At 35.7% G+C, this 144,179-nt stretch overlaps 1 protein-coding gene across 1 annotated transcript; it reads left to right on the top strand.

The window, feature by feature from the left end:
• Positions 1 to 56,446: 56,446 nt before the first annotated feature.
• OPRM1 (opioid receptor mu 1) lies at positions 56,447 to 128,647 on the top strand. The gene is made up of 4 exons (XM_082731411.1): positions 56,447 to 56,974; positions 107,953 to 108,305; positions 109,027 to 109,547; positions 128,057 to 128,647. The coding sequence occupies exons 1-4, from the start codon at positions 56,682 to 56,684 to the stop codon at positions 128,093 to 128,095; spliced, it is 1,206 nt and encodes a 401-aa protein (XP_082587537.1). The 5' UTR covers positions 56,447 to 56,681; the 3' UTR covers positions 128,096 to 128,647.
• The last annotated feature ends 15,532 nt before the right edge of the window (positions 128,648 to 144,179 follow it).

The following is a 144,179-nucleotide window of genomic DNA, read 5'->3' as shown; positions in this document are numbered from 1 at the left end:
TTTTCTGAATTGCTCTCTCTAAAAGTCATGTTTTCAATAGCTATTTTCTGGTCTGTCCTCTGGCTTAGTATGAGAATATATTTTAAATATTAAAATTATGATTCTGGAAGTTAAAAGTCATAGGTGAAAGAGTAGAGCAACACAGATTCCTAAAAGCGTCTACAAAATATGATTAATTCCACCGCTGGGTCACAAACGTGGATGGTTCCAGAAATAGGAGAAGGGGACATCTGCAAGATACATATTGAATCTACATTCAGATATTTCTAAAAAGTTACAGAAACATATTCTCTGCTCCCTGGACACTATTTGCTATGGACACACACACACAAACACACACACACAGACTCAGAGAGTGATGTGAAATTATGACAAGTATTTGGTTATTTTCATTTTATCTAAATAAATGTTTACTTCAACATGTAAAATGTATTGCTAAAGCACTTACCCCCAAAATTTTAAGCATCAGAAAACTATTCACTAAAAAAATATACAATTGCAATATTTTTTAAGCTTTAAATAAAAACCTTAAGTGATTGAATTTTCTCCCTTTACAGACAAAGGTTTGAAATAGTTTATATGGATAAGATTCTAAGCACTGCTAAGAACAAAGAATGTATATTAAAATATGGTTGAATACTATCTTCTAGACTCAGCAAAGGATGTTCAAGTAGCACTGGCTCTCTGATAAGTGACATTTTTGTCCTGCAATCAGGATAATAGTAGCTATTACAATATAACAAGTAATATTCTGGGTTCTGTGATGTTGAGAAGATAAACCTCAATTTCTGTAACTTTCTATTCCTTGACATAATCACGTATGAATTCCCACTTTCCATTTCAAACCTTTACAAATATATAAATGCTATAGATACTAAAGATTTCTTCCTGGCTCATTTTCCTCTTGTTTAAGTCCTTAAGCTCTGCATGTCAGCTACGTACCAAGCAGCTGTTGCTAGGGTGTATCTGTTTCCATAGCAATAGATGAACTCTTCAAATGCATCCAGAATTCCTCCTCTTCTTTGCTACCCCTGTATCCCTTGTCCATATGTAAATCAGTGTCTGTGACAGAATTATTTGGAGTGACAATATCCTGCTTTTAACATCCATGTGCAGAGTATGGTAGTCTTGATTTTATTTTTCCTTTAAGCTCTGTATTCTTTTCCCTAGCTGTGCAGACTGCAGCCATTCCTATGACCTGGGATTAACATTGTGCCAAATTAAAAAAGATCAGAAGTATTTTCTGTCAATGCACTATATAGAAATAGCAATTAATAGGAAAAAGTGACTAAGTGCTAATTCACTCTTTCCTTTCATCTTTTTTTGGAAAAAAAAAAAAAGTTCAACATGGAACCAAGAACATGTTACAAAAATAACAGGTGTGGTTCTCCTGTTAGTCCATTTTGGATTCCGCTCAAATTTTACAGATCAGTTGGGGTTGACCCTTCAGAAGCATGTCTGGGTTTTCTAAAGTTCTCTAGTTCTTGGTGTGAAGTGTCATCATAGTTTCTCTGGCTGTTCTCTAGCTGTTCATGTGATAACTCCTGCTAGATCTAGAATATTCACTACAGCTCTTCCTGATGCTGTAGTTCAGGAGCTTAAAAATCAGCAGGTTCAATAACTTCATTCAACCAACTGACAGAAGTTCCTGAAGAAATAGAGAAGCAATAAAGCTATAACTAGGCACAGTTTATTAGGCTCCATAATCCCTGCCAAGTGCTAAACAGACTGAGAACTTGTAATGTCTGAGAGAAATTAAAAAAAAAAAAAAACCTAAAAATAAGTAGCGCTAAAACATCTCTACAAATAATATTTGGATAGACTCTTGAGAAAAAACCCTTGATTAGGGGAACCCAGACATGACACTGGTCTCTTTATATAGCTGTACACTTCTTGGGGGTAAACATCATCACTTTCTGTTTCATGCTGCTGTTTAGATTCAGGCTCTCTCTTCCATGCAGAAAGCATTCCCACTTCATGTCGTACCTGGGGGCAGGGTGGGGGGGGCACAGTCGGTTAAGCAACCGACTCTTGTTTTCTGCTCTGGTCATGATCTCTGGGTCCTAGATCTGGGGGTTTGAGGATTTCAAGATCAGAGCAGAGTCTGCTTAAGCCTCTCTATCCCTCCCCTTTTGCCCCTCCCCAAGGTGCTCTCTAAATCAATCAATTAACCAACCTTTAAAAAAAAAAAAAAAAAAAAAAAAGAACAATTCCAGCTTCTCTACCCATCCATCTTCCCTAGAGGTAAGAGAAAAGAAACACAATGTTTGAACAATGTATTCTTGTGTTCCAATTATCTATGATAAAAGAACATGTATTGTTTACATAAGTATTAAATTCATTAACAATTATTCATTCATTATATTTTCCAATAAAAATACACTGATTTTTGTATTATGTCTCTGGCATCCCTATTACTTAGAGAGAAAAAGAAATTGTAACTTTGAAAATTATCTTAATATAATTCTTCTATAAAATCCAGTTAGAGATACAAAATGATATTTCTTAAAAGATTTATTTATTTATTTTAGAGAGAGAAGAGAGTGAAAGCGAAAGTGCACATGAGTAGGGGAGTGACAGAGGGAAAGAGAATCTTTAAGCAGACTCCCTGCTGAGCACGGAGCCCCAAAGCTCTATCTCACAGTCCATTATGGCTCTGTCTCATGAGCCATGAGATCACCACCTGAGCGGAATCCAAGTCAGATGCTTAACGGACTGAGCCTCCCAGAGACCCCACAAAATGATATTTTTATCCCATTTATATAAACATATTAGCAAAAAAGTTTGAAAGATGAAGCAATGTATTAGGAAAGATTCTGTCATCTTTGTTTATCTATAATTTCTTCAATGTTACTTTGGTAAAGGGAAATATAAAACAAGTTGTATTCTTAAAAAATACCTACTGCTAATTTGTATTTGTCACTTAATAATTTCCCCAAATTTGCATCAGATATTAATTAGAAACAGGATCCTCTCCCAATTTTGGATTTGGCTAAAATTATTAACAGAGAAGAGCTTAGGAAGTGACTTCTGTGTCTTCTCAGTATGATAGTGAACTGCAACTGATTCAAAACAGCTGGTAATTGTTTTTGCCAACATATGACATCCTGATGTCTTATGTCATGTCCATTTCTTCTTTGTCTTCATTAGGAGAAAACAGCAGAAGATAATTTTCAATACTGATTATATTCCTCCCTATGAATTCAATTAAGAAAAAAATTAAACTATCTCAGATAATTTGATAAATGTTCTTGATAATTTTATTCTGTATTAATTTTTATATCAAATATAGAAAGAGACAACAATTATTTAGAAATCCTGAACTCAAATTATTTTCCCAAATGTAAGTATTCATTCATGTTCAATCATTCATTAAACAGAAGTGTAAACCCATCATACCCCAGACTTTGGCTAAGCACTTAGGTCCCAGAGATGAGTCATATATGGTCTCTAACTTCAAGGAGTTGTGTTTAATGTTTTTGCAATAGTATTTAGTACTGTACTATGTATATGAAATAATAATTACTATAATAAATATAAGCTTTTACCATATTTTTACTGTAAGATAAACATTATATATATAATTAAAAGGAAAGACACAAGAATTAGTATTATAGATGATTTAGAATTAGTTTCACAAAGTCTTAAAATTTTCCTACTTATCTCTTGAAACTTGCTCTAATAAAATCATAAGTATTTTATGCAAAAACCTATGTACAATAAATATTGATGAAAATAATGATGAAATATCTGTATAGTGGATGTAGTTCTTTAATACCATAATACAGAAGTAACTTTAGCAACTTATAAATATGTTTACAAAATATGTTAAGTGAATAAAAGATGATTATATCACAATGCACTTTTAAAAATACATCAAAATGATAACAATAGTTACCTCTGGTCGTGGTATTATAGGGTTTTTTCCCTTCGTTTTACTTATTTTCTAACTTTTTATAATAAATACATAAAAACCTTTCCTAATGTGTCTATAGTAATAATATAATTTAAAGCAACTTGGTTAGCTGGCTCTGCATATTGGCTTGACTGGGTTCCAGAGTTAGTCTATTATATTAATTATACTATACTATTATATATAATATATATTGTATAAATATTATTATATTTGGCATCCTATAATTTATCCAGCAGCTCTAGTTATATGCCATATTTTGTTATATGGCATTTTTTTCTGAATATTACTGAGTCACTTCTAAAGGACATTCAGATAAATGTGCTAATTATGTTATAATGTTAATAATAATATAATATTACCTCCCTCAGATAAACTAGAAAATATAGCAGTGCCATATATTCATGGTATATTCTACATTTATTCAAAGTCACTTTGTGTACACAGTAAAGCTTAAAGCATTCTTTTTAAAAAAATATTTTTATTTATTTAATAGAGATCACAAGTAGGCAGAGAGAGGGGGAAGCAGGTTCCCTGCTGAGCAGAGAGGTTGATGCAGGGCTCGATCTCAGGACCCTGGGATCATGACCTGAGCAGAAGGCAGAGGTTTAACCCATCATTAGTTTCAGATGTAGAGTTCAATAATTCATCAGCTGTGAATAACCAGGCTTATCACATCACAAGCCCTCCTTAATGCCCATCACCCAATTACCCCATCCCCCACCTCCCTTCCAGCAATCCTCAGTTTGTTTCCTATAAATCTATTAACTTTATTTCTAAGAGGTCATTAACTAGCAGAAACAAATTAAGTACAAATTCTGATACTATATATAAGTAATTAGATAAATTAAGCTTCTTTTTATAATTATGTCATTCAGAGCTCTATAATTCCCCAATTTTATTTTCCTTTTAAAAGTTTTACTTTATAAATATTACCCTAAATATAGAGATTATTTATATTTATACCAGATAATTTCACAACTGTCTTATCTGAAGTTTTGCTGAGGTAAAGGGTTTATGGGTTGCGTTTCCTTAGCAAGTGATACTTTCTCCTCCTCAAAAATAGATGATAGACAGATAATAGATAGATGATAGGTAGATAATAGATAGATAGGTAGATAGAGCAAGCTATTTTAAGGCTCTAATTCAATACATAAAATGGGTAAGAGCAATAATTGAAAGTTGGTAGAGATGTTTCTGCAGTCAGGGATTTTTATTCATTCTGAAGCGGGTAACACTGAAAAGAAACTGCGAATTAGAATTCCATGTATTCTTAGGAACTGTGCCTCTTTTACCCATGAGACTTGGCTTTCCTTAAATGCTTTGTCAACTTAATTTCACTGTAAATCCTGACATGTAAGTTTTCCTACAGCAGAAATTGGTTAATAAAATAAATCACTGACATTTCTCTGAAATTTAATTCTCTGTGTTTCAACTTTTGTCATAACTATACTGAAACATCTGATATTGTTCAGCATTGGGTAAAACAATTATATATCATTATTCCTGGCAACTAGAATCTTGCTGTCCAAACTTTGGAACTAAATAATTTTGGACAAATGTTGGTAAGTGTTTTACTATTCAAAACTTCCCTCCTCGTTGTCTGAAATCCAGGATCTGATATAACTGAATATCAACATATCCCTTTTATATCTGATGCTACTATTTAGAGTCTCATTAATTACACTCAGGAAATAAAGAGACTTGATTGTTAAGATATATAAAGATAAAGATATCCACAAATATCCAATCTGTCCAAAAACAGATATCCACAAATAAACAATGTAAATATCTCTCACAGACATCACGAGGTCTCTAGTGATGCATTCAGGAAAACTACAGAGAAAAGAAATTGCTAAACCACAGAAAGATCAAGCTCAACATATCCAGAATGACAATTATGATATCGCCAATACAGTTCCAATAATTACCTGGTTCCTATAGCACCTAAAAGCTCAATAAAATGATCAGCAGTTTCAATAACTTAATAATCATTGGACTAATCCATTCTAATATTTTAAAATTAACAGATGTCTTTTATTTTTAATTATTTTTGTAAAAATATACAAACTACTTGCACTATAGAAAATATGCATTCACGTATGTCTCCTATCACAAACATTCACTGGGCTCGGTTTTCCTCCCCACTTCAACTGAAAAAATTACTGTTTGTATCTCACTGCTAATGTCATGTTTGAAAACTGGTCAAGGCAAATGAATATTATTAAAATTTTTCTTATAGACTTGAAGATGATACATCTTATCTAATGAAAAAGGTGTTGTTTTACCATTGTAAAGGGTAAATTTAATTTAAAAGGTAACCTTTAAATAGTAACCAAAGAGGTGCAATGTCATATATAAAGCAACAATCACAGAAAGAAATGGAGGTTATTCAGAAGTAACTTATTAGGTTTTGGACAACTGGGATTTCTTATGCTAATCTAATGCTATTGATTCCTAAATTTATTGCATTGTAACAGAAAACATTATGAATACTATGAGTGTTCTGTAATACACTAAGGCTTCCTTTGAGACCTAGTTATTTGATTGATTTTCTTAGGGAGTGTTCTGCATGTAGTAAAAATGAATTTATATTATTTTTCTGGGATGCAGATTCTCTCTATATTTTTAATATCCATTCTTTAAATCATTTTTAAATTTTCCATTTCTTGTACTTCTTGAAATTAACTTATTTCTCCTGTGATTGGTGCTTACAATCAACCTATCAACATAGAGACAAATTCAAAAATGTGAAATTATTTTTATAAGATTAAAATACAAGAGATTTCCATGACAGAAGTGGAGGACAAAATTTCAAGTGTAAAACCTACTTCGAGTTCTGGCCATAGAGAGTAACTTACCCAACACCCTCCAAAACCAAACTACCTAAAGCAACCATTTTCAACCATTTTCTGAACAGCAGACATTGAAGGCCTGTGATGCTTGAGAGAAAGGAAGCACATGAAATGATCTCAACTTTCATCTTGGCTGCCTGGGTGACGGCAAGTGTCCAGCTGTAGCCCAGGGAAGTAGAGTCCAAGTAGGAAGGATCAGCCTCACAGAGGGGAAGAAACAGAAATCAGCTTCCAAGGAGGCTGGGGTGACTGGAAGTAGGGTAGGAACTTCTCAGAAGAGCTGATTAAGAAATATTCATATTTACAGTTTTGGCCACAGACAAAGCTGTTCATACCAAAGGCAAGACAGCAAGGCAGGTAAAGAACCAATCCTAGAGGTTGTCGGCTGAATGGGATTCAGGAGATTGCTTAGTGCGGGCAAAGATTATAGCCCTGACCATCCACACTGAACACCTAGCTTTTCTGTGAGACTTCAAAAAAAGAGCCTCTCCTTAAAACTAGGGCTAATTTGGAGAGCAGAAAAACAACATTGGGTAAAAATTGATGCAGATCATTTAATACTGAAATCTCAAGACTGAAAAAATGAATTCTTTGGGTATCTGAGCAAAAATATCAAGTGGTTGTTATAATGAGATTATAAGAATCAGGCTGGCTCTTCATTTCTGCCCAGATGCATTCAGTTCTGGAAACCATAAGGCACAGGTTGCTCAACCTCAGCATTACTGATATTCCAGGTTAGGTATTTGTTATGGGAGAGCCACACCATGCCTGCACCTACCAGATTCCACAGTACACTGGACTCTACCCAAAAATGATGGCTGATGCCTTATGTCTTTGCCATGATCTGAATGTTTGTGTCCTTCCAAAATGCATGGGATCAGTCCTAACCTCCAAGGTGTTGGTATTAGGAGGTGATCAGGCCATTAGGTTGGAGCCCTCGTGATGAGGATTAATGCCTTTATAAAAGAAGCCAAAAAAAATTCTCTTGCCCCTTCCACAAGTGAAGACACAGTGAGAAAGTGCCTTCTGTGTACCAGAAAACAGGTCCTCCTCAGGCACTAAATCTGTCTCTGTCGTGACCTTATACTCCCCAGCCTTCAGAACTGAGCTTGAGAACTGTTGCCATGAAGCTATCCAATTTAAGATATGCTGTTACAGCAGGCTGAACAGACCAAGACAACCCCTGCGGTGGAGGCTGGGGCCAAATTTGTCCTCTAGTTCAGAACTACTAAGATGGAGTAACAAAGTGTTAGGGAAAGTGTGACTAAGACTGCTCTGCTAGGATGATATACAATCCAAAAAAAAAAAAAAAGATGAAAGAACCATAGGAAGTCATTTTTGAATAAATTGAGTCATTCTTAGAAACAGAGCTGGAGGGGAGTGGGGTGGAAGGGATGGGGTGGCCGGGTGATGGACACTGGGGAGAGTCTGTGCTATGGTGAGTGCTGTGAATTGTGTAAGCCTGATGATTCACAGACCTGTACCCCTGAAAAATATAATACATTATATGTTACTAAACAACAACAACAACAACAGAACTCCACAATAGAATGCGGGAGAACATGTCATAGTCAAGTCTGATGGTTTATAATTATTAACTATATTCTAATAATAAGGACTAAAGCTAAGCAACCATGGGATATATGATCACAGAAGATAAAAGCTATATTGGGAGAAACTAAAATAAAACTTTAATAAGTAAAAACTGTGAAAGAGTAACAGAAAATAAATTGACAAATGTATGTAATTTCCTCATATTTCTTAAAGGAAGTTCAACAGTCAGTTCCTGTAATGGATAATTAAAAAATGAACTGTGTGAACAAATGAGATAAATTTATTAAAATGGAAGAAATAAAATCTGTTGAAGAGGGCAGAAGTACAATTGTGTTGATTTTCTCATCTTTCAAAATAGAACAATAATAGATGCACCTACAGTGGTTATACAAAAAGATCAAGGGTTAGGTGCTATAGATACAAAGATATCCAATAGAGGAGTAAAAACAGACAATGAACCTTAAAAACATAGTCACATATGAACTCACGCAGTCACTCTGCTTGCTACACAGAAAACAAAATAGAAAAAAAGGAAATTCAACAACAGCAAAAAAAAACGTATAGGAAACATTCTGAACAGCAAATAAGATGATATTTAAAACCTAATACTAATTATCCCAGTTTTATCAGGAATTTGAAATGGAGGATAAACTCACCTTTTGAAACAAATATCCATACTTGATTGCATAAACTAAAACAAGCTATGCATTTTGTACAAATGACATAATTAAAACCCAGTGTCTCAGATTATAGGTAAAAGCATAAAATGTTAACTCAAGCAAGTAACAACAAAAAGAACATTGAAATTTCAACAATAATAATAGGGTTGAATGTTTGGTAGTTAGGTAATAATTAAACATATATAAGAAATAAAAATGGGTTTGTTCTCTGAAATAAAAAGTTTCAAACATTAAAATAAATAATAAAAATAGCAGGAAAAATAATGTTGAATTCACAGCAAATAATGTTACATAAATCAAAGAGGGACACTGCGTTTATAAATCAATAAAGATAGGGAGATTTGACCTCTCTACAATACTGAGTCTTTCTTAAAAAGCAAGATGTCATAAAATATATTTAAACTTCTTTTAGCGTTCTTAAAAGAGTGTTTATCTTTTTTATATTAGTAGGAGGGAAACTGGATTTTTTAATTACATAAATCTTTTGGCACAGCAATCCAGCATTGGATCCTGTCTTACAGAAGTCAGTCTCCATTATGTGAGGATTCGTATATAACTTCGTCTGCTATAGATGGGTTTTAATACTGCAAGCCAAATGCACATGTGTCCACAAGTGGATGGCTACATAAACTATAATATATCCAATGAGAAGCTACAAGGAACTACTAAAAACAATGAGTTGTATAAAATCTATCAGGGGCTGCTCATTCAGGGGCAGATTTATATGTTGTGGATAGTTCTTTAAACAGATGCAATACAATACCCTTATTCTATCTTATTCTATACATGCTTGTTTCTGCTTGTTTAGAGCAACTTGTGGAATATGTACATCAATTATTAACAGAGCTTATTTCTGATAGAGATTTTACAGGTTTGGTAAAATGATTTTAATTTTTTCTGAAAGAATCTCTTAATTCTTTGATTTTTTTTGTATAAAGTATTACTTCGGCAATTTAAAATATTAAGTCTTAAGACTTCAAAAAGCAAATTAAGGGGGAGCTTGGGTGGCTCAGTGGGTTAAGCTTCTGCCTTCAGCTCAGGTCACGATCTCAGGGTCCTGGGATCAAGCCCCGCACTGGGCTCTCTGCTCAGCAGGGAAGCCTGCTTCCCCCTCTCTCTACATGCTGCTCTGCCTACTTGTGATCTCTCTGTCAAATAGATAAATAAAATCTTAAAAAAAAATAAAAAGCAAATTAAGAAAAAAACTGTTTCCTGAAGGATCTACATATTTGTTATTGTGAACATAGAGACACATAGTGTTATTCGAGATCAGCAAGTGGTAACTTGCTGTTGCAGTTCTGTGTGGGCGTTTTTCTGTCTTCCAGGTTAGGCTAGGCAAATTCTGTGTATGAAGAACCAGACTGTAAACACCTTATATTTGACAAGCCATGTGGAGTCAAGTCACAACTGCTCAACTCTGTGGTCTGAAGCAACCCAAGACGCCGAGTAAACAAAAGACAGTGGCATGTTCTCATCCATTTTATGGTGGACACTGAAAGCTAAATTTCATATAATTTCTAATGTACCACTACATATTCTTTTGATATTTTTTCTACTATTTAAACGTTTAAAGATCATCCTTATCTCATGGGCTGCCCCAAGATGAGCTCTGGGTCATAGTTTCCAACCCTTGTAGGGAGTATAAGTACAAATAGAAATCTGCCTGGTGGAATTGGGTCCTGTTGTCCAAGCCAATGCCTCCAGGACCCAGGGGAGCTGGCCCAGAAATTACACAAGATTGGAGGTTACCCCTCCTACATGATAAGTCCCCATGTTCTTTCTGTATGAAATGCACTTGATTACTTTATCAGCTCTAATTCTATACTTAGTCTCATTGTTTGCCAGGAAAAAAAAAAAAAATCTCCAATCCAAAGAGAGAGAAATGCATTAGGCTGTGCTATCTCTCACTGTGTGGAATTGTGAAAATGACTTTCTCCATACAACTACACTCAGAAAATGGAAATTGTAATGGGTTAGAAGAGAGGAGGGAAGCCCCCTTTTAGATAATAGATCACCCCTGAGAAAGGCTGTGTGGGCTGTAGGGTGAGTGCTGCCGGCAAGGAGAGACAGTGGGTGAAGTACATGACCAGAGAGGTGATGTGATCCCTTCGCTGTTGAAGCAAATGAGATAAAACAACGTATGCAATTGTTGGCCTCACACTGCATCCTAATTTTACCAGTAAGATTAAAACTGAAGAAAACAAAGGTATTTGAGGGAAGGAAAGGTAAAAGGCACAAATAATTTTCCATTTTTATTCAAATTTATGTCAAGGAATTATGCAGATAGATGTCTCTCAGTCAGAGAATGAAAAAGTGCAGCATGCATTGAGAATGTGGGGCAGTCAGTTACGACTTAGAGGTAAACCAGGATTTCATGGGGTGGGAATGTTGGACAACTTCAAATAAACTTAAGGAGGAATGTGTTCCTGTTAATGAAGAAGCCTCATTTTTTGCAAGCCTGCTTGAAATCTGAAATATTTCCATATGCCTCGTTCACTTCATAAGGAAGGTAGAGTGTACCCTACTTCGAGATATATTTGAAAACAAGATGTGTGTGTGTGTGTGTGAGTCTCTTTCAGGTTTAATCTCCACAAAACACATTTTAGAAAATACTACTTTAGTTATAACCTTCTACGACAAAATTTATCCTAAGACAATTAAAAAAAAAACTACCAGGTATACACAAACTATGTAATATACAAAGAGAAACAAAATTTAAAATATGCATAAATGGGGCGCCTTGCTGGCTCAGTAGGTAGAGCGTGCGACTCCTGATGTCAGTGTCGTGAGTTCAAGCTCCATGTGGGTCAGAGAGATTACTTTGAGAAATGACAATAAAATATGTATTTATGTGCCCTTGTATGCACCCAAACTGCCTTCCTGTGGCACAAACTGTGGGATATATTCACGCAAACACTTTCTTAAAAACAAAGGATTCAAGTTATCAAAGAGATTTCATATTTTAGAAGTTTGTTTACTCTTAATAGCTCAGAAGGTAATTTCCTTATTTTATTTTATTTTTATTTATTTTTATCTTTTATAAACATATAATGTATTTTTATCCCCAGGGGTCGAGGTCTGTGAATTGCCAGGTTTACACAGTTCACAGCACTCACCATAGCACATACCCTCCCCAATGTCCATAACCCCATCCCCCTCTCCCAAACTCCCTCCCCTTCTCCCAAACCCCCTCCCCCCAGCAAACCCTCAGTTTGTTTTGTGAGATTAAGAGTCACTTATGGTTTGTCTCCCTCCCAATCCCATCTTGTTTCATTCATTCTTCTCCTACCCCCTTAAACCCCCATGTTGCATCTCCACTTCCTCATATCAGGGAGATCATATGATAGTTGTCTTTCTCTGACCGAGTTATTTCGCTAAGCATGATACCCTCTAGCTCCATCCATGTCATCACAAATGGCAAGATTTCATTTCTTTTGAAGGCTGCATAGTATTCCATTGTGTATATATATACCACATCTTTTTTATCCATTCATTTGTTGATAGACATCTAGGTTCTAGAAACTAACAAAAACGGTGGTTTAGTTTTCCAGACAAATATATTTTTTTTATTAAATAAAGTTGAGGGGCGCTCGGGTGGCTCAGTGGGTTCAAGCCTCTGCCTTCGGCTCAGGTCATGATCTCAGGGTCCTGGGATCATGCCCTGCATCAGGCTCTCTGCTCAGCAGGGAGCCTGCTTCCTCCTCTCTCTCTGCCTGCCTCTCTGCCGACTTGTGATCGCTGTCTGTGAAATAAATAAATAAAATATTTAAATAAATAAATAGATAAAGTTGAAATAAAATTAGTAATGGTACAGTAAAAGTTTTAAAAAAATCAGTAACCAGTCATTAAACAGAAATGTAGAGATTTTTAAAACAGTATTATGAACATAGTCCATTAAATTTAATGCTTCTGAAAACAATAAAAAGGGATATAATAGTTTAAGAAAATTAAAAATGAGATTTTTGAAATACATACTCCCAGACTATGTTGTTTGTCTACACATATATTTATCAGAAAGAGATTTTTGCCTTAATAATATTCCCTTTAACTCTTTTTATTTAAGTATAACAAACACACAGGAAACATAGGCAGAACAAACATTCATCTCAGTGAATTATCACAAGGTGAACACCCTGGCAACCACCACTCCAGGGAAGATGTAATATCTTACCCCAAACCCCCCAAAATTATCTCACAGTCACTACGCCCCTCTTCTCCCCACATATAACATGATCCTAACTTTTAATATGATGGCTGCTTTTGCGGGCTTTTAAAACATATGCAAAGGGAAAATACGGTACCTCTTCTTTGAGATATGGCTTCTTCGAGTCAATATTATGTTTATGATACTTACCTGCAGAATTATGTCTTCTCTCATTTGTTTTTCTTTATGGATGAATGGTTACCACTATATGAATATACCGCACCATTTAACTATCTATTCTACTTTGGTGTTCAGGTTTTGGCCCTTTTACATGGATTTCTGGTTGTTGAAATCCTAGCAGAGGAATAGCTGAGTCAATGGACAATGTACATTCAAATTTAGTAGACAATGCCACAGTTTTGCAAAGTGGTTATTCCCATTCACATTTCTGTCAGCATTTCCATTGTTCTGTGTATTTACGAACATACTGAATTTAGTACTGTCAGTGTGTTGAATTCCGCCATTCTGATATATATGTCATTATGTTTTAATTTACATTTCTGTAATCACCTTATTCTATATTTATTGAGCACTGTGTATCCTTTTTTCTGTCCAAGACGCTTGCCTGTAGTTTTACTAGACCATCTATCTTTTTATTTTCTTTGAATAATTCTTAATAAAGAACTATTGAATTGAATATTGAATTGAATTATTGAATTGAATCGAATAATTCTAAATAAATAAATAAGCCCCATTCATTTTTCAGTCTATTCTTTAATATTTTTTAATATTTTGGTGAGTTGGGCAGGACAAGCTAGGCTTATGCTAAAGGAACACATAATCTTCAATGATCAGCGGACTCACACATAAATGTTAAGATTTGCTTCAGCTCATTGGATTCAAGGACGGCTACTTTACTCCACATAGCTCTACCATTTCAAATGCTGCTAGTTGCCACAGCAGGAAAAAAGAAAGAAAAAAGTTCACATCAGAAATGATACACCTTATTTTTGTTCACATGACAACATGTCAGCTCTAGTCAATTGTTCATACCTAGCCTTGAAAAAGATTGGAAGTGCACTCTATCAAATGCCCAGGAATATTGGTGAGAACTAATGTCTACCATGTCTGGACATTTCCCCTTATCAATAATACAAGTCTAATTTTTCTTTTCCTTCCAGTTTGAGTTTATATTACACTTTAGTGAAGTACTTCCCCAAATTATTCACACTTTGGTACACAAGAAAAATAATATTTCTGTGGTAAAATGGGTGACTACCAAAGACTTGGTCAAACTAGTGACATCTATATGGTTTTGGGTGAAAAAAATAATTGTTTCTTTTTTATATTAGTTTATAATTAGTTTTATATAGTTTATATTAGTTTATAATTAGAAAAAATATCTTTAATTATGTATTGTGTGATGAATTTCTACAAAACATTCAAATTACAGCTTTTCAAAAATGTAACTGAAAAACTTGAACTGTTTCTGTAAACATGTCTTTTTTTAATATCAGGTCTTGTACTTGAAATGGCAAGATGAAGCTCCTGGTCAAGGCTTTTTTACATGATGATATAGTCAAGTTTTTTATGTGATTATCAATAAAACTTTATTCCCATTAGTTTGCTGAAAAAAAATAAAATTACCTTTTTTGGAAATTACATTTGAAGATTCCAACAGCTCTTCTTTTTCTTTAACTGTCAAATTAATTTTTAAAATTGTTTATGGAAATGACAATGAATTCTGAAGCCCAATTCAACATTGTCAACTCAGCTATTTCAAATTACTGATGTAGGTTTAATTTGTAAAATGTCCATGCATTATTAGAACAATATTCTATAGCTAGCATAAACATCACAAAAGAGATATATCAAGCACAAAAGGGTAAAAGTATCTGATATATGTAAAAACAGAAATTCAGAGATTGGGGCAAGTGCACCCACCAAGAGCCCCTGCCTACCTCCGTACATCAACCTGGGACAGGACGCAAGAACTCCTACGTGCCAGAGACACCACTCCTCCTCACAACATACAAACCCTTGTCTTGATGGGCAGCAGCATACTCTGAAGCTGACAGCTGAAGTTGTCAAGGCGGTTGACACACCAGTGTGTGGCAGTGAAGTCCTTAGTGCCCATCTCCTGCAGAAAACTTGGGTGTATCACAGTCTTGCTCTGAGGAGCTCTAGGGGAGTTCCTTGCTACAGTGAAGGCACCTAGCAGGGAGATGTGTTTGGCTAAGCTCCATATTGCTGAGCTCTCTGCCTCTTTTCACAATATTCTGGGCACTAATTAACTAGACCCAAATAGGAGGTCATAATGACATTTGCTCAATTTAACACAAGAGAAAACTGGGGCACAGAAAGATCAAATGTCTTATGCACAGCGACAGAGTGCTAAGAGGGGGGTTAGGATTTGAAACCAGGGAATTTGCTCCATAGTTGCCGCTCCAAGCATTAGAGATGGACGTTGATTTTTCTCAAGGTGAAACAAAAATGGCACAGTGGCAAAGAATGGATACGTTGTGTTGATATTAACTATCTACAGTGTGTGACCTGTTATCTACAGATAAGAAACACCTGCAGATTTGCACTAAGATAATGGCCTTTTGCAATTCATCATGACTCTGGCTTTTTCTCACTTCACAAAATGAGCTTAGAACTAGTTTGCCTGTAAATTTAACATGTTAGAATATAGGATAAAAACTGTGATGATTATAGCTGAAATTTGTACAGTTCTTTTAAATTTCTCAGTGCTTTGATGTGATATTAATTCTATCAACAAAATTGTGGGTTTTTTTCAGGTGAAACACGTAGAATTTCCAGAATTGATCTTACTTTAAATTAGAGCTTAAGTGGGTACATTACTTAGCAACACAATTTCCCTATTCTCTTGTAATGATATAGAAAAGTTCTACAGTGAGGAAATCATAAATTACTTAAATTAACACCATTCTGAAGATTATTATTCAAGCATACTCTCGGTTTATTGTCTTATACAAAATTTGACTAGCTAATAGGACTATTACTGTAGATTTCTAATAAAGAATATTAATTGCCAAAAAAAAGAATATAATTACATTATCGTAGCTAAACTGACATACTGAAATTAGTAAAAATAAATCTGCTTAACCTTTCTGACACCTAGATCTTTAGAAATCAGAAAATGGCATTATCATTTTTTTTAAGAATTTATTTATCTGAGAGAGAGAGAAATAGAGAGAGAGTGCATGAGGGGCGGCAGAGAGGGAAATGCAGGCTCCCTGCTGAGCAAGGAGCTCCACATCCAGGTGGGGCTTGATCCATGCACCCTGAGATCATGACCTGAGTTGAACTGACTGAGCCACCCAGGCACCTTTGCATTATCTTTCAAACTGTAACAGATTTAATGATATTTTAATTTTAATTGAAAACCTGGTGTCTCAGAGAGGAGCGTCTGACTCTTGGTTTTGGCTCAGGTCTTGATCTCAGGATCTTGATATCAAGCCCTAAGTTGTGGTCCCATGCTCACCAGGGCATCTGCTTGAGATTCACTCTCCTCTTCCTTGACCCCTCCCCCAACTCGTTTCTTCTCTCTTCTCTCTCTCTAAAATAAAATAAATCTTAAAAAAAAAAAAAAGTAGGAGAATATTACATAAGGTAAGCATAGATTGACTTCAAGTTCTAGCAACAAAGTATATTACAAATCTATTCTTGCCTTCTCCAATTTGGTCATTTTGACATGATTTACTTGCATGAATTGCAATTTGAAGGAAATAGAAAATGGTTTAAGTTATTTTGTTGTGTTTTCTGGAAGGTTATTTTATTCTTTTGGACTTGAGGTGCATGGAATTGGAGCCATCAGCTTGTGGCATGCTGTAATGCTTGCTTCTTGTATTTTTCTTTTTAAAATATATTTCCATGTGCTTTAATTTTCCTTCCTTCTATCCCCTTGAATACCATCCCTAATATTATCTCAACTTCCCCCAACCCATCATGTCACCATACTTTATGTGACTGCAGTTTTTTAGAATGATTTGGGGTTATTCAACCCTTTGTGTTACTTTAAATTTTTCACTAAAATTATTTCTGACTTCTCCATCCTGCTTCTTATAGGTAGAGAAGTTTTTCACTGTGGCAAAGTATTCCATCCTTTATGGCACCACATCTTACTTTCCCTGTCCCTGCTGCTGGTCACTGACATTGCTCCCCACTCTGATTTTACCAGCAACGCCGGGAAAGTGCTTCATGGGTATATACACTGTTTTTTTCTCAGAAGTACATCTCGAGAAAGAGTTAATGAGTGGTAACACACTTACATACACAAATCCACAACAGATTGCTGCGCAGAATGCTTAACCCTACTTATATTTCAGAAGCAGGAGGAGATTTCATTTTCCACACTGATACCTGACCTTAATTTTGATGGCAAAATATTTGCATGTCATTACTGCTTTTTAATTTAATAATAATTTTCCTCACTATTGAGATTGAATAATCTTTACTTTTTAGGTATTTGTGTTTCTTTCTGTGAGTGTAATTATCTAGTACATCTTTTCTTGGCTAATTAGAGATTTTCCTCTCTTATTATGTCTAAACTAAAAGAATGTCTTATGATCTATCTGTTAATTTCATCCATGCTATTTGTATAACAGAAATATTTCCTTATATTATATTCAAAACGCACAAATTTTGCCTCTATATTTTATTTTTTATTTTATTTTTCAATATCTTGTTGTGATGAAGGATCTATAAAGGGCCCAAAATTTTGAGTGTACAGCTTGACAAATGATTAATGAGCCTCTACGCATATACCCTTGTAAATGTCACTGAGATCAAGATAAAGATTTCTAGCATCCCAGAAGCTTCCCTTGGGTCTTTTCCCAGCCAAAACCTACTCTTCACCCACACCCAGACAGCAACCACCGTACAAGCAGACATCAGTTTTGTTTGTTCTTCAACTTCATATAACCGGAATCATAGATTATGTACTCTTGTTGTCTAGTTTTCTTTGCCCAATATTATAATAGTGAGATTCATGCTGTTTGTGGCAGGTAGCAGTGGTTTGTAGCTACTTTGTAGCTGTGTGGTTCTTCATTGTATAAATAGAGCATATCATATCTATCCATTGTATTACTGATAGGGATTTGGGTTTTTTCCAATTTGGGACTGTTATAAATAAGCTGTTACATATTGTACAGAGAATTTCAAAACATATTTTATACACAAATCTTTGAGTGGATTTGGGTATTTGTCTCTCTTGAATGCATTTATATAACACACATGTAGGTATACATAAAATTTCTGGGTCCAGGGTTATACAAATACTTATTAGGAATATTATTGCAAATTTAGTTTCCCCAGGGATTGTCCCAATTTACACTCCAAATTGCTCTACAGTTCTAATTGCACCACATCTTTGCCAAGATTTTGTATTGTTGGTCTGCTTAATTACAGGCATCCTCATGAGTGTGTAGCAGAATCGCATTTGTGCTTATTCTCCTTTTTCTCAATATTGAACTTCATTTCTCTGTCCTTTTTATCAATTGTTTAGAGGGGAATATGGCCGGGAATACCACAATTACTAAAGTTATTGCCTATGGACTGTCAGTGTATATGAATCAATTTCCTGCTTCAGAACATCATTTAAGAAAATTTTCTAATTACATATAGTAATCTTTGTCTACTTCATTTTCAGCATTTCTGTGTATGTAAAATTGCTTCATTTTAATGTATTACTTGATGAATTACATTACCAAGTAATTAATGTATTACTTGATGAATTACATTACCAGATTTCCCAGTGCTGAAACTTTGACATCTAACTGGAATAAAATGAAGTTTATTATGCTGTTAATGTGTTGCTCCATTCTGTTTCCTTGGAGTCCTGTTTACTTAGAATGTTTATACCGTTATCCATATGTGATCTTGGCTTCCTGATCTACGTTAATGCGCTGTATTTGAGGGGCATTAATACGAGGCTATGTTTGCTTCATAGAATAAATTGGATTTTTTTTTTTCTGTTTCTCTCTTCGGGGACTGGTCAAATAATACTGATGAGATCTCATTCCAAGCAAGGTAGAATTCTCTTGCCTCTCTGCAGCCTGGTATTTGTTTGTTTGTTTGTTTTTGTGTTGTTGTTGTTGTTGTTTGTGTGGTTTTATTTTTTCCAGGAAGTAACAATGAGACAAGCAATTCCCATTTCCTTTGTGGCATTTGGCTTATGTTTTCTTAAAGGCAATGAAGTAAATGGCTCAAAGTGTGCACTCTGGTGCAGAAGCCCATGGTTTAGAATCTTGGTTCTATCCCTGACAGGCTGTGACCTTAGGCAAATCTCTTGCCCTTCTGTGCCTCCATGACTTCAGCGGCGAGTAGGAATGATAGAAAGTTCAGATAGTGCCTCCATCAGGTTGTTGTGAAGATTAAAATAACCAGGTATGTAAAACTCTTAGAACAGTGTGTGGCACAAAATACAGATTTTAGTTCTATTATTTCAATACTTGTAGGGACAATTTGGGCAATTTACATGCTTGTGGAAAATATATTTCATCAAATTAAAATCAGAAATATGGACAGAACCATTTCTTTACATGCTTAACATTTTTAACTTTCATTATTTCCTCATTATTATTTTTTTTTCTATTGATGTATTTCTCTCTTTTCCTTGATTGATTTTGCTAACAAGTTTGTGATGTTATTATTTTTTTCCCCAAAGAACCAGCACAAGATTTATTCATTATTTCTTCTTTTTTTATTTATTCATTTATTTATTTATTTAACGGATAGAGATCACAAGTAGACGGAGAGGCAGGCAGAGAAAGAGGGAGATGCAGGCTCCCTGCTCAGCAGAGAACCCGATGCGGGGCTCGATCCCAGGACCCTGGGACCATGACCTGAGCCGAAGGCAGAGACTTAACCCACTGAGCCACCCAGGCGCCCCTTATTCATTATTTCTAATGATTTTTGTTTTATTTATTATTTCCTGCTTTTATTTTTATTTGCTTCTTCCTTTGATTTCCTTAGGTTAATTTTATTTTTTACTAAATTCTTATGTTGAGTGCTTAATTTTTTTCCTTTCATTTTTCTCGATTATTTAATTATAGTTATTTTATTCCATGTCTGTGTCAAAGATTCAGATATGTAATCTTTTTGTTATTTTTCTTTTTTAGATATTTTGCAGTTTTGGTGTAAATCTCCTCTTTTACCAAATAATTCTTTATGGGAAGTTTCTATCTGTTGATTTTTGTTTTTCTGCTCTTTTAATTTTCTTTTAATATGTGTTCCCTTATTCTCCAGGTCTCTTGTGAATAGAATAATTTTTATTGAATTTTGATCAGAAAGTGTTCAAATATCATCTCCCACTCTATAACTTGCTTTTTACTTTTTCTAGTGATGTCTTTTCATAAGCAGAGTTCATAAATTTAATATAGGGAAAATTTGTCAAGTGATTTACTTATTATCGCTTTCTAATTATTATTTTTCTTAATTTTTACTAGTCAAAGTTCATATAGATTCAACCTACATTTTTTCCAAAGTTTTCATTTTGCTTTTTACATTTACTTCCTTAATCTACTGAAATCCATTTTTTAATATGACATGAGATCTAATTTCAGTTTTCCTCATTTCCAATCTATTTTCACAACACTGTCTATTCAATTTTCCCTCTTCTACAATTCTACTTTTCATATATATTGTGTCCATATGATTTGTCAGCTTATCTCTATTAAGCCCAATACCACATATAACTAACTACCATATCTTTATAAAGGTTTTGTGATCAGTAGGGCAATTTCCTACAACCATCTTTAGAAATGCTTTGTCAAATTTCATTTGCATATTCTATTGAAATTTTAACCCCACTGAAATTTTTATTTGAATTGTATTCAACTGATCAACTTGGGAAAAATCAACATTCTTTGAACCTAAGCCACAACACATTTCTCCATTTATTTTCTTGACAATCTTACAGAAACAGTTACATTTTTTTTTCCATCAGGATTCACATATCTTTTGCTGGACTTAAATCTAAGTGATTTCTATGTTAGTTTCAAAGGGCATTTCATTTTAGCAACTTAATTTCTGGTATATAGAAATGCAATAAATTTTTATACATTGACATAATATTCAGATATGTTAATAAAATCTCTTATTTCTTCTAACAATTTGAAAGTGTAACTTTTCAGTTTTATATGTAAATAATAGAACATCTGTGAATAATTACATATTTGCTCCTTTTAAATCTTCATATTTTTTTATTTTCTTGTATTACAGTAGTAATAGTAATCTTGTATTATTCCTATATTATTCCTAAAACAATTTTTTAAAATATTTTACCATTCAAGATGTTTGCTTTTGGTTTATGTCAGATGTCTTTTGTCAGATAAAGGAAGTCTTACTATTTTGATAAGAATTTTTAACATAAGTGGATGTTGAATTTCATCAAAGTTTTTTCATACATGTATTAATATGGTCACAAGTCTTTTTTCTTTTGATATGTTAATGTGGTAGAAGATATTTCTGGACACTTATGCCTTCCTAGGATAAATTCAATTCCTCATGATATGTTCTTTTTCTGTTATAAATTTTTTAAAGATTTTATTTATTCATTTGATAGAGAGAGAGAGAGCACAAGAAGGGGGAGGGGCAGAGGGAGAGGGAAAAGCAGACTCCCTGCTAAGCAGAGAGCCAGACAGGGAGCTGGATCCCAAAATCCTGGGATCATGACCTAAGCCAAAGGCAGATGCTTAAGTGAACCACCCAGGTACCCTTCTGTTATAGATTTCACTAACTTTGCTTAGGAATTTTGCATCTCTATTGAGTTAGGCTTAAAATTTTGTCTGATGTGGACATCAAGTTTCTATTGAATCCAGTGTATGAATTAGGAGTTCTCTCTTTTCCTGTTCTTTTAGAATCATTTGTATAAGATTATAATACTCTATTCCTTAAGAATTTATGAAAATCAGTCTGCAAATCCATCTAGCTCAAGTATAAACCTTGGGGAAAAAAATTTTAACTAGAGTTCATTTCACATATCAGAATTTTTATTTATTTTTTAAAAATTATAGTAAACTAAATTTCTGCCCATTTTATCCACCTAATCTTACTTCATTTGCCCAATATTTTTTTTCTAAAATTTTACAATTTTTTTTTTAAATTTTTTTTCCCAAAGAACTAAATTTAGGTTGAGATTTCTTATGTCATCTTTGGTTTCTATTTTATTTTCTTTCTTTTTTTTTTAAATTTTTCTAGATTTTTTTTAAAGATTTTATTTATTTATTTGACAGAGAGAGAGCAGCAGGCAGAACAGTCAGAGCACGCAGAGGGAGAAGCAAGCTCCCCACTGAGTGGGGAGCCCCATATGGGACTCCATCCCAGGATCCTGGGATCATGACCTGAGCCAAAGGCAGATGCTTAACCAACTAAGCCACCCAGGCATCCCTCTATTTTATTTTCTACCATAACCTTTTTATATCCTTCTTCCACCTTTTAAAAATTTTATTCTGTTACATGTTATATGTTATACATACATATATGTTATATGTATATATGTTATATGTTCTATATATGTAACATATATAATTTTCATATCTATATCAGAAGAAAATTTTATATTTTGTTATATATATATATGTATATATATACACACATTTAAGTTCTACTCTCAGCAAATTTTAATTTTACAATATAGTATTATCAACTGTTCTCACTATGTGATACATTCAATCCTCAGAACTTATTCATCTTATAGTGGAAAGTTCTTCTGTTCTTTTTCTAACTTCTTAGGTTGGATGCTTACCTTACTCATCTTTAACCTTTGCGTGACCTGTATTTTTCCACCAATGGTTTTTAAAAGTTTTCTCTTTACCTTTTGTTTTCTGCAGTTTCATCACAAATTAAGTAAGCAGAAATTTCTTAGTGTTTATCCAGATTGGTAGATGTTTTGCTTTCTTAAAAGTCTATGGATTTGTTACTTTATTTTATAAAATTTTCAGACATTATCTCTTCAAGTAGTTCCTTCGCTCCACTTTTTTCTGTCCTCTTTTTCTGGAAGTCCACTAAAAATAGGTTATACCTTCTCATTCTTTCCTTCCTATATCCTAAGATTTCTCATATTTTTTTTTTCATCTCTTTGTCTCTCTGGGATGAATTCTAATTTATTATTTCAAGAAATACCTTCCAGTTCATTCATTCTGTGCTATATTTACACTGCATACTTTGAGTTATATCAACATTTCTATTTTTAAAAGTTTTATTTGTTTCTCTTTCAGATCGTTCAGGTTTTTTTCTGGTGGTTTTTTGTTTGTTTGTTTTCATGCCACACTTCATTTCTTGAAACATTTCATCCATGACTATGCTGTCTTTTCTGTTTCAAGGCTGTTTACTCCAGGAGAGCCTATATGAATTCTCCTGTTATGACAGTTTATAATTTCTGGAGTCATAGGTTTTTCTGTCAGTGGTCAGGAGATGATTTATAGATGACTCAGACCATCCAGTGTTGCAAATGAATAGTCAATTGCCAGATGCTAACTTTTTCTCTTCCTGTTGACTTTAGTAAGATTTTTGTATCTTTAGGGTCAATAAATGTTATCAGAATATGTTTAGACACTTTCATATTCATCATTCCTACCAGGAATTTGATTATTCCTTTGAGTCTATAGGTTCAATTTATCCTTAACACAGAGGTGGTGTTTTTTCCCTCTCTCTTTTTAGGCAGTACATATCCTTTATCTGTTCTTTTCTTTCCTTTTTAAATTATTTACATGTTAGATTCCTGGACTTATCAACTTAATCTTTCATCTTTTCCTCATAATTGTTATCTCCTTGTCTTTACTCTGAATTCTGAGATGATTTATGGTCTTTAACTTCAAAGGCTTTTAATTTAGTTTTCAACAGTGATCATAGGTTCAACTCACCCACAAAATGGATTTATTTGGGTATACATAAATAGTTTCTAATTCTAAAAACATTCTTCTGTGTAATATATTTGTATTTCCTTAAAATCTGGGCCAGAGAAGTCCCCAGATTTTTTCATCTGCCCATGAAATCAATTCTATTATACTAAAATGTCCTATTTGTCTTCGCTGATAATCATTTTTATAGCTATTGGGTCACCTTAGACAAGATGAATTTTTCTTTCCCCAGTCAACACAGCTGATGAAAAGCAAAGGTTCTATAATATAGAACTAGGAGTGCTTCCTGCCAGTGTACCTGGGAGAAGCTCTCTTTTCCTCAGAACCTTGAGCTCTCCTGGCCTCAAGGACAGAAATGACTGACACTTCCCTTAGCAACTTCTGACTCTGAGTTATTGGGAAACCAAGTTCCCTGATGGTAAGTGCTGCTCAGTCTGCTACTTTCCAAGGCTTTTGCCAGGCAAAGGGTCAAAAGCTGTGCACAGTCTGCCGGCATGAGACCACAGGGATAATTGCCTCCAGGACTACCACTGCTGTATTTTTGCCTTCTTTTCAACTACTCTGTTCCTCACTTGGCTTTTATGGGAAAGAGAGGAATATTTTGAGAGCTGAAGTTATTCAACCACCTAACTGGTATTTTTTCCCCCAGAAGCAGGTTAGTTGTTATTGTTATTGTTATTGTTGTTCTTTCTCTATCAAAGATTTCCCATGGCCGTCAGAATTAGAATTACTTTAATGTCTCTATCCTCTGCATACTGCTTCTCTGAGCACCTCAAGCGAAGGTTATTATAATTGCCACCATTTAGTAGGTGTGGCCCTTCTGGTTTTTCTTTATATGATTTCAGTCCTTCAAATCTCTTAGATTTCTATTTGTTTCCTGTGGCAGATAGAATTGAATTAGAACCATACTCCCCATGCCTTCTGAAAAAAATACACATATGAGAATGAGAAAAATATTTTTCTCTTGCCATAAACATCAACTTGGATCTAAACTTGTAGTTGTTTGTTCTGAAAGGCTTTGCCCTATGTCTCTGAACTCTAAGCACCCTGAAATACCTCTCCCTGACAATGAAAGCTTTCCTATTACTGTCACATTATGCCCGAGTTCCTCATCCACACCCAACATCAATAGATCAGAAAAATTCCCAAAAGTATGTCTGTTCTGTATGTGTTAGGTGAAAAGTGAAACATTCTCTGACAATTAAACGCAGGTCCATATCATGCAGCTTTTTTCATAGATGAGGAAATGCAAACTAGGGGTCTTTAACATTTCTCACAGCAATAGTTATAACTCTGACAGTTACAGTTCTAATTCCCAGTATTTATTGAGAGCCCAGAATATCCTCTTCCGTTCCATCTTTGCAAAGACAGGAATCCTCAGGGACCCCCTAGGCTTTTCTCTCTAGTGCATGGGAAGTATACACTCTCCCAGTCCTCTCACCCTGAAGGCTTTACAATAACTGGTGTATGGCCATGCCTCGCTACCCCACCTTATTTTATGTCCCAATAACTTCTTGTCATGCTTTGGTCTGAGTTTAACCTCAGTCTGTGAATGCTCACCAGTCTCATTTCCAAAAGTTCAATTACTTCAACTAGGTAGTTTCTCTAGAGACTTAGAGCTGGGAAAATTCTGGGCGCTATCACTCTTCAAAAGCTAATTCTCATTCCGCAGAATGAAATATTTATCCCCTAGGGGAACTAAGGAAGCTAAAGAGCATGTTTCAATCATCTGCCTATTATCACTTCTGAACGCTTCCACTGCTTATTCCATTAGATAATTCAGTGACTCAAAGCCAGATGTTTTTATCCCCAAGTGCAAAGTCCTACATTTGGTCTAAAATTACAAATATACTGCAGTGCAGAAAATGACATTCTGAAATTGGCCGAAGAGTTTTATTTAACATCAGAACACTTAGAGCATTTCTGAGCTGGCACCAAAAATTTATCCTTTATAAATGTATTCTCTGTATCAGTATGTGTTTCATGACATATCAATACTTACTGTCTGGACAGTAAGACTTGTTTTCATACAGGTCTGGTTTTACCTAAGTTATGGCTTAAAAATAGATTGTCATGATTTTTCTTTTTTGGTGCTGAGGAAGACAAGTCACATTTTCCTCTTACTTCTCCATGGGTTCCATCACTGGTACCCCCTACTTGTTCCCTCTACAGTGTTGGATAATTCTTTTTTTTTTCTTTTTTTAAATACAGTAACTGATCTCTTTTTAAAATCTAAACAGGCCCTGCTACCTTTTTTTATTTACCACTTGAATAATAGAATGATTATTTTCTAAAAATCGGTGAGATATATATATTAACATATAAACATAAATATATAATTATATAAACATATATTACATATATATTACATATTTATATAAACATAAATGTGTGTGTGTGTGTGTATGTAGTTCACCCGCCCCTCGGTCTCTCTTTATATATATATATGTATTACATATATATTATATATAATATATATATAATCTCTAGACTTTTCTGGACGCCACTAATCTGTAATTCAGGAGTTTAAAATCTTTCTGTAGTTATGTGGTTCCTTGTTGATAAACAAGTATTATGTATAAAGTATAGAAATAAGTATATACCAGAAAATAAAAAGAACACCTTTGTTGATGGATGATGAAAATGTGTTATCAGAGAATGCCGGAGCTGCGAGACAGAATGATATCACACTGACAATAATTCATAGTTAGCCAAAAAAACAAAGAACCACGCTGAGGCCAGCTGAATGGCTTCAAACCTCAGCCACTGCCGAGCAAATACATTTTCTACCTCCAGAATGGAATTACATCCTTGGCAATAATTCCGCCCTGTGGTGTTGCTAAAACTTTCACAATGACAAGCAAACGCACTCCTGCAGTCTGCCTGTACAGAGTCCAATCAGGTGTCCTGACCAACAGCACACCTATCCTGAATTTGTCCCCAACAGATGTGGAATTTGTGGTGATTCGCTCAGTCTCCATGCATAAGCTCTATGGCAACCTTAATTCGGAACAATTTCAACAATAACTTTTGGGCAAAACAGTAGAATGCAGAACAACAGGACAGAAGGTCAGGATCAGATCATTCTTCTGTAGAGAAACAGAAACTCAGCACTTCCAATATGCTTCCAGATGTAAGCAGCATTTACTCTACTGAGACGATTTTGTTTTTGTTTTTCCCCAAAACACCAACATCTCCCCAAAACATCATTCTAGCAGGAAAATCAGAAGGGCTCAACGGATAACTTCCTCATCCTGTTTCACCAATCCACCACAACAAAATATCTATTTTTTTACACACGCCCCGGTATGTACCCAACTACTTACATGACAGTTCTTCATCTGTCTGGTAGTTATAATAAACAGTGATATCTAAAAGCTAAACTTCTATTTGCCTTTTTTAAAAATAGACTTTTCTCTAAATTTTTTCACCTCGGGTGCTCTAGTCAGTTAACATAAAATATCTTGATTCTTCTCTTTATCTTACCCCCCACCAGCCGCCCATCAACAAATCTTGTTATCTCTAACTTCTTTCTTCTTATCTCCTGAAATGTTAGTTCAAGGCCACACCATCTCTCACCTGGACCACTGAACCACTGACTAACCCTTTAACTGTTCTGGCTGCTGCTTTTTTTTTTTTTTTTTTTTTTTTTTTGCCTTTCCACGTCCACATTCTGATTATCTGTTGTTGTGTAAAAAACCTTCTCAAAGCCTAGTGACTTGAAAATAACAGTAGGGTCCTTGTTTTTCATGATTCTGTTTGTTGACTAGGATCAACGGAGCAATTATTTGGTTGATGTCCCTTGATGTCATTAACACAGTAGCAGTTGTGTAGTGGTTAATATACTGAAAAACCTGGGTGTCTCAGTCTCTCTATTTCTCTCACTTCTACTCTCAGAACTTGTCCTCGCCCAGTGATCTCTCCAGAACAGTAACCAGGCTTCTTACATAGTAGTCAGAGGCTCCCAAAATGAGTGAAAGGCCTCTTAAAACTTAGACCTGGAATTGGAATAACCTCACTTCTATAACATTTTATTGATTAACATAGTCAAAGGCCAACCCAAATTTATTGTGCTGGAAAGAACACACACACACACACACATACACACACACACCCATATTTTATATACAAACTATTTGTTCTGCTTCTCTAGAAAACCCTGACTAATACAGTGATGCATATTTTGCATATCAGGCATCCTTTTAGTTTTAATATCTTTCTTATTATTAATGTCTCTTTTATTGATTTCTCTTAGCTATTTTCATTTCAATATATCTAGGGAAAGAGAAAAGCAATTCTTGACAGCCACAAGCCAGTCTGGCACTCATAGCTAGGCCATGGTGTTCTCCCATGGAACATAATTTCAAAGAACGTCAATATCAGAGAAGGCCAATCTGTGATTCTATGGACCAAAAAAGAAAAAAAGAAAGAAAGAGACAAGACTGTAATCATGTCTGAACACAGACAAGAATATTAACATTGTCCAAATCACAAAAATGTCTGCACATCCCTTATCCTGGCTAATATGAAAGACTACTATTTTAACCTTAGTCTACTCTTCTCTCCCTATTGATAAGATATATAAGACAAAATTACCTCCACTTTCTGACAACATCTAATCCAGAGCAAAGTCTGCTTCCTCAATTCTCTTCAAAACTGATAAACCAAGCCCAAATCTTATTTTACAAAGTTGTTTCTAAAACTCTCCTACTGAAATGACTCATAGTTCTTGAGGGCAAAGATTTACCTTAGCTGAAATAAGCAATAAACCAAAGCTGCTCAACTACAACTATATTTCTGATAGTCTTTAACGAAAAAGCCTTGGCAATCTTAACTTATTATATGTGCCATCAGTAGCCTTAAATGATTTCTGGGTCAAATCAAGGTGGTATGCAATACTTAAACAACAGGAGCATAAAATGAGTTTTGTATTCTAAGTAATTCTCAGTGCTACAATGAGTGATTTCAATGTTTATTTTGGTATCTTATGGTTACAAACCAATATTGAATATCAAAAGCACTCAGCAAATTGCTGTCTGGAAGTTATTAAATTAATCCCAAGTAGCTATATTGTTTCCTTTTCCTGAGGAAAACTGTAGGCTTGTAATCATTATAATTCAAGTCCTGTGAGAATTCTGTAGCAATCAAACACTTATTAACTGCCACTGTTAATGCAGCCATCAAAAAAAATGTAGAATGTATAAATTTCATTTCAATTTAGGAGATAATGGAATGACACAGTTAAAAATCCAAATGATGAACCAAAAAGAGAGAGAGAGAGAGAGAGAGAGAGAGAAAGAAGAAAAAGTCCAAACATACGGAGGCACAGAAAAGAAGCATAAAAAGAAAACAGAACAAACACAAATTCAAATGTATTTTTACTTTTTTATTCTATTTTTTAATTTAATTTAATTTTTTTTCAGTGTTCCAAAATTCATTGTTTATGCACCACCCCCAGTGCTCTATGCAATACATGCCAAATATAGTTTTAAAAAGAGTAAGTTTTGGGGCGCCTGGGTGGCTCAGTGGGTTAAACCTCTGCCTTCGGCTCAGGTCATGATCTCAGGGTCCTGGGATCGAGCTCCGCATTGGGCTCTCTGTTCAGCAGGGAGCCTGCTTCCTCCTCTCTCTCTGCCTGCCTCTCTGCCTACTTGTGATCTCTCTCTCTCTGTCAAATAAATAAATAAAATCTTTAAAAAAAAAAAAAAGAGTAAGTTTTTCCTATTGGCCAAAAGGAGTCATAGAGACTTAACTAACACTCCCATTGAAACAATCAAAAACAGGATGAGATATATAAAACAAAAACCTTCAAGACATTGGTCTATGGCAACAAAGGACAGTGAGCCCTGAGAAACATAAATGAGGTAAGCCCCACAATTCTCCAACTACCTGTCTTGAAAGAGCTCCCAGTCCACTATCACAGGAACAGGAAACATGGACAGAGAATGTGAGTTGTGAGAGAGAGGAGAGAGAGCTAATAGTCCAAACAGCTAGATGTCATCAAGAAGGATCCTGGAGAGGAAAGGGCTGCCCAGGAAAAGGATCATGACATCTGCAGAAGCTCTTTCTTGAGTACTCAACATAGCACTGAACAGTGCACATGTGTGAAGAAGGTATGTAAGGCTGAGAAAGGATGAGAGGGCCCATTTCTACTGACCAAGTGCAAAAACATCCTATTTTAAAAGGCATTGAGTAGAATATTCTGAAGGTCCTCTAATCTACTGGCTAAAAACCCCACAAAGGTACATGGGTTGGGACAAGAAATGATCTTACTGCAATTTTAATTATCATCTCAAAAATAAGCCTTTATTTTTACTAATTTTCTCTACTGTTTTTCTGTTTTCTCTTTCATTGCTTTCTCCTCTGACCTGTATTATTTCCTTTCTTTTGCTTGCTTTGGGATTAATTTATTCTTCTTTTTCTTATAGTCTGAAGTGCAAGATGAGGTCATTGACTTGAGATGCTTTTTTTTTCCTCATAAAAAGCTTTAGTGCTATTAATTTCCCTTTAAGTGTTGCTTTATATGCACCACACAAATTTTAAGAAGTTTTGTTTTCATTTTTATTCACTTCAGTATTTTTTTTTAATTTTAATTCTTTATTTTTTTTATAAACATATAATATATTTTTATCCCCAGGGGTACAGGTCTGTGAATCACCAGGTTTACACACTTCACAGCACTCACCATAGCATGTACCCTCCCCAATGTTCAATATATTTTTTAATTTCCCTTTTGAATTCTTTTTCCTATGCCTTACTTAGACGATCTCTAAGAATCCAGAAATGTTTCTCTTTATTATTGCTTTCTAATTTAATTCCACTGTGCTCAGAGAACATATTTTCCATGACTTGAATCTTTGAAAATTTATTGAGACTCATTTTATGCTCTAGAACATGGTCTACCTTGTTAAATGTTCCATGTGTAATTAAAAGATTAAGCATTCCCCTGCCTTTTCAGGGGGGATGTTCTATAAATGTCAATTAATTCAAATTGGTTGCAAGTATTACTCAAGTTCCCTATATCCTTAATGGTATTCTGTCTATTTGTTCTATTAAGAATAGATGATAACGATGATGATGGGATGCCTGTGTGGCTCAGTCAGTAAAGTGTCTCAGCTCAGGTCATGATCCCAGGGTCCTGGGAAAGAGCCTCCCTGCTCCAGGGGAAGCCTGCTTCTCCCTCTGCTCCTACCCCTGCTTGTACTTTCTCTCTCAAATAAATGAATAAAGCCTTTTTTTTTTTTAAGAGTAGATGATGAACTATTTAACTATAATTTGGGGCTTGTCTATTTTTCTTTGAAGTTTGTTCATGTTTGTCAGTTTTGCCTTGAGGCTCTATTATTAAATGTATAAACAATTAGGATTGTTAAGTCTTCTTCATTAATTGACCTTTATCATTATGAAATGGCTCCCCTTATTGTTGGTAATATTTATTCTGAAATCTAGTTTTTCTGATATTAATGTAACCACCCCAGATTTCTTTTCATTACTGTTATCATGGTACATTTTCCCATCATTTCCCTTTAAATTTATTTGCCATTTTTTAATATTTCTTTATAATTTTCCTTATTCTCCTTATTTGGAGAGTCCATTGCTCAAAGTTTTTCTTTGGCTCTCTGACAGTATCTTCATTTTTGTTCATTCTTTACCTCTCTCTATTTCATTATGAGTATTCTTTTTTGCTATATCTGCCAGTTCATTGATGTCTTTCTTCTGCAATGTCTAACCTACTGTTAATTTCATCCAGTGTATTTATCATCTTAAACATTATATTTTTCATCTTGAGAAGTTTAATAAGGGGATATATACACTTTCCCCAGCTTCATGAAGAGGTAGCTTATGATTACAATAACTGCTTTAATATCCTTGTCTACTAATTCCATCATGTGCATCATTTGGTTGTCTCAGTTAATTTTTAGTTTTAGTGCTCATTAAGGTTTATATTTTCCTGCTTCTTTGGCATACATGGTAATAATTTCTATTATTTGCCAACATTATGACTTTTATCTTGTATGTTGGATGCTTTTGTATGTCTATAAATATTTTTTGCCTTTATTCTGGAACAGAGAGAAGTTTTTTGGTAAGATTCTTTCAGGTCTTGCTTTTGAACTTTGCTAGGCAAGATCAAGCAGTATTTAGTGTATGATGAATTATCCCACCACTGCAATAAAGCCTTTTGAGGACTTTTTTTGATATCCCTTTAATTAAGAGGTTTTTTTACTTTGATTGGTGGAACTATTCTCAGCCCTAATTCAAGTACTGTTTTCTCTAATCCTTTCAGGTGGTTCTTTCTTTGGACTCAGTCCCTCACATACATGTATGTATCAGTATAAACCCATATAAGAAGACCTGAGAAAGAACTCTACAGGTCTCTCTAAATGCAGCCTCCATGGACTTGAGCCCTCTTTTCTCAGTTGAAGGAGACCAGCAGGTTCTAAATGGGTTTTTGTTTCCCTGTATTACAGCCATAAAACTTCATTCAAGCAAGAATTTGGGACAAAGCTCAAGTTCGCCTTGTTTGTTTCCTACTTCCCAGGCATTGTTGTCCAATGTCCAAGACCACTTTTGTATGTATTTCATGGCCTTTTACTTATTTAATAGGTTAAGTATAGTTCCTCTTACTGCATTCCTCTGGAGGCAGAAGTCCTAGAGTTGAAGATTTAAATTTACAAAGTACTCATCCCTAATAGAAGTAGACTCCAAATTTATATAGTATACCCTGATTCTTCCCAAGATTTAATTATTGGTAAAATAAAATGGATTATTACAGAATGGTAAGAACTGACATTACCTCAATATTTTTCATTTCATACACAACAAAGGGAAGAAAGATTTCTCCCATTAAGGACATCTGAGTCTGCCCCAACTCTTATTTTCTCAACTGCTATCATCTGTTCATTTTCCTATCAGCTACTTCAAAGGAAGAACATTTCACCAAATTCAGTGACTGGCTAGCTGTCATTCAGCTAATTTTTGTTTTGTTTTGTTTTGTGGGGTTTTTTGTTTTGTTTTTTGTATTGAGAACAATGTAGAGAATCACTCTGGAAATAATTTGGGGAAGACTATGAATAGTGCTCAGTAGTGTTTCTCTTTTACTGCTGCTTTTATGGACTTTATATTGTAGTTGGGTTGAAGTTCACAGAAGTTTAAATAAATGTAAACCCAGGGAACTCATAAACCTTGTCCCAAAGTCTACAACTGTAATTGTTCTTTATTTTGCTCTGCTCTAAGGAATGTTGACACACACCCATTTCTCAAAGAAATTTTCTGCTTTATTTAACTTACGTATTTATTTAGGAAATATTTATTGAACATAGCCATTCAAAACACAGTGGTGATGCAACATGGGGGCTTAAGTGGGTAGGAGAAGAATAAATGAAACAAGATGGGATTGGGAGGGAGACAAACCATAAGTGACTCTTAATCTCACAAAACAAACTGAGGGTTGCTGGGGGGAGGGGGTTTGGGAGAAGGGGGTGGGATTATAGACATCGGGGAGGGTATGTGCTTTGGTGAGTGCTGTGAAGTGTGTAAACCTGGTGATTCACAGACCTGTACCCCTGGGGATAAAAATATATGTTTATAAAAAATTAAAAATTATATATTAAAAACAAAAAAAAAAGAATCTGAAAAAAAAAACACTGTGAGACACTGAGGTTATAATATCTGAAACAAAAAATAGTCTTTTTACTAACAAAGTATATAATCTAGTGAAGAAATGGATAACACAAATAAACAAATAAGTATTCAACACAAGTTGTATTAGGTGAGGTGGAGAAAATTAACAAGGGACTAAGCTGCAAAATTTTTTAAAAATCAATTTTTATAATATAGAAAAGTGTTTAGACAGTAATTTATAAAATGATCCACCAAATGAAAACAATCAATCACAGGAATAGCACAAAAAAGAGTGGGCATAGAGATATATTTTTGCTGCAATATTAAGAAAGGAAAGTGGAACTTGGTGTGTTCAAAGATTTGAAATAAAGCCACTGTGGTTGAAAGATAGCAAAGAAGAGAGTGGAACAAATGAGGTTGAAAGAGAAGCAGAAGTCATATCACACAGGATCCTACTTAAAATAGTCATGAACAGTTTAAAGCATGGGGAGAGCAGAATCATCCTTTTGTTTCCAAAAGACCACTCTAACTTCCAGATGTATAATAAATCAGAGGAAGGTAAGACTGGAAAAGATAATATCAAGTAGGAGACTAATGCAAGAGTCCAAATAAGAATGATACTGAAATATACTGAGGTGGTGGAGATGCAGTGAGCGATGAGTATATGTTTGAACAGTGAGTTTGTGCATGGATAGGCATAGAGGTGGGGGGAAATTTCCGGTTTGAGCAGCTAAATTAACAACAATGCCCATCCCCGAGATGGTAAAAGACTAAATGAGGAAAAAGTTTGAAGGTGAAAGCAATTCAACTTGGCCCACATTTAAGTTTGAAATGCTCATGAGTTATCAAAATAGAGATGTTAAGTAGCCAGTTGAATAAATAATTTATAGGAGGAATTTGAAATGGAAATATTATTTTGGTAGTTGTTAAAATTTAGATTATATTTAAAGGCATGGAACTGGATAAACTCACCTAAGAAAAGAAGGTGATGGGGAGAGCTTAGCGCTGACCTCAAGTGTGATAGTTAATATTATATGTCAGCTTGACTGGATCACAGATATCTGGTTAAACATTATTTCTGGGTGTGTCTGTAAGGATGTTTTCAGAAGAGATTAGCATCTGCATTGGTAGACTGAGTAAAGCTTATACCCTCCCCACTGCAGGTGCCCATCACCCAAACCACTAAGGACCTGAATAGAAGAAAAAGGAGAAAAGTAGTACCCTCTCTCTCTTTCTCCCTCTCTCTCTCCTGACTATTGAATTAGAGCATTACCCTTCTCCTGTCCTCAGCACTTCTGGTTCCCAGGCCTTCAGACTCAGACTGGAATCTACACCACTGTGGCTTTAAGACCTTTCAAGTATGTCACTGGTCTTCCTGGGTTTCCAGCGGGAAGATGAAAGATCATGAAATTTCTCAATCTCCACAATCAATTGATCCAAGACCTTTTAGATAAGTAGATGAATAGATAGATGACATGACAGATAGATGATAGAGAGAGAGAGATTCTGTTTCTCAGGAGAACTCTGACCAACATACACCAAGGAACCCCAACACCTAGATTTTGCACAGAGGAAGAGGAATATCAAACAGGAAAGGACAGTGTGTTATCATAAAAGCCAAAAGAGAAAAGTGATCTTTTGAGAAAGATAACATGAGTGGGTTGCGGAAAGACGCATCAATTAGTTCTAAATCTCAATAGCACTCTTGTGAAGAAGAGTTTTTGCGAAGCATTAGAAGTGACAGGCAGATTTAACAGGTTAAGAAGAGGTAGGAAGTGAGGAAGTAGAGACTGCGTGTGTGACAAATAACTTGGAAAAATGATTTTGAAAAAAAATCAATGAAGTGCAGTCACAAATAGACGGAAGCATGGAGTCAAGAGATTTGTATATATGTACATATATATGGCTCCTCACTTTCCTTGCTACAATAGACCCTGAATACTTGACTAGGTACCAATTTGAAGCATATATAAATAAGTTAGGGAAAGAAATCAAAGTCATCTAGCATCGTCAAGGAAGAAAAGCTGCATAGTCATTCATAGTCCTGAAAGATATGTGGAAATCCATTCTATCGATATTTGTGCAAACCAACCTATTGCAAAAACTCATTAGCATCAACACAGTTTTACAAAACAACTTCCTAATCAGAAATAATCCTTTTTCTATTTAACAAAAGGAAATGATTTTTGACGCAAATTCTTGTAAAACTGCAGTAAGTCATATGACATTACTATGAAAGTTCTCTCTCTGACTATATAAAACTAAGCATTACCATTTAAAAGAAAAAAAAAAAAAGCATTAAGCACAAGCACAACCAGAATGAAGATAGAGTTTGACCTCAGATTTTCCTGAAATTTTACTGAGAAAGGAGCCAAACGCACAGGATATTTTCAGCAAATAAGAAAACTCTTCAGTTTTTCTCCCAGTATTTGGTGATATATGGCAGGTGAAAAGTAAATAAATAAGCATAGATGAAGGAATGAGGAGAACATGTAGTTGCAAGGGAAGAGTCAAGAAACTAGTCTTATAATTTACTATGAAAACATGAAGTTTAGGTGAAGGGACTATTTTTTAATTAAATAATTTCCACCCAGGTAAGGACTCCAAGCATATCCTATTTGTTCTTACTGAACACAATGAGGTCGATCTTATTGTTTTAATTTTACAGATAAGGAAACTGAGGTTTATGGCAGTTAAACGTGTTACTCAAGGACACATAACTGGTATGTTCCAGAACCAGGGTGTAAACCCAGCTTGTCCAACTCTAGAGCCAACGCTTCCAAAGATGGAGCACAGTGATCAGCAGCAGAAGGAAACAGGACTGTAGGCTGGGAACTTGGCTGCTGACACCTAACTCAACCCCGTATTAACTCTGTGAACTTGGGGCAGGTTGTCTCTTGTACTCCATCTCAGTTTTCTCATTTATAAAAGCGATATAATAGTTACTTCATAGACTCTTATGAGACTTAAATGAATTAAACAGGACTTGGACCATGGATTTTAATAAATGATAGGCATTAGTATAAGAGTAGTTCTTTCTTTAGTAAAGTTATCTTCTTAAAGAGTTCCTAGTGACTTCAGTGAGCAAAGATGCTTCCCAGTCCAATCACCCTAAGTCACTTTTAACCTTACATCAGAACACAGACAACTAGAATTTTAATTTCAAAATATAGATAATATTGTCTTTGTCTCATCATTGCTTATGTATTTGCTTATTGTTCAAGCTTTCCCGACCCCAGATCCCTAATAAGTCTTTGTTTGTCTGAGAAGTACAGCACCAAAACTGGGAAGGCTTCCAGGATCATTTGGAGAGTACTCCATAGAGCTTAGGGAAGTGTGATCTGTCACAATATTGTAAGCTTGCACTAAGTCTGCATTCTAAAAACTCACTGGGAAAAGCAAGATGGAACAGCTGGGTTGGAAAGGCTTCTCCATTCAGTGTGCAGTAATGATTTTGCCTGCATTAATTGCCTCTTTCTTTTATGAACAGGAGAATTCAGTCAAGTAGATGTGGCATACTTGAATTGCTCTAAGATAATAAAAAAGGATTCCTATCTTTTATATAATTGCAGCTCTTGTTCTTGTGTTTGTTAGATGCAATAAATGTTATTCTATGAGAAGGACCAGCTCTTGCATCCCATCAAAATCTTTCCGGGAAACCTGAAGCATAGAACTCTGATATCCTCTCATATTGTGGCAGAAAAGCAGCAGTACAAGGCACATTACCAAAATAACATGGTACAGGGGAGATAGGGCTGATTTGTTTTGTTGTAGAACCTTTTCCACTGAATTTGCTGGAATAGCAGAGTAAGAGCTACTTAAGACTCATCTTTTGAATATTATGCATTCTGACTTGTCCCTGTGATGGAAGAGCAGAAAAATGAGGGACGGCAAACACAAAAAAAGTAATTAACAATTTTGAGAGTTAAATGAAAAGGCATGTACGTGTGCATATCTGTGTTTTTCCAGAATGGCTATGGGATAAGAAATATTTAGGTTGAAGTATGGTTTTATACAAGTTATTTTAGAGTTCATGTGGTTACTTCCTAGTTTTATTATACATCTAGAAACTTGGAAAACAGAGGGAAATCTAGGGCTCCTAACTCTGTAATTAAATATTTAGAAAAATCTGCTAAAAGCAGAAGAGAAGACACAAAAGCTGCAACAGATGAAAAGTTTGACAAAAGTGTTGTTTTTCAATATAAACATAAACTAACTTAGGACTGTATGCTTATTTGTGTACATGTCTTTGTGCATTCATACATGGTCACACACAAAAAGATTTTAAGGACACGCATTTAAATTGAAATAATACATATTTCTCAATTATCTGGATACTATAAGAAAAAGTAAAAGTATTCTGACCACAATAAGTTTTCCATTTCAATCATGTATAGACAATTTTAGAACATATGGGACATTTTTCTTTGGGAAAAAAAAAAGTCTTTGGCAGCTTTGGAATGGAGAACAAAATAGGTTCCATTTATTTGTTTCACAGATGGACTCCTAATAGATAGTGCTATTAAAATTACATTATAGCAATGTTTGAAGAGAAGTGGGATTTAAATTCAAATATGAGAAAAAAGTCCATTCAGAACCAAAAAGAGTGATACTTTGAGAAACGAGATGAGAAGACCTTCCAAGTAACTTAAGCAATACTTTATCCACAAAATAATTTTTTTTGCATTCCCACTTCCAAATGTAAAAACTTAAATATCACCTTGAATTCTTTCCCATGTGCCACGAAGTCTCCATTTTAAGGATTCAGTTGAAAGAGAGAAATAATTATATCCTTAGCACTTATGTGATGGGATCAATTCAGTAACACCAATAGAACTGAATATTTATAATCATTCCTTCAGCAAATGACCATATAGGCTAAGTAATAAAAACATAACAAGATGAAATTTTTATAAAGGTGGTTTTAAATATTTGACAAATTTCTGAAATAATTGTAAGTAAAACTCAACAGAAATAAACATTTGTTTTCCAATTACTGTCATGATGGAAGCTTTCCATAGCATTTATTGTTGAATTGTTCTACTCAGAGAGGAATAGTAAGTAGATCATCAGCCTTTGGTCTAGATTATCAATGGCTACATCACTTTTCGTCCTCTAAGAGGAGTGGGTAAACTTAAGCTGAAAGTACAAATTTGTGGAGTCCCCACTATTGGCATTATTGGCATTTATGATGACATCTGATTTGCTGAGCCCTTCTTGGGTATCATACTTCCAAAGTGTTAAAGTGTTAAACCTGAGAGCCTAGTCTAGAGTTGCACATTAAAAGCAGAATTGGGGTCAAGATTGCTCTATATTTTCAATTACATTTGAGTCAATTAACAACATTTTCTCTAACTTTAAACTTATTAATTGTCAACAATGTTCAAAGATTTTAAAAGATCAATGAAATATTTTCCAAAAATAAATGAAATATGAGAAAATTTTCTTAGTAATATTTATTGTTCACTATCTTTATTCAGTTAGGCTTGCAAAAGAGGAGAGGAAAATTTCAAGTGGGTATAAACCTTGAGCCCCCAAACAGTTTGATTCCTGCCTTTTTAAATCAGCCAATAATCCAGAGAAAACAAGAACAATGAAAATGGTTATTTGTAGAATACCAACCAACTGTAGCCATGATGTTTTCAAAGAATTATGTATAAAATTCAAAGGATAGTTAAATACAGCTATATGCACTTAATTTAAATCACCAGTGTAAGTGTGTGAGAAAATAATTAGTTTGGGAAATATTGGCAGTGTCGTTCAAGTGCCTGAAATAATCAGTGTATGTTAGCAAAACTTATGGAAATAATTTATGAACTTATTCATATAACATATGTTTATTGAGAATCTACTCATGCCAGAAAAAATCCCTATCTTCATGGAAGTAATATTGAATGGTAGAAAACAATAAACACAAAAGCAAAATATATTAATTGAGTCTTGAAAACATGGGTTTGAACTGCATAGATCCACTTATACACGGATTTTTTCTCAATAAATACAGTACAAAATTGTAAGTGTATTTTCTCTTCCTTGAGATTTCCTTAATAACATTTTCTTTTCTTTAGTTTACTTTATTGTAGAAATAGAATACTTTATTGTAACAATGTATAATACATACAGCATAGAAAATATGTGTTAATCAACAGTTTATGTTATCAGGAAGGCTTCCAACCAAAGAGTAGGCTGTTGGCAGTTAAGTTTTGGGAAAATCAAAGCTATATGTGAATTTTCAACTGTGTGGGTGTCAGCACCTCTCATCCTGTCATTGTTCAAGGATCCACTGTAATTGACTGGATAAGTGGTAAGTGCTAAATAAAGGTGAGTGTTGTGAGTGGGAATAAAGTGGCGATGGTGTACCTATTAGTTAACTATTACTACAAAGTTGTGACATTCGGCAGTAAGCATTTATTGCACATATATCAACTATGCTGATGTCAGCTGGGATTGGCTGACTCTAGGATGGTCAAGGTCAATCTTGATCAAGGTGATTGGGCAACTCAGCCCTAATTCATATTTCTCAACCTCCAGCAGGCTGGTCTGAGCAGGTTCTCAGGGCCCTGTAAGAGAACATAGGAAGGAAAGAGCCAAGGTTTCCTGTGACTTAGACTTGAAACTAACACACTGTTGCTTCTAATTCTACTGGCCACAGAAAGTCATATTGCTGAACCTAGACTCAAAGAGCTGTGTATGTCACCCACCCACTGGGAGAAAGAACTAGAGAGTTCATAGTAAGGGGTATAGACACAGGGAGGGGTAAAAAAAAAAAATGGGATCAATAATACATCAACCACAGTGTATAGGCTACTTGAAAAGAATGATCAGGAAAGGAGTTGTTGATTTATATGATTAGACACCTTAAAGAGGCAAAGGGGTGAGCCACTGGGATATGCAGGAGAAGTAAGTGCAAAGACCATGAGGCAATATGGAGGAAATGAGGGGACAGAAGTAGAAGATGAGGTTGCACAGGTGGTGGAAGGAAGTGAATTGAGGCACAGATCTTATAAGGCCTTGTGAGCTCTGGAAAGTATATTTACTTTTTTGTAAGTAAGAGGAAAAACCATTTCAATTTTATGAGATGAGGTGAAACAGACTTTATTTAGGGGAACTACAAATGACAAAATGCTGGGCAGGCTAAAATTTTCCATGCAAATTGAAAAATTGAGAGCCATAGAGAAATATGTATTTATAGACTATAAGATAAATAGGTAAATTCTACAAAAGGACTCATAGACACAAAACTATATATAGTACTTCCCCATTACCCAGAGGGATAATGTTCTAAGATCCGCAATGGTTGTCTGAAACCATAAACAGTAACAAATCTTATATATACTATATATTTTTTCTACATACATACCTATGATAAAGTTTATTTTATAAATTAGCACAGTACAAGATTAACAACAAATGAAAGTAAAATAGAAAATTACATTAATATACTGTAATAAAAGTTACAAGAATGTGATCACTCTCAGAATATTTTACTTACTGTACTCACCCTTCTTCTTCTTGTGATGATAGGAGAGGATAACATACCCATATGATGATATGAATTGAAGGGAATGACGTAAGTGTTGTGAGGTAGGACCACGTTTCTACTGACTTTCTGACAATATCTCAGAAGGAGAATCATCTGCTTCCAGACCTTGATTGACCACAGGTAACTGAAACTACAGTAAGAGAGACTGCAAATAAGGGAGGACTACTGTATATACACCTTAAAGGAAATCTAATGGCTATTCAAAGTAAGGTGACTTACAACTTGCTTATGTTGAATTTAGAATATAGCCCAACCAAGCAGAGATTTGAGACTTCAGTATGGGCTATAGTCTTGGATTTATTACCTAGAGGCTCTTTGAGCACAGATATTCTTTACTTTATGTGGTATATGTATTTCTGGAAATTTTCTGGGGCTTTGAATTTTAAACTGAAGTAATTTCCCAATGGTTATTATTTAAAATATGTGACCCCATGCAAAAATAAATTGAGATCCCCTAAAATTAAAAAATTATCATAAATAATAAAATAACATGTACAAAAAATTAACATACAAAAAGCAATATTATATATATGTATGTATATATATATATATGATGTAACCAAATAGAAGATATAATGAAAAAAAAAAACCACATTTGCAGCAGCTAAAAATGATAACAATAATATGTTACCTAGGCCAAATTTTAAGAAATATCCACACTTCTATGATGAAATCTTTAAAACATTCTTACATGACACAAAAGTAAATGTAAACAAATGAAAAATAGGCCATGTGCTTAAGAAGAATCAACATTATAAATAGATCAGTTTCCCTTAAGGTAATTTAGAATTTTAATACAATACCATTTGAAAAACATCAGGCTTTTTTTCTTCTCCAGACCTGGACAACTTAGCTATAAATTTAATTTGACAAAACAAATAAGCAAAAATATTGAAACAGAAGTAGGGAAGTAGCCAGTCCTATCAGTTCTTAAAATACACTGTGGAGCTTCATAACTGTGTGGAAACTGTTGCATTAAAAAGACAGAGAGACTAATGGAATGGAATAAAACATTCAGAATAAACTCAGTTACATATACACACATAAAACAGAGTACAATAAGGAGGTGGTATCTCAAGTCTGAGGGAAAACATGAACTGTTTAGTAAATGGAATTATGATAACTGGATAGTCATATGAAAAAAAAAGGATAAAAATCAAACCCATTCCATACATCATAAAAGACAATAAATTCCAAAAATACCAAAAAAAAATAGACATAAAAAATGAAACATCATAGTTCTAGTAGTATGGTTAAATTCCTCTATAGTCTGGGAAACTTTACCCACTGCTCAAATTCCAGAATATGGGGAAACATGGATAAATTTGAACACAAAATAAAAAGATACTTTTTGCATGGCAAAAGAACTTAAGCAAATTACAAAGACAAATGAAAAACTGGGGAAAAAATACTAACTGAGGACGCCTGGGTGGCTCAGTTGGTTAAGCAGCTGCCTTCGGCTCAGGTCATGATCCCAGCGTCCTGGGATCGAGTCCCACATCGGGCTCCTTGCTCAGCGTGGAGCCTGCTTCTCCCTCTGCCTCTGCCTGCCATTCTGTCTGCCTGTGCTCGCTCTCTCCCCTTCTCTCTCTCTGATAAATAAATAAAATCTTTAAAAAAAAAAAAAAACAAAAAAAAATACTAACTGAAGTGTTAATATCCCTAATATATAAACTGACCCTAAAATAAAAAAGAAAAAGACTAATGACTTCATTTTTTTTAACTTTTTTTTTTTTTAAGATTTTGTTTTAATTCTGTGGCAGTTAACATCCAGTGTTATAGTAGTTTCAGGTATACAATATAGTGATTCAACAATTTAATGACCCTATTTTTTAAATGAACAGAGCAGAAAGAAAACTAAAGGCTGGCTCTTAACTCTAAAGAAAGATACTCAACTTTAAAGAAAACAGAAAAGCGAAGTAAAACTTTTGGTATACTATTTCTTTTCTACCACATAAACAAAAAATCCAGAAGGTTGAAACCACACTCTGTTGGTAATTCAATGTAGAATCAGGCACTCAAATATTTCTGTTAAAGCTGTAAACCATGAAATTACCAATGAGAAGAGTTTAAAAATACCTAGCATAATTATGTACGCATTTACCCTTTGATCCAGCAGGAATTCCAAGAACCTATCTAAAAGGCATACTGGCAAAAAATATGAAAAGCACAGGAGTGTTCATTGCACTAGTATTGGTAGTAGCAAAAGTCTGAAAGCAATTAAAATGTCCATCAAAATGGATTGGTTGAATAAACTGGAACATCCACATAATAACTTGTTACTTACAGCTATAAGAAGGCAGGAATAACAAATATGTGCTATCTCCAGGAAATTTATTAAAATAAATTTTTAATTTATTATAAAATCAATTAAAACAATTGATTATAGGGGTGTCTGAGTGGCTCAGTCCATTAAGTGTCTGCCTTAAGTTCAGATCATGATCTCAGAGTCCTGGGATGGAACCACAGGTGGGGCTCTCTGCTCAGCAGGGAATCCACTTCTGCCTCTCCCCTTATACTTCCCCAGCTTATATTCTTTCTCAAAAAAAAAAAAAAAAAAAACCTTAAAAAAAATAAAGTAATTGATTACAAAGTTAACATGCACAAAGTATAAGAAAGCAGTAAGGGGTGGGGGGATGGGTTAGCCCTGTGATGGGTATTAAGGAGAGCACAAATTGCATGGAGCACTGGGTGTTACAAACAATGATTCATGGAACACTACATCAAAAGCTAATGATGTACTGTATAGCAACTAATGTAACATAATAAAAAATTTTTTTGATTTAAAAAAGTCAAAAAAAATTTTTAATTAAAAAAAGAAAGCAATAAAGAAAAAATCTACGATGTGCAAACAATTGTCTAAGAATGTAAGGACACTGTTAATATATTTGTATAACTAGGGCACTTGGGTGGCTCAGTTGGTTAAGCGACTGCCTTTGGCTCAGGTCATGATCCTGGGGTTCCAGGATTGAGTCCAACATCAGGCTCACTGCTCAGCTTGGAGTCTGCTTCTCCCTCTGACCCTCCTCCTCTCATGTGCTCTCTCTCTCAAATAAATAAAAATCTCTAATTAAATATATATATATTAATTTATTATATTTATATATATATTAATAATATATAAATATATATTATTAAATTTATTATATATATATAACTATTTATAATTTAAAAATCCATGGAGAAAACATAGTTAAAAAAATTACCCCTAAAAAATAATAATTATAATACTTATCTTTAAGTCAGAGAGGAAGAAAGAAAGTTAGTAGGTATTGAGTAACTAAACTTTCGTAAAGTACTTTGTATCTTCACTCTAAGAGTTTAAGTTGCTTAATAAGTTTTAGAGCTGAATTTAAAGAATTTATATTGAAATTCGTTTTCAAGTTCGGAAATTCTAATTCCAATTTGTTAACATGAAATTAGATTATTTTCTACAGTTCCTCATACATAACAGATATTTTGGCATTTATGAAAGCACAGTATTTATGGACTGTATTTTTTGCTGTGATAGGTGTTCCCATTATACTGTGAAGAAGGAGATTGAGTCTGGTGGAAAGTTTCCCAGTTGAAAATCAGGTTATCAGCCAAAACTAAAAAGATTCTAGAAATAAAAACCTCAAGGGCCACCTGGGTGGTCCAGTTGGTTAGGCATCCAGCTCTTGATTTGGGCTCAGGTCATGATCTCAGGATTATGAGACCTAGCTCCTCCTCAGGCTCTGAATTAAGCATGGACCCTGCTTAGCATTCTCTCTCTGCTCCCCACCCCCCCCCATACACACGCCTGTCTCTTAAAATAAATTAATTAATTAAAAACTCAATTGTTAATAATTGAGGAAGTAAAAATATGGTTGAGCTTTATTCTCTTGTGTCTATGATCTCATTTATATAATCAAATCCAAATATCTTGATATGCCTCTCAATTTGGTTCCTCATTGGACTACCAATATGATTTTATCACAAAACTGACTTGTTTTTTTTCTAGCACTTATTATCATCTGACTAATCGTAAATTAGTCATAGACTAATTGTTCTCTCCCTGCCCCTCTCCCACTGCCCCCAACACTTTTTCCCTCCTTCCCTCTAGAATGTAAGCTCCATTCACACAAGGACTTGTTCATTCTTTTATTCTAGTATCTGGTTCCAGTGCCTGGCATACAAAGTTCTAATGTGTTTGACCATGTGTATAAATCCAGGGGTTTATGATGCACAGCGTAATCTCTAGGCCTTTAATGACACTGAGGTACATGAGATCAACAGCAGAATGTAGTGACTAAAGAGGAGCCTTTGAAGTCCTTCTCTCCAACTTCTCATAGAGCCTCCATTACTCATTTGGATAGAAGTCTTCATGATAGCATTTATTTCTTAAGGTTATTCAAGCACTACCACTGTGTTTGGCATAAAGTAGCCTGCAAGGAAATGTCTTATTTATACTCATATGCTGTAAGAAGGGATTTAGAAAGAAGACTGAAGGAATTTGCCCCTTAACATCTAACTTCCTCAAGTCTCTGTTCTACTATTTTCCATACAGGTGATCATTGTTAAGTTGTTGAAATAGTTTGAGCTTCAGTTTCTGAGTTAGTAAAGTGGAAACGAAATTATTTCTACTCAAGCTACCATTTCCAGGTTGTTTTGAGAATCATATCAGACAATTTAAATGGAATTCCTATGCTGTATCCTTTGCCATCTACCCATTCAAACCATTTAATCAAATAAGTTACCTGCTCCTGAAACTGTACATATTTATGATCACACACCATGTGAAATACACTGAACTTAATGGAATTATTTAGCTGTTTATAGCATTACCTAAGGGAACCATACAACAATTCAACAGCGTCTTCTGACTTTTGTTTAACATTTAGCTGCTAGCATCCACATGTAAATGCGGAAGAGAAGCCAATGCATCCGTGGGTTCAAAGTTCTTTCTCATTTTCCATTTCTTGCCAGCAATTCCCTTTCTTGTCTCTTCTACTTGTGCTCATCAAAAGTATGGGAGTCCAAAACCTATTATTGTTCTGGGAAATAATAAAAGTAGACTAAGTTCACTTATTGCTCCAGCAAAAGCATTAAATTTCTTTTTGAGATGGAGTGTTAGTCTCTCACCCATACTTCAAGCCCAGGAATGGGTATTCAAGTCCTGAAAATAGTACTATGCTCAGATCTGTGATAACCTTTCCTTTTGTGTTTCATACATCATTGTATGATGTGAAAAAGAGACCATTTTCTATTTGGGTGCAAGGTCCCCCCTTCCTTGGCTCCATCATTGAGCTGTTTTTCCAGCCAGTCTATTCCCACCCTGTTAATATCTCTTTCCTCTTTCTGGACACAGAATTCCACCCCCACAAGGTTTTTTTTTTTTTTTTTTTCATTCTATTGTCACTTTTCTAACAATATGACCATCTTGTTTGGTTCATCTTATAGGATCCCCTCCTCTTTGTACAGGTCTCCATATCCCTTCCATGGGCCTTCACTGAGCTCAAATATAAATTCATACATTAAAAAATTGCCCATTTATGCTTTGAGATTTTCTTAAAATATTTAATGTACATAAGACTGACACGTTCTAAGGTAATATACATGCAACATCACAACAAATTAAATGTTTAAAAAAAAACTAAGCACTCTAGAACATAAATGAAAGTATTTTTTCATATGGTCATTTTATAAGATTATATTTTTAGAAAAGCCTCCTGCTTATAGAACTAATCTTGAAATTGCCTACAAAAAACGTATAAACCAAATATTTTAAAAATCCATCTCCATACTCTTGGGCTGACTATCTTACCTTATTTTAAACCCAAAATAAAATGATGAAAGCAGAACAGATAAACTTGGCTCTAAATGACTTTTTTATTATGTTAGAAAATCAATCTTAACCTCAAAGAAAGAAGATTCTAACCTCAAGAGAAGACTCTTGCAGCTATTTTAAGAGATACATTAATAATTATAAAGAAGCATCGTTTCAGGTGAGATTTTTCTATCCACATAGATGGACTAACATTGATAATTCTGAAGGCTCCTATCAGGGAAAATTTGGAGACAAATTTCCCTTTATATTTATATTCAGAAATGTTCCCTTAAACATTCAGAGTATAGCTGACATATTGTACCCTTTTCAGAGTTTCCTCATGCTATGCAGGTATTCATTTACACTTGAGAAGGTATATTAACATATATACAAAGGAGGGTAAATCTTGCTTTTTGCTCTTGAGGTTCTTTAAACTTGTTGAAGGGAATAAATTGATAGGTAGTATGGAGACACTAGGATTTTAGAAATTTTCACTTATGCTGAGGAAAATTATAAAAAATTCAAAACTGTCTGGTTCCTTTAAGAATTAAAAATTTTAATAGGATTGTATTATCAAGTATGAGCTTGTAAGTGTTAATTTGCCTGAATCAAAAGCCTGGACTCTTTCTCAAGAGAAGTGTGGTGAAAAGTAAAATTATAAGCTAAAAACAAAAGGAAAATGGTGTTAATCATATGTACTCAGCTTTCCCCTCACAAATTTGTTTTTAGTAAAGAAAATTCTGGGATATTTGCCTCACAAAACATGGGAAGTATAGGGAATTTGGGCAAGAGGTTTGGGTGACAGACATTGTCCTACCTCAAATTTTGTGCAATCTATTCATGGAAAGGGAGGAAAGTTATATGAAGATCAGAAGCATCCAGAGTTAAAAACAACTTTAAAAAATATATGTATTGCTTCCATTGTTCTTATAGAAAAGGGATCACGGAAAAGACAAAAAATAGGGGAAAATTATATTAACATATCTCTCTGAACCTGCAAATGGACCCAGGTGAAGGCTAGAATGTGTAACCCAAGGTAACGGTCAGAAAGCCACATTCCAGCCACAAGTGTTACTTAATGGTGGAATTATCATAGAAGTTTACTTAACTTCATATTAAAAACAATAAGAAAAAAAGAGAATTAAAGAAAAATCTATGATAGTTTAATCCCATCAAAAGCTCTGTGACAGTTTATATCTCTTTAAATCCTACTTCAAAAACACAATCACTTAATGTTAATATAAAAATATTGGCATTTAGACAATTTTACATTGTTGTTTTACCAAAGGTCCTCAAGAGGGAAATGACCAATCAGTTGTTGAGCGCAAATGCATTAAGTTCTGAGATACTCTTCTCTGTATATCTAGAATGCATCTAACCATTCGGTCTTCCCCACTTTCCTGCCAATCAGTTGTTACAGGATGTTTACTGAAGATTTGCTCTCTTCCATTACTGTACCAGTCCACATGGTCAAATGGGGCTAAAACGGTGTCTTATAGCCAGTCAACAAATACTTATTAAATACCTCCTGTGTGCCAGAGAAGAAAATGATGAAAATACAGAGACAAGAAAGAGAATGGCAAGTACAAGGAACTATATAAGTCATTCAGTATTCACAGGGAGCAAAGTGCAAACAGTGAGTACCCCAGAGATGAAGCTAACAGGGTTTATCCTGAGGGACCATATATAACAGGAAATTCAACTTTATCCTATCAATAATGGGAAGCCAACAAACAAGATCAGTAGCAGTGCAGTCAGATTTCCATTTTTTAGCATTACCTTTTGGCAACACTGTGTAAGGTGAATGCATAGAGAGAAAGAGAGAACAGTTAAGAATTTACTATTTAACTCTACAGGAGTAATAAAAGCCTAAATTAGAAGACTGATAGCAAGAATGAGAGAAAATTTAACAGGTAGAATCAGCAGTCATGGTAACTGGATAGGGGATAATAAGAGTGAGAGCAGTCTATGAGTTTATTTAACAAATATTTCTATCACATTTACATGTGCCAAAGACTCTTGTAAGTGTTTATTAACAACAACTCAAGCAACACCCATAAAAGCCATATCGGGAACTCAATTTTATAGATGAAAACACGGGCTATTAGCAGATTAAGTACATCGTCCACACTCACATGGTTTGATTGTGGTTAAAGTGGGATTTTACCAAGGAATGGGGCACCAGAGTTTACACTCCTAACCACTACATGCTGCCCATCTAGAAATGCAAGTATGGCTGTCAGGCTTCTCATTTGGGAGACTCAGGGGATAGTGACACCATTAAGAGAAGTATGTTTGGATTGGATGGTGAAAATACTTTGGACGTATGGCATCTCCAGTACCCATGAGTTGTTCAAGTAGAAATGTCTACCAAACATTAAAATCTGAAACTTTAGATAAAGGTCAAAGCTGGAGATGTGAATGATTGGGTCCGTCAGCATATAGGTTAAAATCAAGAGTGATTTGCTATTACTTTGGGAAAGCATGTTGAGAAGGTTAGTAGAAAAGATGTTGAAAAATCAATATATAAGGAGCAAGTAATGGAGAAAGGAACAATTAAAATAAATGAAAAGGATAGGATGTGATGAGCACTGGGTGCTGTACGCAACTGATGAATTGTTGAACACTACGTCTGAAACTAGTGATATACTACGTGTTGGCTAATTGAAATTAAAACAAAATAAAATAAATGAAAACATATGATCAGAGCAATAGGATTATCAAGAAATAGAGTTGAGGTGTGGCACTAAAGAGTATCAGGAAGAGAAATCCTATAAGACTTACAATGTCAGTAGGTTACCATTATGAAAATCCTTAATGTCCTTAGAAATGAAGGCCAGATTTTTAGGTGTGGAGGAATAAATGAGGCTATGAGAAAAGAGAGGGAAGATTAAGGGCAGGGCTTGGGTTAGAGAAAAAAACATGAATAAAGTGCCTTTTTAATGAGAATGGAATGGCCTGATTTTATGAACACCAAAGTAGAATGTCTTTTGTACAAAGGCAGATGTGTAATTGTTTGAATGCAGAATTAACACGCTAGGAAAAAGCTGCCACCATCACTTTCTATGTGATCTTTGGAGCATGGAAGTTCAAGAAGTGGAAAAATGGGGAAATGAATTAAGAAAAAGGAAATATAGAATAGTCTGTACAAAAAATAAAGGTTGATAAAGTTGGTTTAGATCAATCATTAAAAGCTATGGTACAAAGGAATGATTTGCTCAAGGAATGATTTTAAGATTTATATAGCATTGACACATATGTCCATTAGACTGATAAGAAATAAAAGCAGAAAACAGGAGATATTTATAAAAGTCTAAACTGGTGGTTCTGAAAGTGTGGTCTAGGGATTCCTGGAGGTCTTTAAGACTCTTTCAAGGGATCCATGAGGTCAAAACCGTTTTATAATAACCCTAGAAAGTTCTACGACTTTCTCACTGTGTTGTAATTTGCATCAATAGTACAAAAGAAATGATGGGTTGAAACTGTTAGCACCTTAGTAGGAATCAAGGCAGTGACACAAAACTGTGTCATTGTATTTTTCACACACATTCACAGAAAAGAAAAAAGAAGTTTCACCTTTAAAATGTCATTGATGGAGAGGGTGGTTGGATTATGGACATTGGGGAGGGTATGTGCTACAGTAACTGCTGTGAAGTGTGTAAGCCTTGATGATTCACAGACCTGTACCCCTGGGGCAAACAATACATTACATGTTAATAAAAATAATTTTTAAAAATAAAAAATAAAATAATATGTCATTGACAGATCAATAAAAATAATTAATTTTATTAAATCTTGACCCTTGAGTAAATGTCTTTTTGATATTTTGAATGATGAAATGGGAAGTACACATAAAACACTTCTGCTGCATACTGGAGTAGGAAGGTTTTCTCCAGGAAAAGTATTTCTGTAGTGTGGGATGAACTGAACTCTTCCATGGACTACTATTATACTTATGACTGAAAATAAACTACATGTATTCAGAATTGTATGTCTAGCAAATATTTTCCTAAAAATGAAGGGAATGAGCCCATCACTTCAAGGAAAACTGAATATATTTCTTACCAATGATAAAATCCAGTCCCTCAAGAAAAATTGAAAATTAGAAAAATGTGTCTTCCATTGTACTTCCCAACATCCCAATATGTGAAGAAATTTCCTATAATACCAGTAGTGACATTAACAAATGTGATTTTTTTTAATATATAATGGACTGGTCCAGCATTTGGAAAATTCACATAATCCAGTAAACCAACATTTTCCAAATGATCAATACATGATTTACAAAATCATGCATTAGTAGCGAGTTCATTGAAAGTGGAAGAAAAACCAATGGATTTTAATTGAAAAGAAAAAAATCGCTACTTCAATTTCTACATTCCAACTGACCTTTAAGTAACTAGCACTTGTGAACTTTGGGTTTACTATCAAAGAAAAATATCACAATTACCGGCAAAGGCCACTGAAATACTCTTCCCCTTTCTAATCACGAATTTGTGTAAGGCCATAGTTTCTTCATATCCTCAACCAGATAACATATTGCAACTGATTGAATGAACAAGCAAATATGAGAATCCAAATATTTTCTTCTAAGCCAGACATTAAAAATAAACCCATAATGTAAAACAATGCTACTCTTCTCAGTAAATATTTTCTTACTTTGGAAAGTATAGTGTTTTTTACCCTAAAAAATTTTTACCTATAATAAGTTTACTGTTTTTATTTTAAATGAATGGATAAATGCTTTTAAATATTTTGTCTTAATTTTTAATGTTACAATTTGTGATAAAGAACAACCTACATAAACCAAAGTTTCTATGAATTGTCAGTAATTTTTAAATGTGTAGATTCCTGAGACAAAAAAGTCTGACAACTTTTTATTTAGGTATAAAGTGATAAAAGACTATAATAGAGTAATGGCAGTCCTCTTTAACTAGAAATTGAAGAGAAAAACTCAAGTAGAAATGATCCAGATTTTAAGAAAGATATTTAGACTTACGAACCACTTAAACTACCTGCTTTTATAAATTATTTGAGAGAATTAACTGAGTTGGATTTACAGATACCAACTTCAGGTCCTTAAAGGAATCAGGCCCTTTAAATTCATTTTTGCACTATTAAATATACTGTAATATTTCCTGTAATTCATCTTGCTAATCCTCAAGCCACATTCAACAAGATATAAAGATCCAAAAGGTGAAGGAAAAATACTTTCACATACAATGGAACATTACTCAGTCATGAAAAGGAATGGAGTCTTGTCATTAATGACAACATGGGCAGACCTAGAGGGTTTTATGTCACGTGAAATAAGTCAGAGACAAATACTGCATGATTTCACTCATACGTGAATCTGAAAAACAAAACAAAGGAATAAACAAAATGAAATAGAAACAGACTCAGAGACAGAGAACAAACTGCAGGTTGCCAGAGGGAGGACAGGCAAAATGGGTGTAGGGGAGTATTGATACAGTCTTCCAGTTATCAAATAATTGTCATGTGAATAAAAGATTAAGCATAAGGTTTATAGTCAATGGTACTATAATAATGTTGTGTGGTGACAGGTGGTGGCTACACCTGTGAGCACAACATACAGAGTTATTGAACCACTATGTTGTAAACCTCAAACTACTGTAGCATTGTATTTCAACTATATTTCAATTAAAAAAAAGTTTACAGGACAGAACCCCCCACATCCCCCATAAAGAATTATCCAGTCCCCTTTAAATGTGAATTACTACGTAGTACACCTAAAACTAATATAACATTGTATGTCAATTATAATTCAATAAATAAATAATTTTTAATGTTTTAAATAAATAAAATCCAGGGGTTTTGTTTCTTCTATCGCAGACATCTCTCTCTTAGGTTTATTGAGATGAAGTGATTGTGAAATTTTTTTTTCCTTTTTGTTTTATTTTTACCATATAAACATACCTATTGCACTTTACCGAATGTTTATGCAACAATACAGTGGTCAAGGATAATATTGCATCATAATGCATTTAAATTCTCTTTAGTTATACACATTCAAATGTTAGATAACATAGAAAATATCAGTCAACAAACACATAAATTGTTCTTCTAATGAAATCTTAGATATCCCCTTTTATCCTGAGCTTCAAACCACTATAATAGTTTTATACATTGTATTTATGTCTGTATTCCTCATTAATAACCATTAATCTTGTGTTCCATTAACAGTAAGTCTCCAGAAAAAATTAAGACTAAGCTATTAAAATATGTGTGGGGTAATGGCAATTATATGAATAATTAAATCTAATATATTTTCAAATTCAGTGAGCGGCTTTTAGCACCTGTCTAGAATCCATTCTTTTACTAAATGCATTGCTTTGAAGCAAATATTTTTATGAAAAATGTTTTATGATAAGGGTTTGATAGCAATGTTAAGTCTTGACTGATAGATAAGCTTTTCTTTCTTCAAATAGAAAATCCAGGTGAAATAAGAAATACTAACAAAAATGCAGATATTCCTATTATACAGATAACTACTAAGGCTTAAGGAAATTAAAGATTATGTAGTTAGAATCTAAGTTATATAAAATAATTAGGCATGTTATAAAATGACTTACGTATTTACATTTCACCTCTTTTTACAAGAGACTTGAGATTTCACAGCAGACTTATGACCACTCTGGTAAGAGGGCACCTGCATGGCTCAGCTCAGTGGGTTAAGCCTCTGCCTTCGTCTCAAGTCATGATCCCAGGGTCCTGGGATCAAGCCCAGTATTGGGCTCTCTGCTCAGCAGGGAGCCTGCTTCCCCTCTCTCTCTCTCTCTGCCTAGCTCTCTGCCTACTTGTGATCTCTCTCTCTCTGTCAAGTGAATAAATAAAATCTTAAAAAAAAAAAAAAAAGGACGACTCTGGTATGCTTATGTATATATTATATATCAATTAAATTAACATATTATATATGTACACATACTATATATTTAATACATAAAGAAGGAAAAAGTCCACTATGTATTAAGTACATAATGAACAAGCCCACCCTCAGGAGTCAGTTAAAACTGGGAAGGTAAATAAAATATACAAAGTCAGAAGCAGGCATACAGAAAATGACAGAATCTCAATTCCAAAAGATTTTATTAGATATGAATCATAAGATAGATCCAACAAGATGTAATTTAAAAATTAAAAACCTATTTGTTGCACTCAGATCTCTCTAAACAACTATAAATTTATAGGAAAAGAAAAACATAACTTACACGATATGAGAAGTCAACTTCTGTGTCCAAAAGCAATTGTATCTATCTTTGAAAACCACAGCACCTGACCCAAAGTAGATCTTTAATAAATATCTATTGAACTCATTTGGATCATGTTTAGAGAATGTTGTCAGTACTAGGCCTCAGAAGTGTCAAGAAAGCAAAAAATGTCAAATGTCAAAAAAAAAAAAATGTTAATGGGACCTTCCAAAACATATATTGGTAGAAAGAAAAGTTTATAATCTTGCTCACTTTTTATCAGTCATGCCAACTTAGGGCATTATTTTTAGCTTTGGAGCTCTACCTTAAGAACAGAGAACTGACACACACACACACACAAAAAAAAAAAGTAGAAGAAGAAGAACAGATGTACAAACTATAATGTGAATAGAAAAAATGGAAGCCTACTGAAAAAAAGCAAAACTATACTTTATAAGAAATAGCCAAAAGAAGCTGATATTTAACTTGTGGAAGAGACTACTTTGTTATTTTCAAATATATGAAATGGAGTAATAAGCTATCATTTATTAAATAACTAGTATTGTATTGTATACCTTATTTAATCCTGCTAACACACCTATAAGGTATTATTAACATTTTTTTACTGATAACAAAACTGTCACTCAGTGAGATAAAGTAACATATTCAAACTCACTCAGCTACATAGTTATAAATCCAAAATTCACAAAATTACTTGAGCCCAAGGCCAGGGCTTATTACATTATCCTTATTTGTCTTTCACATGAAATAAGCTTAAACTGATTCTATGTGTCCTCAAGAGACTAAATAATGTCAGACAGATTTCAGTTCAATGTGTGTGAGGTCGTATACCAGTTTATATGAAAATATGTGGCAAGGTATTTTTACTAGTCCTTAGATCTTTATGAACTTTTACTGATGAATTTATACCTTTAGTGTAAAAGGATAAAAATAATGCTGAAAATCGGTAAAGTAACCTATGATTAATGGAGTTTACCTGTGAGTTATCTGTTTTCATGAAAATGGTAGAAATAATATGGGAATTAAATGTTCTTTCCAAGCTCCCTAACCTACTTCTCTTCCTGTTCCCCAAGAGTGTTGTTTTCTACAACCAACTGGGGATATCTAATACCAATACATATTGTTAAAAGATATATACATACACAAATACACTTACAGTTATGAGATTTACTTCACAATTAGTGTTAATTTAAAAAAAAATAAACAACAGCAACCAAAACTTCTTACTCCTGGTTGATTTACAAATTTATCTCCAAAATTGAAGTATTCGGGGTCTTGGAAGTGAGGTATCAAATTTTAAAATGTATCAATATTCCCCAACTTTGTGTGGGCTGCTCCAGTTCCAGATGTTTGCAAAATTCCTCCTGGAATCTCTACACTAGGAAACGGACTAAAATAATGCAAACGTCTGATTTTGAGAACTGCTACTGAGAAGCTCATGTCCATGTGGGAAGTCTGTCAATAAAAGGGTAATAAACAATTCTAAATGGATCTTTGAGATTTAAGATGTGGAGGTTCACCATTATTCTTGGTTGGCTTTCCTGGATGCCACAACCCCCTGATTTCTGTAAAAAGCTCTTGTGCCTCGTCCCCACTAAGACAGAAATCAGGTGTAACTAGAACTTCTACTTTAAGAGAAATTAGGGGAATATGGAATGAAAGGAACAGGTTTCCTACACAAAAGTTGTTTCTCACTTCTTTTTTCAGAGACCGGGCCACTTTTTTTTTCCCCAGACAGGTTTGAAGGGTTGAAAATTCTCATTTAGTGATGTAAAAAAAACATGGTTACGTTTGTGTGTACGTACGTGCAGGACTGAGGCAAGGAAAAGGCAAAGAAAAGGAGTTAGTGTAACCTGTCCCGAATGATTTCAGCAGACTTGAGAGCTGGAAAAGCGATGGGATGTAAGGATTGTCCTGGTTGCACCAGGCCAACGTCTTTCCTTTCATATTACACAGAGAAAACGGAGCTGGGAAAATAGACTGATGTCAGCCCCCTTTCTTATGCTTTACTGCTGCCAAGAACTAACTCTCTGTCTCCCCCGCCCCTTCCCTCTAACTCCCTTCCCCATTCTGCCCCTCCTTAGTGGTGTTTGCACGACCGAGTGCCGAATGGGGAGACAGACAGACCAACCGGTCGGATTGCTTTGCGCAAAATCCACCCCTTCTCTCTCCTCCCTCCCCTCCAGTCTCCGGATCCCGCACAGCCCTCCCTCCCCTCCCCGTAGCGGTGTGAGGTTGAGGATGTGTCTCTACTACTAAGGCGGAAGGAGGCTACAAGCAGTGGATAATGTCAGATCCCCCCTCTCCCATTCTACCTGACGCTCCTCTCTGGCTGCACCAGGGCTGATCTCTGTAAGAAATAGCAGGAACTGTGGCAGCGGCTAGAGGAAGCGGCCGAGACGCGTGGAACCTGGAAAAGTCTGGGTGCTCGGGTTTAGCTCATAGCGAGGTCCCAGCCAGCCGTCAGCACCATGGACAGCAGCACCGTCCCCACCAACGCCAGCAACTGCACTGATTCCTATACGCACTCTTCAAGTTGCTCCCCGGCACCTAGTCCCAGCTCCTGGGTCAACTTCTCCCACCTAGATGGCAATCTGTCCGAACCATGCGGTCCGAACCGCACGGCGCTGGGCGGGAGCGACAGCTCGTGCCCTCCGACCGGCAGTCCTTCCATGATCACGGCCATCACCATCATGGCACTCTACTCCATCGTGTGCGTGGTGGGTCTCTTCGGAAACTTCCTGGTCATGTATGTGATTGTCAGGTAAGGAAGGCACCAGGACTCCCACCAGAGACTTCAGCAGCTAATAGGGCATAAAGGGACACCTGACCCCCCAGGCAGTGTTTGGCGGGAGGATGTGAGAAGGGAGGTAAACAAAGGAGAATAAGGGGGTGACGATGAATAATAGAGTGGTTATTGTGAGTGCAAAAATCCACTTTTCGATTTTTCCTTCCACTGTTAAAGAAATCAAAAATTTCAGTAGCAGAGAAGTTGCCTTGGTAGAAGATGTAAAGCTCTGGGTGGGGGTGGGGAATATATATATATATATATACTTTGTCTTAGAGCTCACTTACACTGAGCCAAGAGGGTTCTTGGGCACAGAATCCCACAGTCCCTTCCACAGGAGCTGTGGAAACAGTAATTTGTGAATAATGGAAGAGGAATTCTAGTTAGGTTTCCTGGTGAGGAGACCAATCTCCTTCTCAGTTCTTTACAGACATGAACCTTGGCAACTTTCCTATCCCTGCTGGCTTACCTGTACTTTACTGCACCACACCACCACCCCCATTCACTTGTCACACTTGTCCTTACCCCACAGTTCCTTCTATCCTGAGGACACACTCAGTGAGAAAGTTTTTCTGGTGTCTCTCTGCAGTAAATAGTGTTGCTTTGTAGTAACAAATGTGACAGTTGTGTTGCCTAGACCATTTTGCAGTTGGCAGCTGCCAGGTCTGCTAGGGGAGTCACAAACTGAATTGGGAATAGACAGTGTGTTTCGGGAGAAATACAGAGCATGTCTGTTTTCCACATCCTCTGAAAGTGGAAGCCAATTAGAAGTGACCAAAAGTGCATAATTCTGGATTAAAACTATAGGAAGTTACAGTGGTTGCTCTGGGAGGAAAATCTGTCTTTATCCGTGAAATTATTTCAAGACTTTGTGGCCCATTTTCTGTTTACCTAGATGTTCCAGGTTTATTTGGCAAAGAGTGTGCAAGCTTTCTATATTAACTGTGTTAGTGTTGGTGTGCATATTAAAGTCCTAATGATAATAATGGAATACTATATATGCATTTATGTTAAGGTAGATAAATATTTTAACACTTTAAAATGATTTCTAATTTGAGATGTTCTTCCTACTCGGGGTTATATGTATGTAGAGAACATGGCAATTTCATACTTAGTTGCAATATTTTTCATCTACTCAGCAAGTACTGCAGGTTTTAATGGAATTCCTTAATCATTTAACATTCATTTTTCCTATTATGCTTTCATGATCAATTATTTTGTAATCGATTATTTCTTGTATGTCTGATTGCCTTAATTAATGATTGTTAAAGAATAAAACTAATTTCTCTAATCTTTTGATGAGGAATAAGATAAATAGTGTCTCTGAGAAAAGAGCACCATCTATTGAGAAGAAGGCTAACAACAGAAGGGAAAATGCAGAAAGGAAATCAATAGAATTTATTTTTTTAAATATTTACCATGTATAATGCAATACAAAGACTCCTATCAAAGCTAAAAACCCAGTCATACTTACATTTTTAATAAAAATCATAATTAAAGGCCTGCCTAATGAAGAGAAAATATGTTTCTCATTTGTCCTAAGAATATTCATAGAATCATAAGCTGATAGGGCTAGAAGGGAACCTAGAGTTTAACCTATGGTAGATGAGTAAACTGAGGCACAGAAAGTATTAATGATTTCTTCAAGGACAGTAGTTCATTAGTTCAGTAACACTGTATTAGTTCAATATAATATCTATCTTAGCCAATATAATTTTCTTGTTATTAGAGTGGTAAATCATGATTTGAGTTAATTCAACTAAAATATTGCAAAGTAAATTTGATTAGCAGTAATAATGTGGAAATAATAAAGGACCCCAAATTTATGTCTGGAATCCTGGAGAATAAATGATGAAGAGAGATTACCAAGGTCTCTAGAAATCCTGCTGTCTGCAACATAACCCTTTATTCGCTTTTATTGCTTCTCCTGGTATTGTCCTTCCTTATTTTTCTCCCTCTAGTTTATGCTTTTCTATAAAGAGTGAGCCACAACTGGCTGTGACATAAAGCAGCAACTGGCTATGAAAAGAAGATTGGTCTTATTTCAGTGTTTAAGTGATTGCTGGTTGATTTTCTTTTAAATGCATTACCTCTGACCTCTTGATGACTTGGAGAAGCATAGGGACATTGCATCTTAGTAACAACATGACACTATGCTTTACTACTCTTTACCGAAAGTTGGAACAAAATGCAGTATGATTTGAAAGGTCACCCCAAATATCCAGCTATGACAAGTTGGGTGTGTAATTCTATAGTTAAGTAACCCTCTGGGAATATGACAGTAAAACAGAAAAATGGACAATTTAGTGACCAAAAGTAGTGAAGAAAACATTTGGGGATTGAATAAAATATGTTTATTTAGCTTAGAATATTTAACTGGACTATCTCCAGGTTGTAGTGTTTTCACTACAAAATAATAGTTCAGAGATATTATTGTCCCTGTTAAAAAGATGACTATAATGCTACATCTTATTGAGGTGAAATGCTTACTTCCTGATATTATTTAAAATTCAACAAATACTTTTGAATGGTCAAGTGCAGTTAACGGTTACGTTACAGTCTTCTATCCAGATCAAGGTGATATTTATTAGAATGTTTTAATACATCAAATGAATTATGAGTCTCAGATGACTATAGCAACCAAAACAACAACAAAAGTAACCGTCAATACAGATGTCATGATTCATACTTTTTTTGCTCTATGTCTCAACTCCACCATCACCATACCGTCATCAACAACATTATTAAATAGTATTAACTTAAGTAGAATTCTTACACTGTCTCTATGCTAAGGAACATAAGGGAGGAAAATAGATACTATCATATGATCCAAAGATTTAAAATCCAGATGTTAAATGATAAAAATATTAAAACTACTCACCACATGGGAACTTTTTCAGTTTAAAAAAAATTACTTGCAAGGTAATATTATTATAATAAGATAATAATATATTAATAATAATATAATTATTATAAAAATTACCATAGATTCTAAAGAAATGGAGATAAAATATTATAAAATTTAGCAATTATTTCAAATGGGATGATACTTTATTATTGTCAAGACTGTTTACTAGGGGCACCTCACTGACTCAGAGAGTGGAGCACACAACTCTTAATCTTGAGATTGTGAGTTCAAGCCTCACGTTAAGAGTGAAGATTACTTAAAAGTCAAATTTTTTAAAGAAATAGAATTTTTTTAAAATTAACCAAAATAGTACACAAAGTTATAGCAACCAGCATGCTTCACTTTGTGAGAACCCTTGACCCAAGTATAGAATTAACCTTAAATTTAAAAACTGATATTGTCACACATGTATTTATTTTGTGATATATTCTTCCAAAAATTTGTTCATATAGTCATGAATATGGCCTATGCACACACTATTTTTAAAAAGTAAAGGGTTGGAAACCATTAGATCTTTATGAGCTATGTAAACCATCTTTCCCAATAAATTACCAATGAAGAGTGCCCAATATTGTCTTCATTTTTCAGATTATTTCTTAGTATGACTAGATGAATTCTCAATATGACTAGTCATCAGAGCAGAGCATTTAAATATATGAAAGATTTTATTGTCATTTTTCTTTCACTAAAAAGTATTTCTCATTTTAAAACACTTGTTCTATATACTTAATATTTGATTTAGGTTTAAAGTATGAAGTGATCAGTCATGCCTGATTGGAACAGAACTACAAGCTTTTTTACTTCATATATAAGTTGCTGGGAAAATAAGGAATAACAATACTTTATGTAAGTTTACATATGTTGTATTTATATATATACATCTATCTACAAATACATATATACATATGAATTAATTTCAGTGCCTATGTCCCTGAATATGATCACTAGTAATTTTTATAAAATAAAAGTTTTTTATTTAGAAAGCTCAAATACCAATAAAGCTCACTCTCTTTTTCTAAAGATTTTTTTTTTTTATTTGACAGAGAGAGCAATCACAAGTAGGCGGAGAGGCAAGCAGAGAGAGAGGGGGAAGCAGGCTCCCTGCTGAGCAGAGAGCCTGATGTGGGGCCCAATCCCAGGACCCTGAGATCATGACCTGAGCTGAAGGCAGAAGCTTAACACACGGAGCCACCCAGGCACCCCTCACTTTCTTTTTTTTTAAACTATAAAATATCCTAGTTAGAGGTTAGATTCAAAGGGAAAAAAGAAAATCTGTCTTTGACGTAATGGTTTACATGAAAATATAAGAATTTAATTGTATTCCTTTTACTTCACAATGGAGAGCTTCTAGTATCATCTATTACAATTTCAACTTTAACTGCTGTTTCCCACACAGGTGCTAATTCTGTTGGAACAGTTTTCTTCTGTGTGTCCCGAAAACAAAAGTTACTTTTCATTTCCTCAATTGAATGCTATGTCTGTCATTCACATAGTGTTATCAATCCATTTCTTTTCCTTCTCGTCTTTCCTTCTTGAAAGAATGAGCTATCTTATATTTTATGCAATATTTCCAACATAAAAGAATGTATAGAGAGTAATAGAAGATTCTTCACCTTTAAAAATTATATATAATTATAATAATTATATATACTTCTAGTTATATATATTATATATAATAATATCTATTATTTGTATATATTATACAATATGTAATTCATAATTATGTATGGCTATATATTATATAATACATAATTATATATCTATAATAATGTATAATTTATAAATTACATTATATATATATGTAATATATGTATAAGAAACTTCCTTTTTTCTCCTATAATACTGCTTCCCCAGAGACTATTATTAATGCAAATTTGGTGGTTATTATTCACATGAATATTTTTAAACTTTTATTTCTGATATGTTTTTCCACAACAAAATATAATCTTTTTTTTTTTTAAGATTTTATTTATTTATTTGACAGAGATCACAAGTAGGCAGAGAGGCAGGCAGAGGGAAAGAGGGGGAAGCAGGCTCCCTGAGGAGCAGAGAGCCCGATGCAGGGCTTAATCCCAGTACCCTGGGATCATGACCTGAGCCAAAGGCAGAGACTTTAACCCACTGAGCCACACAGATGCCCCAAAATATAATCTTTTAAACATGTTCTTTGAACTTTACATATTAAAATTTATATTTTACATTAATGTTAATTTAGACATAATTTCACCATTTTCCCAGAATTATTCTAGTTCTAGCAGATCAATGATAGAAACAAGATGTCAAAGAACTAGCCCTGCTTAATACTTTTAACTTATCTGTAAATCTTTGTTAAAAATCATTGTAAAGATTTCTTTGCAAGTGTTTTCTTGAACTAATATTTTCATTAATACTTACATCCAATATTTGGGGAAAAAAATTTCTGGCAACTGCTGCAGTAAGTAAATCTGTTCATAAATATAACCTACGTATAATTTCTCTATTCCAAGAAGGAAATAAAAATAATTGGTTTCTGACTACTTCAAAATGTCATGCAAGTAATAAATGCTAACAACACTTACTTCCAGATTTTGAATATCTTAGAGAACTTTTTACATATTAAAGTTGAAAATGTTACTTCTTCCATTATTCCACTTTAGGTATTAGTTGAAATAAAATTATTTTGGTTTCCATAAATAATGTAAAACAATGTGACATTTTAAAGTACGTTAATGGTAAATACCAAGACTAAACATGCGAAATGTTAAAATATGAGAATTTCCTATCTTTAACCTTCATAAAATTTAACTTATATGAACTAAAATAATGATTTATGACAGTAGTCTCCAAATTTGTTTATAGACCTAGACACTTACTTCAAGAACTTGTAGGCCAATACATAAAAGAGATCAAAAGAACTATTCAGTATTAATCACATGCTGCAGCCACACAATACTGCTCAACTGCTACCCCCATCCTACAATCCACTGCTGTCCTCAAGGTACCTTCAAGGAATTTCTAGAGCACCCTCAGGTCATATTGTAAAACAATGGTTTTCATAATGTTTCAGACACTTGTTGTATCTCACCTCTCATCCTGAAGCTTACCTTTTACTTCAGTGATTTGTATGACTAGTTTGACTAGTTTGACTCACCTTTTACTTCAGTGATCGGTATGACAGTTTTGTTAATTCTCTACCCTAGCTACATCTACACCCCTTGCCTTTGGCTCTGGAAGTTCTCCGATTCCACCACCCTCCACAAAAACCATTGTGATACAACTGATCAGAAAGTGTGAGGGAGTTGCCACCCCATGAAACAACCCCTGACTGGGGAAATGAGAGACTGTGGATGAATGTCACCTAAGCTTCCTTCTATTCAGTTCTAAGACGCAGACCACAAGGCACATTAGAATTTGTGTTCCACATTGTGTCCATTTCAAGAAAATTCTTTTCCTTCTTTCTTGCTTCACTTTCCTACTCCCCCACTTCTGGTCCCACTTCTATTCCCTACAGTTGCTTTCCAAAATGATTTGCCTTCACACCAATTCCTGCTATTTTATAATGGGTTACAACATTTTGGCACAGTAAAATCTTACTAATAAACAGTCTTTATATAGTCATAGAATATAGGTTTTTCTATTTTTTTAAGATTGTATTTATTTATTTATTTGACAGACAGAGATCACAAGTAGGCAGAGAGACAAGTAAAGAGAGCAGGGTGGGGGCGGGGGGGGGGGTGGGCAGGAAGCAGGGTGGGGGTGGGGGGTGGGCGGGAAGCAGGCTTCCCTCTGAGCAGAGAGCTGGATGCAAGGCTCAATCCCAGGACCCTGAGATCATGACTTGAGCCAAAGGCAGAGGTTTAACCCACTGAGCCACCCAGGTGCCCCTAGGTTTTTCTTAATAATTAAAAAGTTCTTAAGAAAAATTTGAAAGTAACCCAAATTTGAACAATGAAGAGAGTTCATGAGTGAAGCTTTTCCTTTTATTTGTTTTCCTGCCTCAGGATTCAGGGAAGTCTTTCTTAGTACATTTTTGCTTTATGACAACAGTCATGTGTGGTGTCCAGATTACTTCTTGAGTTCAAGAGGATGGTGGCAGTAGGGTCTCTTATATGGAAAAGAAATAAAATCTCTGTGCTTTCTAACAAATTATCAGAAGACAAAAACTACCACCCCTTCCTTCTCCACAGATTCCAAGTTGTATAATAACTATAAGAGTTCTTATAGTAACTGGGCTCAAGAAAATTTCAGCATCCTCAAAGTGAGCTGAAACATCAGATACAAGAAATGCCATGTATAAGAAACATTTTATAATGAGTTTGTTTGAGCCATCTGTGTCGCTTCAGGCCACTTTCTTTCTCCACAAATTCTTCAGGCTGAGGGTCCTTGAACCAAGATAGACATTTAGAATGGAAAGGTTACATGGAATAAAAACAAAAAAAGTGGCTTTAGCTCAGAACCCTAAGTGCCAACTGAGATTCAACTTCAAATTGTTCTGTGCCTCATTCTCCTCACCTACAAAATGTGAGAATTAAACTAAAAATCTTGGAGTCCTTTCTAGTAGTAAGAATTCCTATGGCAACTTCAAGGACTGTTTCTCCATAATTTTTGTAGCTGTACTATATAGAGAAAAAAGTAATGATCTACCAAATTAAATAACCTTGGTTTCATTCCCTCTCACCCTTTGGATTCTAAATAAGCTCAGATGAGTCTACCAGAGAGAGAAAATGCTGAGCTGTCAGTTTTGTGCTTGTCAGTTAATACAATGAGACTAACCGAAAGCAATAGTCAAGACTTTATTCACTCATTGTGAGAGTATAAGCAAGACATGAAACAGGAAAAAGGTGTCAGCTTCCCACTCTTCAATTTTTCCCAACAGAAGAGCACCAGGTTACATGTATGAGTATAGATGTGACAGAGGGGGGAAGAAGGCCATCATCTTTTTGTACAGAGGGCCCCAAAAAACACATTTTATTTACCCACAGACCAGAGGGAGGGAGAGGCAAAGAATAGGAATGGGAAAGTATGGGGTAAGAGAGGAGAGAAGTTTTTTCCAGAACTCCTGATATGGAGGTCTCTCAACAGAGACACTTGGAAATAACCTCCTTAAGGGCTCCTCAACAAGGAGACTTCAAATGGAGGCTGTTGGACTAGCAATATACATCTTTTCTTTTTAATTTTTTTATTAACATATAATTATTATTTGTTTCAGAGGTACAGGTCTGTGAATCATCAGTCTTAAACAATTCATAGCACTCACCATAGTACATAACTTCCTCAATGTCCATCCCCAAGCCATCTTATCCCTCCCATCCCTCTCGCCTCCGGCAACCCTTAGTTTGTTTCCTGAGATTAAGAATCTCTCATGACTTGTCTCCCTCCTGGTTCCATATTGTTTCATTTTTCCCCTCCCTTACCCCTACGACCCCCCACCCTGCCTTTCAAATTCCTTACATCACAGAGACCCAAAAATTGCATGATAATTGCCTTTCTCTGACTGATTTATTTCACTTAGCATAATACCCTCTAGTACCATCCACATCGTTGCAAATGGCAAGATTTGGGGGGTTTTGATGGCTGTATAGTATTCCAGTGTGTACGTGTGTGTGTGTGTGTGTGTGTGTATGTGTGGGTGTATATGTGTGTGTGTGTGTGTGTGTGTGTGTGTAGATATATATTATGCTAAGCGAAATAAATCAATCAGGGAAAGGCAATTATTATACAATCTTTGGGTTTATATACCACATCTAAGAGCATGGTTGTTGAGTTGGAAAAGGAGCATGAGTCCTTGATCACAACCTCCTCCAGATTATGTACCAAGTTTGTTGTGAGGAGGGCAGATTCTCCCCATGAAGCCTATTAGATAAGCCTTTATAATTGTCTATTGTTGGGCCTCAAAGTTCACACATAGGATTTTGCCTGAACTCAGACCCCTCAAATTCAGCTTTAGCTCTGACACCCCTCTTCTCTCCTCTCCTATGTCTTTCTCTCTCTCCTTCTCTAACACCCTCTCTCTTTTTCATTCTCCTTTTAATTCATGTAAAGATTGCTTTAATATTTGCTTTCAGAAATTAATTATATTCTAGTTGTTGCATTCTAAAGTAGGGTGGGTAGGGCTCTTACACTTGATGGAAACTGGGATGCATTTTAATGAGAGAGACATTATTCTGCTCTGGATATAAGTTTCTGCCCAGGCAAGAATATTGTTGAGTACAGTTGTATAATTTTTCTTATTCAATCATGTGTTATCTTATTATTTACATATAAGTAGAGGTTCTAATGTGATTCAAATGGTAATCATTCATACAAAAAAGTATTCTTAATAATATAAATTAATGATAAATAAATTAAACCAAGGTGGCCGAGTTGGTTAAATGCCCAGCTCTTGTTTTGGGATCAGGTCATGATCTCAGGGTCATGGGATTGAGCCCCACATCAGGCTGCATACTAAACATGGAGTCTGCTTAAGATTCCCTCTCCCTCTCGTGCGCCTTCCCCTGGTGTGCTCTCACTCTCTCTCTCTCTCTCAAAACAAATAAATAAAATATTTTTTAAAATAAAAAATAAATTAATTAAACCAAGTTAACACATTCACTATCTCCAGATATACTACATATTAATTTCTCCTATTTTACTTTACTTCTTTACTTCTTTCTATTTCTTTACTTCTTTTTCTTTACTTTTTTCAATTTTCTCCTATCATCTACTTTTTTCTAATAAAAATCTTGTTCTTCAAATGTCAACTTAAAGCCATGTCTATTTGTAGTCTCCTCATAGTACTTCTACAACCAAGCTCCCTGAAGCATAATCCATGATAAATGTTCTGATTGTGAAAAATCTGGGAATTTACTCATGCTTTTACAAAATGTCTTTTCCTAATCATTGAAGATTTGATGTACAACTATTTTTCTGCTGTAGCTAAGAAATTTAAACATCTTAAGGTTTAACAAAAGAACCATGCATCTTTGAAATATTTTGCAATTGAAAGTTTGCAGCATTTCAAATTCACCTCAAAGTATTTAGATATAAATTTTCATTGATCAATTCTCTCCATTTACTGCTTTGTTCATGGGCATTTAGCTTTTATAACTTGAGTCATGAAAACTGATCTGTACCAATAGATTAATATCAACAAATCATAAATTCACACACAGACACAAACACACACACACACTCACAAGTAAATAAATAAATTCACATAGATAGATAGATAGATAGATAGATAGATAGACAAATGGATAGATGATAGATGTGAAGTCCAAAAATTTTAAATAGGAAAGAGATCGAACTCATGACTGAGATACAGAAAGTAATATTTTAAAGAGTAAGAAAAATAAAAAGTTAATAGTCAATTCTCATTATTGATGGTAGTTATGTTCTATGAAGTCATTGTGATTAGTAAATTACAGAAGACTGAAACTTTACTTCTAGGAGAGATGCAGGGTTAGGTTCCTATGAGCCTCCAATTTCATTTGTATCAATTAATCAAAACATAACTCTCTGTTATTTGTGGTTCTGTTTAAAGATATCTGTTTAGTGTATATTGTTGATTTATTAATATTGAATGCATGATCAACAGTATTATAACTAATGCCTACATGAAGCTCATCTAAGACACCTACCTTCTCCATTAGACACATCACTATTATCTTATACTTAGAAACACCTAAACACCTAATAGCACTTCAGCACTCTGTTTGAGGTCCATTTTAAACACTGAGATCACCAACAAAAAAACACAAAAATGCTATAAGTGTGTCACTAAATAGGGGGGTTCCTCTTTCTTCACATCCTTGCCAACATCTGTCATTTCCTGATTTATTAATTTTAGCCATTCCGACTGGAGTGAGGTGGTATCTCATTGTGGTTTTGATTTGTATTTCCCTGATGCTGAGTAATGTTGAGCATCTTTTCATGTGTCTGTTGGCCATTTGTATGTCTTTTTTGGGAAAATATCAGTTTATGTCTTTTGCCCATTTCTTGACTGGATTATTTGTTCTTTGAGTGTGGAGTTTGGTAAGTTCTTTATAGATCTTGGAGAATAAATAGACCTTTATCTGACAAGACATTTGCAAATATCTTCTCCCATTCAGTAGGTTATCGTTTGATTTTGTCAACTGTTTCCTTTGCTGTGCAAAAGATTTTATCTTGATGAAGTCCCAATAGTTCATTTTTGCTTTTGTTTTCCTTGCCTGTGAAGACGTGTTACACTGCTAGTGGTAATGCATGGGGGTAGAGCCACTCTGGAAAGTGGTGTGGAGATTCCTCAAAAAATTAAAAATAGAGCTACCCTATGACCCAGCAATTGAACTACTAGGTATTTACCCAAAGGTTACAGACCTAATGATCTGAAGGGGCATCTGCACCCCAATGTTTACAGTGGTAGTGCCCACAATAACCAAACTATGAAAAGAGCTCAGATGTCCACCGACAGATGAATGGATAAAGAAGATGTGGTATAGGGATGCCTGGGTGGTTTAGTTGCTAAGCATCTGCCTTTGGCTCAGGTCATGATTCCAGGGTCCTGGGATTGAGACCAGCATTAGGCTCCCTGCCCAGCAGGAAGCCTGCTTCTCTCTTTCCCACTCCCCCTGCTTGTGTTCCCTCTCTCTCTGTCTCTTTCTCTGGCAAATAAATAAAATAAAAAACCTTTAAAAAAAAAGAGGTGGTATATATACAATGAAATATTTCTCGAATATCAAAAAGGATGAGCTGTTATGATTTACAATGATATGGATGAAACTAGAGGGTATTATGCTAAGTGAAATAAGTCAATCAGAGAAAGACAATTATCATACGATTTCACTCATATGTGGAATTTAAGAAACAAAACAGGATCATAGGGGAAGGGAGAGAAAAATAAGATAAGAAAATCAGAAAGGGAGACAAACCCTGAGACTCTTAACTATAAGAAAAAAACTGAGGGTTTCTGTAAGGGAGGTGAGGTGGGGATGGGGTAACTGAGGAGTAGGCATTAAGGAGGGCACGTGATGTAATGGGCACTGGGTGTTATATGCAACAGATGGATCATTAAATTCTACCTCTGAAATTAATAATACACTATATGTTAATTAATCCAATTTAAATTTTAGAAAATGATAAAAAAATAAATGAATCACCTAATGAACCTCAGAAAGGAGACATTTAGAGTCTGACAGCTAAAATGGGACAGCAGAGTGTTGCTTTTACCTCAGCTAAGAACTTGCTCACAGGAGCAATTCAAATTTTTCATAACTCTGTACATATCTGCAAATGACCACAAAAACCCAAAAGTAAATATTTTCAAGGTTAAAATACATTCTAGCATGTAAGTTTATTTGCAGATACAGAATCCATTCATAATGAGTTTTGACTGCATATGCAAATGTTTTACAAGGAAATATTTTAAAAACACAGCTGAAGAAAAAATTAGAAATTATGCTCCACATTAAATATAATGACACTTTCATGACATGAAGACAAGTTTAGTGTTTTTGTTATCATTTATCATAATCAAAAGGAAGAGCTTGAAAACAAAATGGATTCCCATATGAATCAACCATCAGTCTGTCACTAGATACCTAGGTTGGCACATGAATTTAAAAACCTACATTATGCACAAGAGTCCCCAGTTCTTCGTAACCATGTCAGCATTTGTAACTTCTTGACTTTTTGATAATGGTTATTCTAAGAGGTATGAAGTGGTATATCACTGTGGTTTTAATTTGCATTTTCCTAATGACTAATAATTTTTCCATGTACCTGTTGGCCCTTTTATAGATACTCTTTGGATAAATGTCTTTTCAGGTCCTTTGCCCATTTTTTTTTAATCAAGTTATTTGTTTTTGTGTTATTGAGTTATACAAGTCCTCTCTATACTTGGCTATTACCTTTTTATAAGATATATGGCTTGCAAATATTTTTTGCCATTCCATAGGACCTCTTTTCACTTTGTTGATGGTTTATTTTGTTGTCCAGAAGCCTTTTAGTTTGATGTACTACAATTTGTTTATTTTTTTTTATTTTGTTGCCTGTGCTTTTTGTGTCATATCCAAAAAAATCATTACCAAGACCTACATGAAGGAAACTTGTTCTTTTGTTGTCTTCTAGGAGTTTCATGGTTTTAGGTCTTACACACAAGTCTTGAGTCTATTTTGAGTTAATTTTCATGAGTGGTGTAAGGTATGGGTCCAGTTTCATTCTCTTACATGTGATTATCCAATAATTCCAGCACCATTTAATTGAAACTGTCTTTTCACCATTGCATATTCTTGGCTCCATTGTCAAATATTAGTTGCCCATTGTGTTTGAGTTTATTTCTGGGCTCTTGATCCTATTCTGTTGGTCTATTTGTCTGTATTTATGCCAATCCCATACTGTTTTGATGATGATAGCTTTATAATATAGCTTGAAATCAAGAAATGTAATATCTCCTGTTATTCTTTCTCAAGATTTCTTTGGCTATCTGGGATCTTTTGTGGTTTCATATTAGAAGTGTTTTCTCTACTTCTGTAAAAATGCCATTGGGATCTTGATAGAGATTGCATTGAACTTATAGATGACTTTTGGTAATATTGACATTTTAACAATATTAATTCTTCCAATCCATGAACATGGGATACCTTTCCATTTATTTGTGTCCTCTTTGATTTCTTTCATTAATATGTATCTTGTATCTTTTATCTCCTTAAATTTACCCTTAAGTAATTTATTGTTTTGATGTAATCATATATGGAAATGTTTTCTTTATAATTTCTTTCTCTGATAGTTTGTTATTAAAGCATAGAAGTGCAGCAGATTTCTGTATGTTGATTTTGTATCATGAAATTTTATTGAATTCATTTATTAATTCTGACAATTTTTTGGTAGAGTTCTTAGTATTTTATATCTATAGTATCATGTCATCTGCAAAGAGAGACAGTTTTACTTCTCTCCACTTTGGACTTTTTTTTTCTTTTTTGTTGCCTAATTTCTAAGGCTAGGACTTCCAGTACTATGTTGAACAAAATGGCAAGAATGGGTAACATTTTCTTAATATTTATCTTAGAGGAACCCTTCAGTTTTCCCTATTGAGTATTAGGTTAGTTTTAGGCTTCTTATATATGGCCCTTTATTATATTGATGCACATTCCCTCTATATCCACTTTATTGAGAGTTTTTATCATAAATGGTTGTTGAATTTTGTCAAATATTTTTCTGCATCTGTTGAAATGATCACATGATTTTCATCCTTCATTTTGTTAATGTGGTGTGTGTATCACATTGATTATTTGCAGATGTTGAACCATTTCGGCTTTCCTAAAATAAATCCCACTTGATCATGATGCATGATCCTTTTAAAGTGTTGTTGAATATGGTTTGCTAATCTTTTGTTGAGGATTTTGCATATGTTCATCAGGAATATTGGCCTGTAAATTTCTTTTTCTATGATTTCTTTGTCTGGTTTTGGTGTCAGGGTAATGTTGGCCTCATAAATAAGTTTGGAAACATTCTCTTCTCTTCAGTCTTTTATTTTGGAAAAGAAGGATAGGTATTAAATATTCCTTGAATGTTTGGTAGAATTCAACCATGAAGACTTTTGGTCCTGAACTTTTGTTTGTTGGGAGGTTTTGATTAATGATTTTATCTCCTTGCTAGTAATCATTCTGCTCAGATTTTCTGTTTCATCATATTCATTTTGGTAGGCTTTATGTTTTTAAGAATTTATCTATTTCTTCTAGGTTGTCCAATTTGTTGGCTAAAATTGTTCAGACTCATCTTTTATGATTTTTTGTATTTCTGTAGTATGAGTTGTAACTTCTCTTTTTCTTTTCTGATTCTATCTATCTATCTATCATCTATGTTTTCTTAGTGAATCTAGCTAAATGTTTGTAATTTTTTAAGATCTTATTTATTTATTTGACAGAGAGAAACAGTGAAATTAGGAACACAAACAGAGGGAGTGGAAGAGGGAGAAGCAGGCTTCCTGCTGTGCAGGGAGCCTGATGCAGCACTTGATTCCAGGACCCCAGGATCATAAACTGAGCTGAAGGTAGACATTGAGGCACCCAGGCACCCCATGTTTGTAAATTTTGTTTATCTTTTCAAAAACCAGCTCTTACCTTCATTGACATTTTCTAATGTCTTTTTAATAGTCTCTATTTCATTTATTTCCATGTTACCGCTGCTATTTACTTCTTTCCACTCCCTTGGGCTTTGTTTATTTTTTTTTTCTAGTTCCTTTAAGTGTAAGGTGAAATTGTTTATTTGAGTTTTTCTTGTTTCTTGAGAGAGGACTGTCCCACTATAAACTTCCTTTTTAAAATTGCTTTTCTTTCATTCTGTAGATTCTGGTCTGTTGTACTTCCATTTGCATTTGTCTCCAGGTATTTTTTTCTCCTTTGATTTCTTTGCTGTTCAGTGGCTGTTCAGTAGCATGTTATTTAATATCCACATATTTGACTTTTCTAGTTTTCTTCTTGTCAATGATTTCTAGTTTCATACGATTGTGGTCAGAAAAGATACTTTTTTCATTTTAAATGTATTGGGACTTGTTTTGCTGCCTAACATCTATCCTCGAGAATGTTTCATTTGCACTAGTATACTCCTGCTTTTGAATGGAATGTTCTGTATACGTTGATTAAGTTCATCTAGTCTAATGTATCATTTAAAGCTAATGTTTTCTTACTGATTTCTGTCTGAATGATCTATTCATTGATGTAAATGGAGTAAGGTCACTAACTATAATTCTATTGCTGCCATGTTCTCCCTTTTTATATATTTAGGTGCTCCTATGTTGAGTGCATAAATATTTACAGCTGTTGTATCCTTTTGTTGAATTGGCCTCTTTATCATTATGTGATGCCTCTTTTTGTCTTTTACTACAGTCTTTTCTAAAAGTTTATTTTGCCTGGGATAAGCATAGCTACACCAACTTTCTTTTTGCTCCCATTTGCATGGGTCATCTTTTTCCATCCCTTCACTTTCAGTTTCAGTGTGTCCTTTAATCTGAAGTGAGTCTCTTATAGGCAACATAAATATGACTTTTGTTTTCCTCACCTATCCAACCACTCTATGTCTTCTGATTGGAAAATTTAGTCTATTTACATTTAAAATAATTATCGATCTGCATACGCTTATGCCATTTAGTTTATTGTTTTCTGGTTGTTTTGTAGTTCCTCTCTGTTGCCTCTTTACTTGTTTGCTTCCCTTGTGATTTGGTAAGTTCCTCTGATGTTATGTTTGCCATACCTTTATCACTGTTTTTGTTTATCTACTGTAGATTGCTTTGTGGTTCACATATTCTATCCTAGATATTTAATAGTCTATTTCAGGTTAATAGCATCTTAAGTCTGAGTGTATTCTAAAAATTCTATATTTTTACTCTCCCCCTATGTATTCTGTTTTTAATACCATATTTTTCACCTTTTATTTTACATATCCATTAACTAATTATTATAGTAATAGTTAATTTTCCTACCTTTTTCTATTAACCTTCATGTTCGCTTTATAAGCAGTTAATATACTACCTTTAATGGATATTTGCATTAACCAGCGAGATTTTTACTTCCATATGTTTTCTTGTTACTAATTAGTATATTATCTTTTCAGCTTAAAGAAATAACTTTGACATTTCTTATAAGGTCAGTTTAGTGTAATAAACTTAATAAACTTCTTTAGTTTTTGTTTGTCTGAAAAACTCTTTATATATCCTTCAGTTCTGAATGGAAAACTTGCTGGATAGAATATTCTTGGTTGGAAACTTTTTCTTGTTGGCATTTTTAATATATCATGCCTCTATCTTCTGGCCTGCAAAGTTTCTACTGAAAAGTTAACTGATAGCCTTATATACAAGAAGGTTACCTTGCATATAACAAGTTGTTTTGTGTGTGTGTGTGTGTGTGTGTGTGTGTGTGTGTGTGTTTCCCTTTTGATGCTGTTATTTATCTTTATTTTTAATCTTTGGCCTTCTAATTATAATGTGTCTTAGTGTGATCTCTTTGGGTTCATCCTATTTGGAACTCTCTTTGCTTTCTGGACCTCAATGTCTATTTTCTTTATCAGGGAACATTTCAGCCATCATTTCTTTAAAAAGCTTTTCTACCTCTTTCTCTCTCTTCTCTATCTGGGACCTCTATATGCAGATATTATTTCTCTTGATATTGTCCCATGGGTCACTTAAGCTATTTTTATTTTGTTTAATTCTGTTTTCTTTTGTTCCTCTGACTGGGTGATTTCCACTGTCTCATCTTCCAGATCGCTGATCCATTCTTCTTTTTCATCTAGTCTCCTGTTCCACAGCTCCAATTTATTTTTCAATTCAGTGATTGCATTCTTCAGATCTATGGCTTTTGTTTGATACCCTGTTATGTTTTCTATCTCTTTGTTGAAGTTCTCATTGTGTTCATCTGTTCTTCTCCTGAGTTCAGTGAATATTTTTATGACCCTTACTTTAAACTCTTAATAAAAGAGTAAGTAGATAAATATATAATAAATAGATAAATAGTAAATAGATAGATAACCTATCAGATAACCTATCTTTATTTCATTAAGGTATTTTTCTGAGGTTTTGTCTTATTTTTTCATTTGGAATAAATGTTGTCTTTCAGTCTTGAAAGAGTGGCCTTATAAAGGAGATGAATCTTGTCATTCAACCTTACCCTAGGTTTTGGTTGTTTCTCAGACTTCTTTGATTATCTGTGTATCCTATTTGTTTTTGATGGGTCCCAGTTGTTGACAGTGTGTAAGACCTGTCAGTGTTCCAAAAGGATGGATCTCAGATAGTGCTTAGTTTTAGGCACTGTCATCAAACAGCAGCTTTTATGATATAGATAGATGATAAATAAATAGATAGATGATAGATAGATGATGTATATATAGATAGATATAGATATAGATATAGATACAGTCTTTTGAGTCTGTGATCATAAATCTGGTCTAGAAGTCAACAGACTTCTAGACCAAGAGTTGGAGGTGTCCCCTCAACATTTGCAACATTTGCAAAAAATGTGGCTTTAGTCATGTGTATAAGCTCATTTCTGGGATGCATCAGTGATCTGTGGCAAAGCCAAAAGAGTGCTTTAATCTGGTATCTCCCTGCCCACATTTCCTGGGAATACCTCTGTAGCATCTGGATGTGTGGAAAATCTGAAGCCTACCCCTCAGGCTGAAACTCCAGGACAAAAAAAAAAAAAAGTTATTTTTCTCATGAAGACTGGAGATATGTGTCAGTCTACTGTTTATACATTACTCTAGAGATGGTAACCTACCACGGACTGTCTTTTTGATTATTTTATACCCAAAGAGCACAGAAACACAATCCTCACTGGCCACCAGAGCCAGGCACTCAAGCCAGATACTCAAGGGGCTGTGCATACCCACCATCTGTAGTGAGGCAGGCTGTGGTTGTAACACATGGTAACTGGGGCAAGACACCCCATGGCCAAGATCAAATGTAAGGTACTTGACCGCCCAGCTGTTGTGCATGAGGGCAAGACAGTCAACAGCTATGGCTGTAGTGTGAGGGGATGGGACACTCCCACTGAAGCTAACAGGCCAGAAGGCAGGTGTGATAAATGGTGCCCACCAGCTCCAACACCAAGAAGGCAGAAGGTGAATGCAAAAATGGCACCTGCCAGCACCTCCATCCTCAGAGAGAATCCCAACAGTTTCTTGCCTGTTTGAAAGATGCTTTAAGGTTAACAAATGAGTCTCTTCATATGATTTAGTTACCTTTCAAATGGTTGCTTTTGTACTGGGTCTCCATGTGAGTGAGTCTGTGCTGAGCCCTTTGAGAGTGGATTTTCTGTCCCTATACTCTATGGTTCTCCTGGAAGTAAGCCTTGTTGTTTTTAAGACTAAACTCCTTGGGGGCTGATCTGTCTGGTGCAGTTCCCAAGGGTAGATGTGCCTGATATGGGACACAAACCCCTCGCTCTTGAGGGATAAGCTCTGTATTATGAAATCCCCCTTAGAGTGTCTGAGTGGCTCAGTCAGTTAAGCTTCTGGCTTTGGCTCAGGTCATGATCCCAGGGTCCTGGGATTGAGCCCCACACTGAGCTTCCTGCTTACAAGGGAGCCTGCTTCTCCCTCTCCCTCTGCTTGCCACTCCCCCTATTTGTGTGCTCATGGTCTCTCACTCTGTCAAAATAAATAAATAAAATCTTAAAAAAAAAAAAAAAAGAAAGAAAGAAAGAAAGAAAGAAAGAAAAAAATCTCTCCTGACTATGGGTCACCACACGTGGGGGTGGGGTTTCTTGCAAGACCATGTCTCTGCCTCTCCTGTCCACTTTGATGTGACCTTTTAATTTTTTGTTGTGGAGGCACTGTTCAGCTAGCTTTTAGGTCCTTTTCAGAAGGAATTTCTCCATATATAGTTGTGAGTTTGTTGTGTTTGTGGGAGAAGGAGAGTTCAAGATCTTCCTATGCCACTATCATTCACACTTCTCCCACCAGACAATTTGCAATATTCATTACCACCCTTAGCTAGTGATCAGGAAGTAAGTGCTTAGAAAATAGCCTTGCTCAAAAGTTCCCCTCAATTGGACATGCTTTATGGTTATCTTATATTAGTGCATTTTTCTAGGCTTTCTCACAGTATTTTCATTTTCAACTATTTGAAGCTTTCAGGAAAAATTGAAACTGTCATCGGCAAATTCATATTAACTTCTAAGCAAATACAAAATCTGTCCTCAAAGACACCATGTCTGCATACCAGCCACTCTGCACCCACCTTCATGCACCCAGATGGTGACTGGCAGCTTCATTTCACCCAACCTCTCATTATGCCCTTTCAAGCACAAAAGCTCATTGCGTGGATTTTTTTTTCTTTTCTTTCTAATTTATGTAACTTGTTCATTAAAAAAAAAAAAAAGTTCTCTGCAGTTCTCAAAGTTTGCTTTGAAAAATGTGTTCCCTTGTGTTTTAGTATTCAGACTGGCTAGCTGGATAAAAAGGAACATCAGTTAGGCCAAAGCATTCTGTGGTGTTTGTAATCCAGTGGTTTCTTATCCATGGTTTTCTCATTGGTTTTCTAAGGATTCACTGAAATCTCTTTTCTGCCTGGCTCCCCATCTTTAATTCAGTCCCCATCTGTCTCCAAATGACTGCTACTTTACAGAGTTGTGCTTAGAGAAAACTTTCTGGCATGTAAGCAATTCTTTGGATTAGCCAAATAGCCACTGGGTACAAGTTTGCAAGAGGAGCAAAGTTGAGAAGAGATTTAACTGGGTGATATACAATCCAGCTAAAAAATTCTATAGTTACTAGAATCACTTATGTGAGAATTAGATCTATATTCTATCAAGGAACCCAAACAGGTTAAAATAAATAATAAAATTTGAGTTTCCTTCCAGTTAAGTCTTGGAACATCGGAAATATGCTTAGGCACATAGAAGAAGACCTAGAAGAAAACTTCCCAGATCACCATTCCTGTGGTGCTCAATCTTGGTTTATACATCAGAGTCACCTGGGTAGTCTTAAAAAAAAAAAAAGGAAGCCCACCTCCAGCTAAAGTTAAGGTTAATTAAATCAGAATCTCTGGGGGTAGTTTTGGGGAACAGGCAGGAAAGCCTTAATGTTCAGCCAAGATTAAGGGTCACAGATGTGGTCCAACCTATTCATTTTATGAATGTGAAAACTGCAGCTTGTTTGTCAAGGAGGTTTGGGGTTTATACATATGTCTTATTTCTCTGAACTTGAAGAAGCTGTTTACAGAGTAAGTAGCAAATTCAATTACTTTTCAGAAAAGGTAAAGTCAGCGTGTTTCCAAAATGTCCTTAAAATTGGCCAGTTGGATCCCTTCATAATAGGCATAGTGGAGTGGACAGAGTGTTGAACCTGGAATGAGAAGAACTGCATTTGAATCTCTGCCTCTTGCTAGTGAACATTGTCACTCAACCGCCCTAAATCTCATTAGTTAACCTTTACTAAAAAATAATAACCATATTCAATCTCACATGGATTTTTAAGTCCACATTATACAAGATATATGGAAGTGTGTGAGTGTGTGGTGAACACTAAAAGTGTTATATAAAGGTAAAGAGTTTTGTTATTTGTTCCCTTCCTATTGGGAATTCATTTTCCTTCCCACTAGGTTCACACCATGAGCATGTGGGATCTGAGCACTCACCCAGTGTTTTGCTTTCGCTAAGGTCAAATATATTACCTGATATATTTTGAAATACATTTTATCGTTTTGGAATCATGATTTCTGCAGAAGCAAAGCAAGGCATTGCATGGGTGTCAATATTGTCATCCCTCTCTTCATCCTAGTCAACTCCTTCCTAACACTGGATGGTTTCAAGATCATCTTATTGACTACCATGATGCTACCAAGAAAATTCTAAAGACAAAGAAGTGCAATTTACTTGATTCCATTTTTGATAAGTCTTTCTTTTTATACTGTCCACTGAATAAATTCAGTGGGTAAAAACATGCAAACCAATTATTTGGGGGAGAAAATAGCTATTTTGTTACTTTAAAATGTTTCACATTTAAATTAGTATTAGAGTCACAACATCTAAAGCAGAATTTAAGTTTAAATGCTGATTGCATGTGATGAAATTTGTTTATAGCCAGCATCATTGTTTATTTGAATTCGAAGAAATAGCTTAAAATAATGGTGTTCTCAAACTCTAGTTATGGAAATTTAGGCATTTAGAATTCCATCTCTGGGAAGAGAATCCTACGTTCTTTTATGAGTCTGACTCACTAATCAGTAAAATTGGTCAAAAAGGTGGAACTCTTCATAATGGATGCATTAATGATGGTACAGTGAATCCGTGTGTCTGTCTATTTCTAACACCTTCTTAATGGATTTTTTTCAGAACATGCAAAGCAATGTATGTAAATGCCATTAGAGTAATGATTTGTATAAATAAGCAACCACAGTGTAGAAAAATAACATTCATGGGGCTTAGTGTCCCTGAGAATTAAAACTATTTCAATATAAAAGCTGTGGGGAACAAGGAGGTCAATGAAAGGAAGGCCTTCCTTGTCTCTGAACATTATTCCACTAAAACAGTGGGTTCAGTGCCAATGAGAGATTGAGCATTTTGCGGGAAAGTATTAAATGTTAATTGAAAAATGTTGCTACCAGTATAAGCTCAACATCAGAACCTGATTTCATCTGCCAAGAACAAGAGAAATTACTAGACATTATAATTTCATACTTATCCAGGCCCCATGGCCAATGAAAAGGTAACTATATGATTTGAAAGAAATTAAATATAAGTGTGCTTCTGATGATGCTGGTGGTCCAAGGCACCAAAATAAGAGGTCCCGTAAAAGTCAGACAGTGTAAATTGAGATCCTGAAGTCTTTCCTTCCAAAAACAAAAGAAAGCTTATTTAACTTCTCTGCAAAAGAAATAAGACATATATCTAAATAGTAAAGATTATACCTTACAATTTTAAAGGACCTTAATTTTTTCATTTGAATTTTATAAAATTTTTATGATCCTAGGGAAAGAAATTGTTAGCTAGACTAATACTACAGAGGATGAAACTGAGGCTCAGGGATTTATTTGCAATGATTGTTGGACACTAACCATGTACAAAGCACTCTCCCAGAGACTCCAGATAAAGTAGTGAGAAGACTGATACAGTCTTCCCTGTCCCCAAAAGTCCAGTGTAGTGGAGAAGAAAATCAAACCATTTCACTAGCTGATAAATGCCAAGGATAGGATTACAACAACCAACCTATGTTTTCAACCATATTTTCAGGCAAATACTATTCCCAAGCTTTTTAACAATCAATTAGTATAGGACTTCTTTCTCTATCACCAAACCCAGCAATGAGGTAACTCCTAATTTAAGTGTTTCTTCACTTTTCCAAAAAATTTTAAAGGTATTATTTATGTCTCAGAGACAAGACAGAAAAAAATGAGTGGACAGGACCCTGGTTAATTTAAGAAAACAACGAAAGAGATTCCTATCAATCCTAATTTACAAGTATTTCTCAAAGCAGGTATTGTAAACATTTTTCAAAGGATATTAGAAGAGTCCTGAATGAAAAGGACAAGGAGGAAGAAAAATTTCAAGAATCATTGCTTTAGGAGATTCTTTAGTGCCACTAGTGCCATTAGTGCCATCATTAGTACTCTAACCTTGGCCAGTCTTCTGAATACCTTACAACATGAACACAGGCAGCAGAAAGCTCAACCTGGAAGTCAGACATAAAACTTCTGTTCTCTAAAATTACTACCCTTTTATGGAATTTAGGATAGAAGTTTCAAAGAAAAAACTGATGCCACCCTTTGAAAAGGATTACTTCTCTGAACAAAGATGTTTCCTGCATAAAAATAAATACGTCACATTTCCACAAAAGAGTAATGAATCAATGCCACAACACATATATTAAAACACATGAACCACACCAATGATCATTTCCACAAGAGTATTATTTTCTCAAAAATTTAAAAACTCAAAATAATCATATATGAACCAATGAATCAACAAGTCATCTACACACCCTTGTTTTAATTGCCTTGTAAAATATATTTTATATAAAGTTATAAGACTTCTGCTCTACCTAAAAATTTAATTCTAGTATAGCGATAGAAACCATGTGTTAGTGTAACTGAGAGGTTTTGTTCACACAGTTGTTTGAAGTTAAGCTGTTATGTAAAACATAATATACCAGTCAGCCTTCTAGTAAACATAGATGAGGTCATGAACTTAACAAATTATTGGTCAAAGAATATAGTTGTGGTTTTTTAGAATAACCATAGGTCAGAGTGCAACTTTAGCACACGTAAGAAACACACTACAAACAGTTTTAGTACAGGCAAAACAAAAGTAACACTTTTATGAACATTTACTGGTGTCTTATCAGAGAATAATGTCAGCCTCATTAAATTTGAAATACTCTTCTTCGAGCTAACACTTGTTACAAGTTACTACCCATTAGACTCCATATTAACAATCCTTAAATACACCATTTTAAAAATTTTTCGTTACATGAACTATAGAAAGAAAGTACTAATTACATTCTAAGTTTTACAGAAGAGAAAAATAGAACTTAGGAAATGTAAGAAGCTCAAGTTTGTCCAGCTAATAAATAATAGAACTAAGATTTGAATCAAGATATATATGATCCTGAAATTTAACTTTAAAAACTGTTACGTTTAATTCCGTTGAGGTGAGATTTTCAAGCCATGTCTCAAGGCTTCATCAGGACGGCTGATTAGACTTTCATCTTACCTTCTACATCATACTTCCATGGACATTATCTAATTGACAACCTGTTCATGATATTCCTTTTGTTAATAGGCTGTGCCCCCACTGAAATGGAAGTGAAACAAAGGGAAAACTTGTGTCCTTACAGGGTCTAAATCTGGAGCTTCTTGTTCATATTGGACTGTGACACTTTGAAGTGAACATAGGACTTTGGACTAATTTGACCTAGGACTCTAATTGAGTTTACCTTTCAACGGAAAATAGACTGATTAGTTCTGATTAATAGAATCCATTTTCTGTAAAACTTTCCAATTACAGAAACTCAGTTGTGAAACAAAGCTGCTGTCTAAGTGGAATAGATTTCCAATAACCTGATTTTAGGTTGTGAAAAATGGATGCTAATAATTCATTTCAACATACTGATCAGGGGACAGTTTGTATGACAGACTCAGTTATAGATCAAGCTTGGTTTTTGAATCAGTTATCTAGCCAAACACCATGTCATTTTTATATTTCTGTTTACAACAGTGATACATTTTTGGAAAAAGGAAATTTCCAATTTGGAAAATGTAAGCTCCTTGAGGATTTGACTGTATATAATTATTTTCATTCTTTTAATCTCAAGCCAAAAGCGTAAGAAACGGTCATAGGACATAGTGTTGCTGAAATGTTTCAGTACATTGAATTGATGACACTGTTATATTCATGCTAGATTAATTTCAACAATCTGCCTTTAAGTGTTCCCTTTCTACTTTGTGAAAATAATAACTTTTGTATCATCTCTCCTCTGAGAGTTAGTGATTGAAATAAGCTTAGAATTCTTGAAAGTAAAATTCTATTATAAAATTCTGTTATTTAGGGGCGCCTGGGTGGCTCAGTGGGTTAAAGCCTCTGCTTTCAGCTCAGGGCATGGTCCCGGGGTCCTGGGATCGAGCCCCGCATCGGGCTCTCTCCTCAGCAAGGAGCCTGTTTCCCTCTCTCTCTGCCTGCCTCTCTGCCTACTTGTGATCTCTTTCTGTCAAATAAATAAAAATCTAAAATAAATAAATAAATAAATAGTAAAATAAAATTCTGTTATTTAATTTAGAAGCAAAGATATTTTCCAGGATTGTTTTCCAAAATTCAAGTAGAGAACCTGAGTCCATACCTTCTGCTTTCTCCTTCTTCCAACTGTTCCAAGGAATCCAAGTGGGATAAGGGCAGTAAGGAGATAACAGAGAATGGGAAAAATTGAATCTGGAAGAATTTCTGCAAGGAAAGATAGGCCTTTATTCAGGACTTTGCCAAAGATTCACCTAATTAAATATTCAAAGCAAAGCATGCTATTCCATGCCCTTATCTTCCTGATAAGCAAAACACCAGATGGACAGGCTGGAGGCAAGTGAGCTGGAATTACTCCAGATGAAAGTAGCAAGGCATGTTGGTGTTACTCCAGGGAACCTAAATAGAGTAAATAGAAATCTTCCCTTCTCACTTGTGGCTCTTACCTGTGACATTCTTTTTTTTTTTTTTTTTTCTTCTTTCAAATGGCTTATGGGGCCACTTGTGAAAAGTATAGAAACCTAGCCTATTCAACTCCCATGCCAAATTCTTTCCATAATCTACTCCATTTTGTTCCACATCCCATGCCTTGCAGACAGATGGGTAATATGAAGTACCCTGAGAAGTTAAGAGTAAATGAAATTAGGCTTCTTGTGTAAACATGATAGACCAAAAGCAAGCAAACATTAGGAGAATTCTTAGTGGTGAGATTTTTTCCCCCTGAAAAGCCAGTGGACTACGCCTCCCCAGGAGAAGAAAGACAAGGTGACAAGGCCCACAATAACAAGGGAAAATAAGAGTGGGTTTCTTCCCCAGGAAATGGAAAGAAATAAATTATAAGACAATATATAACTAAGAAATATAGATTCATCTTACTGATGTATCCACATGATGGACTAACCATCTCACGGACATTTAAAAATACAAAGCTTAGGTCAATAAAAAGAAGTCCTAGTTCACACAGCATAAAATCAACTGGCAATAAAATTTTTATAATTACTACCAGTTAAGTGAATAGTAAAATTTGCCAATTTAAATGTATTTAGTAATGTTTCTGGAAAACCAATACATAATACAGGTACAGACTAAGTAAAAAAAAAAAAAAAAAAGGATTTATTTTTATTTCTAGAAAACAGATAATAGATTGTCTTACTTGGGGCCAACCCTCTACTAACCCCTCCCTCCCTCCATCAGAGACAAAATCCTCCACAGCATGGATCAGGCATATGACTCCAAGAAGCAAATTTGATATTTTCATGGATACTCCTTAGGTAATGAAACATATTTTGAATAATTGTAATTTTCCTGACACTGAATTAAAGTTAGGTTCTCCTCTCAACATTGTTACATCTCCCCTCCCTTGCCATAATATCTAACACACTATTTTGAAATCACTCAGTTCTCCTCTCCCACCAGACTATAGATGCCTTCAAGGCAGGAGGGGTATGTCTCATTTGATAACCATTGCCTACCACAAGACTTGGTGAAAATAAAAATTAAAAGGTGTTAAGTAAACACAGGTTTGACTTAATAATGATACAAAGGATTTTGTGGTAAAACAAGTAATTATGAAAATATAATAAAAACCATATGATCCACTAAAGCATTGCAGAAAAAGCCTTGGATGAGCCACAGCATTCATTCTTGATAAAAACCTTCAACAAAGTAGAGATAGAGGGAACATACCTCAACACCATAAAAGCCATACATGAAGGACCCACAGCTAATCCATCCCCAATGGGTAAAAACTGAGAACTTTTCCTCTATAGTCAAGAAAAAGACAGGGATGCCCTCCCCTCTCACCATTGTTATTTAACAGTACTGGAAGTCCCAGCTTTAGCAATCAGACAACACAAAGAAATTAATGTTATCCAAATCAGCAAGGAAGAAGTCAACTTCAACTATTTACAGATGACATAATACTCCATATAGAAAACTCAAAAAACTCCACCAAAAAATTGCCAGAGCCAATACATGAATTCAGTAAAATCACAAGGTACAAAATCCACATACAGAAATTTGTGGCATTTCTATATAGCAATAATGAAGCAGCAGAATGAGAAATCAAGAATCAATCCCATTTAAAATTGCATCAAAAGCCCTAAGATACCTAGTAATAAACATAACCAAGAGGTAAAACATCTGTACTCTGAAAACTACAGAACACTTATGAAAGAAGTTGAAGAGAACACAAAGAAATGGAAAGACATTCCATGCTCATGGTTTAGAAGAACAAATTTTGTCAAAATGTCTATACTACCCAAAACAATCTACACTTTTAATGCAATCCATATCAAAATACCAATAACATTTTTCATAAAGCTAAAACAAACTATTCTAAAATTTGTATGGAACCCAAAAGAACCAAATAGCCAAAGAAATACTAAAAAAAAAAAAAAAAAAAAAAAGGAAGAAGAAGAGGAAAAAGAAAAAGAAAGAAAGAAAAAAAGAAAGTAAGAGCGAGCAAACCTGGAGACATCACAATTCCAGACTTCAAGTTATATTACAAAGCTGTAGTGACCATATGGTACTGGCACAGAAGCAGACACATAGATCAATGGAACAGAATAGAGAACCCACAAATGGACACACAACTATGTGGTCAACTACTCTTTGACAAAGCAAGAAAGAATATCTAATGAAAAAAGACTTTCTTCAACAAATGGTGTTGAGAAAACAGGACAGCAACATACAAAAGAATGAAATGAGCCCACTTTCTTATACACAACAATAAATTCAAAATGGATAAAAGACCTAAATGTGAGACAGGAAACCATAAAAATCCTAAAGGAGAACATAGGCAGTAACCTCTTCAACATTGGCTGTAACAGCTTCTTACTAGATATGACTGGAGGCAAGGAAACAAAAGCAGAAACAAACTACTTGGTACTTCACCAAGATAAAAATCTTCTGCACAAGGAAGGAAACAATCAACAAAACCAACAGCCATCCTTCAGAATGGGAGAAGATATTTGCAAATGATATATCTCATAAAGGGTTAGTATACAAAATCCATAAGGAAAAGATCAAACTCAACACCCAAAAAACAAATAACCCAGTTAAGAAATGGGCAGAAGATCGTATCATGCTTAGTGAAATAAGTCAAGCAGAGAAAGACAACTATCATATGATCTCCCTGATATGAGGAAGTGGTGATGCAACATGGAGGCTTAAGTGGGTAGGAGAAAAATAAATGAAACAAGATGGGATTGGGAGGGAGACAAACCATAAGTGACTCTTAATCTCACAAAACAAACTGAGGGTTGCTGGGGGGAGGGGGTTTGGGAGAAGGGGGTGGGATTATGGACATTGGGGAGGGTATGTGCTTTGGTGAGTGCTGTGAAGTGTGTAAACCTGGTGATTCACAGACCTGTACCCCTGGGGATAAAAATATATGTTTATAAAAAATAAAAAATTAAAAAAAAAAAAAAGAAATGGGCAGAAGACATGAACAGACATTTTTCCAAAGAAGACATACAGATGGCTAACAGACACATGAAAAGATGCTCAACATCACTCATCATCAGGCAAATGCAAATCAAAATTACAATGAGATAGCACTTTGTACCTGTCAGAATGGTTGTAGTTAACACAGGAAACAACAGATGTTGGCTAGGGTGCAAAGAAAGAGGAACAGTCTTACATTGTTGGTGGAAATGCAAACTGTTGCAGCCACTGTAGAAAACAGTATGGAGATTCCTCAGAAAGTTAAACATAGAGCTACCCTACAACCCAGCAATTGCACTACTACGTATTTACCCAAAGGATACAAGAATGCTGATTTGAAGAGATAACATGCACCCCAATGTTTATAACAGCATTATCAACAATAACCAATTATGGAAAAAGCCCAAACGTCCACCAGCTGATGAATGGATAAAGATGTGGGAGCTATACACACACACAATAAGCATTATTCAGACATCAAAGAGAATGAAATCTTGCCATTTGCAATGACATGAATGGAACTAAAATGTGTTATGCTAAGCAAAATAAGTCAGCCAGAGAAAAACAAATACAATATGATTTCACTCATATGTATAATTTCAGAAATGAAACTGGTGAACATAGAGGAAGGGGAAAAAAAAGAGAGGCAAACCGTAAAATGGACTCTTAACTATGGAGTACAAACTGAGGGTTGCTGGAGAGGCAGTGGGTAGAGGATGGCTTAAATGGGTGATAGGAATTAAAGAGGTCTGTTGCGATGAGCACTGGGTATTGTAGGTAAGTGACAAATCACAGAATTCTACTTCTGAAACTAATATTATACTATATGTTAACAAACTGGAATTTAAATAAAAGCTTGAAATAAAAAAATACATATAACATGAAAAATGAAGAAATAATATTTTTTGTTAAAAAAGAAAATATAAATGTTTTCTATAAAAATTAAAGACACGCCTATAATTCTTCAGAGGTTCTATTTCATAATATAAAGTCCCATATAATTTTTATATTAAGCTAAAGGAAATTTGAAGTATATAACTTTGATCACAAAATTAGACTATTAAATATAGTAAAATGTTATGATAGTTTGTATCTACATGTTAGCTTATGATGCTCTGTATTTCAGTTTTTATATTCATACTTTTTACAATGGTATGCAATCTTATAATGAAGAAAAACACAATAATATGAAAACAAAAGGGAAGAAATTTTTTTAAAGTAATAGATGATCCTGAAAAGCAATAAAATATTCATCAGAGGGCTTATTCACCAATATATAAGTTGAGACATTGTTTGAAGTTTTCCTATTAAAAGTGCAGTTACATACATTAATTGTAACTGGAAATGTTGATAGACATTTTGAAAGACAGCTCCATTTGATTTAATACTCTTATCACACCATGAGACTAAATGTTCAAATTTTTAAAACTAATGGGGCTTATTTGCTTTGCCAAGTTACTAGTATATTTATGAATCATTTTTTTTCTCCTAACAAGTGCTATTGAATTCTCCACAGGGGAAGGGAAATACCTTCCAAAAAAATCTCTCTGCCTGAAAATACTTAGAAAAAAACTCAATAAACTGACTTCTGTTTCCTAGAAAAATCCCACGTAGGCATGATCATTAAGTTATAAAGAACTTAAAATTCTTGGATGGAAAGCAGTCATCATAAATAGACTACTTCACATAAGTGAAGATCTAGAGAAGCTAATTGTATCACCTTTATTTCTCCCTCAGTTGGTCCTGAAAGATTTTCGACAGCTATTTTTGCAGGAATAAACTGAATGCCAAATATTTAGATAACTGCAGGTTCTATGACACATTAGAAGAGGTAAACAGGGAACGCTCATCAACAGTGTTGACAAATGGAATTTGAAATTGAGTCTTCATGTATCTTAATTAAATCTCTCTGTTGCAAAACGGAGCAATGAGAACATTCCTATTTCAACTCCCTGAACAGTATCTTAATACATGATTCTCTTCAACATGCTGTGCTGTTGTTAAACACTTGAAATACTTATTTCGAGACACACACACACACACATACACCCCACATGCAAAACATCTAACTTATATAGGTATTTTGCTTGCAAGCAACAAACCCTCCAGGTATTTCAAATGTATAATGCTATACATGTCTGTTATGGACATGGGGACAATAACCATGGTGGCTGCAGCTACCAATAGAACTTTTGTGAGCACTAGTTTACACGTTGTTATGTAGAAGCATTTGTAAACCTTACTGCACTTTTTAAAAGTTAGTAGTTATTATATAGACAGCTTATATTGTATGGTATGTGTTGTAGCAATGCCAAGTAATAGTGAAGAGTGTAAACCATAACAGATATGGATTTAAATTCTGCCTCTGCCACTGTTATTCCTGAGCAAGCTACTTAACCTCCATGGACCTCAGTTTATTCTTCTGCAAAAAGAAGTGATAATATGCAATCCATAAGTCCGTTAGGAAGACTGGCCAAAAAACCCAAGTAAACTGCTTACAGCTGTTCCCCCTTATCTGAGGCTTCACTTTCTGGGATTTCAGTTACCAGTACCCTCAGGAAAAATGACCCTCTTCTAAAAGTAGCATTTGAAGGTCAATAGACTAATGCTGTGTCACAATGTCCATCATCATTTACCTTATGTCACACATGGGCCTTTTGTCATCTCACATCATCACGAGAAAGTTGATCACAGTAGAATAAGACATTTTGGTGAAAACAGAGACCACACTCACATAACTTTTATTATAGTATATTGATAGAGTTTCTCTATTTTATTATTAGTTGTTGTGGTTAATCTCTTATTGTACCTAATTTAGAAACAAGCTTTATCATAGGTATGGTTGTATAAGAAAGAACATAGTATATATGGGGTTGATACTACCCACAATTTCAGGCATCCTTGGGAACACCATCCCCACAGACAAGGGACACTATTGTGTAGCAATGCCTGGCAAAAAGCATTCAGTAAATGTTGACTATGGTTATAATAATTAAAAATAGCACCTATCACCATCATAACTTTTTGGTCTAATGATGATTTTTAGAGGTAACATAATCATCTCTTTACATTTGTGAAGTTCAACCACTTGGCCAAGATCCCAAGCCCCCACACTCAGACCTATGTATCTTAATACTAAACTGAGTGCTCTTCCTTCTAGATTATGTGGGACTGTTTTACTCCCAACTTGATGAAGATGCTAAATCGGGGGGAATTAACAAAATCAAGGTAGTTTCTGTTATTCAATAACATTAAAGTGTTATTCATAACATTTTAATGCGACTGGCCTTGGTCTTCAGAGTAAGTAAGTAGTTCATAGGACTCGAGAATTACCAGGAATATTCCTACTCCAAAAGGTAAGGTTTTTGTTGTTTAATCTCCTGACACTTAAGATTCTAATTAGGGAAATATCAAATAGTCATTTTAAAATGTGAACTACCTCAGGGCAGCGGGGTGGCTGAGTCAGTTAAGCATCTGCCTTTCACTCAGGTCATGATTCCTGAGTCCTAAGATCAAGCCACACATCAAGCTCCCTGTCAGCAGGGAGTCTGCTTCTCCCTCTGCCCCTCACCCCACTCATGCTCTCTCGCCTTCTCTCTCTCAAATAAATAAATAAAATCTTTAAAAATAAATAAATAAAATCTGAGGTATCTTTAGAAGATATTGAAAAGAAACACTATAAATACAAAACACAGGATTATAATTGAGCAAGCAGATTTTTTGCTTCCATGACTCCTAGACCTAAAAAAAACCACATTCAATTAGTAATTGCAGGAATGCAATGCATAATAGGTGAAGAGTTACCGAGGGCATGGGGAAGATCCAGCTAATGGCACAGTGCATGGTCATAGGCTCAGAAAGAGGACAGCAGCCCTGAAAAAAGATGAGGCGTTAACCAATATGAACCACCACCACCACCACCACTCCCCCCCCCCCCACCCCAGGACCATCTGGAAAGGATTCTGACTGCTACAGACGGACATTGAGTGAATACATTCACCAGGATTCCAGTGGTGCAGGCAGCTGTTGTAGTTACAATGCCCTCTGAGTAGCCTATACCCTTCTGGGGACATCATTGGAAAATTACTGATGCTCCTTCCAGTCACTGATTGCTGTTAGCCTGATGATGCTGGTAGGATGTCCTGAGCCAAGTACACTCTACTATCAATGCTCACCAGCTGAAAGCCACCAGGAATACACCTGGTGCCAAACAAAACTAGACTTACTAAGCTTGCTGCAGTGAAAGAGACAATACATCACAAGAATTTTAGTTCCTGTCTAGTGATTTAAGATTGAATTCAAGGAAGCAGAGGTCGATCTGGAGAGGGTGCTGCTCCAAGCAAGACAAATCTGATGTATGAGCATCAGGGATTTTTTAAATCTAGGACACAGAATAAACAAAGTAGGGCTAGAGTCATCATTGAATAATACGCAGCGGTCACTTAGTGCTAACCAGGAGAGAGAAGATGTTTGACATTTTTATGGCTGTGGGTGATTAGGGTTTTATCTCTGTTCAGACATAGTTATAGAGTCAACTGGTTTTCGTCTTGTGGCATCACAGCATTGAAGAGTTCTCCTACAATGTTAATATTCTATAGAATTATGTTCCACAGAAAAATACCACAGCCTGTCTGTTAGCAACTAGGCTAGCTCTGTGAAAGCTGGCAGGGGCTTTTCCCCTCATATTCCTCAGCCTCACTGTCATTATATGCCATCCCCTGCTCTCCTCTGACAATAGGGAAGAGATAAATATGGGGATCGATGTGGGAGTGATAAGTTGACATCGGATGAGAAGGTATGATTTCTTTCTTTTTAAAAAAAATTTTTTTAATTTTTTTATAAATGTATTATATATTTGTATCCCCAGGGGTACCGGTCTATGAATCGCCAGGTTCACACACTTCACAGCACTCACCATAGCACATACCCTCCCCAATGTCCATAACCCCATCACCCTCTCCTGACCCCTCTTCCCCCAGCAACCCTCAGTTTGTTTTGTGAGATTAAGAGTCTCTTATGGTTTGTCTGGTATGATTTATTTCTATTAGAGTAGAGAGAATTCCTTATGAATATGAGGTGAAGAGGAACGTCATATTTAAAGAGATATATATTGATGCAGGCATTTGAGTCAGGAGAATTCATTATTTTGTTCAGGCAAGCAGATAGTAGAGTAGGGATTAAGTCCGGTCCTATGTTCCAGAAGCTTACAGATCAAAAGACAAAATAGCTAATTCTAATATAATCACCACATATGTTGCACAGCACTAAAATCTCATGTGCAAGCATCCAAAAGGCTGAAATTTATTCTTGAATTCATTAATAGTATAAGATTTGCCTTTCTGGAATATTCAAATACTTGCTGAGGGTAAATACTGTACAATGTTTCATTTTCAAATTGATTGAAAACAAACACAGCACTCCACTCACAGCCTCCAAACTTTAGAACAACTTTTAGAAAATATTGTTTTTAAGTTTTATTTTTTAAAGTAATCTCTACCCCCAGTGTGGGACTCAAAACCCAAGACCTGGAAATCAAGAGTCACATACTCTTCTGACTGAGCCAGTCAAGCACCCCATAAATTGTTTTTTAAATAGCATAAATTAGAGCAATATGTCCGTGAATAGACACATGTAAATTTATGAAAATTATAGAGAAATTCTTGGAAGGGAACAAGGATGCTTAAAGGAGGCTATTAAATGCCATGCCTACATTCCTTGCTGATGTTTGAATCAACTGAAAGATAAGATGAAATGAATGAGTGAATGAAGAAAAAATATCAGCTTTATTAAGATAAGTACTTTTCTGGTAGGTGTGACTTAGATAAGCACTATTAATGGTTTCTTAATTATAAATCCAGAGTGAAATATACTCACCCACCTACTCACAATCCGGGACCACTAGTGACCTCCTCCTATGGAAATCAACCCCTTTAAAATATAGAACATGAAGCAGTGGGATATAGCGTGTGTTTCCTTTGAGGACCCAAGTCTCAAAAAGAGATAGGAGAAGGAATAGATTATACATATCCAATCCCTAAACATATAAACTAGATAGGTCACTCTTCCTCCTTTCGAAAGGAGTGAATAATGCAACAGATATTGAATGCTTGAGTCACTGATGACTCTGCTCATGAAATATGAATTCAGAAGAAAAAAGATTCTTTCACTTCAGATAAACTAAAACCCTGAATACATATCTGGGGGAAAAAAAAAAAAACAGACAATCCAAGCCTCAGGTTGTGGAGAACACCCTGGAGGGAATTTTATAATAGAGTGGATTTCCACAGCGCTAGCAGCCATGTTAGTTGATCTTTGTGTATTTTCCAGTCTACAGACTAGACAAAAGCAACAAAGTCCATTTTAAAACTGATGCAGTACTTGGAGCAGAGATACTAAGGTATACCTGAGAGACCAGCAATGGACTTAAAATTAGAAGGTAGGCACCCATGGACTTCATCTACTCAAGCCCATCCCACCGTGAGTTCTTGTGGAAAACTGTGGTGGACAAGGTTCAGGAACAGTTTCCAAATTCTGTGCCTGGTCAGGCTGCACAGCAGATGTGTGAACTGTCTAACAAGGAATATTGATTTCAAGGATCATCTCAAAATCAATAGTAATCATATTGTTAATGAGTGACCACACCATAAAAGAGATGGCATCCGGGAGAGAATACAATAAACAAAATGATTTACACGTGAGGAAACAACTAAAAAGCAATCACACAAGAACTTCAAAATGTTGTATTTAATATCTTCGGGGAGGAGAAAAATGAGTATTATGCCCATGAAACAAGAAGAAGCAATTAGGAAAAAAGAAATGGTTATTAATTTTAAAAAGATGGTAGTTAAGGACCCAAACAACTTGGACTCAATTCTGGCCCCAGCAATTGCTAGTCAGGAATCCCTACACTAATTTATTTGGTCACTGTTTGTCTTAGTTTTTTGCATCTGTATAATGGAGTTAATCATAATATAACTACCTATTTATTTAATGTTTGTAAAGAACTCAGGGCAAGAGCTGACACTTATGTGTCTGTGACATATAGAAACAAATTTGAAATCCTGAGAATAACTGCCACAATTTTTAGCATTCAAGACTCTATGGGTGACCTGAAAAACAAAACAAAGGGAGGTAAACAGTGTGTCAGTGAGTTGGAAGAATATAGTCAACGGGATAGGAATAGATAATGAAAAAGCAAATAAGGTACCAGAAGAGAAGATAGAATAGCTAAGATGTCTCTATCAGAAGCAGAGAACACAGGGAATAGAAGAGACACAATTTTTGAAGAAATAAGAGCCCCAAATTTCCCGCGACTAAAGAGGGTGATGAGACTTTAAACTGGAAGGGTTCTCTGAATGCCAAGAACAATAATTCTTTAAAAAGAAATTCTCACATTTTATTGAGGTTCAAGAACATAACAGATAGAGGTAAAAATTTCAAAGAAAGAGAAAAGAAAATAACATGACGTAAGGGAATAAAATCAATCCTCATCAATACCATTGCAGTAAAGACAAAGATGGAGTAGTATTTTCAAGGTGAGCAAGAAGTACTTCGAATGACAAACAAAACTATTTTAGAAGTTATATCCTCTACATACACTAGAAGCATGTTATTTACGGATGTTGAACTAAACACTAAAATCCACTCCAAGTACTAAAATTGATTACATGAACAATAGGAATGAGACAGAATAAGAGAAACTAGCATCTTTCATCACCAGGATGAAATTATGTGCAGGGGTTTCTTTGAAAAAGGTTAAGTGTATTTTTTAAGTAACCAAATAAAATAAGCACTTGAGTGCCTACTGTAAATCTGATGGAGGAATACTAAGACTCAGACTCTGGCCCTGAGGGACCTTTCGTTTGTTTGAGAGAGGGAACTCAGGGCAGTGAACAGACCAGGGGTCCTCCCAGTTCCCTCACTCGCTGGCTTTACAACCTTGGGTAAGACTGCTGATCCCTGAGCCTTAATTGGTCATCTCTAAAATAGAGATGAAAAAATGCCTGTCCCATCAATTTTGTAAATTGCTTAATGCAAAAACAGGCATGTTGCCAGCATTAATAAATGTTATTTTTTGCATGTATGAGATGTTTGGAAGGATATTAGCCAAAATAGCCAAATCTCCTCTCAATTTCTCCAGCGGTTAGAGTTTCAGTTTATTTTTTCTTTTATTCTTTGTACTTTCCTGTTATTTGATTTATTTTCACATTAAGCATGCATCATTTTTAAATTCAAAAATGCATTCAAATTTTCTTAAATTATTGAAAGGAAATTTTAGAGACAAATTTTACTGGTCTCTGAAATAGAATAAAAGAGGCCTTTGTGAGAAAGGTGTGCACTCACACACACACAAACACCATAACATAAGTTAAAATGTGATACATCTAGAGAACTTTAAAAAAACACCACTAATAACATAAAATAAAGAGCAGTAGTCTGTGAGGAAATGTTTGCAACATATATTTTTAACCTTTTACAAATCAATAATAAAAAGATAACCTAACAAAAAAAAAATGGGCAAAAATGAAAAGATATTGAGTAGGCAATACAATGTACTGAGAAATAAATGAAATTATTTTCAACCTTTAGAGTAATAAGTGGTAACTAAAATGATAATAAGATAGTATATATCACTCATCAGACTGATACATGTTTTCAAGTTAACACCAAATATGGGAAGCATGTAAGAACCAGAAACAGTCTCATGCTACAGGTGGCAGTATAGCCCCTTTGCCAAGTGATCAGGGAGACCCTCTCTAAACAGAACACGTGCATTATCCATGACCCAGCAGTGAGGGTCCAGAGGAAGACTTGCACATGAATATAAGGGACCAGCACAAAATCCACGTGCTCTTGTTAATATTGAAGACATCAACAACGTAAATGCCAATCAGCTAAAAGGATATATTAAATGAGGCATATTCATATAAAGAACTACTAGAAAGCAGTTAAAAAAGAATGAATTATGGGAGAAGGGGGTGGGATTATGGACATTGGGGAGGGTATGTGCTTTGGTGAGTGCTGTGAAGTGTGTAAACCTGGTGATTCACAGACCTGTACCCCTGGGGATAAAAATATATGTTTATAAAAAATAAATAGTTAAAAAAAAATTAGATAAAAATAAAATTTAATGTCCAGCAATAAAAAAAAAAAAAAAAAAGAATGAATTAGGTCTCAGGTGTTAAAATGGAAAGCTTTCAAAATCATATTGCTGACTAAAAACCTAAAGAAACTCAAAAATGCTGCAGACAGCATGGTACTTCTTAAGAAAATAATGCAGCATTGCACATTTTCTAAAGGTACATGTTTATGCATATAATTATTGTAAAAGCTGTGTAATAGACCAAAGCGATAAGAACGTGTGTATATGTGCTTGGGAAAAGACAACCGTTTCATATTGGAGTTGGTACTTCAAAGGTCTTTAGTTTCATCCAGAACCTGTGTATAACTTGTGTTACCATAAAGGAATTGGAACGAATTTAAAGACTGAGGAGAAAAAAAACAAGTTTGACACAATACTTGTTTTGAAAGAATGGCATGCTACAGAAGATAGAACAAGTGCACAACTGCATGCAAACCAGATATACTGGAGGAGGAAAAGCAGGAGAAGAAAGGAGGGGGAAGAGAAAGAGAAAGAGAAGGAAGCAGAAAAACAGCAGAATGAGCCAGGACCAGAAGAGTGCCTGGTCGTACTAGAAGCAGCATCCAGCATCTCCACAGTAGTCATTATGGGAAGTGTCTAGATCACGACTTGCGAAGAGCAAGAGGCATCATGAAGGATGGGGTTGAATGGAGCTTCCCGGCGATATTTTATTCTACCTTGACTTGATCTTCATCTTGCATAGTCACACCCTGCCACTATCCATCAACAATTCCAAATGTCCCCTTTAAGGATCCCTACTCCTTTCATACTATTAGCTCCTAAGTCAGACCCTGCGATGGTATTCCCTCAAAACTGAGGGTTTCCATCCCTCCTTCTAACCACTTGTTTTGCAAACTACAAATCTCAAGTGAGTGCCCACCACTGCCAAGCAAATGTTTCTCTGATGGATTTACTTTCCTGCTCTCTCTCTGCCAGATCTCCCATCTTTCTTGCTCCACCACCTTGTTCATTGACGCCTCAGATGTTTTCTTCATTCATTCATTTAATAAATATTTATTGTGTCCCTACCCAGTAGAACGGAAAACAGTGCATATGGATTTTTTTTTTCCTAAAACTTGGTGAAACAAAAAACAGAAATGGAAACCACAACATGGAAAATGAGGTCAAGAGAAGAATTTCGCTGGAAAAATATAGCTTGCAAACAAACGTCTTTAACGAGTCTGCAGACCTTGTCTGTATCTGTCTCCCTACTTTTAGTCTTGCTGCTCGTAGTAATCAAGAAGGGACCAGACGTTCACGTGCACTGTGAATCCTACCTCCTTTCAGTTTCTCAAGGACATTGCTCCCACGAGTATCCTCCATTTCCCCCGATTCATCAAATTTTCATTGCTACATGATTCCATAGCACACATGCATTCTCTCGTATATCAGATCAAGTTTTTTAAAAATCCTTTCCTGATTGCACACTCCCTCTGTTCTGCATAGCAAAAGTATGCAGAACATTTTACATCTTCCTCCTGCTGAGGGCCCATTTGCTGTTTAACTCTTATCTACATATCTTCCACCCTGACCACTCCACAGCACTTGTCAAGACCATTAATAAGCTGTATTTTGCTAAGGCAAACAAATATATCTCTGACCTCCTTCCACTTAACCTCTGCAGCATTCAGTGAAGTTGACCACTATAGACTTCATGACACTTTTCCCTTTCTTGGTTTCTTTAACCCCAGCTCTAGGTTTCTTCTTTAAATCCTGGCTATTCCTTACTTCTCCATCGTTATCAGGTCTTTTTTTCTTTTTTTCCCCCAGTGTTCCAAGATTCATTGTTTATGCACCACACCCTGTGTTCCATGCAATACATGCCCTCCTTAATACCCACCACCAGACTCACCCAACTCCCGAGCCCCTCTCCCCTCCAAAACCCTCAGTTTGTTTCTTAGACTCCATAGTCTCTCATGGTGCATCTCCCTGTCCGATTTCCCCAACGCAGTTCTCCTCTCCTTCTCCCTTATCAGGGCTTTAACCTGAGCCATTTTCTCTCCCTGTACAGACTTTATTCTCAACTTGTCTTCCAAGGCCCCAGGCTTATATACTACACAAATGTTAACCCCTCCCATATCCATGCCAGTGTGTCCTCTTCTAGACTGCATACTCCAATGACCTATTTCATTTTTTCACCAGATATCTTTTTTTTTTCTTAAGATTTTATTTATTTGTCAGAGAGAGAGAGAGCGCAAGCACAGGCAGACAGAATGGCAGGCAGAGGGAGAGGGAGAAGCAGGCTTCCCGCCGAGAAAGGAGCCAGATGTGGGACTCGATCCCAGGACTCTGGGATCACGACCTGAGCCAAAGACAGCTGCTTAACAACTGAGCCACCCAGGCGTCCCTCGTTTTTTCACCAGATATCTAATAGGAACTTGGCAAAAGAATAAACTAAAATACTACTTAATGCAGGTTTTCCCTATCATTAATTCCTTTTTAATCCTGTAGCTCTTTTATATTTAAAATCAAACTATGGGGCTAATCTTTATTTTTCCAAAAAAGAAGAAACTATTAAAGAACCCAGGGAGGATGGAAAAAATTAAGTTCTTGGCTGTAAGTTCCATGATGGAGTTTTGAAACCCTTAGCTTTAAAATGCATGAGTAGGTAGACAAAAAAGGAAAATATTTGGGCTTGATTATGGAAACCTCAGCCTAAAGGACTGGAAGAGTAGAGTTTATACAATAAACCATAAGTTTGCTAGAAAAGCTAGCAAAAATTGTGATTTTCCTGCAACACAGAGAGGAGAGAATTTTCTCGGCTTTGAAAGACAGGAAAAAGAGAACAAATAGGTCAATTCTTTATTTGGGCCCCTGCCTTTATCACTTGCCCACATGGCTACTTACTCCAGGGGCCAATTCTTTATGGGGATATAAATCACAGATCTGTGAACTCAAAACAATAAGACATTTGATTTCATACCTGGCTGGAATTCTGGAATGAGATGTTCCTAGAGCATCCCATGGTACCATTGGATAGTGATGGTGGAGTAAAATGGTTGCAAGGCAGAACAGGCAGAGAGAGGAACTGAGATGGTTTTGCACTATATGGTGGAGATCTGAAAATGGGATATAGGAGATTACTGAAATTGAGAACTATTGTGCCATCCAGAGGCACCCTTGCCACGTGCAGTAAATGAGGACTCTAGTTAACTTGTGTGGGGGAAAGCCCAGGGCAGAAACCAGAAGGATCATGGGATTGAATCTCAGGAAGTTCCCTCTGGGTGGGAGCGGAGAAGTAGGCATGGATGGGCTCAGAATATGTGAGGTAGATAGAGTCAAAGCTCATATGTTTTGGAACGTCAAGAAATTGATTTTTAAAAATTAAATTAAAGATTAATTTAGAAATTAAATTTAAATTAATTGAATTGAACTTTAAAATTAAAGAAAATAATTAGGTTGAAAAATCATTAAAAATACAAATTTTTAAAAGATTTTATTTATTTGTGACACTGCAACAGAGAGAGAGAGTTTACAGGCAGAGGGAACAGCAGAGGGAGATGGAAAAGCAGGCTCCCTGCTGAGCAGGGAGCCCATGGTGGGGCTCAATCCGGGGATCCTGGGATCCTGACCTGAGCGGAAGGCAGACACTTAACCAACGGGGCCACCGACATGCCCCAAAACTACAAATTTTTAAAAGCTGATAAATACCACAAACATCACAAAATCCATAATAATAATATTTTTATTAGTTAACTCCCTGCCGTACTCTGTAATACTTTCGTAAATTTTAGGCCCTATAGTTTTTTGAATGCCTCATCACTTGATACAACTTTGAACTGTCATTTTTCATGAAAAAGAAGAAAACCAATTTAATTTTCCCCTAACATAAACGATCAAAATTTATTTATTTTTATTGATTCTTTAGAAAAAAATTTTTCCTTTACAGATTGATGGTGGAATGGTACAAAATTATAAAATGTCAAATTTAGGGAAATATATATCAAATTTCTTACATGAGCTATAAAATTTATCAGAAAAACATTTATCAAATAAGTAAGATGTGATCCAATATGTTAGGAAGCATGAAATATGCAATTTCACATATAGATACACTAATGGCTATAGGACTGTTACAAATTCAAAATCAAGAATTCTGATAAATTCTATTTCAAACAATTGTTATAGTTTTATTATCCTTGAGTAATTGCATTTTATACTATATAATCAAATATAGTCATGATAGGAAAGAACTATTTTGATTGGATATTTATAAAAGTCCAACTCCCCACTTAGAAAAAAAGTATCTGTCTGGTGATGAAAAGACGTGCCCACATTCTGGCTCTGACATTTCAAACCTCATTTCCTTCCCACTCGCGCTCCAGTGCGTCTGTGTAACACATTTTTACCCTTTCTCTGCCTCTCTCCTTTTCCTTGACTTCCTTCCTTCTCTGTCCTCTTCTGAAACATCGTCCTTCTCTGCCTTAACACTGTTCACATTTTGCATCTTACCACAAAGTGATTTCACCCCCTTGCATGATTGGAATTACCAACCAGAGGCTGATGACTTACGAATGAACTGCTCTAGCTGAAATTCAAACAATCATTTTTCCTTTGTCCCACAACATAAAAAGATCGAAATCAAACTCTCGGTACTGAATCTGCTTTTCCTGTCTTCCCTCCCTGTTGGATAACAGTACTACTACCCTTTCCACTCTTCCGTAGTAGGATTTAGGACTCATATTATACTCTTCCTCCTTTATTCCCTACTTCTTAAAAGTAATTAAGTCTTGGGTGCCTGGGTGGCTCAGTGGGTTAAGCCACTGCCTTCGGCTCAGGTCATGATCTCAGGGTCCTGGGATCGAGTCCCGCATCAGGCTCCCTGCTCAGCAGGGAGCCTGCTTCCTCCTCTCTCTCTCTGCCTTCCTCTGTGCCTACTTGTGATCTCTCTCTGTCAAATAAATAAATAAAATCCTTAAAAAAAAAAAAAGTAATTAAGTCTTGTTGACCCTTCTTCCTAATTACCTCAATTCACCATTTGTTACATCTTCTTAAGTGATGTTACTAATTATTTTGTGTTTGCTGATTGCGTGATAGTGGTGGAGGTGATGATTAAGGAGTAAGAAAGAATGACTACATCTGGGGAAATACTGCACTTGAGAAGCCAATGGCAGGTGTGGATTCTCCGAGAGAGCTGGAAAGGGAGTCACAGAACCTGAGAGAGAGGTTGTGGATCAACTACATAGAACTGATAAAGGATTATGAGAAAGTAAAGCAAAAGATATAAACTCTACTCTTTAAAGAGTATGATTCTGTTACCACATTCAATATAATGAGAAATGTTTCCAAACTTCCAAGATGTTCCCAGCATGGCCATTTTTGAGAAGATTAAAAAGCTTTGCATATCTACCATGTTTTAGCTAGATGCCCAAACACTGTTGGGGCAAAGTTCTTTGCAATGTTACTAGCAATGCACTCCCAGAAATGTACATGGCCCACATTACAGTACAGAAGGCACATTGTACTTTTAGGTGAAGCCTAAATAAATGGGGGGGGAAAATCTCAAATATTTGTACATGTCTCCATGCTTCAGACTCTTTTACCATAAAACGAGGTGATCAGACAATGTGGTTTAGAAAGCCCTTTAAAGTACCTTCTTATAATCACATGACTTTTTTTTTTAAGATTTTTTTTTTTATTTTATTTGACAGACAGAGATCACAAGTAAGCAGAGAGGCAGGTAGAGAGAGAGGAGGAAGCAGGCTCCTTGCTGAGCAGATAGCCTTATGCGGGGCTTGATCCCAGGACCCTGGGATCATGACCTGAGCCAAAGGCAGAGGCTTTAACCCACTGAGCCACTCAGGTGCCCCATAACATGACTTTTTGATCAAAGTTCTTTTTAATTTGACAATGAACTTATGGGGAAAGAAAGAATATTCCCTCTTTACTTTTACTTTAAAAACTGCTGATTCCCTAAAAAACATTTGGCTTATTTTACTACAATAAAATAAAATAACACAAATTCTTTTTTCTAACATTAAGTCAAATTTTTTTAAGATTTTATTTATTTATTTGACAGAGAGAGATCACAAGTAGACAGAGAGGCAGGCAGAGAGAGAGAGGGAAGCAGGCTCCCTGCTGAGCAGAGAGCCTGATGTGGGGCTTGATCCCAGGACCCTGGGATCATGACCTGAGCCTAAGGCAGAGGCTTTAACCCACTGAGCCACTCAGGTGCCCCATAACATGACTTTTTGATCAAAGTTCTTTTTAATTTGACAATGAACTTATGGGGAAAAAAAGAATATTCCCTCTTTACTTTTACTTTAAAAACTGCTGATTCCCTAAAAAACATTTGGCTTATTTTACTACAATAAAATAAAATAACACAAATTCTTTTTTCTAACATTAAGTCAAATTTTTTTAAGATTTTATTTATTTATTTGACAGAGAGAGATCACAAGTAGACAGAGAGGCAGGCAGAGAGAGAGAGGGAAGCAGGCTCCCTGCTGAGCAGAGAGCCTGATGTGGGGCTTGATCCCAGGACCCTGGGATCATGACCTGAGCCTAAGGCAGGGGCAGAGACCTGAGCCACCCAGGTGGCCTCTTCTTTCTATATTTAATTTTATTCAATAAGCATTTACCGGTGCCCATTTTGTGCTGAGTTCTTTGCTGAATGGATAAATTTTCTCTATTTTTATTTAACTTTTCCATTTGTGCTATCTTTCATATTTTACTTATAGTGAATGATCATATGTACATCATCACCAAAAGTATAAATGAAACCTTATATTTGTTGTATTAAGTATAATAGGTAATAATTTTACAGGAAGATTATGCCTTCTAAAAATTTATAATCTGTAGCGTATGCTTGATCTTCTTTAGAAAGCAATTTTCTAATATTGCTGTTGGTAGAACTGCTTTATCATATTTTGAAGTTGTGTTCTTTTGTTGTTGTTGTTGTTCCTTCATTATTAAACAAGTACCTAGGGATAAACCATTATTTGAAGTTAGTGGTAATATACACTTGATTCTTTTTTATATACAAAATTTTTAATAGAAGATATCTCTTTTTCTCTGAGAACTTCCAAATTTGAAATCTAAGATATTTCTAAGTTTAAAAATCAGTCCTTTAAAATAAAAGCAAAACATTTTGATCTATTAATCAAAAAGTTCTATCTCTAAGGTAAATATTCTCATGCTGTTTTGGAAGTCAGTTTGTCTAAGTAGATGATATTTTCCTGCAAACAAAAATCTGAAGTTATAGACAAGAATATTTCAACCAGTTATAATGGTTAAGTACATCAGAGGATTTAGCATAGTAATATTTTTCTATGATACATAATATTATTTATCACAGAATTTGGCATGAAGTAGGCAAAATATGATTTGTTTTCATATAAACTTCTGATGAAATAAATGCTATTCATGTCCTGAGGTAAAATTTCCAGAAATGAAATAAAGCAGGAAATAAACACTTCCAAAAAGCATAATCCAAAAAAAATGGTTACACAAATTCTCTTGGCCATAATGGGAGTCTCTCACTTTTTCCTCTAACCAGATGCGTGGTGCATTGGCATCTGACCATGTTCTCACTCCATCCTCCACCTCAGTTCCATTTCCAAAAGGAGAACTTGAAGAATCTAACAAAAATGCATACAAGAAAATAAGAGAAATAAAGAGGAAAATTGGCAAAGAATAGGCAATAGAAAAGGAAATTATGAGATTAGCAGTAAAATTGATACAATAGAAGTATATTTGATTGTAATGTCATTAGGATTCTACACAATTATTAAGAGGAAACATGGATTATACATTGATTTTTCTGAGCCACGAATGAAAAATATAATCACTTATTCATCTCACATTTTCTATTTAAAGGGTTCTTCCATTCAATCTACTTCAAGAAAGCAGATTTTTCCTTGCTCTGGGTGAAAGATATTTTTCTCATGAATTGTCATTAGTGGGAGATGGAGGAGAATGAAAGAATAAAAAGAGAGAATAAAAAATAAAGCTGGTGTGGATAAAGAGAAAGGAACACTCAACCAAAAAGTCCCTGATGGTCATCACATTCTGGTGACACAGAGACAGAAAGAACCAATTAACCTCTGAAAGGAAGTGCCTCTTTGTTTAATTTCCTATAAACCTCTCTCTGTCTTCTTTTTTGAACCAAACTACCAGGCAACAGTCACTTTATTGTCCACAGGGCTTGGAGGTCTGAGGTTACTACTGTCTCTTTTTTTTCTTTTTTTTTTTAGTATAAGCTTATTAGAAATTTGATCATTGACCACATAAAACCACTTCAAATAAATGTAAGTGAAGTATTTTAAAACATTCTATAGGAAAAATGACAAATTCCTGTTCCGTCTTTCCCTAAACTAGTGGAGAACATAAAAGAAAATAATAAATTATTATATACTCACTTTCTATGTTAATGAGAGTTATCATCACTGGCCTTGGCTTTGGTTATTTTAGATTTTAGATCTCAAGCTCTCTCTCTCTCTCTCTCACACACACACACACACACACACACACACACACACACACACTTGCCTGAAATATCAAAATAAAATGGACAATAAGTGAGAAATTAAAGTAGGTAGTCATATGACCACTTTGCTCATCTCTATTAAACATATGAATTTCTTTATGTGAGGGTCAATAGACATAAAAGTCAGGGCAGATAGAATAAAAGTATCTTTCCAAGCACAGTGCTGGAAAGGACTCATTGAATCCTTACTGGATTAGATGCCTTTCTACTTCACAGGGATTAGCAAACAGGAAAAAAAGGTGGGGGGGGGGGGCTCCATTTGGTAAAAACATGAAAGAGCAGAAAATTAGCCCAAAAAGGGCTGAAAGTCTTCTGCACATCCCAGTTGGCTGTGTTGTGAATTCCTAGAGAGGGTAGCAGAGCAGTGTTAAGGGCTTGACATGGTATGAAACTGACAAGTTTGATTCTAGAATGTTCTTCTTTTCAAGCTTTCTTGGTTATTTTGTTTTTCTGGCCTGAGACAAGGCCATCACAATTCAAAAATTAACTCAAAACCATAACAAAAGGTTTGCAAAGCACATTGGGTTTACCCAAGTAATTTATTCAGTGTGGCTTCATTTAACATATGTTGGTAAAAATCAATGATGTATTGTCAAGTAGTAATAATTGTGAAAAGGACACCCAGAACAGGTCTGAAAATAAACAGAAATTCTTTATGACCACAAAGAAAGGAAGGGTATTTACAAACAAAAAGTGCACATGAAACTTGGGAGAATATTTGAGCTGCCAATGAAATGGGATTCAGAATGCCTCCCCAACATGGCATCTGGGGGCTCCATAAAATGGGCCAAACACTGAGTGTCTGGAGAATATAATTTTTCAAAAATAATAATTACATGGCAATATATTTGGATTTCTATGGAAAATTAGCTACTCCATCACTTGGAACAGTTTGTAAAAAATACGTACTAGGAAAATTTCAATGGGAATAATAGAAAGAAAATAATAGAAATAAAAGAAAATAATAGAAAGGAAAAAAAATAGATTAAGCCTCTGCCTCGAGAAAAATCCCTAATTCGAGGGCACAGTAAAACTGGCAAAGTCAGAAAGGCCTTGTGAGTTTAGGAGAGACACTCCAAGGACATGCCATGTATCCCTCCCATTTTACTTTGCCAACTTTGTCACCAAACTCACTCATGGCGCAGGAAGAATGAAGAGGTGCATAGGACGACAACAGGCTCGTGTGTTAATATCCAGAGGCTTTACTGATGTATGTTTATTTCAGTTAAAAAAATTTCCTTCCCCCAGAATGAGATGTTCTCAGGTCCTCTTGGGTAATCCTCTTTGTCATGGTTGCTAACACTGGTTTGTATACATCTACAACTTACAGTGTGACCGACTGTTCATGTAATGTTTCTGAGGCAAAATTCATATCACTGCATCGGAACAGAATGAAACAGAATGAAAAGCCCGTGTTTGCTAGACGGCACGACCCCTTTTCTGATCAGACTGGCCTGTTAGATTCAAGCCTTCAGAGATATGTTGGAGGCAGTTGGAATTCTCAAACCTTTGGTCTTGTATAATTCTCTTACATATATTTAGGAAATTACTAAACCCTCTTTTATATGTTGCTGTGACTCAAAGTGTGAGTAATTGGGGTAAGAACACTGGCTATCTTTAGAGAATAGCTCTTTGGATAAATTGAGAAAATTCAAACGGCTTTGTTCCTGTAAAATGCCAATCGAAACAGCTTTTGTAGATATTCACTTTCGCTCTTGTGATAGAGGACCCTAACCTAATTTTGTTTCATAAACGTATCATTCTGGGGGAGGGAAATTTTTTTACCGAAATAAACATACATCAATAAATACCTAGTGTTAAGATGAGCCTGAAGAAAAGGTTAGAGGTATTCTGAGTCATAAAACTGACAGTAAAGTACCTGATTATTTAACATAATACACTGTTAAAGATAAAATGTGAAGTTTAAGGTCAGCTAAATGGGAAGTGACTAAGACAGTCAAGCCTGCTTTTGTATCCTGCAGGTCTGTTATCAGTGGTGTAGCTAATAAGGTTCTTTTTTTTTTTTCCCCTTGTTTGTGGAGGAAATTTATTTTTATAAATATCAAAATTTTTTAAACTTCTTCAGCATCCAGGTCAGTTATTCTAAAATCCTTAAAGTCATAGTTTGAATTTTGTTTTTATTTGCTTGTTGTTGAACTTTGGAGGATCTTGTCTGAATTACCCTTTTTCTGTTTGCCACATTTAGAGTCCTCACTAACGTCAGATTGGTTTACCTCCTCAAATTAAATGGCTTTCTCTACCTTTCTCCCTTTTAAATCTTTTAAAGGAATAAAACTTCTAAAGCAATTCAAAAGGCCCCAGATCAGACTTTCAGGCATTAATGCAACTTCCGCAAGTTTGACAGTCAAGTTGGTGTATCAGAATTTTAAAGCTCGAATAAACAATTTGAGCCTGTTGACCTTGAGAGGGTTCATAAAATCCTTCATTATAACTGCAGCTTCCTGATGCTTACTGAAACCAAACCAACTTCCCTCAACACTGAATTAAGGCCCTAAGAAAATGAGTCCATAATACTATCTCCTCCAACCAGCAGCCATCTTGAGCTAAATGAGTTAGCTTTTTAATTTCATGGGACTGAAAAACACAGGCTAAAGTTTAGAAAGGATTGATTGCCCCATGTAAACAAAAAGTTCCTGGCGTCAGGCAGATACTCGTCTCTTGTTCTCTCAAATCCACATCCTCCATATTGGATCCATTTTCACACAGGCCCTTCCAACAACTCTACATTCTCTCAGGTTTAATTATCTAAAAATACTATGCTCAGAGGGCTCTGGTGGAAACGAGACCAGCCCTGGACATTCATCATGGCCCCAAACACTTTACATCTTGATGCATTGAACTAGTTACAGAGCCCACTACAAAGCCTATACTTGATCTTGGAGGCTGCAAAGCCTACAGACTAAAGGTGGAAAAGATGTCATTTCCCAGAGCGCAACTGAGTACAGTTCCTAACATTAAGGTAAATAGATACAGAATGTCAAATACATCTGACAATTAAACAATATATAAGCAAGATATTCTTCTACCATCATATATAATTTAGTAGTATTGTCAGTATACCTGTTCATCCCTTCTAAGTTCTAATTTCTGTGGCTTTGAAGACATATGACACTCCTAGATACTTACACAGGGGAAAGAAAAACATATTTCCATGCAAAGACTTCATTAATGTTCATAACAGCTAACTCAGTATCCAAAAACAACCTGCAACTCAATTCCCATCAATAAGTAAATGGATAAACAAGTCTGGCATAGCCACACAATGATATCCATATCCATACTCAGTAATAATAATAATATCCATACTTAGTAATAAAAAGAATGTATTATTGATACACGCAACAAGATGTGGATGAATCTCAAAATATTATGCAGAGCAAAAGAAGCTAGACAAAAAAGAATACATATAGAATGATCATATTTGCATAAACTTCTAGAAAATGAAAACTAACCTATAATGACGGAAAACAGATCAAGATCAGTGATTGCCTAAGGGTGGAGGTCAAGGCAGGAAGGGAAAATGGAAAGATCAAGATGCTGCCCAGGGAAACTTCTGAGGGTGATGGATATGTTCATTATCTTGATCAAGAGTTGGGATTTTTTGTTGTAAAGGGCAAGATAGTTAATATTTTAGGCATTGAGGGCCATATGGTCTCTGTCACAACTACTCAACTCTGCCACTGCATCATCAGAACAGCTACAGATAAGAAATAATTAAATGAATGTGAGTGTCTTCTTTCCAAACAGGCAGTAGCCCAACCGAGTCTGCAGGCTACGGTTTGCCAATTCCTGATCTTGATTAAGATGATTGTTTCGCAAGTGTGTACATATGTCAAAACTTATCAAATCGTACACTTTAATTATAGGCCATTTATTGTATGTCAGTTATGCCTCAATAAAACTATTAAGACATAAAAACAAAACAAACAGCCTTAGCTTCCTCATCATGGATTGGATAAAGTTCAGCCTTCTTACCATGGCATACAAATCACTCCATGAACTGGCCTCTGTATTCCTACCCAGCCAGAGTTATTGTCCTTCTCTGGTGGGATTTTACTTTTTGGCACTACCAAAACACACACATCATGCCATTTCAACTCTATGCCTTTATTTAGGTGTTCTATCTAGAATAACCTACTCTTACTAATGTAAGATTAAACTTGCACATTTACAATTCCAGGATGCCCTCCTTCTGCCCTTACCTTACCCCTTCATTTCTTCTTTGTGGCACCATAATAGTCTCGGGGTGTGTGTGTGTGTGTGTGTGTGTGTGTGTGTGTGCATACACCAATATATATTTATACACACATATAAACACACTTGTACTATTACATTGATATATATACATACACATTTTTGCATAATTACATTTTTCCATACTTTTAGCTATATATATCTGAAATTTTTCTTTTATATATTTAGAGTTAAAATGAATGATCATTCATTTTATATTCATTTCATGAATATCGGTAGACTTGGATATATGACTGAGCACTCCCTGTGTCTATTACATCTATCACAGTGCCTGGCATATGAAAAAAAATTCAATAAATCAGTTTTTTAGCTGTTACTATGGCCATTTTACAGTTTATAAAATTGATAGGTAGAGAAACTTTATTTAGCTCATAGACATTTGATCAGGAATAGCCAATCTAGTATCAGAAACGAGTTTTCCCATATCTCATCTCAAGTACTTTCCACTAACCATTGCAATACTTTTTATTATTGGAAGCTTATCTATATTTCACTCTGGTCTCTTTCTAACTTTGCCACTGCTCCTCCTTCACCCCCTAGATACACCAAAATGAAGACTGCCACCAATATCTACATTTTCAACCTTGCCCTAGCGGATGCCTTAGCAACCAGTACCCTGCCCTTCCAGAGCGTCAATTACCTAATGGGCACATGGCCATTTGGTACCATCCTCTGCAAGATTGTGATCTCCATAGATTACTATAATATGTTCACCAGCATCTTTACCCTGTGTACCATGAGTGTTGATCGCTACATTGCAGTCTGCCATCCTGTCAAGGCCCTGGATTTCCGCACTCCGCGCAATGCCAAAATTGTCAATGTCTGCAACTGGATCCTCTCTTCAGCCATTGGCTTGCCTGTAATGTTCATGGCAACAACAAAGTACAGGCATGGTAAGTTGCAGGCCTGAGGGGTGAGGGGTTTATAGACCGATGTGCTGGTAAAGTCATGAGTGGTCCAACTTCTTAGTCAAATTGTAATTTCAGTGATTATTTTTCTAGCAAAATGACTTTGAATGTTTTGTAATAGGAGTTCTCTCCTAAATTTTAAAACACTAAACATTTTAAAGAAAATATAATCTACTGTTTCCTGATTTCTCTGTATTGACTTCATCAAAATGATGGGAAAATTAGAATATAGCTCTTACAAGATTGATTAGACTTAAACTCAAAAGAACATTAAGGTGTTTTAAAATTTCAAATGGCTGTCAACATGACAAATTTATTTTTTTAGTCCTCATATCAAAATCATGAACCACCTATCAAAAAGATCAAAAAGTGAAAAGAATTTATCCATTACCTGGAACCTCCTATAGACTTTGGACAATGATTGTATTTTTTATGTCAACATGGACCCCATAGGGGATCTAGCTCAAGTGAAAGGTTCCATAATTGTTGATTAAATGAAAGCTTAATGTGATCAAAATAGATGAAACATGAGATATTTAGAAAACAAAGAGCTAAAAATAAGTCCCTGAAAATCAACAGAGAGCTTTCTCTCTCGATTTCTTTAAACCTTCCCTTATTGGCTTTCCTTAATGGTTTTAAGTTAGCTCTGGTCAAAGCTGTAATTAGTTGTTGCTGCTCATTCTGCCTTATAATTATTGTTTTCCAGGCTCCATAGATTGTACACTCACATTCTCTCACCCAACCTGGTATTGGGAAAACCTGCTGAAAATCTGTGTTTTCATCTTTGCCTTCATCATGCCCGTCCTCATCATTACCGTGTGCTACGGACTGATGATCTTACGCCTCAAGAGTGTCCGTATGCTCTCTGGCTCCAAAGAAAAGGACAGGAATCTGCGAAGAATCACCAGGATGGTGCTGGTGGTTGTGGCTGTGTTCATTGTCTGCTGGACTCCCATTCACATTTATGTCATCATCAAAGCCTTGATTACAATCCCAGAAACTACATTCCAGACCGTTTCCTGGCACTTCTGCATTGCTCTAGGTTACACAAACAGCTGCCTAAACCCAGTCCTTTACGCATTTCTGGATGAAAACTTCAAACGATGCTTCAGAGAGTTCTGTATCCCAACTTCCTCTACCATTGAGCAACAGAACTCCACTCGAATCCGTCAGAACACCAGAGACCACCCCTCCACGGCCAATACAGTGGATAGGACTAACCATCAGGTATGCAGCTTCTAGAACTGGGTACACCTACGGGGGATGACATAAAAATTATAGATTTTTGTTCCAATCAAACTTTTAAACCATTAGAAGTGAATCAGTAACTAAGGGATGGAGGTTCCCCCCTTATGAGGACTGAGGGAGGATAGCAAATTATGGTCACTGTGACAGAGAGATACTTTACATTATTTAAACATCTCTATGTATTTGTGTATATTTATTTAGATAGAGAGGTACACCAACTAGAAATCCATAAAGCTACTAAAAATCAGTATCTTCACAGCTGTTTCTTCTATGCAAAATTAATGATGTTAGCACGTTGTGGAAGTGATGCTGTTCTAGACTTCTCCTCATTTTCCCCAATGTCTATGTTTCATGCATATCATTCCAACATCCCTGTCACTTCTTAAAAGTCAGTTCTGTTCTGGCTCTGTAGTTAAACAGAAAGGGTCATCACTTCACTCACGGTGGTGATAGGTGCCAGATGTTCCCAGCAAATCAATGTCACAGCGAGAAAAGACAGGAAAAAAAAAAAATGCCAGCTCTTACTTGTTCAGCCATCGGTTTGTCAAATTTTACACTTGAACTCTAATGGAAACTTCAAACATATCACTTAATTATTGGAACTAACTTACTTTTTTAACAGTCATTCTACCAGTCAGAGTTAATATGGCGAGGAGTGACTATTTTTTTGGAAGATACATTCCCTTGCACAGAGTACAGAGGGCAGCCTGCAGGGAGGAGTCAAGATTTATATACAGTATTAGACTCACACGAGAATCAGAAAAGAGAAAAATGTGTCTCTAAGTTAATATGACCTTGATAAGCTACTGATGTGCAAACTGTGGAATCTGACTAGAAAGTAAACCAAACATACCACTTAATTCTTAATATTAATGTAAATAAGTTTCAAATAATAGTGTCACCATCCAAAAATCACTGCCTCCTTAATTTTATAACACAGAACTGAAACTCAACTTCCAGTGAAGTAAATCCTTGAGTCAGAACCTGGTCAGAGGCCAGGACTGTGAGAACAGATGCCTTTATAAAAATGACTAGGAAGTCTAATTGAGGAGGCAGACGGAGAAGAGCCTTGCAGTACAGAGCAGCTGCTGCTTCTTCATTTACTTTTCTCCAGGTCCCACTCTGTCTCCCCAACACCCACTACAGGCCCCCAGCCCAACCCCACCCAGGCTCACCCTCTCCTACTGACCACAGGCCTAGCTTAAGGAGGTCCACATGGTCTGCCATAGGCGACGCCAATCCTCACGCGTCTGATACTCAATATTGTTAAAAGGAACACCAGAACTTGGATCCTCTAGGTGGTAGAAGGAAATGATGGTCAACTCACTGCCAACCAAAGGGAAATTACTAATTTACTTTGTGCCACTTCTAGCTCCATTTCAGACTGAGTCAGAGACAGAAAGAAATCTACTCTGCTTCTTTTCTATTTTTTCCACATCAAGAACTCTAAACCTGCTTCTTCCACTAAGCGGCTCTCCCTCTCAGCAGCTATCAAAACCCTGTGAGTAACTTAGAGAGGGTAGGGATTCAAATAGATTTTCTCTGACCTGAGGATAATACATCACAGAATGCAATTTGAAACCCTCAATCCTAAACCAAGGTTAACACATTTTGCCTTGGAACAAAATACTTCCCCTGGAGCACAGGGACAGAGCCCACTATGAAGTATTGATTTTCCCTCAGTCGGGGCCTGCCCTACCTTTCCTCTCTTGCAGACATGCTGGGGTGTGGCTGGGAGTAGCCTTACCCTGGACCATTGCGGGGCCTCTCCTCACACCAGATTCTTTCAGGGCCCTTCCCTCACCAGCTCTCCTGGAGGCACAGCTCCCAGCCTGTCTGATGGAGCACTTCTGAGTTCAGTATGATCATCCTTCCGTTGTCCCAACCCTGTTCTTGACTCCCATGGAGATCCAACATTTTCACATTTAGTGTGGTTCCTGTACAACCAGAGAGCAGGGAAAGGAAGCTAATTGAGGAAGCTCTGTTCTAAGTAACTAAAAGGTTTGCTTTACAAATACATCCAATTAGGGTTATCTTCATGGTTGCCTCTATGAAGCAGGATCAGTGTCAGATAACAGCAGACACACATTAGCCCTGGAATTGGCTGCCTTCCCAAAATGCCCAGCTGAGAGGGCTGGACAGAAGAGTGGCTGCCAGGAAAAAAGGAAAAGACGCTCTGACATACTTGAAAATTAAGAGAAAGCAAAGTTCTCTTTCACTCATCTCCACTGATGTGTCATCATGAGCATCGCAGTGGTTACAAGGGACTCCTGGAACGATACATAAGCCTTTGGTGATAGTTTCAATAATATATCAAAATAATGAAATTATTTGAAGGAAAAATCAGACACTTTATGGCCATGTCTATAGGACATAGTTGGCTAGTCAGACAAATTCAGAAACTGACAGGTTTCGGGGGTTTTTGTTCATTCCTGTTTTTGTTTTGACACCATGACCCATCATGTTGCAAAGCAAAGCTAATTGGATTTGCATGAACTTTTTGACTGCTTGTTTGGACTTGGTACTGTTGTAGATGTTTATGTCTTGCCTACATATTTGTATTTTCTCCAAGAAATAGATCATACTCTATATGTCACGTTTCAAGCGCATTAGTCAACTTCATATTCTGCAGATCAGAGATCCAATATCAAACCTTCCCAGGGTGTCTGTATTCTGACAACTGTACACTGAGACCATGTCCCTACAGCGCAAAATGAAGAGTTGGCAGTTATCAAGGTAATTTCATAAGCCGTGTGAGAAAATTCTGTGCCCCAAATAAACTTTGCATCATTTTTACATAGCTAAGGGTGACTCGGTCAGCCTTTGCTACCTAACAAATCATTCCAAAACATAGCTCTTAGAGCAACCATTTATGCAGTTTGCATTTCCGTAGATCAGTAGTTTGAGTCAGGCTGGCCTAGAATGTTCTTCCAGTCTTAGCCAGGCTCAGCCTAGGGGGTGACACATTCGCCCTGCTGTCCTCATGGTAGCTCCCGGTTCTAGGTTCAAGGTGTGGCAAAACAGACCTTACCTCCTGATGGTAGTAGCTGCAGTTACATTGCAAAGGAGTACCTACTTACAGTAGGCACATGCTGCCCTGGACGGCATAGCTTCTTGAAGCCATGAGCCACATCTGCCTTGCTCTTTCTTCTTCCTCCAGCAGCTACCTACAGCAGTGTCTGACACGTTCAAAAACTATTCCAAAAATATCTGTTGAATGAATGAATGATGAGAGGGCTCATGATATTTCAGGAGATATGGAGGGTGGTGAGAATGACCCCTTTCTTAAGCAACTGATGGACAACCCCAATGCTTGCATAACACTCTGACGTTATTCCAGGCTAACCCTTCAGTAACTGGAAAATATTCACGAGAGGGGTTCTTCCTTTTCTTTTCTCTAGTCCTCTGATCAAAAGCTCTACTTTCAAAAAAAAAAAAATTGTTACATCTGTGCTTGTCTTCTAATTTTATTTCTAACAAGTGCTACTGATAAGCCAGCCACAAACTGGATTCAGTGCCCTAAAGAGGTCTTGCCCTGACTAAGTATAAAAAAGTAAAATAAAAAAATGTCCTCATGTCCTTTTGTGAATTCCAGGGCTCAGACTCCTTCTCCAGCTGTAAAACTCCATGCCTGATTTATGTTCAGCTCGTTGTCTTTATGGCTTCTCGATTTTTATTAGATAGACTTAGGCAAAGACATTCATTTTACATCTGCTATCCGTGCAATTTAATTTCTCTGTATGTGTACCAGTCGACAGTTTTTCTGGACTCCACCTTGCTTCAGAGCTCATCCCCCATTTGCTCAGCTCAATTCAGATCAGCTCAGAGCTGAGACGCTGGTCCTTGCAACCCATCCTCACTGGTTGGCTTCCCACCCCGACTGCATTCCGTAATGCATTTCTGTTGTGATACCTAAACTATGTCCTTTAATGTTTAACATTATATGGGAAAAGAAACAACTCTCTTAGATAAGTTGGATTATTATTTAAAGAGTTTGTACTAACCATAACCATCATAATAATGCTATCTTACGTTAGTATCACAGCATACAGATTAAAAAGTGCACTATCATCTTAGCTTCCTACAACAAACCTGATGGGTAAACATGAAAAACCGAATGCCCAGGGAGGCTCAATGATAATAAAGATCAAACCACCAGTAAGAGGCAGAACCCTGGGCTTTTAATATTAATCCAAAGCTTTCCTCTGCTTTCTTAAACAATGCCACTTTGTGCCCAAATATTATTCCATGATCTCAACCATAAGTTCTCAAACCTTATTAAGAGTATAAGTTCTGAGACACTTCTCCAAGAAATTCTGGTTCACTGGGTCAAGGTCAAGGTAGGGACAAGTATCTGAATTTTGAATGAAACATGAAACTGAAAAATGATTTAAATTGTAACTTTATCCAAATACTGCTAAAGTTACTGTTTTGTCTAACCTGGCTACCATTTTAGTCAAACTGGTTAGCAAGAATTTTTCTACCAAATGAGTCTTGTGTTTAGCAAAACAGTGTAGCTATAGAGCTATAGTTGGACAAAGCCTTAGTTTTCTATCAGTGAGTTTTATAGGCTATAGTGATATAACATTGATAAACCTAATATTATGGTACCTCTTGCCAACTTCTTCTAATTAATATGGCAAGTCCAGCCCTAAGACCCCTGGTTACTGCTTTTAAAGCATTTTCTTGACATTTTAATGCAAGCCACATGTCCAGAAATTAGAAGATGCTTTGCAATAGTATTAACTACAAAACTATATTATCCCCAGCTAAACTGAAAGCAGAAGCCTAATTTTTTAAACCAACCACATCATTCTCAAAAACTACATCTTGATTTTTTTTTATAAAACATCTGTGGAGAGATAATTTGAGAAGGAAAAGCATTTCAATTCCATCACAAAAGCCCCAAATGGGAATAGCTCACAAAATTACACAGCTTGATCACATTAATGCATATTTTGTGAATAAAACCAAAATGGCTATTCTTTCAATTCTAGGGTTTAAAAAGAAAATGGATCCAGTTACGTGTGTGTGTGTGTGTGTGTGTGTGTGCATATGTATGCACATGTGCATGATATTGGAGTGCCTCTTTATGTGTGTGTAACCCTAGAATGTATTTAGATTTTAAATGAATAATATCTTTAATAAATAACAATAAGAATATCATGTTTCTATAACTCAGCCATAATCTGGGAGGAGAAAATATTGTTTAATTAAAAAATATGTTTATTCATAGAAAATATTTGGTTTTAAGACTATCAGAAATAACACTTACTGCCCAGTTTGTGCCCAGTATATCTTATTTAGCCTCATTATGTAGGGATCTTTATCTCTATAGTTGAGGAAACTAATGTTTAAAGAATTCACCTGCCCAAGGTCATAGTTACAAAAGGAACTGTGAGGAATGAATCCAGAATCCAGTTGAATTTGATTTTAATCTATATGCCCTACTGCCCTACCAGACTGGTTATCATTCTTCTCAATGGTAGCTCTTAGAACTAAATTTTAGTATTTACATATTAATGATTCAAATCCCATAAGGTCTTTACATAGGCTTGTTTAGATGTATTTGTAGCTATCTGTGTATCTGTGTATAAAGATAAACATCCAAATAGATTAATGAATAGCTTGGGAAATTAGAAATTTAATAATAAGGATTTGGGTTATGAATATATGAGTTCCCTTATTTTAAGGGAACTTTAAGGATATTAAGGGAATTTAAGGATATTAAGTATCACTGAGTGATACCATGTGCATTTCCACAGGTAGAATTTTTCATTCATGTGAGAGAGTTTCACTTAGTATTTTCATAAATCGTGTTTATCCTACTAGAAAAGGCAGCTTGGTGATGGTACCAGAAGAGACCAGGACAGGGAGTCAGGTGAATGTTCTAGTGGTCGTGTTTTGGCTGCCCAACATGTGATGGAACAAAGCCCTTCATCTTATAAGAGCTCAGTTTTCTCAACTTGAGCATGAGAGGATTGAACCAGAAGATTATTCTGCATATCAGAACCATACAGTATACCTTGATGCATGAATTAGCTAGTGTTCTTCTTGAATGAATGTTCACATCTTTCAGGGAGGTTAAGTTTCAAATATTAGATTAACTAATATAATTACTGCAGTATTTTCCTGTGCTTGTTTTTTCAACTGATGTAACTAACTGATAAAATAGAGCAATATATTCATTTTTTAAAAACTAACTTTAAATGAGGTGTTACTTATTCAGCTGGCCTTAAGTGGTGAATTGCTATTTCATAATCATTTATCATGGAAAATTTAGTGTTTTGAAACATGTCAATCTTTAGTTGCTATCTATATAGTTTGGGAGCTAAATATGAAAGGTGGATATTTTGCTCTTTTAACTTTCTACAACACATTTACTCTTCCTTCTACCTCTATGAATTTGAAATACAGTTACATAGTATTTTTTTGCTTTTGCATTTTTTTCTTCATACCAAACAAACTGAATGAAGATGACCTATCACAAACCAGTCATTAACTTTTGAATGTCATTCTGATTGCTGTATCTTTTGGTAGGTTGCAATAAGTATTTGCAAATTGCTACAATTTTACAAATGCCAATTTATTTGGGGGGCTACTTTATGAGGACTACAAGTTTCTAAAACAAAACATGTCTTGATTTTTCTTTTCTAATTATTGTTTCCATGGAAGTCAAGAACCTAGGGTCACAACTTTTGTTGCCCTTCTCCCTTTACACTAAGAAATTTCTGTCTTATATAATGGAGTTCCTGGCATTGAAGTGAGTAGAAAGTGGAAAAGAGGAGGCTACTAACAAGATTTATTTTGAATGCTAAATAGTTTTAATAGTACTTTTTCAAAACATGAATGGTTTTCATAATACATGTATTATGTATTTTCATAATACAAAAGATTATAATGCCAGATCTCAAGATGTCATGAGTTTGATCTTCTGCATTACCAGTGATGAATGCTGAAGGAACAAATACCCATAAATATTATTTTACTAATCATATCTGGGTGGGAGGTAAGATTAAGTATAATTTAATGTTATTGTCTTATTGCTTGTGAATAAAAGAAAATGAACTACTTTTTCTTTACATAACAACTGAACTTACTAGGAATACATACAAATAAGTAATTAGCCTGATAAATTAGTTCCCTATAATTATCAAATATTAAATAAATATAAGCTGAAAGTTTCATTGTGACTTAAAATAATGGCTCAGTCAGTCCAAGAACGGATATTGAGAAAAATAATTCATGTCATTTGTCTATAAAGCTTAGGATTTATAAGGAAAGAAGGGGGAAGAAAGGAAGGGAGGGAGCAGGGGAGGGAGGAAAAGAGCACCTTTTGTGTTTGAAATCAGCCACATTCTTTTGTTTTCCGTACAGATACCAGGAATCCTAGGGACACCAGAAGTCTAGGCAATCTATCCAGTCCTGCTTGGTTATTTCCTTTTTTTTCTACCTACATTATCAAATCTTCATAAAAGTCAAAAGAGATAGATAAAGAAACAATCCAGAATTCCAAAATGGTGCCTAAGTCCCTTGAAGCATAACAAATGCATAACTTTTTCTTTTTTTTTTTTTAAGATTTTATTTGTTTATTTGACAGAGATCACAAGTAGGCAGAGAGGCAAGCAGAGAGAGAGGAAGGGAAGCAGGCTCCCTGCTGAGCAGAGAGCCCGATGCGGGACTCATCCCTGGACCCTGAGATCATGACCTGAGCCGAAGGCAATAGCTTAACCCACTGAGCCACCCAGGCGCCCTAACTTTTTCTTTTTGTGATGAGATATTTACCTCTAAGACATCTGATCAAAAAACAAGAAAGCAAAGGCTATGGAAAATGAGATTAAGAAATAAGAATATTTTACTCAAGAAAGATCATATTTGACAATATGATCACTTATTTAATCCATCTTATAATTTACCAATTTAGCAAGAATATTTCACTCTTACCGTTCTTTTTTTTCCCTCTATCATGTTAGTCAAATTGTCTTTATATTCAAAACTCCCCAAATATAATTATACATGGGTTCATTCAAATTCAAAACATCAACCTAAAAGACGCTTTCTTTGAATTGCCCTTGGGAAATAGAAGAGACACATGTCACCCCCAGAACCTTACCATGCTGCAGAGAGATGGAAGCTTGCAATGTGGCTACCATATACTTTAACAACTGAAATTTTCTCTGGTTATTTCAGAAATTCAGTGGGACAAGTAGACTCTCAAATGACTACACTATAAATAAATATCAACATCTAAATCACATTAAGGCAAATGGACTTATCAAGCATATGCAAAATATTCACAGTTCCTAGGTGATTTTAACTAGAAAAATAACACTAGAGATCATCCAATACAAACTGCCTTATCCTACAAATGAGGAGTGTAGTCCAGATACACACTTTTAAAAATTTTGTGCCTTTTTTTTTTCACATACTTAAAAGTTGATAGTGAGAATCTTTTCAAGTATCTGGTTTTCAAATAGAGTTTAGGAAAACTTTTATGACTAAAGAAAAAGGCAGGCTCATTTGTATTTATATACTCTGGTATCTGTAAATTTATATAAAAATTTCAGCAGGTAAGGGAACATTTTATAATTAGATAACAAAAGCAGGTATAATATAAAATAAATATATATATAGGTATAATATAAAATAAAAATAATATAAAATAAAAATAAAATTTTAGGTGGTACGTTTATTTATTTAGAGTCTACCACTGACCAGGTCCTGAAACTCTCCAGTTTCAATGGATACATCTGTGAAAATGATGATAATTGTAGTAGCTAGCACTTAGTTTTCATGGAATGTTATATATCATAGTCCACATACTTTGCCAAGAAACTGGCTAGCATTATTATTCTAAGCCAGTCAATGAGGCTTTGCACTTTTCATCTCCTTTCTTCTCTTTTCCCCCAAGAAACTGAATTACAGCTCTTTTAAGGGAAATTAAAAAGGAATAAAAGAATGGTGACAAAAGGAATCACAAGTTTGGTCCTAGCCAAGGCTTCTCAACCTCGGTACTGGTAACATTTTGAGCTGGTTAATTCTTGCTTCGGGGGAATGTACATTGCCATGTTTAGCAGCATCACCGTCCTCTATCCATTAGATGCAAGCAGTAGCCACCCACCCCTAGTTGTGACAGCCAAAATGTCTCCAGACATTGCCAAATGTCCCCTGGTGTGGGGTGGCAGGGGTGTGGCAGGGAAAGGGGAGGAATCAGTTGAGAACTATTGATCTAACGTGACAACCACATTTAAATGATGAAGAAATTAGTTGTGATGTCTTTAAAGCAGTGCCCAAAAATAGGAGTTAGATCCCAGGCATCCTGAAAGATACCACACTGATTTCTCAAAAGAAAGTTTCCTTCTGCACTGCTAACATTGCGAAGTTTAAGACAGTATTAATGAAAAACAAGAGGAAAGCACAATTCTTCAAACCTTATTTTATTTTCAAGCTTCTCTCTCAGAAAAAAAAAAAAAATCTTCAGCCTAAAACATTTTTAGAAAGAATTAAAGGACAGTAAGTGTGAAGATACTGTTAAAGGATAGTAGGATACTCAGAATAAGGTCAGGCCTCCTGAATATTGTGAAACATTAAAAGAATTTGTAAATGAAACATAATTTGTTAATGAAACATAAATCATAACCTCAGAAGCAAAGAAGAATTGGCGACATTCCTGGAAAACTGGGGGAAAGAAATAGAGTCACAGTTTTAATGGCAACTTTGCAGCAACCAAAAACCCTCACTGAATATTTAGCTTTTCACTAAATTTTTTAGGACCTAGAACAAATTACTAAAATATATTTTGAGAACACTTAGAAAGGAAGCAATAACCTGTAAGAGGCAAGATAAGCTCTCTAAGAATTATGGTAAAAGGAATCTTGTTTTCTTAGAGGATACAGAAATCAAGCAAACACGGTGTCAGTAGTGTTTTTATCAAGAGATTTGACCAGCTCTTGCAGTTTTTAATAATGTTATAATATGTTGAATTATGATCTGGATATAATGGTATAATGAAATAGGTTTATAGGCTTTGGCAGATTCCCATCTTAGGAGTCCCAACCAATGGAGGAATGCTGAATAACCTAGATTCTAGTATAAGGGAACAAACATAGTAGAAGAGTAAGCAAAAACGACAGCTAGAGTAGTTACAAGGGAAAAATTTTACTCCAGAAATCCATCTATAAACACACAGAAGATGAGTGATAACAGATACGAAAAGATGTCATAGATTTTATTTCATGGATCAGCAATATGATATAGGCCATCTCAACTATTGCAATGATAGATAATCATATCAACAGAAGTCTAGGATCTAGAGCTTAAGACACATTATCTTTACTCTAATGTACCACATTCTTCAGGAATGAAGTACGCAAATTAGAACATGTCCAGAGACGAGCAACTAAGAAGGTGAAAAAAGTTAAAATTCTTCAGGATAACAAATGGTTGAAATAACTGCACATGGTTACCTGAGAAATAGAAGACTCGGAGAGGACAACAGTGTTCTCTTTGTATACTTGAAGGGATGTGAAGAGGGAATTGGACTTATGCAGTACAGCTCCAGTTAACGCCAACAGGCAGAAGCTACAGGGAAAGGGATTGTAATGCAACCAAAGAAAGACTTTTCTAAGACTTGAGATACAAAGATTTCTTTGTCACTGGAGGCCTTGAATGTTCAAGCACCAGCATTTTGCCTCCATGGAAGAGAATGTGGCCAGAATTGGGGTGCTAAGATTTGGTGTCTAAGGAATCAGAACAAATGACTTTCTATAAGGATCTTACAGCACACTACTACAGTAAAATGTTAATATAAGTTCCGTAAGAAAATAGCTCTTTACACAAATTTTCAGAAATGTTGCATGTCTAATTTTGGTCATGGGGACTAGTACTGTGTATTAGCATTGTAAAGGCTTTGAAAAACCCTGCTGTGCATTTGTGTGTGTGTGTGTGTGTGCCATATTTACTTCATATATAGTATAAATATATTTCTTTTAATATATGTATTATATCTATTAAATACATGTGTGTCTATATATACACATGTATATACATATGTATATATATGTGTGTATATGTATATATAAATATTTGCATTTTGTTTTTTAAGCTAAAGTTCCCAAACTTACCTGAACACAAGCTCAGTGCTTCAAAGGATGTTTCCTAACATCTCACAGAATGGAGTTTTCACCAAGCAGTTTCAAAGCCCACTATAGACCATAAGTGCTAGTTAGGCACAAATATTTTCAAACTTCAGTGTCTTACTAGAAAAAATGGCAACATCCTTTTATCCCAGGTATTAACCAGGATTCTAAAATTGATCATTGAGCTCTTAGTCTCACTCATTTAAAATGTATGGCCTAAATACAAACAAGATACTGAAACTTGCTTCAGTTTGAAATCGAACAGGTTGTGTTTTGTTTGGTTTTCACTTTTGTTTTGCTTTGTTTTGAAATTTGCCACTTTCTGGTTACAATCCTAAAGGGGGAAAATGTCTATGTAGCTTTGGGATATGTTTTCACTGATTTAAACCACACATTGCTAAGAATAAGTCTCATAATCGGTACATTCTTCTGTTTTGAATAAAATGACTTTGAGGAAAATAGGTTTCTTTTAAAAATCATCTATACTCAACAGTGAGATGCATTCCAAAGAAGTTGAATAATTACAGTCTTTCTTGTGAAAGAACACAAGACTAGAAGCCTAGGCTCTGGTGCCAGGCTGCCAATAACCAGCTATGTGAGCTTGGCATCCCATGCCAGTCTTTGCATAGGAGATCTTCCCAAGCAAGACATCCCCGATCTCTTTTATCTGACAACAAATTAGGGCTCCTTTCTGGCTTTGATTGATCACCCCATTTAGACACTGGAGACTAGTTTCTCCTAGTGAACAACAAAAGTAACCACCAAAGCTTCTTTTCATAAGAGAAAAGATTTATTATATTGAGCAAAATAAACACACATTAAGAGCAGGAGGAAGCATATGACACAGTGAGTCAGGATCCTTTGTAACTACCAGATTATTTCACTTCTCCTTGAATTCTCCTTTACCAAAGTTTGACCACGTGTCATACTCTAGATCTCAATATGTCTATTTAGGCAAGGGAGCTTAGAAAAAAAGGATGAGTTCTATATCATTGAGGTAAATGGAGAGTTTTGTCTATTAGGCATCAACTCTAGGTTTTTAGTGTGGCTTTGTTTTTATGATTCTATAGTAATGAAATTTTGAAGCCTATTGCTGGCTGAAACTCTGATCAGCTTCAAAAGTACCCAACTCTGTTATTGGTTTCATTTGCAACTTTGGATGCATCACAAATAGGGAAGAGAAAACAAAAGTAGAAAAAGTGGCTGCAAAAAAAAAAAAAAAAAAAAACAAAAATAAGAATATCGAACTATCTTTCTTTGACCAGTACTCAGGCATGTCACTTTACCTCTCAACACCTCTGTTTCCATCCATAGAATGATGACATTGGTTAAAAAAAGACAAAATAACAATCTTTTAAATTCCCTTCAGAAGTAAGAAACCCATTCCAATCATTGTGTGGATAGAGAGTAAAAATGTCTTAAATCAGCTTCAGTTTAATCTAAAAACTTTACAAATATTTATTGTTCAAAATAAGCTAAAAAATAGCCCAAGAGGATTTGTTAGTTGACTTCCTGGAAAAAAATAACAGTTCAAAAAACTTTTGACAAAATTGGAAAACTGAGGGTAGATTAAAATAGTGTATCAATGCCAAATGTCAAACTTACTGAAATGTGTATGTATGGTCATGTTGGGAAAGAAACCCAGACTCAGGAAATAGAAAGGAATTACAGGTTTCCAAAGGAAGTATCTCGACAATCAAGCAGTTTTGGCACCACTCCATGGGTACCAAAAATATACAATGTGATTCAGTGGGCCAGAGAAAACAATTTACTACTCATGGTACTGCAGACTGCAGGAGCATCAGCGTGGGAGCCCTGGTTCCCTCTCCCCGTGTCCCATGGTACAACACAATGGGCCCAGATTGTCTGTATGCGCACAGTGGATTGCACCCAGCTGAAGAGCCCAGAGCTAGCTACCTTTTGTAACAAGGAGAAAGCAAACCAATCCTCTTACCTAGAAGCAAACAATCACAAAATGTCCATGCTGTGGTCCTCACACAGTCAGGCAGCAAAAGTTCTTAATTGACTATGTGACCATAGGAAGAACTCAGAGTCAGAGGATAGACCTTGCAACACAACTCAGTCAGCAAGAATATGTAAGGGTGCCTGGAGAACTATCCTTCCCAATAACTCACCTGTCAGCTCAACATATTTTTGGCTGAACTCAATTTTCAGATGCCACCTATAGCAATTTGGATTTGACGTACTGATAAGGGCTAGAACCCAAATCTGTTCTATTTATTTCAATCTATAATTGATTAGATGACTTATCCATAGAATCATATCACTCTAGGATCTATATTCAACTGAGTAAGTCCCAGAGAGGGCTAATAGATCTTATTTCTGATAACCATTTAGCTTTCTTTCTTAGAGTATGTATAAGCTGTACCACCAGTGTTAATATTAATTCAAACACAACAAATTAATTCAATCATATCAACAAGAATGTAGTCTAAGGCCAATCAATGATCCATTTACAGTCAGAGAGTTTAGCCTTATCTGCTGACCTCCCATGGCTTGTTCCATCTCATTGGATATGGTAGCTAAAATAAAGGATATGTTGTTGACTGTCTCTACAATGTGGATTTGGATGGTGGGGGACAATTTTCACACTGCTACATGAAAACAGGAATCTACGTATCCCTCAGGTCAGACAGCATTGGACAGCCCTCTTTATCTGGGGACCTAACAAAGGGAATGTGATCCAAGGAATGGTGTCATTGCCAATAGTTGCAGGAGACAAAGAAGAGTTAACCAGCAGCCCCCACCATGCCCAGTAGAGAGAAATCCTGTGGCCCATTCTCTCCACTTACAAACATATAACTGACGGGGGAGGTTACTTTAGTTTAGAATTTGTTGATAAATTTGTTTTGGATCATTATTACGTTAATCTGGATAATTCACATGGGCAGGGTCATCAAGTAATTACAGCCTTGATAGCCATGCATGGAATAACCCAAGAGGACCCAGGTGTCAGGAAAAGCAAATTAATTGGTATGACCCTAACTAAAACAAGACCACATCTATCTGTGCATTTGGACATGGGCAAGGGGCTTCACATTTAGGAGTTTTCCTTGATAACATTAGACACAATAGAGTCACTCAGGGCCAGCCAAACACTGATGAGTTTTCCTTATCCCACAACACATAGACCTACTCGGAAGTTGGTCAAGTTGGTCAAGTTGTCAGTCAGAGATGCTTCTTGTCTCAATGAACCATGTGATTATTTTGCCAGGTTGTGGAAAGGGTTCATTATTTCCCTCTCCCAGCACCTCAAACGTTTAAGGAGTTCCTTCCCCAACTCAAGTAGATAATAGTACCAAGGAGGCATGCAGAGGCTTTCCCCATGGAGGCTGCCTCCTTCTATGGTGCTTTAAAGAGCCCCAGGGCTGGGATGTTGGAACAACCTCCAGGGTTATGGGCTGCTAAGGCCCTCAGTCAAATTTGTCAGATTTTCTGATTAACTTTCAGACTCAACAAATACATACATTGATAAGGTACATATTATCTCCAATGCCTGAATGGTGCAACTGTGAAATTGCCTTCTGAAAGCAGAGAGCCATAGTTCTCTTCTCTTTACTGTCTTCATAATCCACTTCTGAGTTGTAGCCCACATTGCTCCCAAAACTTTGATTTGGATGGTTGGTCCCTGTATCTTATCAGAATGTTAATTCTGATTAACAAGCTGTTAACAAGCTTTCTTGGGCCTTCATATGAGTTACCATCTGCTAACTTTATCAGGGCTTATCAAGATAATATCATCGATGCGGTAGGACCATGTCACCAACAAAAAGAGGGGGTTTGCTCTGTGTGTCAACCTACCTATTGGTGGCAAATAGCAGGAAGGTTCAAGTATTACTACTGCAGCCCAGTATGTTCCGGGGGCTCAGCCAGGTGAGGGATTTGGATCTTCTAGGGAATAAAGCAGTTGAGAAAAAGACATGACCAAAGTCCAAAATAGCATAGCAGGTGCCATTATGGGCAATTGCTTCAGTCATAGTCACAATAGCTGGAGTAGCCAGGATGTAGAAGCACCAGCTGAATTCAGTTGGCAATTATCCTGCATAAGTCTCCAGATCGACTTAGCTTTTTTCACCAGGAACACAGAACTATTATATTAAGATATGGTGTTTTTCATAAGCAGTATTACATTTAAACTGTGATTTCCTCTCCTTCTCCTGGAATTCTAAATTGGGTCTTTTCTAGACCATGGAAGGGAAACTGAAGTAGAGGTGTGATCTGTTGTGCATGCATCTCCCTCATCACCCACCCACAAGAGGCTCTTCCATATCAGGAACATCTCCCTTGGACCTTATGGGCCTACACAGAACAAGCATGTCAATTATCAATGCCAATTATACATTCAGTCTTGGGAGCAACAAAAATGGTGCATGACAAGGATCCAAACAGTCACTTCTTTTCTCATTTTATTTTGTTTCAAATCTGGCTAATTGAATGTGTAGTCCTCACCTCTCAAGAGAACCTAGCGTGTTAGTCTTTCAGGCACAGATATTTATCACACACACACACACACACACACATATACACACACATATATATATACACACATACATATTATGTGTGTGTGTGTGTGTGTGTGTGTGTGTGTATTCACCCCCCCCTTACCTTTCTCCCCTACCCCATTCTGACCTTCTAAGGATATGAGGCCTCTGATCCCTGCTGGAAATGAAAATACCTTACCTCATCCCTTATCTTTAAAGGTTTTCAAAGTATAATACAGAAATGGGGGTCAGGCAATAGGGGTTCCAAAGCAGATATTTTCCCTAAGACAGCCACATGGCTTCCTAGCTCCTCATTAGAGGGAGATTAGTCTTCACAAAAGAATCTGGTTCTATGGAAGCACACAGATTTTTATTTGTAATGATCTACTAACTGCACCATTGGGGCCTGTCATAGCCTTATACGTGGACTGCATTTTTTTGGTGATTATCCTATCTGTCTCTACTTTGCAATCCCCCAGGTTAAGAGGCATATTGCATTGCCTTATAATTTGGAGGACATTGGGTGGTCCCATCTTGGCCTTTGTCTCAGATTGCAGAGAATGCCTGGTTTAGAGAGTTCTACCTTTATCATGGGTGTCTAATGGCGCTTAGCAAGCACAGCTTCTAACACAAGGCCTCCCACCAAAAAAAGTAGTAGAATGCTACCACCTTGTAGGGAAGGGGATAATCTTAAAAGTGAACCAGTCATTCTCTGGATGTGGGATCATAATCAAACTGTCTTTCTGTTCATGATAGAATAAGTCTAGAGCAGCCTCAGCCTTTGAGTAGCTTTCTCCATTAGGTTTCATGGGATTTTATTGGCCTCAAGAAATTCTCCTTATTCATTAAGACTATAACCTCCCTAACTCCTTCATCAGTCACATGTCTAACAGTTCCTCGACCTATTGATCAAAGCACTCCTGGACATCTCTCTTTTCCCTCTCACTATGGATCTATGTCTTAGTAGTCATTATAGAGGCATTTGCCCTCTAGTTGTTTCTAGTCTTGACTTAAAACTGGTGAAGTTGTGCTTTCTTCCCTTGTGGGGCTCAGAGAGTTCTCTTAGCCTCCGTGTCCATAGGAGAGCAAGCAACAACCATGGCACCATTTGGGCAATTGGTTAGACTTTATCCCTCATCACTCAGCCCCCATCTATTGACTTGTGCCATGTTCATCAATAGCGAGGACAGAAGTGGATGACTCTCTGTAGCACATTTCCTACCACATCCCAAGGACTTAAGGACTTTCATCATATTCCCAAACCCAGTCCATGAGTCCTTACCTTTTCTCTTCCAAAAAGTCATTGTCTATCTTGACATCCTGCTCATGGTGCCAGTTTGGGAAAAACCTCTTAGAAGATGGCTAGAAGTAACCAGATTCCAAAGGAGTAAACCAAGCAAGCAAGAAAGCAGGTTGTTTTGCCACAACTATTTAGGGGCCAAATGTCCACCAAAGTCAACAGTTTAGTACTCACAGCACAACAGCAGCAGAAAATTTAGCATAGCAGTGCCTCTTCTATCCCCAAATCCCACTGGGCAGTGTGATGGGACCTGATGGTGGCTGCACACACAATGGGTTGTGTCACCATTAAGGAACCTAGAGCTAAAGTCCCAGCCCTTTTGAGGGCAAGCAATAAAAAAACTCCCTAGGAACAGGTACTTCACACAGTGATCAATGCTGTGGTCACCCTGGCCTACCTAATTGCTTATGTGACCACCTGCAGAAACTATTCCAGGCCAGAGGAAGGTTAAGCCTTGCAGTTTGGCACAGTCAGAAAGGATGTGCAGGAAACCCAGGGTTCATGGTAGACTGCCTCTCCAAATGATGATTCTGATCTTTGTATTCCTCATTCTTAGAAAATATATATTGAAATCTGTAGTGACAAAAAGCCAACTGAGTATCAAATAGTTCAGAGAGATAGTGTGTGTGCATGTGTGTGTGTGTGGAAGAAGAGAAAAAAAAAGAACAGAAAGCAAATGATTAAACAAATGGGATAAAATGTTAATAGCAGATGAGTCTGGGTCAAGTGTACACAAATGTTCTTTATGCTATTCTCATTCTTGCACTTTTCCTGAAGTGTGAAATTTACTAAAATAAAGTTAAAGGAAAAACCCTCCCTTTATACTGACTCTATAACACCTCCTTTCCTTCTCACCAAAGAATATATTAACAATGACAGCAGAGATTACTTATTAAATACAAAATGTATTTCTTTGCCACAAATATCTTCCCATATTTGAAAATACCAAACCACATTTTTATGTGTGTGAACAAATGTCATGTTATTGCTCAATGTATATGCCAGCTTTATAGTGGAAGTGGGGGTGGCAAAAGTCCCTGAACTTCAAATTGGTTGCTTCCGAAAAAAAAAATCCATTAATTTTGAGAACCAAATAAAAAATAAAAATGTCTTCATCTAGAAATGAAGAACATGAAAGGGATTGCAAAAAGAGACACTGCTATTCTTTTGAAATTTTTGTCAAGTCATGAATAATTTGAGGATAAAGAAGGAGAAAGAGAGTCAAGAACAGAGGGAGATAAGGGATTTGGATTCAAAACGTATTTTTTCAAGGAAACCATTATCAATAATATCTCTTTGATGACTACTGTATAATTCTTATTCATTAATGTGTACAAATGCAATAGCATACTCATAATGATCCAAGAGATTATTCATAATGACCCAAGGGATTAATTAATGTCTTGACATTTAGGAAAAGCTCTGAAGGTTACAAGTGAAAGTATACTGAGGGCCCTCAGGACAGTTCTGACCCACAGAAGATGCCTGATAAATGTGCACTGCAACCCAGTTTGAAATGCTCACTATCTTTGCTCTTTCCTCTTTCAGCTAGAAAATCTGGAAGCAGAAACTGCTCCATTGCCCTAGGTGGGTCTCATGCCATTCAGACCCTCACTGAGCTTAGAAGCCACCATCTATGTGGAAGCAGGTCACTGCAAGAACCTGTGGGAGCCTCTAGTTTCAGGAAAGTGCCAGCTCCTGAGTCATCAAAACTTGATCTTCTGAGCACTCCACTCTACACATGTGAAGGAGACATCTCAATTAAGTCAGTTGCTGGGAAGGAAAGACCATACCATGCTTAAAAGTCCAACTTGTGTACATAATCATGAGGAAGATGTCCAATGGGACCAAAACGCACCATGGTATGTGAACTGAGGTCATCATAGAAGATGGCCCTTCTGTGTGTATTATTTTGTTTTGAAGCAAATATTTATGACCTCATCAAACAAAACCCATCAGTTGTTAAATTTAGCATGGTGACATGTAAAGTAACTGTTACCTCTGATCAAAGGAACTTGTGTGGAAAGCTCAAGACTTTATCTAGTCTTCTGTAAGGAACACTTTCTTCTATCTTTTACCTTTAATATTAACCTTAATATTGGTTAAGACATCATTTCCACCTTTGTTTCTTTGTTTTGTATTCTTCTAAAGAATAACGTCTCCTACCTAGCTCCATCATTTTGAGGAAGTAATTAGCATGAAATGTTATCTGAAACACAACAGTGTGTCAGCTGCAGAAAGGTTGACTCTTGTGCATTTCAGGTACTTCCCAAGAGTTCATGGGAGATTGTCCATTCTTAGGCTTTCAGTTGTTTGCTCCTTAATTTTAACTGTGAGGATCCCTTCTTTTATCAAACTATTCATAAAAGGTAATTGTGGATCAATGAGCTCATCACTTCATCTGGGGAGGAAGTCAAGCTTTAAAATGTACTTATTCTTCATTTCTCAGTAGTTTCTCCATACTGCATGCTCCTTTTGTATATTATCTTATCTTTTTTTTAAATTCTGTGATAAAATGACAGTCTAAGCCTTTTTAAAAATTTGTATCCAATTAGCTTAATCTCAAAACAGAAAGACTCAAATGATCATAGATAAAAATGGTTAATCTTCTTTTCAATCCTGTGGAGTTACTTGGACCTGAAATATTAACAGTGACCCAAGAATATTTTCCTGAAGATTGTGTTTATATAATGTCATCACCAATATGTTGGTCTTTTTGATCTTTGTTAAATGTCAAGACTTCCTTTGTAAAATGTCAGTCTTCTAAGCAATTTCTGTAAGACAATTCTCCTCTTTGACTGGTTTTCTTTGGTATAAAATACAGTAGAGAGTTGGCAATCACCCATTTTTATTTGATCTATATAGACAGTCAAGTCAGATGGCCTATGCAAAGAAAAAAAAAAGCCCTCCACTTTGAACTTTTGTCTGGGTTGATTAAATGAGTCATGTACATTGTAGTTATCTATGAAGATATAGTACATGACAGGGTACCAATTTCCCTTATAAAAAAGTATTTCTAAGTCTACAAGCTGCCAGTAGACTCAATATTAAAAGTTATATCTGTTCCTCAATATAATAAGACACAAATATGTACTGGGCATCCAGATCAAATATCCAAGACATCTTGGACCAGAATAGCTAAATTTACTGTCTCAGATCTAGCTAGCTGTCATTATGTGGACCCAACACATGTATCCATTGGATGAGAAGAAAAGAAAAAAAAAAGATAATATTTTATCTTGAATCTTGAATATTGAAGTCTTACATTTGCCTCTAATAATCTCTGTTTCTCAAATATTATGTCCCAGAAATGATATGTATTATTTTTATTTTTTTCTGATCAAAGTAATTTAAACCAGAGCCTTAAAAAGTTTTAGATTGTTAAATAAATGCATTTGTGTATAAATACATATATGCATATAGACACTATTAGAGCTTCCACAAGTAAAAGGATAATTCAAATGAAACACAATGAAGGAGAATGAAATATCTGTATGTAAGTCACTTGGGAGGAAAGTTCTTCCTTTTAATGGGCTGTAATAACATCAGTTCTCTCGAGAGATGACGTAGCACTGCTTTCCACTCATAAGGCTGTTTCTCAACAATCATTTCTGCCTAATGACCAGCTCTCAGTTAAAACATTCTGAAATGAATAATAAATATGCTTTTCAATGTTTTTCATTCAAAACCCTTGTCACAAAATTTACTAGAACTGCCTTGATATTCCATGGCAAATGGGGAAGTGTCAGCCCTGATTCAGTTGGTTAAGCTAAAGTTCCTTATGAAATCTGTATATAAAGAAAATGTAATGTTCTGCTTTGTTCTTCCTTCTCATTTCACCTTCCTGTCCTTACAGATAGGATTTCTTCTGGTTTGGCCTTCTTCCAGTGAAGCAAACTATTGATGTAAAGTAAGGGTAAGGCATAGTAGCCTTAATTCTCAGCTTCTCTGTGAACCACACATGCCCCTACGATAGCTGTGCATTTACAGCCACAAACACGATCCTTTTCTTAGAAATAACCATGAATAGGAAATGGGTGTCTTCAGGAATCCTTACTGCCATTACAAAAGCACCAAGATTTTTGCCTACATTTTCAACATATTTCTTTTCTCATGAGCCATATTTCTTCAATGAGGGGAGAGATGGGCACAAACACCAACCTTCATCAGTGCCTTGTTCTTGCTTTGGCCTAACCACTGTACTTTCCCTGGTAGAAGATGCTTCAGGATCATAGTGACAGAATACAGCCTTCAGATTATATTTAAGACCACTGCCATTGGGACATTAGAGCCTAAAGTGACAAGCCAATTAAAGGGTCTAGCTTTGTGGCATTTAGCCAGGAGGTAGTTGTATTTAATTAATAATAATTTCAACCCAGTCATTGTTCACCACTGAGATCAAACTAAAACCACGAGGAGGTATGTACATTGCTAGCTGTTCAAAAGTAAGCAAAACCAAATGGCAAAAGCTTAGTGTGCCATGGTATGTGGCAAATATTCAAGCTCTTGTCATGTAATGTGTTGGCGTTTTTTAAGGAGTCAGTACATAAGTCAAGTTCAGTTTGATTTACCTAATATTATTGTGTCCGAGACACTTGAGTTACAAATGTAAAGATCATTGACACTGAAGTTTTAGGGTTATGAACAGTGGATTGAGGGTGGACTGAAAGTGCATCCTGTAACAAGGTACTTTTGAAATAACATCAAATAGCTGCATATACATTTTAAGGGAATTTTAAAGGCTCAGAAAAAATTAAAATTGAGTATATCAACCTTTGAAATATATCAGTCTTGACTAAAATATATGAAAAGATGATTCTTGACCCTTGGCACATATTCAGAGGGAGATCAATTTTTCTGGGGCTTTCCCCATCACATACATTTTCAACTCACTTTGCATTTCTTATAACCTTGTATGAAGTGAGAATTTTAAAATCTGCACTTGAAATTGCACCTAAGCTTTACAATGTTACAGAGGAAATTGGCATAATTACTTCTTCCTCTGCTGTTTGAGAGGGATTCAGGTTTGCATTCAAAGCCAACCCACCTGGAAACTAGTGCTTAGGGTTCTAATGTCCCCATACCCCTGACTCCTCTCCCAAAAAATAGCCCTGTGATTTCATGTGGTACAAGCAGTGAGCTCCTTCCTTCTCTCCCAACTTCCAGAAACTCAGTTAAATCTCTGATCCATTCACATCCAAAAGAGTGCCCTGTCTGCTTAAAGACAAAATAAAACTCTATGACAATAGATTAAGATGTTTCTAGACTGTACTACAACATCTGAAACAATGCAAAAGTTTTGCTATTTATTTGGAAAAAAATTATTTAAGAATTGAGTGGAACCATAAGGGACAAGGACAGAAGAGAGTTTACTCATTTTTATCATTCTACCATCTGAATTATCTGGCATCATACTTAACTACCACTCAGTGGAGCTGGTTGGCATCACTACCTTTTATACAAAGATATTGTTTCTAAAAAGCGTGCATTATGTAGAGCAGGTAGGGATCTATTTAAGTTGCAACAGTTCTTTAGACTGTATTAGAAAAGAAACAGGACCTACAGAAACCACACTTGAATGCAAACAAGTCTTATCACTTTGTGTTTCAGTGAAACCTCTATATACTTATGGAAAGAGCATAAACAATCCTATGTAGTATTAAAATTGCCTGAAATTAATCATAACAGCCTCAAAGCGTTCAATGCAAGCATAAATATGCTTTGATTTTTCAGATGATGTGTCCTCGGTTTTGAATTTGAAAGAATGGTAATATTAAATATACATCATGAGGGGAAATACAGTTTTTGCAGGAACTGAATTTGCCTCTATACATCTCAATAATTGCAAACCTCAATGATTTGTTGTCATTCAGAGCTATCTCATGAGTCAAACATAGTTTGCTTCTCCCCCTACAGCTATGTCCATGAAATCTAAACCAGGGCAACTGAAAAAAAAAAAGTTTATTAGTTGTGCTCCAGCTAATAGTGTCACATTGTTAGCAAACTTGCATTGCCTATACAGAATAAATGTATATTTGTCTTATAGTTTCAGGAAAAGAACACAGAGGTCTTTTTGAAGACAGCAAGGGAAATTTATCTTATCATCATTGTACGCTCTGTAATAGGCATGTTTTGCAACAACAACAACAAAAATCCTCCAGGAAAATATGCACTTTAACATTCCCTACAACTTCCTTCTTCTTACTTTGCTACTTAATTTTTTAAAGAACCTAAATCTTGAGAATAGGCTATCATATTTATACTTCCAATTCTCTTAAAATAAATTTCTGTTGTTTTCCTTCCAAAACATAAATGTTTTATTCAATTAGCATTATCCACTAAAGCTAGAAAGTTTTTAATGTATACACAGGGCTACAAAATGCCAAATGGAAATGAAAAAAATAAGTGATAGAAACAGAGAGAGGAAGATATGAGAAGAGAAAGGGTGGGAGTAGATGGGACACTATGTTTCTGAGAGCCTAGGTGAAACTGAACATAGTCACATACACTGAATAGCATGAGTGAGCTTCGTTAATATAAGCACAGTAAAACTAGTTTAATTAATGATTCCCAGAGAAAAGGGAGAGGAAATCACATTAGCGTGACCTGATGATAGATTTTACCGTTCATAGTGGAGGCCAAAGCAAATGAGTTACTGAGAAAAACAATAATTATTTTTCCCCATTTTGTTGAGGGAAACAAGATTCCTAATACTACATGATATTTGCAAAATTTGTATGGCTCAAAGGCTGTCCTTTCTCTGGTTCCCTCAGAGATGGGCTTCTGGGATGTAGAGATACTTTTCACATTCTATATCTGGTAATAGTCATGATGTCACCACTCCAGACCACTCTGACATCAAAACAACCAAGCCTAAAGATCAGTTGGTGCCCTCAGAAGAGACCAGAGTCTGCAAGTGCCTACACAGATTAGGTTCCCAGGGATATTCCCAATTCTGAGTTGGAAAGGGCCAGTTACAGGCATACGGTTTTTATTATGCCCTCAAAAGTTCTCTAATCAAAGGTTAACCTGTGGATCCCACTCTTTTTTGCATCTATTAGAATTTTTACTTTCCCAAAATGAGACAATACAATTCACATGAAATTTCCATTATACGGCATAACATTGAAATGCAGTATGAATATCTACAGTGTTCTTGGCAGAGTAGTACATCTGACTTTTTTCTTGCCGTGGTCAAGATACCACGCTCTAAAATCAGTGGACGTTATTCCCTAAGGAGACTGACTCCCGGAAACTTTCAAAAGAAAAGAGTTCCCATTTATGAAGTAAATTAGAATAAAATGGTCCATCAGATGTTTCAGAATGCCTATTCCTTATAGGCCAACTCTTTGAGATTTTTTTCTTTCTTGGTTGCCTGACTAGTTGGTTGGCTTAGGGATTCATTATTGTTGTTGAATTATTTTTCGTTGCTGTTCAAAAATGTTGACTTCACCCTGTCATCATACACACGCATGTTCCTCAATTTTCTCTGCCCGATGAATTTCCCTTTGTAATGGCCAATGTAGGAGGTCATCATTGCCAGAGTATAATGGAAAATTGAGACATATCTTTGCTCATGGCTTGGCAACATGCTGGGCCACTTACATTCCCCATTCCATCAAATAATGTCCCTCTTCTCTATATCATTTGGACTTTAGAACCAATCAGAATTCAATCTCTAATACCCATACTAGCACAAGAAACCTATCAGCCGATTCCTTTCCTGCATCTCTGCAGGTGGTAAACCTGCTTCCTATTGCCTGCTCTCATCTCTGCAGGAGTCCATTCAAATAACAGAAAAATAACAAGGCCTTCCTGTTACTCTCTTTGGCTGTGAGACAATTTGTTCCCATCTGCCCCCAGGCTCACCTACAGCTCTGACTCAGTGGGAAGCTGCTACTGATCATGGCTGTATTAACTCAAAACTCATTTGCCTTATGGAAATTCATGGCCCTTAATTCTCAAGAGAATGGAGCAAACCAATAGGCTTCCTACGCACCTAGGTACTTTCCATGTAATCTACTACATCTGTATAAATTAGGTCCAAATAGCAGGTTATTTTCAAGATTTATAAACTCAATATTGCAAATCATAGAGCCTGGCAAGTAGTTCTTAGGATCCCCTTGCTGCCTATGAATCAATTACATAACTTCTACATGGACTGGGGGAAAAATAATAACAATAAGAAAAATTTGTGTTTTAAACTGCCCCATGATTTTTGTTTGTTTTAATGAATTTCATCCATTTACTGGGGATGGGAGGTGGGGTTAATGTTGATGACACAATTTCATTTTCACTTTTATGAAATCCTTCCTTTTCTAAGAATGAGCTATATCTTATCATAAACAAAGGCATAAACCAAATGTATAATGCAATTCCTAATAATGGCTGTTGATCCATTCATTATAAATAATATTCACCACAAAATAATTCCAGTCAAATCTAGAAACAGGGATAGTTTCTTGAAGTTACCTGCACCAGGATGTAGCTTGGCCCATAAGCATGGATATACACATAAAAATATGAGCATCTCTTTTCAAGTATTTTCCTCATAACAAGGCTGAAGATTCCAGTAGGAAATTGGGGGATCAGTTTGGTTCATTTTCTTATTGATCCTAAAGACCACTGAAGTGATCGTGCTGGTTGTTTCTCATTTAGAGAAAGCTGGCCACTGAGCACGTAAAGACACCATGAGGAAAATGCCACCCTCTACTTCATGCAGGGCTGAGGGAAAGGGGAGAAGAATCCACTGAATGGTGACTGCCATCTACCAGTCATGCTGCTTCTGGCATGAATGTAAAAGCTAGAAGTCTTTCCTTTGGCTCTGGTTTTGCATAGTGCACAGATGTCTTTGTAAATGGTAGGAAATTAATTTTAGATTGGATCTATAAACTAAGTCATTTTGACTCTGTTATGTTAAAAGAGAATAGCTTTGACTTCTAACTGTATTTTGCAATATTTTGAAGCCTAAGAAGCTCTTGTCAACATTTTATGATATTGGAGATTCCTACCAAAAAAATTGAGTTTAAGAGCCCACCGTTTGAGAAAATCCATAATGAAAAAACTAAAATGTCAATAAGACTTTCAGGAGTATATTTCATTTCATAAGAACATCTACATCATTTGAAAAAAGTTCCATACATAGTCTCAAGCATATTTATTTAGTTCCTGGCCTGACAAACACATGACCTTCCAAATTCTGCAGCCTCTTGAACATCAGAGGACTCTGTCATTCTTGAAATATCTGGTTTGTTTGAAGTTTCTGTTTTCAGGCAGGTACTTTGGATTATATAGTATATTTGAAAATAACTATCATGGACACACACACGTAACAAAATGGAGCCTTAGAAATTATATGGTAATTTTAATCAAAATAGAAAGCAATTAATGAAATAAAATTTATGAAGAACTTAGCTCCTTATTTGGAAGGAGCTGAATCAATAAATTACTTGCAAGCGTTTTTACATTTATACTCCGGAAACAAAGTGAAGATTAGAAAATGCTTTAAACTATACATTCTCTATTTAAATCTTAATTTGAACTTCAAATTATGCTTTTATCTCCATCCAAACCATTAACTTCACTGAAAAATTTGGTCATAAATCCTGAATCCACAAAATTCGAAGCTACAATTTATAATTTTATACTCCCACCATAAAAATTTCTACCTTATGAGTATAAAAATATAAATTCCTGTTAATTTGATGGGAATTTAAAGAAGAAATGACAGTTTCCAATAACACATCCTTCTCTTGGCAATACATTTTCTGAATTTTTCATCTACTTAATAATTCTGGAAACTTAAAACAAGTGATCTTGCTCCTTTATTTTGTTCTGTTAAATAAAAAAGAAATTGCAAGTGGAGCTTTAAAAAAAGTTCAAAAATCTGTTATATCAAATATAGCAAAAAGACAAGGGATTTTTTTTTTTAAGTGTGACTCTAAGCATTGGGAGCTCTGTCACATGTTTTTTAATTTCTTGTAACATTAATGACACAGTTTGTTTTCCAAAGATAATCTCCATTAGAAAGGAGAAGCTGTGCTGCATGATTTTAATTATATTTGAAGTTTAGGCAACTAAAAACACTTAGCTTAAAAAGATACCCATGTTTCATGGGAAAAATCAAAATATTATTTTTTAAATGTTTTATTAAATGAGATTCTCTGTGGTTGATTCAGCACAAATATTTTATAGAAATTCATGCCCACCCTATCCACAAACTACTTTTTCCCTAGCAATAGAAACAGCAGCAGAATTATTGCTTCCTTTTTCTATAGTTTGAAGTCAGATCCAACATCAACAACTCTCTACGCATTGATTTTGTTCTCATGGCTCCCATTCAGGGGTCTGAGAGAAAAGCAGAATCGATCCTTCTCCTTGAATGTGTTGGGGACTGAAGAAGAGAAACAGATCTGCTGCTCTGCATGGAGATTCAACTTCTATACCCCAAATATCCAAAGAGTTGATTATACAAATGCCAACTGGTAGCATAAAAAGAAAAGTCTAGAATTGTTCGTGTTTTACGGATTTTCTAGCCAAGTAAATGAAAACATAACCACATCGTTAGAAAAACAGTATGAAGCCCATAGATTTAACAGTGAGCACAACATGCTTCCTGATTATTTTTAAAAATTTTCCCATACCTGCCCTTACCACAATAGGTAAAAAACATTTCCTTAGGTAGTGTATTTCACCTAGATGGCCCTGCCAGGAATACAGAGACAAATGAGCACAGCTGACCCTTGAACAACATGGATTTGACGGCACAGGTCCACTTATAAGTGTTTTTTGGTTTTTTATAAATACAGTATAGTCCTGTAAATGTATTTTCTCTTCCTTATGATTTTCTAATAACATTTCTTTTCTCTGGCTTCCTTTATTGTAAGAATACTGTACATAATATGTGTAACATAAAAAATATGTGTTAATTGACTGTTTATGCTGGCTTCCTGTCTAAATTAGGCTATTAGTAGTTAAGCTTTTGGGGAGTCAAAAGTTTTATGCAGATTTTAAGCTGTGTGGTCAGGGTAGTAATTGCTCCCAACTCCCACCTTGTTCAAGGATCAACTGTATGTTGTTGACTTTGGTAATGCCAAAGAGGAATGTTTAAAAATATACAATGTTGTTTTCATGTTTGTCTAGTAGTCTTTCTTCAGTTTTTTGTTTCTTGTTTGGTTTTAATTAATGTGTTGGTCCCATCATAATGTCTTTTTAATTGTAGAAAAATTAATATTTTCATGTGCAGTAAAGACGAAGCTATCATTTTGCATTTTATGCACCTTTCCAGATTGGAGAAGATGGTCAGCTTTAGCTTCCAAAAGAATGATCTGCCAGATCATAGTGGTCTCATGTGCAAATTAGAATGTTGACTTATACATCAAACAGTGAGCACATCAGTAAATTATTTTTACTTTATTCCTATTTAACTGTTGAAGATAGCTGTATGTAAATGTATAAACTTTGGACTGTATTATTCTTGTTATGACAGAATACATAATCATTTGGGGCTGTATTGTGATTTTCTTGCATGTAATGTACAGTGATATATATGACTAATAAAGAAAATCTGTTAGTGATATATAGATTTTCCTCTGGTCTTTCTCATTTGCACATAACTTACCTAAAAAGAATATTCTCCAAATTAATATTACTGTAGATAAGGAGTCTAAGAATTGACTAACAGATGACTTTGATAAGTACTTTATTTTTTTTGAAGTTTTTATTGAAATTCCAGCTGGTTAGCATACAGTGTAATATTAGTTTCAGGTGTACAATACAGTGATTCAACACTTCCATACAACACCTGGTGTTCATCACAGCACATGCCCTTCTTAATCCCCACCACCTACTTCCCCCATCCTCCCACCTACCTCCCCTCTACCACCCAAGAGTTTGCTCTCCATAGTCAAGAGTCTATTTCTTGGTTTGCCTTTCTCTCCTTCCCCCCCCTTTGGTTGTTTTTTTTTTTTTTTTTTGTGTGTGTGTGTGTGTGTGTGTGTGTGTGTTCCTTAAATTCCGCATATGGGTGAAATCATATGATATTTGTCTTTCTTTGACTTACTTCACTTAGCATAAAACTCTCTCACTCCATCTATGTTGTCACAAATGGTTGAGTTCATTCTTTTTTATGGCTGAATAATATTCCATTGTGTTGCTTGAATTCATATGTATATACATATATATGTATGTATTTAAACCCTTTTTAAAACTATAGCATTTCTTTTTTATATGATTTGTTATCTCCAGTCACACTTTCAAGGGTATTGATCAATTATTGCACACCTAGATGCTTACATAATGTAGTGACCATGCATTTTTCACATCCTTGTGTGCACTACAATAAAAAAGATTCTAAAATTTAAAAAAAAAAATCCAATCGTGGGTGTGGGTGGGTGTATGTGCACACATGTGTGTACCACTTCCTCTTTATCATTCATCAATCTGTGGCCACTTGGGCTCTTTCCATACCTTGACTATTCTAGATAATGTTGCTATGAATATAGGGACACGTGTACCCCTTTGAATTAGTATTTTTGTATTCTTTGGGTAAATACCTAGTAGTGCAATTGCTAGATGATAGGGTAGTCCTATTTTTAACTTTTTGAGGAGATATCATAGTATTTTCCACAGTGACTGCACCAATTTGCATTCTCACCAACAGTGCACGAGGGTTTCCCCTTTCTCCACATCCTCACCAACACTTGTTTGCTGTGTTGTTGATTATAGCCATTCTGACAGGTATGAGGAGATATCTCATTAGAGTTTTGATTTGTTTTTCCCTGATGATGAGTGATGTTGAGCTTCTTTTCGTGTGTCTGTTAGCCGCCTATATGCCTTCTTTGGAAAAATGTCTATCCATTTCTTCTACCCATTTCTTAACTGGATTATTTGGTTTTTGGGTGTTGAGTTTGATTAGTTCTTTATGGATTTTGTATTCTAACCCTTTATCAGATATATCATTTGCAAATGTCTTCTTCCCATTCTGAAGATTGTCTTTTAGTTTTGTTGATGGTTTCCTTCACTGTGCAGAAGGTTTTTATCTTGATGAAGTCCCAATAGTTTATTTTTGTCAAAGATTAATTGACCGTATATTTGTGGATTTATTTCTCAGTTTTCTATTCTGTTCTATTGATCTATGTGTCTATTTTTGTGCCAGTACCATACTGTCTTGATTCCTACAGTACTGTGTAATATAACTTGAAGTCCAGAATTATGATGCAGACAGCCTTGCTTTTCTTTTTCAAGATTGCTTTGGCTACTCATGGCTTTCTGCGGTCCGATACAAATACCAGGATTTTTTTTCCTCGGAAAAATGCTGTTGGTATTTTGATGGGGATTGCATTAAATCTGTACAGTAGCTTGGGTAGTATAGGCTTTAACAATATTTCTTTTTCTAATCCATGGACATGAAATGTCTTTCCATTTCTTTGTGTCATCTCCAATTTCTTTCATCAGTGTTTTACAGTTTTCAGAATACAGGTCTTTCACTTCTTTGACTAAGTTTATTCTTAGATATTTTAGTATTTTTGGTGCAATTGCAAAGGGATTGTTTTCCTAATTTCTCTTTCTATTGATTCATTATTGCTGTATAGAAATGCAACAGATTTCTGTACATTGATTTTATATCCTATGACTTCATTTATCAGTTCTAGCAGTTTTTTGGTAGAGTCTTTAAGCTTCTCTATATTGACTAAGTACTGTAAAATGATTGAAATAAGTGGATTGATTTTTTCTCTTCAATTGTTTGTATTTTTAAAACAAAAGTGTCCCTAAACCTTGACAACTATGACTCCTTCAATTAGAATTGTTAATCCAAATATGCAGAGAAAAAAAAAATCCTCTGCTATAGAGTCCATTTTTGAAAATAAATGTAGATACCTTTGATGAAGTTTTAGAATGTAAGGGAGGTCCAGAGCTGACAGCCAAGAAAGAATTCTTAAGACGTCTCTGGTGCAAAAAGGTGATTTATTAAAGCAAGGGAGCAGGATCCATGGACAGGAAGAGATGCTGCCCCAGAGTTGTGAGGGGTGGCAGGTTATGTATGATGGGGCTGGGAGAGGTAAGGAAAAGAGAGGTTTCAATAGAACCTTCATATGCTAAAGAGGAACTACAAGATACCAGATACCAGAGGCCTTGCCATTGTTAAGGTCATTTTTCCCTTTTTAGCAAGCTATTAACATTAAGATAGTTGGGAGATTCCTAAAAGAATGTCACATATGGAAAAAAAAAAAATGTCACATATGTCCCACCCAGGAATGGTGGGGGGTGGGGGGTTTGCAAGGTGTCAGCCTTTTGCTTTGTCCTCAGCCAGTCTTCTGTTCCCTCATCATTCCCTCCTGAACAATTTTGACCCTTAAATTTTTAAGGTTTTGAAGGTGGAAGGTCTCATCTTCTGTAACTTCTTCTTGCTAAATAGGGGCATAAAGTTGTCTCTGCGTCCTGGGATCAACACTAATCAGTTGAGAAATGTGTAGGGGAGTTAGGAAAGATGGAGGCAGCTGAATCCAGCACTGGCAGTAAAGAAGCATCTCTGTGTGTGGTCAGGATAATCTGTCGATTGGAAGTCATTGCAGCAATGGAGTCTCGGCACTAAGTAGAGAAACACTGAAGAAGGCAACACATTAAGATTTGTAGGGATATAAGAATGAGAAGTCCAAAAAAGAGATCTTTAATCATTGACCATAGTTCTTCTTTAAACCAGGAACTTAACCAATCACTGAGAGAGAGAGAGAAGGATCCTGTAGAGCCCCAATGTGGTATTCATGTCTTTTATTAGTCCTGTGACATTTTTATAATAATCTTGGATGTACACATAACATTCTGTTTTAATAATTGCATGTGTGCCACACCCTGTGCTGCTGTTAAGACATCTAAGGCCATTCTATTTTGTAGATGTCCTTGCACATCTGTATGACTTTGATATTAAGTAAGGAGATGCTATTTGGTGAATCATTGAGTGCCTTTGCAGTGCATTTATTAAGAGCTTCTACATGCCACATGACTTCCTCTAGTCCTACAGATGGAGCAAAAAATGGATGTTAAGTGATCATACCATTTAAAAAGGATCGTGTTTGTCTTTGCTTTAAATTGGGGAGATTAGCTGAAGTAGTGATGGTTTTAGTAATGTGTCCATGAATCCAGGCAAATTCTAAGGTGCAGTGACCTATTCACCCTGAAGGAAGCGAGGGCCACAGGTTAGTTCCACATATCCAGTAGGTTCCATTTGGACCTGGCCATCTGATGCCAGGTCATGTTACCCAATCTGTAGCGAACCAGTCAGTAGCCTGGGGTACTATTATTTGGGAACATGCTTCTAATGATAGCCATCCTAGATGTCAAGTGTTACTTGCCCAAGTATATAATATGTATGATTTTTTTGTTCCCAGCATAAAACTGCCTTTTGATTGAGCTGTCCAACAGAGGATGTGAGCCACAAATATGTACCCCCAATTTGATATATACCATCCTCAGTACAGTGATAAGTAGGGTTTTGTAGCTTAGGCCCTGGTTGGTAGGTATTAATTTGTGGGCTTGTAAGCTCAGTTAGGACTTTAATAGTTTGAGAGTATGAAAAAGTTTGGTTATATCTTGGTGAAATCTATATCTTACTGATCATGGGCCAGGAAGAAGCATCTGGATTAGTGATAGATTTATCCTGGTACATACTGTCTCCATATATTATTTCTGAAATATAATCCTGTAGAGAGTGCCAATCAGTGCCTGTAAAGGGGAAAATCACCAGGGTAACCCAGACATATTTGATAGGCAAAATTCCACATATCCAACAACCCATTTGATTTTGTAGTTCAGCATAATGCTGTGCCCACTGTAGGGAAGGAGTTGTCAGTTAAGATAGGTGAAAGGAAAACAAAGAGAAGATATACAACCTTCATTTTTGTTTGAAGAGGAGTTTGAGGTCTTCTATGTGTTCACAGGAGTATGAAGTCATATTAGTTGGCTCACTGGGTAGCTGTGAAGCAGGTACAGATTTTCTGTTGTATCTGACTTCTAATTTTTTAAATAAACCATGTCTTCGAGATTTACATGGAGTGGGTTTTCAGTTATAGTTAAATCAGGTTTTGGGAGTATAGGATTAGTATACTCATTGAATAACTTATGAGTTAAACCAGCTTCCAATGGATAACTTAATAAAGCATTATAATCTTCATCTAATAACAGATCTACAGAAAGAAATGATTTGCCATGTAATAACTCAAAAGGGCTGAGTCCTAGAGGTTGTTTTGGAGCAGTTCTTATCCTGAAAAGTCCTAGTGGTAAGAGAGTAACCCAATTTTCCTGAATTTCTAGACTAAGTTTGGCAAGATGGCATTTTAAAGTATGATTAGTTTTTTCTACTTTCCCAGAGGATTATGGATGCCAGGCTGAATGCAAGAAATACTTAATTTTTAAGGCTTGGGCTACTTGTTGAGTTATTTGAGCAGTAAAAGAAGGACCATTGTCACTTTGAAGAGATTGAGGAAAGCCAAATCTAATAATTTCTCACAACAAAATCTTAGTTATTTCTATGGCTCTTCCAGTTTTACATGGAAAGGCTTCAACCCATCTGGGGAAGGTATCAACAAACACTAATAGATACTTATAGCCTTTGGAAGGCAGAGTTTGTGTGAAATCAAGTTGCCAGTCTTCTCCGGGATAGGATCCACACCTTTGAACTGGTTTTAAAAGAGGGGGAGGGCGAGCTGCACCTTCCAGATTTACTTGGGCACAGACAATACAGGATCAGCAAACCTGTTTTATTGTGGCTGTCAAATTTACTCCATCAAATATATTTTTAATTAAATGTTTTAAAGTGTCTTTGCCCAAATGAGTAGCCTGGTATAGGCCCTGTATTATCTTCCATTGACTATTCTTGGGTATAAAAATTTTCCCTCACTGTTAACAAGCCAGTCCTGTGTAGTTTTAGAACATCCTCACTCCTGAGTAATGTGAATTTCTTGAGCTGAATAGACAGGAGTTATGGACTCCATTGGAGTTAAGACTGGTATAAAGCTTAATATCCGGTTACCTTTTGCTGCCTCTTTGGCTACACAGTCTGCTTAATTGTTTCCTTTAGATTCTAAGGTCATACCCCTTTGATGTCCTTTGAGGTGAATCACTGCTACCTCCTTGGGCAGAGAGGTATAGCCTCAAGAAGAGCAATGATTTCAGGTCCATGTTTGATTGGGGAGTTATGGCTTGTTATAGAAGAGCAATGATTTCAGGTCCATGTTTGATTGGGGAGTTATGGCTTGTTATAGAAGAGCAATGATTTCAGGTCCATATTTGATTGGGGAGTTATGGCTTGATAACAATAACCTTTCCTTCCAAATAGCTCCATGAGCATGTAGTACCAGAAAGGCATATTTGGAGTCAGTGTAAATGTTAATTCTTAGACCTTTTGCCAATTGAAAAGTACAGATAAGTGCTATTATTTCAGCTTTTTGGCCAGAAGAATTTATTGGAAGGGGTTTTGCCTCAATAGTTTGAATCAGACTAACTCTAGCATGTCCAGCCCTTTTTTCTCCCTTATCTGTGAAGTTACTGCCATCAGTAAACCAACTATCGTCTGCATTTTTAATAGGGGAGTCTTTTAAGTCTCACCAGCTAGAATAGACAAGATCAATGATTTCTGAACAGTTATTTTCTATAGAGGTATGATGGTCAGGTCCAG

The sequence above is a fragment of the Mustela nivalis genome (assembly GCF_964662115.1).
Source record: "Mustela nivalis genome assembly, chromosome: 5".
Lineage (NCBI taxonomy): Eukaryota > Metazoa > Chordata > Mammalia > Carnivora > Mustelidae > Mustela > Mustela nivalis.
The sequence above is the reverse complement of the archived record's forward strand: the minus strand, read 5'-3'. Positions and strand labels throughout refer to the sequence as shown.

Coding starts and splice junctions, on each gene's coding strand:
- OPRM1 (XM_082731411.1), top strand. CDS start 56,682: ATGGACAGCAGCACCGTCCCCACCAACGCCAGCAACTGCACTGATTCC. Junction 56,975..107,952: donor GTCATGTATGTGATTGTCAG/GTAAGGAAGGCA, acceptor TTCACCCCCTAG/ATACACCAAAATGAAGACTG. Junction 109,548..128,056: donor TGGATAGGACTAACCATCAG/GTATGCAGCTTC, acceptor TTCCTCTTTCAG/CTAGAAAATCTGGAAGCAGA.